This window comes from Talpa europaea, assembly GCF_964194135.1.
Source record: "Talpa europaea genome assembly, chromosome: 10".
Lineage (NCBI taxonomy): Eukaryota > Metazoa > Chordata > Mammalia > Eulipotyphla > Talpidae > Talpa > Talpa europaea.
This window is the reverse complement of record NC_140077.1, coordinates 35,960,226-36,104,404: the sequence shown is the minus strand read 5'-3', so window position 1 is coordinate 36,104,404 and position 144,179 is coordinate 35,960,226. Positions and strand designations below refer to the sequence as shown.

At 48.6% G+C, this 144,179-nt stretch overlaps 2 protein-coding genes across 3 annotated transcripts; one reads left to right on the top strand and one right to left on the bottom strand.

Moving 5' to 3' along the window:
* Positions 1 to 19,610: 19,610 nt before the first annotated feature.
* On the top strand, positions 19,611 to 25,865 carry PPIF (peptidylprolyl isomerase F; the record flags this gene model as incomplete). Of its 2 annotated transcripts, none has more annotated exons than XM_084244902.1 (6): positions 19,611 to 19,802; positions 21,021 to 21,051; positions 21,625 to 21,713; positions 23,691 to 23,787; positions 24,207 to 24,282; positions 25,730 to 25,865. In XM_084244902.1, 6 exons carry the CDS (start codon positions 19,611 to 19,613, stop codon positions 25,863 to 25,865), a joined length of 621 nt encoding a protein of 206 aa, XP_084101028.1. The 2 variants fall into 2 exon arrangements, with proteins under 2 accessions (XP_084101028.1, XP_084101027.1); XM_084244901.1 differs by having other exon boundaries at positions 21,625 to 21,739; positions 23,660 to 23,787.
* Positions 25,866 to 45,632: 19,767 nt separating this feature from the next.
* Positions 45,633 to 98,576, bottom strand: ZCCHC24 (zinc finger CCHC-type containing 24; the record flags this gene model as incomplete). The annotated part of the gene is made up of 4 exons (XM_084246277.1): positions 45,633 to 45,746; positions 51,062 to 51,226; positions 86,538 to 86,738; positions 98,331 to 98,576. 4 exons carry the CDS (start codon positions 98,574 to 98,576, stop codon positions 45,633 to 45,635), a joined length of 726 nt encoding a protein of 241 aa, XP_084102403.1.
* Between the last annotated feature and the right edge of the window lie 45,603 nt (positions 98,577 to 144,179).

The following is a 144,179-nucleotide window of genomic DNA, read 5'->3' as shown; positions in this document are numbered from 1 at the left end:
CAGGGTCTGTGGGAAGCTTTGTAGAGGTAAAAGCTCCTCCTGCCCAAGCAGAAAGGCACATGTCTCCAGTCTGAGGAGAGCAGGCTGGTGCTAGGAGGGACCCAGTCCTGATTCCTTTTCCTAACCCCAAAGTCTCTGAGGCTTCAAAATGGCCACACAGCTCCATCAGCACCACCACAGGGGCCCTGACTGACAGGTGAAGGTCTGAAAATTTAGGCCAATGCAAGGTATCTCCTGGGTCCAGAGAGGCATCTCCTTTGCTCTCACTGTGGCCTCCGAACTGAGCTGGGCACCTTGGCCCCAGTGGTGTGCAGATGGAGAAGGGGGAGCATATCCTGACAGTCCGGTTTTTCCAGGTGCAGGAGGACCCAGCACTTGGTGCCCACAGAGGGAGGGAAGAATCCTGGGAACCACTGATCTTATGGGAGCTCCCTGCCCTCCTGCTGCAGCAGGGGAATTGAGGACATTGTCAGGAAACCAAGCAAGTGATTCCACCAATCTTCGGGTGCCTGACCCCACGCATCCAGTGAGAAATGGACTGGAAATGCACACGGACACAAGTTACAGGGGGGCTTCAGATACCCCACACTGCATGCTGAAGAGCCAGCCCTACCCCTGTTACTGCCAGAAAAGATCAGAGGGAAGAAGTGTCTGTGGGGCTCTGGAGGCAAGTGTCACTGTGAAGGGTACACCTGTGCATTAATCACACCATTAAGCAGATGTGCTTTCACGTGTCCCTCCTGTGGCTTCCCTTGTAAACTGCACACCTCCTGGGACAGGAATCTCAGAGGGTGACTTGGTGCTCAGGTGTTTGTGATTCACCTGAGCCAGGCTGAGAGCAGGGAAGGAGGCTCAGAAGACATTGCTACTCCATGACAATCCTGCCAACAGCTTTTCCAGCCTGAGTAATGGAAATGCCCACAGGTGGTGACACACAGCACCAGTCCCTGGCCATGGTCCCTGCTGCACCTGGAATCACTTCCTGCTGTGGGAAATGGTCAGTCCTCAACATTCACAGCTGGCCAGGTCCCAAGGAGCCTGCTGGAGGAAGAAGGGAGAAGTCAGTTTCCTGTCAAAGTCCCCCATACAGTGTGACCTCATCAATCCAGCCATTGTCCTCCAGGGCCTCAGATACCCCATCCAGGCTGTGGATGCCCTGCCTTCATATCACCTCTTCACAACTTCTCACATGCCAAACACCGAGGTGAGCAAGCCTATGAGACCAGGGCTATGCAAGGTTCTGTAACTGTGGGGGAGGATACATGCTGATGGGGTATCATCCTCAATCTGCTGCTGCTGAGAGTCAGCCCTGGTCCTGATCCCCGGAGCCCCCAGCCTCATTGGGAAGGCAGACTGCCATTGACTGCAAAAGTCCAGAGGGTAAGTATCAAAACAGAAGAGCATATAAGGGAACAAAGCTCGAGCAGTTTTATGCCTGGGGCATAAAACTCCATATTTACTAAGTGCTCCATTTTTTCATGCAGTCACAAAATCTCCATGGGTAGGGTGGGGGAGCTACTCTATTTTGTTTGCTGCTATATTCCCACTGCCTAGAATAAAGCTTGCATACAGCAGAAGTCTAATGATTATTAAATATATGCCGAATGAATGAATGTTGAATGAATGAATGAATGAATGGCCTTAAGAGGGGTGAGAGAAGACTGTCAGATGAGCTGAATCATAAAGAATGAATCAGAATGAGGTGGAACAATTAGCAAGAAGAAACAGTATGTGCACACACTCAGATGTGTGACGAAGTATGTAGTGCTTGTCAAAATGGCATCATTTCCACTGTGCCTGAGGAAGAGGGAAACGTTGATCAATCCTGTTGGAGAATCTGGGTCTTTACCTTGAGAATATTGGGAAACTATGAGGGTAGGAGATAGCTGGCTAATTAAGTGTGGTAGAGTGGTTTAAACTGCTTTATGTGTTTTATGGAGATACAATTGACAGACCATGTAGTTCACCCATTTAAAGTATGCAGTTCAATGCCTTTCAGTATATTCAGAGTGGTGAATCATGGCCACCCATTTTGGGGTATTTCATAATTGAAATCCATGCTTCTTGGCTGTTATTCCTCAGCCCTCCCCTCCCCTCATCCCTAGGGAAGCAGTAATCTACTGGCAGTCTCCTTAGATTTGCCCATTTTGGTCATCTCATATGCATGGAATCATGCAATATTTGGTCATTTGTGTCTTCTTTCACTTAGCAGGTTTTTCAGCATGTTACCAGTTATCAGTGCTTGATTACTTTTTATTGCCAAATAATATCCCTCCGTATGGACTTAACCATATTTTATTTATCTATTCATATGTTGCTTGACATCTGGGTTGTTTAGATGTGGTTTAAGGTCCTCTGATCACTAAAATACAAGATAATGCCAGATGTTGGTGTGGATGTAGAGCAACCAGAACTTTCTGGGTCACTAGTAGGAGTTTGTAACGGTACAACCATTTTGGAAAAAGTTTGCAATGTCTGATAAATTCCTATCTGCAGTACACCTCAGCAATTCAACTTATAGGTATTTCCTCAAGAAAATTGAAAAACTCATAACATTTTTAGCATTTTTTACACAGTAAAAACCTGGAAACATCCTAGCTGTTCATCCACTGGAGAATGGATAAACAAATTGAGTTATGTTCATAAAATGAAATCTTGTCTGAAAAGATGGATGGATGAGGATGGAAAACAGTCTTTTGGATGAAAGAAACCAGACATACAGGAAAATGTGCTATGTAATTACTGTGAAATTCTATTTTATATAAAATTCAAGAACCCACAAAATACATGTGTGGGGGTAGAAGTCATATCAGAGGTGGTTTTGGATGCCGTGTGGGTGATTGGAAGGGAGTATAAGATGGAAATGTTCTATACCTTGATTGGGGTGTTGATTGCACAAGGAGATACATTTGCAAAACTCTTCAACTCTATTCTTAAGATCTGTGCATTTTATCGAATGTAAATTATACTTGAAAATAGTCCCCAGTGACCTCCTCCTGGAAGCACTGAGGAAGCTGGGTTGAGGGGCTGGTGCTGCAGCACATTGTCTAAGCTCTGTGGCCTGGACCTAGAGCAAGGCTGCAGAATGGGGAGAAGGATGCATGAGAGGGATATAAAGAGGTGCAGAGAGTCGTAAGGGGAGAGCACTCCTGACTGGCAGGGTGGGGGCAGTGGGAACGGGAGGAGGCGAGGGTGACTAACAGCTTCCTCTCTCAGTGCCTGTGATAGGTGGATCCTCAGCCTATTCCTGTGGGCCTGGTGGGCTGCTCTGTTTCCAGGTGTGCCGAGTGTCCTGCCCTGACTAGAAGCCTCACACATTGTCACCCATGGCAGCATCTTGTGACATTCCCTGACTCATGGCAAAAGAAGTACAGGTGATTTCACCCCTGTGAGGTCAGCAGAAGCCTTGGGTTTTCCAGCTGTGCTTGCTACCCTGCAAGGAGAAGGGTGCAGGCCTGTTAAGCCACTTCAGCTCATGGTTAGGGGTGCCCAGAGAATCCTCTGAAATCCAGTAAGAACTACCTGGGAGGTACACTCCCACTTTCTTTTGTAACTGAGAGGACCCTCAGCTCTTACCTCCTCCCACACACCTCGGGTGTGTGATTTCAGCTGGTGGGCTGCAGCTGGCCAACACAGACCTTCTTTCCCGGAGGTGGGGAGTTCCTGAGGAGCTACCCTGCCCCTCAGAATGCACCTAGCTGGGCACAGAGACATAGAAGCTGACCCCCTCTGTGTGCCTCAGCCTGTGAGGAGTGCAGTGGCTGGGCAGGAGGTGGTGAGAATGTCCAGTTGTGTGTTACTGCATCGTCATCTACCTCACCCTCACTCTTCCCTCGTCATTTGATCCTGCCCCTTGCCTCAAGCAAGCACACAGCTCCTTCTTGAATATTTCCCTGCAATATTTTACACTGAATATGGAAAATGTGCCTCTTTGAAGGGCTGTGACAGTGCTCCATTTAGGCTCCTCCATTTATCCCACTTCCATTGTCGGTACACTGACTTCTTCTAGAACAAAGGAAACTTGCATGTACTTTTAAAAATGTTTTATTGAGGTAGACCATAAATGCAATGACATGCACATTGTCAGTATAGAGTCTAATGGGTTTTACATATCCACCACCCAAATCAAGATACAGAATATACCAAAGACTCCAGAAAACTTCATGTACCCCCTTTCCACCATCCCACACCCCCGAAGTAAACACTACTCAGACATTTTTCACTATGAACTAGTTTTACGTACTCTTGCACTTCATGTGGATGGAATTATAAAAATCTTTCTGCTTCTGCTCAAAATAATGTTGTTGTATATATTAATAATTGTTCTTTTTTATTGCTAAGTAGTAATCCATTGTATAGACAGACCATGTATCTATTTTACTGTCAATAGGCATTGGGGTTGTTTCCAATTTGGAGCTCTTATCAACATTCATATAAAGAATTTGTGTGTAGATATGAATACTCATTTCTCTTAGACATATACCTGGAAGTAGAAATTCTGGATCAAAGGCAGGCATATTTTTAGCTTTAGTATATAACTGCCAAGCAGTTTTCTGAAGTGATTATACCAATTTTCAGTCCCACAAACAATGTATGAAAGTTCCAGTTAGGCCACCTCCTCACCAACCCTTTTTATTTATTTATTTATTAAAAAAAAAAAAAGATTTATTCATTTATTTATTTATTTATACAAGCACTGGGTACAGTCGGAAATGCAGGAGGGTGAGAGAATTCACCAGAGCCAGAGCAGGGAGCAGAACAGGCAGATTGACGAAGTACACTGCTGAGGGGAGCAGCGGGCGGCAGGAGAGGTCTGCGCGCCATGTGGGACCATCTCCAGCGGCCGGGCATCGAATCCGTGCTGCAGAGGCTGTGGGCAGCTTCGCAACCCAGAGCTCAACCGCTGCGCCACCGGGGAGGCCCCAACCCTTTCTAATTCTAACTTTTCCAGTGTCTGTATAATGGTATCTCACTGAGGCTTTAATTTGCTTTCCCCTGGTGACTAATGATGCTGGGTGTCCTTGCATATGCTTATGGTCCTTTGATACAATGCTTGTTTTTTTTGGTACAATGCTTGCTTGAATCTTTTGGCCACTGTCTACTGGGTTGTTTGCTTTTTGCTTGGATTTATGGTTTCTTCATAGGTACTGCAAATGAATGTCAGTCAGACAAAATGTCTAGTGAATGCCTTCTTTCTGCTTCTGACTTTCCTTTTTTTAAAAAAATGAAGTTTCTCATTTTTTAAAGATTTTATTTATTTTTGTGTAGAAGAACTGGGGTATAGGCTAGAGATGAGGGGGTTAAAGGAGTCACCAGAGACAGAGTGGGGAGCAGAACAGGCAGATCTACTGCTAAGGGGAGCAACAGGGAAAACAGTAGAGGTCTGCTCTGCCATGTGGGTTAGGTCCTTGGCAGGGGATAGAACTCAAGCCCTTGCTGTGAAAATGCTACGATATAAACCCTAGGCCACCAGGGAGGCCTCTGACTTCACCTCTTAATTACATTTTCTTTTTTTTTTTTAAGATTTATTTATTTATGCATATAAGAAGGGGGGTACAGGCCAGAGATGCAGGGGGTGAGAGGATTCACCAAAGACAGAGGGGAACAGAACAGGCAGACTGACTGAAATGCACTGCTGAGTGGAGCAGTGGGCAAGTCAGGAGAGGTCTGCTGCGTCATGTGGGTAGCTCCCTGGCCGGGGATCGAACTAGTGCTGCAGTGGCTGCGGTTAGCTTCATAGGGTGTGTCTTAACCCCTTGAGCCACCAGGAGGCCCTTAATTACATTTTCTTCAAGATATATTTTGATAAACAAAAATTACTAATTTAATAAAGCTAAGTTGGCCTCCCTGCTGGCGCAGGGGGTTGGGCACTGCGCTGTGAAGCAGTCCCCAGCCTCTGTGCTACGGGTTCTATCCCTGGCTGGCCAGGGAGCTACCCACATGGCAAGGCAGACCTCTCCTGTCTCACCTGCTACTCCCCTTAGCAGTGTGTTTCGAGCAGGCAGCGGTCTGCCTGTTCTGTTCCCAGCTCTCTCTCTGGTGGGTCCTCTTGCCCCCGGCATCTCTGGCCTGTGCCCTGGCTCTTGTGTGCATGAATGGATAGATCTTAAGTAAGTAAGTAAGTAAGTAAGTAAATAAATAAATAAATAAAGGCTAAGTTATCTGTCTTTTATACTTAGTGCCCTTTGCAACCTCTGTAAGAAATCTTTGAGAAGCCCGGCTTGGGCTGGTCACGCTGCTTTTATTCTGACCTTCTTCCAGTGCAGGAGTCAGTTATTTACTTACCTGGCTCCATCTGACACCTGTGAAGTCAGTTGTTTATTAGTTTGCCCATCCACCCATCCATTCACCTCACACTCATTCCCCATCCCCGCCCATCCATCCTCTCCTTCTACCCACACATCTATCCATCCAGCTTTCCATCAATCATTCCAGTATTTATTGCCATCACCATGAACTGAGTGACGACAGGTAGTAAGAGCTTCAAATGGTGGCAGAGTTATGGAGATGAACAAGACTTCCAAGGAGCTTATGATGTGAGGTAGGAAAAATACAACTTACACAAAGCCCTTGACAGATTTCTATCCTTTTGCTGTTCTAAAATCTGTGGCTTTTGTTCATTACTTTCTGAAATTTTCATTTATTTGTCCTTGTTCTGTGACATGGCTTCCAATATTTTTAGATAATGCCGTTTCAACAAGTTTGAGCTGCAAATATCAAAGGGGATTCTTACCTCCCTCATTTTAGATACTTAGCCTTTATTGACGTAGCATGAGATGGTCAGTAGCCCTGGCCCACCACTGGTTTAAATTCTGCTTGTGTCAGCCTATTCTGAGAGGTGGTGGTGGTGGGGGAACACCTTCTCTAGGGCTGAGTGGCTAGTGGATGTCTGAAAGCTGGCCCTGTAGGACCAGCAAATAGGCAACCCAATGGCAGCAGAGAGGTGAGCAATGGGCCTGACCAGGCATTTCAGTAGTCTGCTGGATCTGGCCAAGAGAAATGAAACACAAGCTGCCTGCAGAAGGGTAGTCTCATTCCTGACTAAAGGTGATGGATTCCAGATTTTTTTTTTTTTTTTATTTATACAAGTACTGGGTACAGTCAGAAATGCGGGAGGGTGAGAGAATTCACCAGAGCCAGAGCAGGGAGCAGAACAGGCAGAATGACGAAGTACACTGCTGAGGGAGCAGCGGGCACGGCAGGAGAGGTCTGCACGCCAGGTGGGACCCTCACCGGTGGCCAGGGATTGAACCGGCGCTGCAGAGGCTGCGGGCAGCTTCGCAGCCCAGCATTCAACCACTGCGCCACCAGGGAGACCCGGATTCCAGCTTTCTGATGCTGGGCATTGAAGACTGGGGTTGAAGGGGGACCCCAAGCAGTGGATAAAGTAGAAAACCTGCATCCCTTCTAGGGGACACTTATCTAGCTTCCAGCTATCAACTTGGCAAATATACCTGAGCTCTCAGCCTGAGACTCTCCTGCTCTAACCTTATCCCACACTGGCTCAAAACCAACAAAATAATGAAAAACCCATAGACCCTCACCCCAACCACCCCAGCTCCAGTCATTCCTTTTTGATTTGACGGCCCAGAATCCCTGTAGGCCTGGCTGCCATCCTGCCTGCACATCACCTGCCCTCCTGAGGACAATGGTGCTTTTGTTAAGGAGATGGATCCAGCAGATGGCCCTGAGGAGAGGCTCCACTGAGTGGGCCGGGTCAGTGCCAGGCAGGACCAGAGGCCTCAGAGTGAACAAGGCCTCCTACACAGGGGCCTGTGAGATGGGAGCAGAACCAGGCATTGAACACTGCAACTGCAGAGCCTAATGGAGCTGGAGCAGGGACAGATGATAAGGGGAGCAGGTGGAGGTGGGGTGAGCATATCCCCAGGCCCCATCCACAAGATCCCCACCACACCCATATTAGCAGTCACACTAATACCCCCCTCTTTCTCTCCCACCTCCCTGCCTGAGCTCAGCCGCTCATGGTCAGCCTGTGGTCAGGGGACCGCATCCATTCCTGCCATGCCTGGCCCTATCTCTCTAGTCCCTCAATAGGCAGAGAGAGCCTGAGAGCTACCTCTCTCTGCTCATTTCTCCCAGAGCTTAAGGGAGACAGAGACATCCTGACCAGAAGTTAGATACTTATGTGCTTGGGGGCCATATTTACCGAGAGGCAGATCTGGGCTAAAAAAAAGATCATTTCTGCCCTTTTTTCTGCCAAGCACTAAGTGCTTTACCTGTAGCATCTCACTGGACCCCGAAACAACCTTCATGGGATGTACAAAGAGCAGCATAAAGTGACTTACCCAAGGCCATCCAGGTAATTGACAGGGAAGGCAGGAGAGAGCCCAGGCTGAGTCCAGAACCCCTGTCCTTAAATGGTCAGTGGAGCCATGGAGGGTGTCAGCTGGGTGGATGGAGGCTTTGACCATCAACTCAGGAATCTGCTCTTTATCCATAGGAGGTGGGTGTTAGCAGTGGATTTCATAGGGGAGAGACGTGTGTTTTAGGAAGATTGTCCCAGACATGGTTTGAACAGAGGATGCACCAGAAGGTAAAGAGACACTCAAGGCCATCTGTGCTCAGAGCTCCTGCTGGACCCAGCCGTGGGCAGATCCACATCAAAGGCTGAGGCTGGCCTCGCCCAGTCTTGCTGGCCCCTTCACTCTCTTCTCTTGCCTGACTCTCACAGGTATGACTACTCCTAGGAACCCCTGGGCTTCTGTTTCCCATGCACGGCAGTGGTAGAAAGGGGAATAGGAGGGGTGGATTGGGAAGAAACTCCCTCTAGGCTGTAATTGCTTAAAAGAGGGTAACCTCAAAGACTCCGCTCAATCTCTCAGTGCCCTGCCTCCCTCATCTATAAAATGGAGCTCATGGTCGATCTCTAGAGCTAATAATCTCCTTGTGGGGTTATTATAGGGATTCAATGACTAAATGAAGGTGAAGCACTCAACATGGTGCTTTGATTAATTAATGAAACAGGCTTTTGCTGCACTTGTAATGAAAACAGTAAATGCTCAGTTAATGTTGTTGATAGGTTCTTAGAAACTGTGCCTTTAAGCAAAATGACATTAATGAAAGCAGGCTCTCAAATAACATTGTTTTGTTTGGCAGCCAAGACTGCTTTATTTTTTTTACCCCTTGTCAATGTAATAACAAAATGACATTGAATGGAATGGCATTATTTGAAGACCTGCTACAATTTGCTTTTCTGGAAACTTGCTGAGGGCCAGACTCAGGTCAGTTTCCCTCTCAAAGTTTGACACACAGTGGGTGTTCTATAAATGTTTGTTAAACAAATGGATGGACAGGAGAAAATTGGATGGGCCAGGTCAGAGGGATGTAAGATTCAAAGGTAACATTCAGTTTGCAACTAGGATGCCTGGGTGGAAGGTGGTGCCATCAACTGACATCTAGAAGGAGGGGCAAGGTGGGAGTGGGAGGGGTAATGAGCTCCCACTGGTGTCTGAGAATCCATAGACAAACCACGTGGACAGGGCTTGGCCTCAGGGAGGAATCCAGCTCTCACACTAGCCCTATTGGGTGTCCACCGCTCCCCACTCCACCAGGTGTTCTGTTATCTGTTGTTGCAGAACAAAGCACTCCCCAGTGAGTGGTGTGGGATAATAGCAACCATTGGTTATTACCACTTCTCAGGGTCCATAGAGCTGGCTGGGCTTAGCTGGGTGGTTCTCACGTAGGGGTCTCACAGAGTCCAGGCTGGAGTCCTCACAGGCTTCCTGATGCCTTCCTGTGGCCAGGGATTCCTTACAGTAGGACAGCAGATTGAAAGAGCAAGAGTCAGGTGAAAGTGTGCCACTTTAATGGCCTAACATGGAAAGACAGGCACATTTTGTTGGTTAGAAGCCAGCTAGATGCCCCACCACCTTCAAGTGAAGAGGAGTAATAGTCCACCTCTTGATGTCAGGAGAGGCAATAGAATTGCAAATTAATAGATAAAGACAAGCTGAAGGCTAACCCTTGATAACTGACTATAGAACTGAGATACTAAGATGGGAGGGAGGGAGGGAAGCATTATGGTATGTGGTAATAAATTGATGGTGAGTGCACTGTGGTGGTAATACCTGATGGGGATATCCTATGCTACCTCAGTTAAAAGTTAATTTATTAATTTTTAAAAATATTAAACTACAGTGGCAGAAAATTACTGGCAATTCAGTGCCGTGCCCCCGCCCCAGGAGGAGGCCCAGTTTCTAATGGGTGCGCTTTAAAGCTCAAGTGAGTACCACCCTGGCCAAAGAGTTGAGCATCTGTGCACTCACATTTCACTCACTTATGTGCCAACATGTGATTTTTGAGTTTGAGCCCTGCTCTTTCTGCTCACCCAATTTGCCTCAACCTAGGGGTCATAAAGCACAAAATCTCAGAACTGAAAGGAACCTCTGGATGGCCTGTTCTTAGCCCCAGGGATAGGAATCCTCTCTGTGGCATCAATCTGGCCCTGGGGTTCTCACTACAGTTGACTTTGAACAATGCAGGGATTAGGGACACAGACCCCCATGCAGCCAAAAATGTGCTTACAATAGAACTGCCCATACCAATAGAAAACAATCTATGTATCAGAGGGTCTGTGAAGTTCAAATGCATGTCGTTCAAGGGTCAACTGTGCTTTCAGGCACTGGTAAGTAATTTCACTGATTGACAGAAAGCTTTCTCCTCTACAAACCTGCCAAACTGCCTCCTGCTGGTCCTAACCAAGGTCAACAGAGCCCCACTCTGTGCTCTGCTCATGACAGTCCTGCCCATTCTGGAGGTGGCATTGTGTCGGCCCTCCTTTCTCTGCTCTAGCACTGGGGCTTGTTAGAGTGACATCATATCCTGATTCTCAGGGTCCTTTGCACACCTTCCTGGCTGCCTTTCTGCTGAATTTGCTGGGCCCATTCACTCACAGCTGAGGCCCCTGCTGTGATCTCTGGACATGTTTAGACTAGCCAAGCAGGGCTGTCATACCACTTGCTATTTTAGAGATTTAGCCTGTGAGTCTATCAATTTTCTGAGCCTCCGCTCATCTAAAAAATGAGCTCTTTGTTACACAAATTGAGACTTCTCCCAGCCTGACCTGCACCTGCTGACCTTTTGTACTAAAATTCAGCCCCAGAAGAGACAGAAGAGCCAAGTTGTGGGAGTTGGCAGAGCCAGGTCAAACTGAAGCTGCTGGGCCGCTTAGTTAACTCAAGGGGAGGTCCTTGTAACCTTGGGTGGCTTATGTAACCTAATCAGCTTTGGAGACCTCATTTATAAAGAGTCGTTAAGACAAATACTTGTTCTTAAGGGCCATGTGAAGATTAAGAAATGATGTTAAGTTCTTATCGTATGTAGTTTATTAAGAGTGCGATAAATGGTGGTTATTCTTTATGATTATCAAGTATCTAAGACTGCAGCACATAAATGAATGAAAAGACAAACACTTGCCATCAATAGTGGGCAAAATCAATTAGAAGGCAGGCAATATTGATTAGAAGGGGATTTATTCTAATGGAGGAAGAGGTGGTATCATTGTTAGTAAGTAGAGATTAAGAGGGTCAAGTCAATAGATTCAAGACAATTGCACAGGTCAACAGGAGAAACAGACCAAAAAAGGGAAAGCAGACTCTAGAACTGTAAGCTTTTTGCCTCCTTGCAATGAGTGGGCAGAGAACCCAGAGCTCAGATGAGATCTGAACCAGCAGCATTTTAGACTTGGCAGACTCAAACACCACTTGGGAACCTGGCATTGGGTCCTCTTCTTAGGATTGAGTATTGAGAAAAGCCAGCGCAATCAGTAAATGATCAGCCAAGGTTGGGAGCAGGGCATGCACAAAAGCTAAGCTGGTATGCCTGGGGTTTTCCTTTTCCAGTTGATCCTGGGCAAGAACTGTGTAAAGTGCTACATGTTTCTATGTTGCTCACCAACACTCGTGGGTGCATTATGCAAGGCTGAAAGCCTATGATAGTTCTTTAAAGCAAGCAGACTCAGCCAATGGGATACAGCACAGGCTCTGGCATCAGCAAGGCCTGGATTCAAATCCGGTTCAGTCACCTGGAATAGGGGTTGGTCTGGGGCAAGTCATAGGCTCCCTCTCAGCCTCAGAGCTGAGACTGCAGGCGGACTGCACACCCCCTGGTAGAGACCTAGATGGGGTTGAGGATCTAACTCACCAAGCTAACTAGGAAACAAAGTTGCATGGAGGGAGTGATACCTGGCAAAGCCATGTAAGAGACACCACTTGGAGTTCACCAGTTCCTAAAGAAACACACAATCAGAGGGGACTGAAAAGAATTCGCCTCAATTTTGTACAAGGGTTTCACTAAGCAAATCATTTACCCTCTCTGGACTGCTTTTCCTTCACTTGTAAGGCAGAGATAACAATATCCACTTTGCGGGGGCGTGGTCACTCTGAAGATCAGAGCAATGTCAACACAGAGCTTAATGAGCATGGAGCCATAAAGCGAGATACATTCCCTTCTCAGGACACTGAATAGCCATGACCAAGCCTAGCTCAGGCCCTCTCGCTGGGCACTTCCTGCTGGCTCCTTCTTTCTCACAGACTTCATGTATTCACTTTCAGAGGAATGAGACAAAATTAGCCATGCCATTCCACAACTTCAGCAAGACAGGTAGCCCTGTCTCTCGGGGCGAGTTCAGGCCAAGAGTGACTGATGACACAAGCCTGCTGAGGTGGCCCGTGAGTGACTGGCTGTACATGGAGTGAGTGGTGGGCTAGGAGCTGACCCTGACAGGCCCAGGCTGAGGGCAGGATGCTGCATGTGGTAATAGTCTATTCCAAGAGAGCAAACGACCCCAGCACAGACTGACTTAAAACAACAAGCACTTGCTATCAGTTTCTGTGGTCAGACGTCTGGGTGTGGTTACTGGGTGCCTATAGGGTAAATGAAGATTGCTCAGGCTTTTGCGCCATTGGCCTCTGTGGCTATCACCTGCGGCCTTGAATGCAGAAAGACACTTGGGAGTGTGGACTCGGGGTACGCAGGCCTGATGGTGGACACCTGGAGCATGGTGTGGGCATGCATCAATGCGCACACCTGAGATGACAGAATGTGCCTATAATGGTGGTGTCAGAGAGGAAGCAGTGCAGCAGAGGACCGTGCAGTGGAGTACAGTGAATGGCAGAGTGTTGAGGGCCCAAAGAACCCCTGGCACCCCTGCCTGCACTACAAACGATGTAGAAAGATTATTAAAAGCCTGAAAAAGTTCTGAGAGCTCCAGGACTCTCCTTTAAACCCATCTACTGGATCCATAGAGAACCTGCTCCGTGCCTTGCTCACCTCTGGCTCAGGTCTCTTGGGATGTCTTTTGGACCTCGGCACCCACTTCTAAGCTCACTCACATGCCTATTGGCAGGCTACAAAAGTTCTAGGTCCAAATGTCTCACACAGTTATGGGCAGGCCTTCGTTCCTCCATTGACTATCTGAGTGACACAACCAGCCAGTAGGTGAGAGGTAAGAAAAAAAGTAAGATGAGAAGAAACAAAGGCACAAACAGTAGTCTCTTTGTAACCTAATCTTGGAGGTAGCATCCAGCTCTTCAGCTGCATTTTGTTCATTAGGAGAAAAGAGTGGAATCTATGCCAGCTCTGACTACTACTAGGGAACTATGGGGGGTGGGGGGACAGGCAAGTCTGGGACAAACGGAGCAAAATAAAAATATAAGTCAAGGTAAAGGCTGCCCTTGTTAACCTTCCCGTGGGTCTGTAACCCACATCTCTGTCTCTTTCAAGTGTCTGCTTCCATGTCCCCCAAGTCCCTGGTGCAAGTCCAAGGCCAAGAAGCCTTGGCCAAGAAACCTCTCTGTCTCCTCCAGGTCTTCTTGATTTCCTTCCTTCTTTCCTTCTCCCGTCTCCTCTAGATTCTCCTCCCTGCTCTGTTCTACCTTCCTTAGGGTGGGACAGGGAACCTGAAACGTCCCTGGGGATTACCCTGTTACAGAAAGAGCCCAAACCCAATGACTTCTCTCAAACACTGGCTGTGCTATGTAGCCAAGGGCTGCTTGTTCCTCATTGCTTCCTGCCCCAGATACCCCCTCTATCAAAGGAGAAAACAGCCTGGTTCAGCCAACCTCCCAGAGCATTACCTGGATCAGTAGTCACAAGGGCTGTTAATACAATTGAAAAAGTCTCCAAATGGTACCAGCCAGTTGGTGTAAGGACTGCATGAACTTCCTACCAATTGACCTTGGGCAATAGCACACTCTCTCTGACTCCCATTCCTTCATGTGTAAGACACAGATAACAATTTATTATTAAATATATTATTAAAGGGAGTCTTGGGTAGACGGTAGGAAAAAAATCCACCCATAAGATGCCCACAGAACCATCAATAGGGCACAATGTAATTTACTCAAAATCACCCTTCTCACCCTGCTCTTGCCTGGACTGGGTGATGTGCATTCAGTCTTTAATTTATCCACACATTAATTCATTCACTGAGTCCTGAGCATGTTCAAAGTCCTTCACCAAGTCATTCTTACTATGAATGCTGTCGTGACATAGGTATAATTAACCTCTCTATACTGATGAGGAGGAAGAGGCCCTGAGAAGCCACAATTACCCTCCCTGAGTTCACATGGCCACATGTGATTTGGTGTGAATGCTTAGTCAGGCCACACTGACCCCTCAACCCCATTGCACATCACCTTGCTTCACGCATGAGTGACACACATTACTCTCTGAAATCGGTTTCCTACTTCTCCTCATTCTTTTTTTTTAAAAATTGTTACTATCTCTTTTTTTTGCTATGAATATAAGCTTATCAAACATTGTACAAAAAAACGAATAGCAATGTAAAACTACATAAATAAAAAATGAAAATTAAAAAAGAATATAAGCTTATAGTTTTTACTATTGCTCACCGTATTTCCAGGCCCTAAGTTGCAGGCACACGCAGGGGTGCAGATAAAAGCTGTGGGAGGGAATGAATGGATGAATGAATAAATGAAACAGGAAGCCAGGTGTCCAGAGTTCTGCTGCCTCCAAAACCTATACTTCCAGGACCTGGTGCTGGGTGACAGCCATCCCATCCAACAGGGCCTGCCTCCGCAGTCCTTCCAAGCTCTTCCCTTTGGTGGCAGCTCCTCAGGTAGTGCTTCTCAGCCCCCAGGGTCAACCAGATCACAATGGTCAGCAATACACCAAAAGGTGAGCTTCTCCTGCTCCGTTCTGTTGCCAGGTGGGTTTTGCAAGAGCCAGGGGCTTGAGGGGAGTCCTCCCCTGCCCTGCCGAGCTGGCTGCCTCCCCCAGGTGCCCACATGATGACTTTCAAAACCTAGCTGATGGTGCATGGGTGCATTGATGAAAGAAATTATACGAGGACTACAACTGAGGTGGGGGAAGCAAATATTGTTTAAAAATGAATAATGTTGTAAAAAAATAAATAAATAAAACCAGCATTTCCCGAGTGCTTCCCTCTTGGCCTCTCTTTGGTCACTGTGTTCATCATCACCCCTTCCCTTAATGAAAACCTCCCCTTCCCATTTCTCCGTACCCCCCAGCATGCTCTGTTTCAGAGCCTCTGCTAGACCAGATCCATCCATGTCGTTGGAAACCAACAGAGAGACTAATGCATTCATCCTAACTTCGTGAAGGTTGGGGATGCCACAGGGCAATACTAAGCTCCATTTCTGAGCTCTCGCCCAAGAACCTCTGTTCCAGGTTCCCTGGCGGTTGCTCTCCTGGCCCCCAACCCTCTCAAAAGGAACAAAGAGAGATGAAACCCAAGGCCTCCTACTAAGGTACATCATCCCAGTGACTGACACTGGCAACAACTGATCATGAAAACGCCAGTCCATGTCCACAGCAGGGCCACCTCCACCCCAGCCCCTCCTGGACCATAACTTCATACCCCATAACAAATGCACCATTCATCCCTGCCATGCACACGGGAGAAGCATGCTCAGCAGCACTTAAAATCATGCTGCAAATAACCGCCTGTCCTCACCTTTGTCTTTCTGTATCCCCAGGGCAAAGCTCAGGCCCATCACATAGTAGATGCTCTGAAAACACATACAATGAGTGAATTTTGCAGGAAGGGATGTGGTGAGAGTGAAGAGAGGTTTGACCACAGTCCCGGTGCTCTCAGCTGATTGACCACAGGCGAGTCTCCGTCCTCTGGGCTTCAGCTCTCTCATCTGTACAGATCAGAGTTTGCAACTGCTGGCCTAGATGCTTCATCCAGGTTGTAGATATGTTTTTATCACTCAGTCAGTGTTTAACTTTATTTTAAAATTGGTTATCAACTTTTAAAAATTGGGGGATTTCCAGAAAACCTAAAGTTTTCAGCTTTTGTTAAAAAATGAGAAAACCTGACCACACTGAGCTCACAGTCCCGCATACAACAACTGGCTGGTCTGGCAGCAGCTGCCCCTTTAGTTGGGGCACCTGGATGTAGTGCTGTCTCCCTCTCTCCCTATGGCCTTACCCACGCACATGTGTCACCTGCCCACCCCCCACAGACATGAGGTTTGCAACCCCTGAGTGTCACCCCTGAGTCCAGCACGACCTGACTGTTTATTGGATCTGTGAGGCCTGAAAATGGTGTTACAGCATTCCCAGGTGACAAAACCCATTAACACCTGGATAAGGAAACTGTAGGACTGAGTGGAGAGAAATTGCTGCACTGAGGATGACACAGAATCTATAAACAGCCTCAGTGATGACACCTGTCCAATCTCACCTCAGTCAGGAGGGCTGGGCATGTTTCAGTTCATGGCTCAACCCAGGGACTGTCCCTCCTCCTGATACCACCGAAGACAGTACATGTAGGGATGATGTCACAGCTGAGACTGTGGGGAAGGTGAAACTTTTCTTCGACTCAGGAAGGATGTAGTGATGATTGATTTCCCAATGAGGGTGGGAGGAGCAGCATGTGTGAAGGAGGCTGGCTCCCAGTCCAGGATCCTAGGGATGCAGGTTCCCCATGGCCATACAATAATGATAGCGCTCAGCCTGTGCTCAGGAGGGCTGGGCATGAGATTGTCACATACACAGTCACTCCCACTCCTGGCCCCAGGTTTTCAACTCACAGTCTTTCCTTGAAGGCGCCTCCAGCTCTCCCAACTCTGGGCTCACTTTGGCTCATCCTCCCATTGAAATCTCTTCACATTTTTGTGTCTCTGTCCCTCAAAGGCAGTTGTCTCCAGGCTGATCTTCCAGGCAGATCTGTTCCCTGAGTTTCAAGCCCCTGTGGAACACCTCAATCCCCACCTCATTGTGTTGTCTGTCTGTGGCTTGTCTCTCTTCCCCTCTCCACCATGCCCCAATCATCAGGTCTTGATCACTGTGAGAAGGGTCTGACATATGCAATAAAGCCTCCTTGTGGACTCAGATTCCTACCAGCCCTTCGGCAAGTCACTCACTCAACTCTTGGGCTTTCTTCTCCATTTATAAAATGAAACTGCCCCTCAGGATGTGGAGAGTAGATGAGCTAAGAGCGTTGAGAATTAAAGTAGTTAAGTAAATAAAAGCTGCTCTTCCTGGAAGAGGGTTATCCTCCTTCATGGGTGCAGGAGATAAACTGATGCTCTCCAGGACTAGTCCTGAGGAGCATTAAGGTACTACTAATGCACTTGGCATGCTATGGGCAGTGTGAGCAGAGGGCCTGGAACTGACGTGTTATGTGATTCCTCGCTTCCTCTTTCAAATATACAGGAAGTCATATGGGAGGGGAGGGTGGAGCCTGGGAGATGTGCTGAGGGCCCAGATCCGGCAGGGCCAAGCAGGCTCCCCACTGTTCTTCAGGGCACAATCACAAGAAAGAAAGAAACATTCCCTAGAACAGAGTGAGACCCCAAGGACTGGGGACCACCTGGGGCCCAGGGGGTGGCTGGAACATCCTTGAGTGGTCAACCCCCACCCCACCCCATCCTGGGCCAGGAATTGAAAAGAAGATTGTGAACTTCCAACAACAACAACAACAACAACAAAAGAGCCCAAGCCAGCATTTTCATCAGCCTCGCACTCTCTGTTCTGACCTTGTGGATTTGCATGGGCCAGTCCTTTGCTACCTGACCCATTCCCACAAGTTGATTCAGAGTCAGGGGCAGGGCAGTCCAGAGCTGGCCCCAACTCACACCCACCTGACTCCAAGGCCAGCCCACCCTCTTCTCTGGCCCCTAAGACCTCTGAGCCCCAGCAGCTGAGCCCCACTGCTGTCTGAGACCAGGCCCTGACCACAAAGAATCTCTCCATTACTGATGCTCATGGGCACAATACTTAACAACTGGCAAAATCCTCTCTCCTGTTAATTTTATTGGTAGACAGACCTGAGGAATAAGTAGTGTAAGGATCATCTTCACACCCTTATTCTTTGTTTTTGGGTTTTTTTCTTTAAACATTTATTTATTTATATAAGAGCTGGGGAGTATAGGTCAGAGGCGCAGGAGGGTGAGAGGATTCACTAGAGACAGAGCAGGGAGCAGAACAGGCAGATGGACCGAAAGCACTGCTGAGGGGAGCAGCGGGTGAGACAGGAGAGGTCTGCTGTGCCATGTGGTTTTCTCTCTGGCCGGCCGGGGATCAAACTTGTGCTGCAGAGGCTGCGGGTTGCTTCATAGTGCGGTGCCAGGAAGGCCCTCTCCATCTTTCTTTAACTCTCAGTGCCCCCTTTTGTCTCCCTGTCTGTCTTCAGGGCCTGTGGTAGGAGGGGGGCCTCTACCAAGGGCTTAATTATACTTTTGTTATATTCAAGTAAAAGCACATAGATGTTCATATGTTGGCCTTAATCACAATTTAACACTTTCCCCAATTTTTCCATCTATTAAGACGTCACAGACTGGACCCCCCTCCTTAAGCGAGGTGGCGAGTTGCCCTCATTTCTTTTTATTTTTTTCCTGTCCTAGTCTGGCTGCCATGGGGAGAGAGTCATGATGAAGAAAGATCACGACAGTTATTATCTTTACATTCATGTTTCCACTTGGGGACTTCACTACTGATAGAATTACAGTACGGTCTTTATTTTTATTTATTTATTTATTTATTTATTTATTTATTTATTTATTTATTTATTTATTTATTTATTTTAATTTTATTTTTATATTCCCCATACAATTACAACCCCCTTATTTTGATTCCAAGCCCTCACTTCCCCGTCCCCCACCCCCCACAGAGTGTCTCTGGTTCATAGTTGTTTGTTGATTTTGATTTTTACTTTCTTATAGTTATTCTTTTTCCTGGTCCCTTATTTAAGTTTTCTAGATTCCTGCTATGAGTGAGACCATCCGGCATTTTTCTTTTTCTTTCTGGCTTATTTCGCTGAGCATGATCCCTTCCAGCGCCATCCATGTTGCTGCAAATTGCATGAGTTTATCTTTTTTCAATGCTGATTTCTCTCCGCCTTGTGGGGGCTTTAGAGTCCTCACTCTCCACGACCCCCCTAATCTGGCTGCGCTGCCCTCTGGGGAAGGCAGGGGGCGCCCGCGGGCCGGCCCTGGGGGGCGTGGCGGGGGCGGGGAAGGGGCGGGGCTCCGAGGCCCAATGGGCCAATAAAGGCGGCGGCGCGCGGCCCGGGCTGACTCGGCCCTCCGGGCGCGCGTGACCTTCCCGGCTGCCGCGTTTGTTCCACCCGCGGCTCCACCGCCCCGACCGCGCTCGCGATGCTGGCGCTGCGCTGCGGCTCCCGCCTGCTGGGCCTGCTCCCGGCCCCGCGCTCCGCGCCGCTGCGGTTCCCGGCGGCCCGGGCCTGCAGCAGCGGCGGCGGGGGTGCCCGCGACGCCTCCTCGGGAAACCCGCTCGTGTACCTGGACGTGGGCGCCGACGGGCAGCCCCTCGGCCGCGTGGTGCTGGAGGTGAGACCGCCGGACCCGGCCGCGCCGCGCCGGGGGTCGGGCACGGTTCCGGGAGGGCCCTAGACCCCGGCCTGGCGCTGTGCCTGGCCTGCAGGGGGGCACTGCGCCCCCATCCCCGGCTCTGGAGCTCAGTTTCCCCAGCTCAAAGAAGGGGCATCAGACTGGCCTCACGGTCACCCTTTGGAACTTTTTGGCGTGGTGGCGGGAGAGGGTTGCTTGCAAAGGAGAAAGCTCAAGGTCAGGCGGTAGGCTGTGAGGCCCCGGCCCTGCTGGCAGGCCCCGGAGTGGGGGCGGGTTTCTGAGATCCTTTGGGTCAGAACCTAGACCCGGATCGGATCTCGGAGGTGGCTGTTGGGGGCTCTGCCGTGCGCGGGGTGGGCCAGGCTGGCGCTCACGTGGTGGCCCTTGCATAACGTGCATCTAGCCCCGGGCCCCGCCCCCGCCAGCGGTTTACACCTGGGCGCGGGGCATTGAGCAAAGATGATTTCATTTCAACCGTCAGTGTGGGCTGGGCCAAATGCTGGCTCCAACCATCGTATGTACCCCAGAATGGCCTTCCTCCTAGCTGGGGAAGTGTGACAGGCGCCCTCTCCCCAGTCCCAACTCCAGCCATCCTGCTTGGACACTCAATGCCTGCCCTGACCCTTTGGGCCTTTAAAAAAAAAAAAAAAAAAAAAAAAAGCCAGAAGTAAGTAGTCTCAAAGGTAACAGGGAATTTAATGTTGTCCTAAACGTGGCCCCATTTTGAACAAAGGAACCTCAGTTTTCCCATCTGGAAAATGGAGAACACCCTCTGTGGTCCCACTTATTTAAAATGTTTGGTGCCATGTGACTCTTGAAGCTGGGAAACCTCAGTTTCCCTTCTGCATATTGAGGATCTTGGACTATTCAGACCTGAGTCTCACTCTGATGCTTGGGTCCAGCTGCTGCTGTAGCTCTGCCAGCTCTGCCCTCAGAAGTCGGCGGGATGGCACTGTCATCTCTTCTGACAGATTAGGACACCAAGGCTGCCTCCAGGCTTTGGGTTCAGGAAGCATTTGGCAGAAATGATAGCTGCTTAGCTGCTTAGGTGGCCTCCTACACAGACTGGGAGTAACAGGAATGGAATGGCCACCGTGCCTCTCCGTCTTCTTGGCCTCTGTGGGGCCTGGGTGGTTCTGAGGTCCTTTCCTTCACCTGTCTCTGGACTAACCTCTCTTCCCTCTTCTTTCCTCACAGTTGAAGGCAGATGTTGTCCCAAAGACAGCAGGTAAGACAGTGCTGGGGCCTCCTGAGTTTATCTAGACAGAAGAGAGAAAGGAAAGAGGTGGGCAGGTGGGCTGGGTAGAATACTTGGGGCTCGGAGACCCCTACCAGATGGGAGAAACACATGTGGCTCAGCTGCTCAGTGCCCTGAGCAACCTTCAGTCCTTCTCTGGGCTTCATGGTTGGCCCTCACCCACCTATCCATTAGGAGTACCTAATGAGCGGAAGGCAGAGAGTAGCAGAGTGAGCAGAAGGCACATATCCACTTCCTTTGAGGTGCTTCCTCCCTCCTGCTGCCTGATAGGGTAGGGTGATGGGTACACCGCCCGTGGACTCTCTCCCTGCAGACCTGGTGCTGGAATAGCCAGGAGCGTGTCCCCTTCCACAGCGCTTAGACCTGAGGTCAGAAAAGGAGATGACTTGTCCCAGGTCACATCATCAGGGCAGAGCCAGGGACAGACCTAGGGTCTTTTCACACCAGGCTCACCTAATGGGGGCTTCAAGGGGATGCTGGATGGAACAAGATGTGACCCCGGAGTTGAGGCCTGGTCCAGTTGACATGTCTTTCAATCCTTAGAGAACTTCAGAGCCCTGTGTACTGGGGAGAAGGGCTTTGGCTACAAAGGTTCCACCTTTCACCGAGTGATTCCGTCCTTCATGTGTCAGGTAACTCTTCTGCACAGGCCCTCTCTGTGCCTCGGTTTCCTCTTCTGTCTATGGGGATAGTAGTGAGGGCCACTTCGTAGGGACATTATGAGGATTAATGAGTGAACCCTGGTGCTTAGAAAGTACTGAGCGGAGGGTGACTGTAATTACTCCCTTGGCCTCTCCTCTCACCCTGAAAGGCTGGAGCTGGTCTTGGCTGCCATGGCCCATCCCTTCCCCAGGGAGCAGGTACAGGGCAGGTGGAAGGATGTCCCTACCCAACTGTGTGAGGAAAGTTGAGTCTGTGGAGGAAGAACTGGCACTGGGTGTGCATGTGCTTTGGGTTGATGATAAGGATTTGGAAGACCAGTGTATTCAGAGGCCAGGTCCCACTGGGCACTTGGTATAGGAGATAGAGAGTGGAGAAGGTGGGGCAGAGCATAGGGGAGGGGAGAGAAGGCATAGACCAGAGCACACATGCCTGGAATTGGCATTTTTGTTTCCAGGAAAGGGCCTCTTTCTCGGTTAAATGACCGTGTTCTTTAGTATTGCTGGGTCAGGTTTTGGGGTAGGTGTGTTGTGGGTTATCCTCTTGTTGCTTATACCCTGCTGGGTTAGGGATTAGTATCCAGAGGTCAGCAGGCCTAGAGGCAGGGGCATGGATGTCATGGCCTCTCTGAAGTCCTTTCAGGCTAGAATTTTCTTCTGAACCAGTGGCTGTCATTATAAATCATGTGAGTGGCAGTAGGTTGGGCTGGGCCTGCTGACGTGGTGAGTGAGTGTGGTGAATGCAGGGACAGGGAGGGAGACTGTGGCTGGAGGATAGGCCTGGCCAAGGCCTCTAGATTTATTTATTTTTTTTTTGCTAGAGGCTCCTAACTCCACCCTAGGCTGTGGATGAAGCAAGAACTGAGGCAGATGTCCTGAGCTGGGCCAGGATCTTCCTCTGAACAGCAGTAGGCAGAGCAGGCACTTCTGAGGCTGGAGGGCTCTCTGAGGCTGGAGGTGATGGTACTGGGAGGACCAGGCCATTTCTCTCTTTCTTTTTTTAAAGATTTATTTATTTATGCATACAAGAACTGGGGTACAGGCCAGAGATGTGGGGGTGGGGGGGGTGGAAGGATTCACCAGAGACAGAATGGGGAGCAGAACAGGCAGATCAACTGAAACACACTGCTGAGGGGAGCAGTAGTGAGCCAGGAGAGGTCTGCTGCGCCATGTGGGTAGCTTCCTGGCTGGCTGGGGGATCGAACTCGTGCTGCAGAGGCTGCAGATAGCTTCACAGTGCAGTGCTTAACCCCTTGCGCCACCAGGGAGGTCTGCCAGGCCATTTCTTGACTCATTCCTCTTTTGGGCCACCTTACTGGCATTTGTGGATGCTTCACCCGGCTACTCACAACTCTCACCTGAAGATCCCATCTTTGCAAATAGCAACATGACTAGCAGGACTGGAGGTGGGCAGCACTAAGTGTCGGGGCTGCCCCTGGGCTCTTCTGACCATGAGCAGCTCCCCACAGAAGCCATAGGCAAGTGCTGAGGAAGGATGTCACCCCTGGGTGGACTCTGTCCTGGGTCTGCAAGGTCTGGGGGTGATACTGGGACACAGAGGGGAATCACCATGTGGAACTGGCTCTGGACAGTTACCTCTGCTTTCCACACACCACACTGGAATGGGGACCCCAGTTACCCTCTAAGAATTGTGAGTTGAAAATTCTGGGTCACTCGGCATCATCTCAGAATGATTAACTCCTTGGAGGATCATTTGAAAACTTGCTCAGACTAAAAGTGAATTATTCAGAAACTAGGGTAGTGACTGTGGCAGGAAAATATTTAAGCTTTATTTTAGCTTATGTTCCTTATTTTGTTAGTCCTTATTTCAGGGCTGTTTTGACCCCCGATGTCTGAGGTGGGGGGATGGGGGCCTTGGATGGGTTGGGGGCTGCCTCAACACTGCAGCATCTGGGTAGCAGCTACTCAGAAAATGCTCTGTGCTCACAGGCAGGTGACTTCACCAACCACAATGGCACAGGGGGCAAGTCCATCTATGGCAGCCGCTTTCCGGATGAGAACTTCACGCTGAAGCACGTGGGACCAGGTATGTGGGGCCCCACCCCCTTGTCTGAGTGTCCAGGAGCTTAGGCCCAGCCTCTGCCCCGCCTTGCAGGCCCTGGGCAGCTGCAGTCAGATCTTTGATTGCTCAATATCCAGAGGCACGCCTTCCTTCCTTCAGCACTCCCTGTTGGCCTGTTGGGTTTCTAAGAGCTTTTTCATCCCAAGCTCTCAGTTTAAAAAACAAATGTTCCTTTGGGAGCCTTGGAGAGAGAACCTTTAAGCAAAACCCTGGTGATATATTGACCTTAAGATCCAAGATGGAGTGTGGAAAAGTCTAGAGTCAGGCTGGGAGTCCCATTTTGGCTCTGCCACTGAGAGCACCCTCAAGACCCTTTCTTCCCAGTGACTTCCCAGGTAAGGTGCCTCCTGGGTCAGTGTGACTCACCCCTGCTTGGTTTGCAGGTGTGCTGTCCATGGCAAATGCAGGCCCCAACACCAATGGCTCCCAGTTCTTCATCTGCACCATAAAGACGGACTGGTAAGTGCCCTGCTCCTGACTCTAGGCCTCTGGGAAGAGGGGTGGCCTTGCAACAGGAGGAGGGTACCTGTGCTTCAGGGCAAAGTGGAGGTTGAATTCTGCTGTCCCTGGGGCTATATATGAGAAAAAGCAAGCTAGCAAAATGGTGAAGGGAGAAGTGGGTGGCTCTTGTAGCCCTCTCTTAACTAGATGTGTGTGCACACACACGGATCCTTTGATAAGATACATTTGGGAAATGCTGCCAAACATTAGTCCTCAGGGTGGTTTAACGTATTATTTCCTGGACTGACTTCGACCTTGAAATGCACCTTAAAAATGGCAGCAGCAGGCATTGGAATATCACATCAGATCTTTCACCAGGCATTAGCATAAGTTGGCAGAAAGCCACCCATGCCTTAGAACTCTCTTTCCCACGGGCTCCTGGATTTTAGGAATGTGATCCTGGTAAATTTCTGCTGTGTCCTAGTCCTGGGTTATCTGGGATTAAGGAGACAACAATTCACTAGGGGGTAAGACTTAATAAAGCACATGTGGGCCTCCCCGGTGGCTCAGCGGTTGAGCGCTGGGTTGTGAAGCTGCTCGCAGTCTCTGTAGCGCCAGTTCGATCCCCAACTGCTGGAGAGGATCCCACATGGTGTGCAGATCTCTCCTGCCACCCGCTGCTCCCCTCAGCAGTGCATTTTGTCAGTCTGCCTGTTCTGTTCTCTGCTCTGGCTCTGGTAAATTCTCTCACCCTTCTGACTGTACCCAGTGTTTGTATAAATAAATAAATAAAATTAAAAAAAATTTTAAATAAAATAAAATAAAGCACATGTCTGTGGCCTGGTGGTATGATGGGTTCTGGGCCTCTAGCCTCTAGTCCAGAAGGGATAGGATATCTGGGGCTGGGCAGGTTGTGACTGGCTCTGCCCACTGTGCTCCTTCCATGAGACTTTAGTGATCCTGCAGCTTTACCGTGGCCATGACCAGGCTGGGCTTTGCTGGCCCTGGACTAAGTTACTTTTAGATTCTTGGAACTCTCTCAGGTTGAGAGCTGCTGAGGAAGTACATGATTTTACCACGTTTATTCTCTTGGCGCTCATCTCTTATTTCATGACTGCTAAGATAGTTCTATTTGCATAGACCTCTTATTTCTTTGGGGTGGTTCAATATCCTGTTTGCTGCCTGTACAGAACAAGGTTCACTCTTCACAGGTGAGGTGATCAGGATTCAGGTGAATGGGCCTCAGCAAGGTCAAACCACATGTGAGGCAAACATGCCTGGAAGGCAGGCATCCTCTGGGGGTTTGGGGGAGCTCAGCATGACTTAAAACTAGGAGCTTTGAGGGGTGGAGCCAGCTTTTCAGTGTATGTTCCTTTTAGAATTGCTGTTTTTGTAAGTAGGCTATGATGTAGGGTGACTTTGCTCTACAACTGTTTCTGCTCACCTGGTTTACCTCTCCCCACAGGCTGGATGGCAAACATGTCGTGTTTGGCCATGTTAAAGAGGGCATGGATGTTGTGAAGAAAATAGAGTCTTTTGGCTCCAAGAGTGGGAAACCATCCAAAAAGATTGTCATCACAGACTGTGGCCAGTTGAGCTAACCCGCTGGGGCTCCTGGCCAGCAGCAGCACACATGTGTGACTCCCTGGGTGGCTGCCACGGCTTCTGGTGAAGGTACCCTTAGAGTGGCCTGTGCTCGCTCCGCCATCAGTGCACTGAAGGAAGATCTCTCAGGAATCCGGGACCCCATGGGGTCCCACCAGACTGCTTCCCAGTGTCCACCCTCCCTCGCAATCCTGTTTCTGGACATTGTGCATCATGGCCAAGTATCACCACCACTCTGCTCCTCAGGCCTCATTGTGAGGGCCCAGCCCATGTTCACCTGTGCCTTGGACATCAGCATGGTGAGAAATATCTTCCAGGGAAGGTCTCTACTTTTTTTCTTGACCACAGGGGAAAACCCGTTGCTGCAAAGGGACTGTTGTATCTGTCTACTTCCATCTTCCTAATTGTAATAATTTGATGAGCAAGGTTGCCTGGAGATGACGCTGTACCATGCTGTGGTGTGACCTGAGTTGGTGACCCAGGCCCAGAGCTTGGCCTTTGAGGCATAATCAGGGCTTCTGTGAAAGGTCCCGTGGCTGAGGCCGTTAGCCCAGCTACTGTGAATCCCGCTGGTTTGCTGCTGTTGAGTTTGTGGAGACTGGGGAGGTAGAGGCAGATGAACCTGGGAACAACCGCTCTGCGAGCCATGCCTGTCAATGTGAATTGCTGTGTTGAATTGGAAATGACCCCTAAATACTGTATTCCCTGAAAGTCAGCGTGTGTTGCCTGGCGGGCTTTGATTTTTTTCTGTGTTTAGTAAATCAAATTTAATTATAGACATGATACACTTCTGGAACGTATATTTGTGTTTACCTTAAATGTGACAATAAATCCTATTTTCTATAAAACACTGTCTGTTGTCAGTGGTTTTCGGCAGCATTGTATGTAATTCACGTATTTGGAGCCAACCTTCCTCAGTTATGCTGTCAGGTGCTGTGCCGAGGGCTGTCTCATTGATCACCCCAGCAACCTGGGTGGGCATTATTGTCATCCCGTTTCACAGATAAGAAGTTGGACTCAGAACACCTTAGCATCATGGCCGCTCTGTAAACACTGCCTCCAGGTGACTCTGAGTCTGTCTTCCTCAGCTGCATAATGGAATCGCAACATCCACTTCACAGGGCAGGGCTTCCATGCAATCCATGTGAGGTACAGAGCACAGTGTCTGGCGTGTGATCAGAATGAAAGGATGATGTTTCCCATGTGTCAGGGCCTCAGAGGAGCCATGGTCCTCTAAGGTTAAATGACTCCTGGATGTACCATCTACATTTGGAATTAATATCTAGGTGCTTCTAAATTCACAGAGAGGGCAGAATCGGGGCTTGAGAGGAAGATGGATGGCAAGCTTGTGCATCTAGTGGGATTATTTCACCTTTGGGCTCCCTAAGATTGCTGACTTGAGGTCACAGGGCCCCACTATCATACTGAAGTCACAGGGGCTGGAGTTGAGTCATTTGGAGTAGGTGTTCCCTGAGGCAGGTCATGTGAGGTCACAGGTCAGTGCGGTCATTCTGAGGTCATGGTGGCTGGAGTTGGGTCATGAAATCGTGGAGAGTTTCTATGAAGTAAGAGTTCAGTACATGGAGTTCAACTGGCCTAGTAGTGTTCAGACAAATCTCAAGAGTCTTAGGGTCCTTGGAATAGAACAAAAGAATTATTGGTGCCATAGGCCCTTGAATCCCATTTTCAATCATAAATATCCTTCATTTTTCTTACTGAGCCTCTTCATTTTTCTTACTGAGCCATCTTGAAGAACTGGCTCTTGAGCCAAATCATAAGAATTGATGACTGCGCCATCAGACTAACATTTTATAGATGGATAAAATGAGGCCCCAAGAGGAATCATAGCCCACAGTGACCCTGTGAGTCAGTTGGCAGAGCAGGGGCTTGAACCCAAGACCCTGCCTATCCAGAGGGGATTCTGCTGGAGATCTTGCAGAATGCAAGATCACACATGATTCAGAGCTTTTCAGATTTCTGAGGTCAAAACTACGACTGCAGTCCCTCTGGAGTTTTTTCTTGAAATCTGGATACTAGGAAAGCAGGAGTGCTGTGGACAAGTAGCCCTTTGAGTGATTACCTGGTCCCTCAATGATTTCTAGGGTGTCTCAGGGTATCTGTCAGGGTCAGAGGACCTATGGGCCCTGTGTTTGATTCATAGATTTTCCTTTCTTTTTTTAAAGATTTATTTATTTATGTATACAAGAGCTGGGGTACAGGTCAGAGATGCAGGGGGTGAGAGGACTCACCAGAGACAGAGTGGGGAACAGAACAGGCAGATTGACTGAACACACTGCTGAGGGGAGCAGCGGGTGAGACAGGAGAAGTCTGCTGTGCCATGTGGGTTGCTCCCTGGCAGGCCGGGGATTGAACTCATTACAGAGGTTGCAGTTTGCTTTATGGTGTGTTGCTTAATCCCTTGCACCACCAGGGAGGCCCCGCATAGATTTTCCTTTCTGATGAGGAGGAAGCATGTGCATGGGCCTCCATCCAGAGGGGCCTGGTATGAGGTAAGAGCATGAAGCCAGGACACAGGAATTTCCTAAAATCTGTTTCCTGAAGGTGGGGTCTGCCATTCTCCTCCCTACCCTCTGCACATGGGAGACTCGTGGTATTTCTTACATAGAGTGGCAACCCAATATGCAAATGAAACAGTGACTTGTTGCTGACATGATGCATAATGTCTGAACAAAGCAGTGACTCATGCCCCTGCCCGCACAGCTGTAATCATTTGTGTCATCTTGTAAACATGTTTTTAATATCTCAAATATCAACTTTCTGAGACATGTGATAGCTTTTCCAAATGACTTCACTGAGGTACAGCATACATACAATAAAATTTGCACATGTAAGTATACAGGTTGATGACTTTTGACAAATGCCTACATTCAATAACCACCACCAGATTAAGACAGAATATTTCCATCTCTCCAGAAACTTTATCTCCTTGCCCAACCACTACATTCTATTTCTTTTTTTTTTTTTTTAATTTTATCTTGCTCCTTGAAAGTAAATGTATGTAAATGTTTCCAGGCCCAGAAGGCCTAAAGCAATGCTTCTCCTGGGAATCCTGAAGGGTCAGTAAAGCATGCATATTCCTGGGCCAACATGATACCTGCACAAATCTAAGGGTGGGATCGAGGAATCTGAATTTAAAATCATTTGGGCGTAGGCCAGAGTGGACAAGATTGAAAAAAAGATGGGCATGGCTCACTACTAATCACGGTTTACTTCTGGGAAACTTTTTTGCCCAACATTCTGAGTATCTAGAGTGAGACCCTCCACTGATAATTCTCAGATGACAGGTGGGGGCCAGCATGTTCAGCCTGAGACTTGTGGGGGCTGGTGGGCATCTGTGCTTGTCCACAGCGCTGGTAAAGGCAGCTTCCCACAGCCTCGGCCTATGGAAGTGTTTCAGAGGGAAGCAGCTCCTGCCTGGAAGCCACAGCTCTTCCTTTGCTGTCCAGGAGAAAGGTCTGACTTGGATGGACCAGGTGGGAGAGCATCTCTTCTGGGGGCCAGAGGTCAGATCTGAGTAAATGTCCACCAGGGCAGGGTGGGTAGAGAAAGCCCTGGATCCACCCTGCTCCCCCTATCCCATCAGCTTCAGCCTTTTGAGATGGTTTAGAATAATGTTTTTATTATTGTATTTTATTATATTGCAGTGGTTAACTTTGTATGACAACTTGATTGGGCCATGGGATGCCCGGACATTTAGTCAAGCATTGTTTCTGGTGTGTCTGTATTTGTGAAGGACGTTTGGATGGAGCTGATGTTTGAATTGGTAGATGCACTAAAGCATATTGCCCTCTCTGACATAGGTGGGCTTCATCAAATCAGCAGAAGAACTGAATAGAACACAAAGGCTGAGTTAGAGGGATCTCCTGTCTGACTGGAGACCAGGACCTTTCACTGCCTTAGGACTCAAACTAATACCTCAGCTCTTCTCGGCTGCCAAGCCTACTGGCCTTTGGATTGGAACTCACACCACTGCTCTTCCAATCCCGGGTCTTCGGACCTGGTCTGGAGTTACATCACCAGCTCTCCTGGGTCTCCAGCTTGCCAGCTGCAGATCTTGGAACTTGTCAGCCTCCATGACTGCATGAGCCAATATTTTTTTTTTTAAAGATTTATTTTCATTTATACCAGAACCGGGGTACAGTCCAGATGCGAGGGAGGGTGAGAGGATTCACTAGAGACAGAGCGGGGAACAGAACAGGCAGACCCACTGAAATATACTGCTGAGGGGAGCAGCGGGCCAGACAGGAGAGGTCTGCTCCCCATGTGGGTTGCTCCGACGCCGGCGGGCATCGAACCCGCACCGCAGAGGCTGCGGACAGCCTCAGAGCGCTGTGCTCAACTGCCTGCACTACCAGGGATGCCCGAGCCAATATTTTAAAATAAACTTCTTTATATTCATAAACTTATCTCTCAGCATATGATAGGGGTATATATCAATAAACACATCATAAACTGAAAATATCCTATGTCAAAAATATTGCCTGGGAGTTGCGGCTCAGGGCCGCAGCCAGCATCACAAGACAGTATTGTCTCATGGTTTCTGAATGCATACCACTTTTACCTTTTTCTTGAATTTTATTGATTGTCAATTATTTACATAACTGTGTCATTTGGGGGGTATCACTTCACCCCTCCATATGTTCACGTGCTTCACGCACCCTGCACCAAAACTCCAGCGCCAATATCCTCCCCCTTGGCTCCCCACCCTCTTCTCCCACCTCCTCTCTGGTCCCACTCTATTTTTCACAGAATAGGGATTATTTTTTTGCTGTGCTTTGCCAGTTCATTTTCTTTGGTTATTTGTATTTCACAAATGAGTTAAACCATTCCGTAACTGTCTTTCACTTTCCGGCTTATTTCACTTAGTATAATCACCTCAAGATCCAGCCATTTTGTCCCAACGGGACAACGATTTCATCTTTTTTAATAGCTGAGGGGTATTGCATTGTGCACACTGTCAACAGTTTCTTCATCTGTGGAGGGTGTACCTTGACCTGTTGTGGATAATGCTGTTATGAACATATGCGTGCACCAGTCTTTTTGTATTAGTGTTTTCCTATTCTTTGGGTAAATACCTACTTCTGCTGCAACACTACTTCTACTTCTACTACTTCTGCTTCTACTGCAACACTACTCAGCTATTAAAAAAGATGAAATCGTTTCCTTTGGGACAAAATGGATGGAACTTGAGGTGATTATATTAAGTGAAATAAGCCAGAAAGTGAAAGACAGTTACAGAATGGCTTAACTTATTTATGGACTATAAATAATGAAAGAAAACCAAAGAAGTGGTATTGCTGGATCATATGGTATTTTCATTTTTGGAGAAATCTCCATACCATTTTCCATAGAGGTGGCACTAATTTTCATTCCCACCAACAGTAAGAGTTCATTTTTCTCCACAGCCTTGCCAAAATTTGTTGTTTCTTACCTTTTTGATATTGGGCCATTATCTCAGGGATGAGGTGATAGTACTTTGTGGCTTTGATTATCTTTTCCCACGTAATAAGTGACATTGAACATTTTTCTATGTTCCTGTAGGCCTTCTATATAGGTTCTTTAGAGAAGTGTCGACTAGGTCTTTTGCCAGTGATTTTTGTTACTGAGTCGTTTGCTTTTGTTGTTGATGTGTACATGGGTTCTTTATATATTTTGGAAATTAATGAAGTCCTTGTCAGACATGTGCTAATATCCTCCTAATCTACAGGCTGTCTTTTTTGTTTTTGTGGTGGTGTCTTTCATAGAACAAATGCTTTTTAGTTTGATGTCTTCTCATTTGTTTATTTTCATTTCAGTTTCCCTTCTGTTGGAGTTGAGTTCCCAAATGCTTCTCTGGAGTTGATGTCCAGGAGTGTATCTTCTATGTTTTCTCTTAAGTATTTTATGGCTTGGGGTCTTACATTCAAGTCTTTAGTACATTTTTTTTTCTTTTGGTGTGTGTGTATGGAGTTAGTAATGATGTAGTTTATTTTTCTTTTCTTTTTCTTTCATTTTTAATTGTTCTTGCATATGACTGTCCAAATTTCCCAACACCACTAGTTAAGGAGGCTTTCCTTTCTGCATTGTAAGGTCATTGCTCCTGTCAAAAATTAACTTTGACAAATATCAAAAAAACTTGCATATTTGTGTGGGTTGTCCTTCAAATATGATGGAAAAGTAAGGCTTTCTCAGACAGACAAAAGCTAGTGGAGTTTACTATTATCAGACCCACCCTACAAGAAATATTCTACTTGAAAAGAAAAGATAGGGTTTGGGAACAGGTGATTTGGTGGAGAGAGTAAAAATATAATAATAATAAATGATACTTAAAGCAAAAAATAAATAAATAAATAAATAAATAAATAGCCTGAGAAGTCAGAGTGAATGCTCCTACTCCATCATTGCCCCCAAGAAGCTTTGAGAAAGGCTGGACAGGCTGTTTTGTGCTTTTTCTCGTACAGCGCTGATAATTTCAATAGTAAGAGTATTTTGCACATCAATGACTTCATGGAAAAATCCCAGGAGGCTTGGGAATACACACACACACACACACACACACACAAATATTCTTGAACAATTGAATTTTCTTTTAGAATGAAATTTTTGTGGATTTCTGTGATGAGAAAAGTCTCAATTAATTAGCAAGGAGACAAGACCAATGGGGCTGATTCATGAGGTATTTATTAAGATATGGAGAAGATAGCAATCATTATCCAAAAATCCCTCCCAGTATTCCCTTGCAGTCCTCTTAGTAGATGGTATCTGAAGTCTTTACTCCAAAAACATTCCTTTGGATAGATGTCTGACATTTGTTCTTGTTTCATTACTGTCTTTTATTACAAGAATGTTTTTGTTATGGGATGGTAACTGGTAAATGATAAATTTAGTTGTGAAAAAAATGAAAAAGAAAAACTCCACAAGAATGCAAAACCCTGAGCAAGGTAGTAAAAAGTAACACAGAATAAAAATTATAAATAATAATAATATGAGACAACAACAGAACACTATAGGGCAAAGGGCAGAATCTGTATAATTAAATGATGATTCATTGATACCAGCACAAAAAGGACAATTTTAGCTATAGAAAGTCTAACACAAAGCTTTGATAGCTACAAAAGAAAAATCTAGACTAGAGGCACTTAGAAGAAGAAATGAAGAAACTGTGAGCGCCACCAGGATAAACCATCCACATTAGAAAGCAGATACACATGGAAAAAAGAAACAACAGAAAGATAAACAACAACAAAAGAAGGAATGATAGTAAAAAGTCTCATCTATCAATAATCACTCTATTGGTCTGAACTCACCAATCAAAAAACATAGAGTGACAGGTTTGATAAAAAAAAGCATCACTCATCTGTATTATTCACACAAGAGTCTCACATTAGCTATAAAGACAAACAGACTTAATGTGAAAGAAATTAAAAGAATCTAATAGAGATCCTAGAAGAAAAAAAAAAATGATACCAAAAAGAAAGAATTCCTTTGATGAGCGCAACCATAAAATCACAGCTGAGAAATATATCTGTGATTGCTAATGGATTGTAGATAGGTTACCAATACAATCAGAAAAGAAAGAAAATAGATAAATTGACTTCCACTAAAATTAAAATTTTAAATGTTGGTGCTTCAGAGGACACCATCAAGAATGTGAAAAACAACCCACATAGCAGAAGAGAATTGCTATTGGTGGGTGTAAAATGTCCCCACTGCTTTGGAAAACAGCTTGGCATCGCCTCAGATGATTCAGCAAGGGGAATTTCAATCCTTGGTATCTACCCAAGAGAAATGAAAACATATCCACACAAAAACTGGTATATAAATGTTTATGGTTACATTATTGATAATAATCAAAAGTTGGAAACAACCCAAGTATTTGTCAAAGGGCAAACACATGAACAAAATGTGGTATATCCAGGGACTCCCCGGTGGCGCAGTGGTTGAGCGCTGGGTTGCCAAGCTGCACGCGGCGTCCGCGGCGCCGGTTCGATCCCTGGCTGCTCCCGGGCCACCACCGGAGGAGGGTCCCACATGGCGCACAGACCTCTCCTGCCGCCCGCTGCTCCCCTCAGCAGTGTACTTCGGTCCTTCTGCCAGTGGAATATTATTTGACTACAAAAAAGAATGTACTAATTCATGCTACTACGTGATGAACCTTAAAAATATTACACTAAGAGAAAGAAGCCAGACATGAAAGGTTACATAGTATTGTATTTAATTTGTATGAAGGGATCCAACCTCATATCCCCATTATAAATTTCAGGATCCCATTCTTTCTCATCAATGCCTTTTCACATGAAAAACTTAATGAGAAGGTAAATTCAAATGATTTTGCAATTGAGCAACCTATCAGTGACTATAAGAAATAAGAGAATCTGGGCCTCCCCGGTGGCGCAGCGGTTGAACGCTGGCTTGCGAAGCGGCCCGCAGCCTCCGCGGCGCCTGTTCGATCCCCGGCTGCTCCCCGGCCCCTGGAGGAGGGTCCCGCATGGCGCGCAGACCTCTCCTGCCGCCCGCTGCTCCCCTCACCAGTGTACTTCGGTCCTTCTGCCTGCTCTGTTCCCCGCTCTGGCTCTGGTGAATTCTCTCACCCTCCCGCGCTTCTGACTGTACCCAGTGTTTGTATGAATAAATACATAAATCTTTAAAAAAAAAAAAAAAAAGAAATTAGAGAATCTTTTAGAGTTGTCATGGAAACATCCTGATCCTCATAAGTGTAACTGAGAATTAAAGGACATAAGTTTGTCATTTGCTTTGATAAACAACCAAGCACTCTCAAAATAATTCATCCTATTCCACAGTCCTTGTGTTCATCATTCCCGCCATAATGGGCAAGCACTGCAGCCATCTGGCCTCCCCGGGCACAGGCTTCTTTCATCACGTAACTACAGGTAAGAGCATGATAAACTGTGATGTCACTGCATGCCAGGGATTACCAACATCCCATTGCCATTGGTAGGTACTTCAGCCTTGCCTTCAAGCTCTGGGCACAGCCAAGCAAATCTCTAAATTTCACTTTGTGGGCTTACACCAGAGGGCCACTCCCGGTGTCAATTCTATATGGGTCAGTGTCAAAACAAGGTACAGATAAAATATAGTAATTCTAACAGGGAATGTTTAATATAAAATATGATTAACCATCACGTGAGTTTACCTATTAAGAGAAATTGCTCTGAAGAACAAAGTGTCTTTCCAGTGCCCCCTACTGATAAAAATTTAATATAACTCCAGATGTCAAGGGAGATAAATTTTGTTCCACTAGTGAGGCCCTATTGTACTAACTGTGCCCTGTTTATTAGGAAATTTTCTAGACCGGCTGGTGGGAACTCAGATTATTTCTGGTCCCCTGTGAACCCTAGGAATTTAGCCCTGCCTGTTCCTTCTGGGCGTGAGGGGAGGTCCTTTCTCTGGGCGTTAGGTGATCTCCTCACACACATGTGCTGGGGCTGACTCCACACTGGCCGCACTACTCCACACTGTCTCTGGCCTCTGCAGCTCTCCTCCTTCCAATGCTCTGATCAAAAAATTCTACCCAGCCTATGCCTCCCTAAATGCCCAACTCCGCACCTAAGGGAGCTCGCTGGGTTCTGTGTGGCTTTCCCTTTGCTGACAGAAACTCCAGCTGTGCAGCTGCAGGGCTCACCTCATTTGCATTCCTTTTCTTTGGAACTCGTGCCCTGTGCGCCTTCTGTCTGATGTCTGAAAGCCATTGTATCTTATTTTGCCTGTTGATTTAATTGTTTAAAGCAGGAGGGTAGGGCCTCCCTGCCGGTGCAGGCGGTTGAGCGCCGCACTGTGAAGCTGTCCGCAGCCTCAGCAGCCCGGGTTTAATCCCAGCCGGCCAGAGAGAATCCCACATGGCGTGGCAGACCTCATCTGTCTCGCCTGCTGCGAAATACTAACTGTATTTCAGTTAGTCTGCCTGTTCTGTTCCCCACTCTCTCTCTGGTGAATCCTCTTACACCCCGCGCATCTGGCCTGTACCCTGGTTCTTGTATAAAAATAAATAAATCCGCAATAAATAAATAAATAAATAAATAAATAAATAAATAAAGCAGTAGGGTAAATTCAGTCTATTTTACTCTATCTTGACCAGAAGCAGAAATCTTCTTCATTGTTTGACTTGGTTACAAGCGGGATGCATTCTCTCATTGCTTGGGTACGATACAATGTGAGCTGGGGTATAGATGCTCACGTTCCCTCCCAGAGAATCCAGTCGGTGCAGATGCCCTTGGAGAGCACTGGCACAGGAGGCTGGGTCAGACTTCAGCTTTGCTTCAGAGCAACCTCACCCACTGCAGGACAGTGGGTAGCATTGCAGACTGGTTCCCCCATGAGTGTCGCTAGGTCCTAGCTCCCTTCCCTGCACTGGCCCAAAAGCTATATAGGTGACACAAGGGCAGCCTGAAGGCTCTGCCAACCCCACATGGAATCACACATCAGAGGAATTGTCAGAGTTAAGGATTGTATGGAGCCTAACACCCTAATGTGTAGATGGGGAGACTGAGGGATGGAGGGGTGCTGGGAGGTATGATGAGAGACAGTGGCCTGTCAAGTCCGACCCTGGCTTTCCTGACCCCAGATCTTCCTCATGTACCAAACATAAGGATTATTAAAAAACAAAAAGTTTCAGACTCTTCAACAGAGAATTGATAAATACATTTCCCGACAAAGGAATAAAATCAGATGTTAAGCAAATGAAACAAATCTTTGCTAACAGGGAAAGATGATGATGAAAGCAAAGCAGGTTCCAGAACAGCAGGTCAAATACAAGCTGTCAATGCATGTGTGCATGGGCATGAGCGTGTGCATGACACACACATATAGGTCTACAAACAAAAAGACTGTGGGAGGATATAACCAAACTCTGGACATTAGAATTTCTGGGAGAAATTTAGTTACTGGGAATTTTCACATTCTATGTGTTTTTCTGTGTTGTTTCCACTTCACATTGTACATGCATTATTTTTACAACCAAGGGGCAGAGGAAACAGATATTACAGTTCTACTGAAGCACAGGTGCATGAGCCAGAGTAGCCCTGTGCTGGGGAGATCAGAACTCACCTGGATTTGGAAAGCAAAAAAATCCCTTGTAGTCTCCTCTACAGGCCTGCTACCAACAGGAATTGCAGTGCTCAATTTTAGACACCAGGAGGCAGCAGGAGACCAGCTGATTCCAGTAAGAGGCCTGCTAGGGGCTTGTAAACTGGCAAGGATGGGGGGCTGGGGGTGGCAGGGACTAGCAATTTGAAGTGGCGTCTCCACATAGTGCTGCTGGACTGGGATCAGGTCTACAGGAACAGGAGGGCTATTTTGGTTTTGAGAAATGTTGCTTGTTTCAGCACAAGAGGGAAACTGAAGCAAAACCCCCATTAGAACAGACTAATCGGGGTGAGGGTACTTGGGGAGGGGAGGAGAGGAGAATGACCTACAGCTTCAGGGCCAGACAGATCTCAGCTTCTTCTCTAGGGGCAAAATGTGGGATCTTCATCCTGACCAAGGGGCAGGATGAAGATTTCAGCACTCGTAGTGGTCAGGATGAAGATTTCAGTACTCATAGTTCAAGGTGATGACAAGTAGGAAGCTGAGATGGGGGGGTGGGAGATGGGGGGAGGGACATGGGGGGCATTTCAGAGGCAGCACATGCCCACGGGATGGTCACCACCTCTGGTAGTGACAGTGCAGAAGCTGACAATCCTTGAGCACTTACCAGGTACCACTTTGCCTCCTTCCCTAACATAGCATCGAGTTATGGCAGACTCTCAGGTAGATGGGCAGGTGTGATTCCCACTTTACAAGGAGGGAACTGAGGCTCAGCGAGGGGAGGCTGTTGCATAGGCAGACAGCTAGCGAGGCTGTGGCTCGGTGTCCAATCCACATATCCACCCCACCATGCCCGTGCCAACATCAGGCGCTCCTCTCTGACCGCCTCTCCTGCCCAAGAGGGGAGCATGCACCAAAGTAGGGTGTCATAGCACACCCCCAGGTGCCTGCTCCCCACTTCAGTCATCTTATTTTGCCAGCACCTCCCAACCCACATTCTAGATTATTTGGGGGAAAAAAAGTCTCATTTTGCCCATAAATACTCCACAGTCTAGTAGATGAGGACATTTTTTACACACCCCAGTGCTATCATCACACCTGAAGAAATCTGAATTCTCTGAACTGTTTGAGACACAAGGACAGGCTTTCCCTTGCAGTTTGGGCTGAGAGTTGGGGCCTGGCTGCTCTCACCCACCTGGGGGTTCCAGAGTCCCAGCTCCTGGTGAGGCACTCAAGGCCTGAGTGGAAGGGGGTGGATAGATTTACATGAACTCCACCACCCTTCTGGGTCAGAGTTCCCCAGTCCCTAAAAGTGAACCTTCGCTAAGAGGTGCAGGGAAAGGGGCTGCAAGGGGGCAGGGACTCAGGACACTGCCGGCAGTAGCACTGTGCTAGCTGGAGAGGGCGCCCCAGAGCTCCCCATGCCTGCCGGACTCCCAGGGGGCTGCAGCTGCCCTGTTTGTGTGTGTCTGTGTGTGCGCGCACAAATGTGCTTGTGCATACATGAGTGTGTGGATAAGTATGTGAGTCTATGTGAGTGTGTGTGAGTGTGTGAATGTGCGTGTGTGTCTTGGGAGGGGTGAAGGCAGGTCTCTAACATCTCTGCATAAACGAGGGGCTGTTTGGAGGGGCCTTTGTGCCTGAGGACAGGCTGTTCCTGGATCTGGCTAGAGCTCCTGGAACAAGCAGATGCCTGACTTGGGAGGCAGAATCTCTCCCAAGCCTGCCACCCCTTCCTCTCAGCACCTCCTGTGCTCCCAAACACCATGGGGGGTGGGGGCAGGCCAGGCCAGGCAGCACTGGCCTGAGAGCAGCTGGGGCGCTGTTTGGATGCCAGAGCCTGGGTTTCCTAAGCTGAGGAGTCAGGGTGTCTGAGAGTGACCACAAACAGACTGCCTAGCCCATCGTGGGGCCCGACCCGGTTCAGGGCACCAGCCCCTCAGGAAACATCCTTAGTGGCCTGAGCAGTCTCGTGGGAACCCACCCTGGAGTCTCTTGTCAGGCTCAAAAACTGTGGTGGTCAGAGTGTGCCGTGGAGGCCCCCATTTGAATGTCTCAGACATCAGAGCCCTCCCCAGGTGCCAGCTTCCATGGCTGCTGCTTTGGCATATTGTTCCCTACCCTGGCTACTGCCAAGGTGGTGAGGATATGGGTGGCATCAGAGAGTCAGGAGAGCCTTGAACCTGTGCCCAGGACCCAACACCAAAGCCCCACAGCTGCCCCCAGGCCCAGCCTCCTAGTGTGAGGTTGGGCAGCAGCCCCACAGCAGGCCAGCAGAACTGGAAGGAGGTACCAACCCAGAGCTTTTGCTGCTCCCAGGGGAGACTGAGGGAGGGGGCACCTCAGCAGCGGGCCAGTGTGCCCCGATTCCCCCCTCCCCAAGACATGGAGGCTCCACATCACACATTTTGAGGAAAGGGTGGTGCTAGGGGCCTACTGGGCCAGACCAGGGGTCCCTGAGCTCCTGTGGCTCTGGCGCTGAGCTGGAAGAGATAAGGGTGGCTGAGCCTCTTCCCTCCACCTGGGCCACTGGCCTGGCTTTCCATCCCTATGCTTGGAGCAGGCACTAAGGGCCATCCTACACCAAGGCCCTGGTGGGTGGGAGCCACTGAGCCCCCTCACTCCTTGTCCCACCTTTATAATTCTGGGCACAGCTTGTTGCTCAGATCTTAACCTCAGGCTTGTCTCTAAAGATCCCCACATGGGGAGATAAGAACACAGTGTTCAACTTCTGGTCCTGCCACCTGCCTGCTGACTGACCTTCAATGATCCCTTCCTCTTTAGGGGCCTCAGTTTTTGCCCAGACAGAAAAGGAGGGTGGGAGTAGGAGTCAGCTTTGAAGGGAAACCGGGCCATCCTCTCCGGGCCCCATGACCCCCCCTCTCTGCGGTGGACTCTGCTCTCTCTGGGCCCTTGGCAGCCTCTGGACATGGACATTAAGTCCAACCGGAAATCCTTCCTGTCCAGGGGAATTACTGGTTTCCACGGCTCTGGGAGATGTCGAAATGCAGGCTGTTTGCCTTGGGTTTGTTTTCTTTTCACAGAAAAGAAAACAAACACATGGGCACAGCACCCTGACCATGAGGTCAGATGATTGCATGGTAACCTTGGACCAGCACACAGTAGGTGTGCAGTGAGTGCTCACTGGGCGAGCAGTTGAGCCCAGGGATCCTGGGGGCAGGAATGGCTCCCCCTCACCTCTATGATCTGACCAGGACATTTTTGCCTGAGCCACCGACAGTGGGAGAGAGGCTCATATTCCCTGGCTCCCTTAGGTGCCAAGCCCTGCTCTGGGCCTGTGTTCACTGGGCTGTCTTATCATACAACGTCCCCATGGAAGTCAGGGCCTAGAGAAGGAGTTACTGCTCCATTTTCTATAGCTTGGGGAGATAGAGATGGCCTGGGAGATGGGTGCAAGACAGACTTAGATTTCAGGGCTCTATGTCCTCAGATCAGTACCAAGAAGGTAGCACCCCTCCCTGGCTATCCATAGTCCCGGCCATCCACACCCCCAAGGACAGGCACTAGAAGAGGCAAAGTCTCCCTTTGTACCAATAATTAGGCTTGGCAGCTTCCAGGATTCACTGTACACACTTGAGAAGACAAGGGCGCCTGCATCTGGAGTTGGAGGTCTCTTTTGCCTGGCCCTCCCCCTTCCTCAGCCATGGTCCCCAAATCCAAGAACTCACGTTTTGTTTTCTCTGCTCTGATTCAGAGAGCACAGGCTGGGGGCCCAGGCTGGCCCCCAGACACATAGTTTGAGCTGAACTATTTTAAAATATAGTAAACTAGCCTCCAATATTTTGAAATTGGAACATTTCACATAACCTGGATTTTCAGTGTTCCTCCTCCAATGCCCCCAGGCTATATATTCTCAGAGATCAATTGGCTGGAGCTGAGAATGGGGTTCCCCTTCAGTGGGGCTAGAGACCCCCTCACCAGCCTCCCCACTGACATCACCATCACCTTAGAACTACAGCGACCATTCCAAAGTCCTGTTCTCCTCAACCTTGCACACAGGACTGACTTGAGCACCTTAAAAACCTTAGAACACACCAGGTCCATTTCTCAAATGTCTCTGGGATTGGCCCAAGGCTTCAGTGCTTTTAAAGCTCCCATAAGTGGTTCAGATTAGCTGCAACAAGAGCCCAGTCCTGAGCTGAGGGTTTCACATGCAGGTGGCTCCACCATAGCCCCCGGCCCTGTGGATGTGGCTGCCTGTCCGTGACCCCCAGCAAGAGCCCCACCCATGACAGCCCAGCCCATCTGGCCTTGCTCAGAAAAGGGCCCCTCTGTTCCCTCTCCCGGGGACTTTCCAGGAGACCCAGACACTCCCATTGGCTCATGTGTGATGCCCAGTGTCTGAGGCTAAGACCCTAGTTTGGCAAGAAGGCCAAACACGAGCAGCGGCGGCGAGGCTGGGGCTGCCGTCTCTGAGGAAGATTCACTCCTATATATGGTCACCCGGGAGCCCCATCTCTGAGTGTGACCTAATGTGCTGACAATCTCGCCCAGCCAGGGGCCCAGTGTGGGGAGGGCCCTGGCCATGGAGGGAGTGTCCACTTGGGGGCAGAGGGGCTGGGAGGAGGCCAGTCAGTGGTGTGGAGGCAGGGCGAGGACAAGATGACCAAACACAGGGGAACAGTCGGGCAGCCCAAGTCCCTCCCACCATGCTGGGCCTCACGCATCTGTGAAAACGTCCACCTCCCCACTGTTGCTCTGCATAAACAAGGAAACCCAGCAGCCTCTCTTGCTTTTAAAAGTCCTTTTAATACAGCATGAAAAGGCTATGTTTCTATAGGCAAGCCGTATACAGATTCTCCAGGAATAAGGCACACAACGGAATGCCATCCCGAGGGCGGCCCTTCGGAGGGGCGGGACCCTTCCCAGTGTACCCTCCACGCTGGGCCCTCGGGTTCTGTTTTGTCTTTTTAGCTGGACACACACGTATTAACAGACAGACACGGAGAGAGTCAACACACGAGAGGAGGTCAAACGGTGAGGTTGGCAGAGAGCGATGAGCCTGCAGCACCAGCCCAGGGAGAGGAGTGGCCTGGCCACCTGCCTGAAGGCCCCAAAGCCTCCCAAACTTCAGGGTTAGTTGCTGCACTGGGCTACAATGTAGTGATGTTGGGTTAGATATTGGTTTAGAGTAGATTCAAGTCTATTAGATGCTGGAGGGCAGGTGTAAGGGCTCCAGTTGACAAGTCCAAGTTCAAAGAGCCCGGGGTCCTGAGGCATGGGCATGGCTCAGATGGCAAAGCTCCAAAGAAGCTGTGGAGAAGTCCGCCTTCTGCTTCCTTTCCTCCTTGGGCTCTGCTGATCGGGGGCCCTTCACCAGACTGAGGCCATCTTTGGAGAGGGCAGGCCATGGAGAGGCTACTAATCACATGGCCCCTCTTCCCCCAGCCCACTCCCTACCCCCTTACAAAATTAATAACCATAATAAAAAGATAATAATAAGGTGCAAGAGAATGGATTACAATGCTGTGTTTGTTATCCTCAGCCAAAGAGGCCCAAGGGCCCCCCATTCCCTTTTTTGCTACTTATCTATTAATAGCTTCCCTTAAAAAAAAAGGCAATACTTTCCAAAATACACATATGTATAAATACAGGACAGGAACATATTAATAAGTCTAAGCACTTGAATAATAGGCTGGCTACTTAATACTGATATTTTCATCCAGGAAAACAACACAGAATAACAATATGGCTTAAAGAATTGCAAAGGTTTTTTTCCTCATCAGAATTATGTACCAACTTTATATAATATTCTATGTAGACAATATTTCCTTCTTAATGTAGTTCAGTTGCATACTTTTTACAGACCAAAGCATAGTAAAAAAAAAAAAAAATCAAAACAACAACAGGAAAAAGTTCTCACCATAAATATTTTCTCTCAGCTCAACCAGAAGGTTTGCAAAATACTTCCAGAAATCTTCATTTTTGATATTCTATTGCCCTCCTGAAAGGCCTGAAGTTTTGAAAATGCCTCTCTTTTTGTTTTTATAATCTCAAGAATCAAGCAATTATATTTTTCTTTTCTTTTTCTTTTTTTAAAAAAAGGCCCTCAAGTATATACAGACAAAAATCACCATGAAGATTTTGGGGGGGAGATAACAAATTCAGTGTTGTGAGAAAAATTGGTAACCCATGCAGAAATTTTAACATCTATGAATTTTTTGTTCAAAATACACACATAGTATTTCTCTTCAAAACAAACAAAAAAAAAAGGAATTCTGTGTCAAGTATAACTCAAAATAAATACAAATTCACAAGTAGAACTACTGAATACTTCATATGGGGTAAACACTGTTATCTCCCGACTAGATCGCTAGATCTACAAACTGCAAGCGATTGTCCCTTTTGACGTACTAGACCACACACTTTCTTGTCCCCTGGGCACCCAGGCCTTCTGAGCACTTAGTTCTCACAGCACCTGGCCTTGACAGCAGTGGCTTTTGCTGACCACAGAGAGCTCCCAAATCCAGCTGGAACAGTGCAGGAGGGGCTGCTCAGGAAGGCTGCCTTGGGCAAGAGAGCCCAGCTCCCATGGTGGCCTGCTCTGCCCAGATGGCAGGGGCATGGCTGCCAGCTGGACAGGCCCACTGACGAGGTCACTTTGGGGTGACATGCCATCTCTCGTTGGCCCGTGGAAGGCCTTGGCCTTCAGGAATCTGGAGCCTGGGGTCTTTTTAGGGAGTGGGCTTCCCCCAATGCCCATTCCCCAGCAGCTCAGCTGGCAGGGCCCAGGCATTCTGGATCCAAGGCTCCTGTGGAGCCAGGTACCTGGAAGGGTGGGGGCCTGGTTCTCACCACAGAGACAAGCTCAGTGCCCACCACTGTGAACATGATCTTTAGCAGTGCAGGAGGATGAGAGTCACTGACAGCTTCTTCTGCGGGACAGAGAGCCTTGGGCAGGTGGCTGGGGCTCACCTTGACACCGTGCAGAAGGCAAGGGGCAGCTGGGTGGGACTCTCAGTGGCAATGCTGGAGGTGGTGAGGGTGTTCATAGTCAGTTGCCCGCCATTCAGCCTCCATGGGCGGGAGGGAGTGGCTCTAGGGCTCAGGCCAGAGCAAATACACTCTAAGTGCGCAGAGGGCATGGTCCCCCAAAATCTCTGCTGCAGCCTCTTGACTGCAAATACACTCACTCCATCTCTTCTACGCTCCCTGGACCCCTGGTTAACACTTCACTGTAACTCCTCGGCCATACAAAACATTATCATTTGAAAACAGAAGGCTACTGGGCACCGATCGGGTGCCCTTGAGCCACGGTAAACACTGAATTTCAGGCCCATTTTGTGGTCTGACTTTTTTTTTCCACAGAGGCATAAAGTTAGGGTAAAATCAAGCGACCCAGTCCTGACAGGTGACTCTTTCCCTCTCCTTGGGAGAAAGGAAGGATGATATGACAATAAAAATAGGGCTTCTCACTGGGGGAGGGGGCAGAGGGGACCAAGATCCCTCCAGCTATCCAGGCCAGGCTTGCCCTGGCTGGTGTGTCCTGTCAACATGCCTCCTGCAGCCTGGGCAGGTCAGAAACCACTGCCCTATGGCACACACCAGAGGCTCTGCAGCTTGTTCAGGGTGCCCCCTGCGAGGGTGGGTCTGTCTCCTTCATTTTTGCACAGGTTGGGGGTGGCAGGGAGTGGCAGGGGAGGAATGGTATCCCTCAGCTGGACTTCCTAAGTGACAGGTGACAGGTGTCAAGTCAGAGACCTGATGCCATTCTCCAAGCAAAGCTGTCTGTTCTGAGGCATGGTATTGAGCCAGGCCAAGTCGCAGAACATCAGAACTCAACGGGCCTCTTTGCTGTCTACTGCCACTCACTCACTTCACTAGTGGGAAACTGAGGCCCAGAGATGAGCAGTCCTCCCCAGGGGTGTGTAGTGTGTCAGTGGCAGGGCCCACATTTGAACCTAGGTCTCCATACCACCAGGCCCATGTCCTCATGCCAACCTCAATCAAGGGCTGGACCCCAATGTGGGTGGGAGGTGAAAGAGGAGGGGTGAGGGGCTGACAAAAATTCAAGCAACTGGGAAATGTGTGTGGTGGGTGGGAGGATGTGTCCCTCATGTGTCCCAAGTCATACCTGGGACACTGTCCCTGACCTTTGGGCCTATGGGGGGCAGTATCCAGGTATAATGCCAATGACATCAGAGGCAGCAGTTTTGGGGCTCACAGTGGGCAGGGGGCATAGATAACCACTCCCCCACAGCTGCTAGAGAAGGCGCCAGATTGCCACAATTGCTGACTTAAACAGGACAGAAAAACAGGGTTTTCCCAGAGTGGCTTTGCACGCAGGGCAGACTGGAAGGTTCTGGGTGGGAGAGGGTACCCTGGCTGGTCTTGGGAAGAAGGTCCCCTGCAGGCTTTGGGATTCACAGTAAATTTAGTGCACTTGTGGCCAATACAAGGCTGCCTGGGGGACACCAAGGGCTCTGTGGGGGTCCTGTGCACTGACCTTTGCTCGCCCCTGTCCCCTCCACACAGACCCCAGGCCCACCTCTGAGTCCTGGAGACCTGGCCTTCTGTGGGGCAGCTATATCAGTAACACTGTTTGTCAACACACTTGAGACCAGAACCCAAGATGTCCCCTGCCCAAACCCGCAGGCCCGCAAGGACGCCCCATGCACACAGCGATACGAAGACACACAGGGGGATGCCATCTTCTCTGGCAGGTGGGAGGGTGGCCCGGCACGGCAGGCGTGCCCTGGTTATTGCACTCGGCGGCAGTAGTAGCCCAGGACTTTGCACTTCTCACACAGGTGCTGGGGGTGCTCCTTGCTCTGGTCGGACACATCTAGGCCATCAGGCTTTTCCAGGGGTCTCTGCAAAGAGGAAGGAGGAAGAGGGTGGGGAGGGGGGAGCAGGGTACAAGAAGGGTGGGGAGGAAGCCAGAAACAGAGAGAGAAGCAGGGAAAGTGAGGGAGATGCAGAAAGACAGAGAAGGAGTAACAAGGTCATCCATGGTCACAGAGGCTAATTCCCAATGTGTCCAGGGCCCTTCCTTCATCTGGCCTGCATGCAGCTCCTGTCCCAAAAGGCACAGGCTCAGACCCTGGCTGGGACAGTGGGGGAGGGGGATCTTTAACCAGAGCCCCATGTCTAAACACCATTTGCCCTCCCTTAGTGCTCCCTGAGGATGCCTTTTCCGGGAGCACTGCAGTTCCTACCCCTTCTCCTCAGCAGGTGGCTCCAGCTGGAACTGGACAGCTTCCTTTGAGTCCCAGAGAATGGAGATCCCAACCCATATGTCCTGCCAGTGCCCAGCATTTCTTCCCTGACCACTTGTCATCCCCACACCTACCCAGGACTCAGGGTTCGGGGAACCTGGTTTGAACACAGTCACGGCACTGCAGGCTCGGGCAAGCCAGCCCTTAGATGCATGAGGTCAGCAGCCTGAGTTCTGGTTCAGCCTTCACCCCTGGGGCCTGACACAGTGCCTGCCCTGTTCAGGAAACTGAGGCCCAGAGAAGAGAGGTGTCTGGCCAGATCTATGATGCACTCACTCATGAGTGGCCTCAGAGAGACTAGGTTTCCACATCTGTAATGTGAACCTTTGTCACGCCTTATGATGGGAAGACTTGGGAGATGACCAGATGCCTGTCTACTGAGCGCCGCTGGGCACATCTGAGTACATTCCTACTGTATGGGGCTTCCCTGCTCACTCTCTCCCTCCTGTCCTGGCTCTCAAGAGTCAGCAAAGGTTTGTTTCCCTGGAAAATGTGGGGAGACTATTAGGCACACCTCCTAAGATGGGCAGTTCCAGGCTGGTGCCTGCAGCCCCAGCCCAGAACCCGTGCCTGTACAAGGGTCCCCCAAACACACTTGGTAGTGGGGGACTCAAAGGAAGTTGGTCAGGGTCAGCTAGGAGGCACAGGCTAGGGTGGGGACAGGAACATGGGGTGCAGGTTGGTGTGGGGCAAAGGAACCTCACTGCCATGACCCAGGATGTCATGAAGGGAGCATGAGGGGGAGCACGCCGCCCCCTCCCCACCCACACACACCAAACTGAACTGCTCAGAACCACACAGTAGCTTTTCTGACCAATTGCATGGTGCCTGGCCCCACGGGGCACTCAGAGCAGTTTGGGGAATGGAGACATCAGAGATTGCTAGAGGGTGACTGGAGGGACCATGGTGGGCAGGGCTCCATCCAGGGCTCCTGGAGCCTATCCCTTTGCTTCCAGGCTGAAAGCCACACTAGGGAGAGCAGGGAAAAGGACTGGGGTTTTCTATGACCCGTTTTCCTGGCCAGGGGAGAGAGGCCAAGAGTTTGACCAAATGCCAGACCTGGTTTTGAACACCAGCTCTGCTACCTATGGGCTGTGTCACCTTGGGCAAGTCACCCAACCTCACAGCCTTCATTCCCCTTTCTACAAAAGGGGATCTTGATTATATTCTCTCAAGAGATTATTATAACCACCCAACAAAAAGGAAGAGCATGATATATAGTAGTTATTAATGGGTCACTAATTATTATTATTATTATTATTATTATTATTATTAGGAGGGGGATGCCAGCTGAGAGAGAGTCACCCAAAGGTGAAGCTAGGATCCCAAGCTGAAAGGGCCTAGGAAGGTAACATCACCTGCTCTCCCAAACATCCCCAGGAGCACCTGCAGCATCCCGAGGTCTTGGGATGCTTGCAGGCTCCTAGGGGTGGAAGTGCCCTGCTGGCTGAACTCCAGGCTTAGTTCCTAGGCTATGTAAGAAGGACTTCCTCATCTAGAATTGAAATCTGGGTCCCTGTGCCCTCCTCCTAGTGCTCGCAGGCACATGGGCCACACAGATTGTCTGCTCAGTTTCCACAGGACTGCCTGATGTAGGTGCTCCTAAGGTCTCCCCTATCCCAGACCAAGCATAGCCCCCCACTCTTCATGCTGGCCAGGACCCCCTCCCTGAACTGGTCTTCAGGTGGCCACAGTGAGCAGCCTGATCCCACCCTGTCCCCCACAGTTTACATTTTGTAAAGTGTAGCCCCATAAGTCATACCACCTAACCTCACAAACTTCCTGTGAAGGGTGTATTACTATCTGCCTGACAAACAAGAAAAACTGCCTGAGGCGCCAAGACATTAAGGGTCCTGCCTAGAGGCCTATAACTTGATTTATCTGCAAGGGCTATTGGGCAAGACCTTTCTCCTCTAGGAGAAGCTCAGCTTGCCCTTCTGTAACCCAGGCAGGAGGTTAACAACATTGGCTGAGAAGTAAATGAGATGACTCTTTCTACATAAAGTATTTTATAACCATAAGAGCTCTATAAGAGTTATAACTGCTGTGTGACTTTTAGCAAGTCACTTAACCTCTCTGTGCCTTGACTGTCTCCTCTACAACATGAGACTAATAACAGAAACTACTTGATAAGGTTGTTGTGAAGAGTAGATAAGTTAATATATGCAAAGTTATTAAGACAGTGCCTGGAACACACAAAAAAGCAATGTTGGCTGGTGTTAATATCATGTATTATTACTGTTATTATTTTGTAGGGCTGGGAACAGGCTGGGAGTGAGGAAACCATCTGCAAACACTCCTGCAGCATCCTTGCCATCCTTCCCTGCCGGCAGCTCATCTGTGCTCTGCGCCTTCCTTGGCTGTGACCTTATCAGTGCCCCCTTCCCTCTATGGGTCCTGGCTCAGCTCTGCCCAGACACTGGGGCCAGGGGGGTGAAGGGAGCTGGGAGAAATGTCAAGCAGCTCCCCTCTGTAAAGGGAAAATATTCAGCAGCTGGGATTGATCACCCCAGGGCCCTTCCCACCCCACCCCCTCAACAGTGAGGCAAAGCCCATCAGTGTTTTCTTCTCCTGGGGGGCAGGGCCAGCAGGGGGGAGCCGCAGCTGGAGCCTGACAGGAAACAGATGTGGTAGAGGAGGGAGGGAGGAGGGGAAAATGGGAGGCTCTCAGGAGATGGATGGCGCACGGGTCAGAGCTCACGGGGCAAGAGAAATGAACCAGCCCCTCTCCACTGTATGTGTGCATGGGGGGTGCCACAGGGGGATGAGGGCTCCTAGCCCCTCCTCTCAGCTCTTCAAAGGGCCCTGACTGCTGTGCAGAGGAGTAGAGGCACCTCACCTCCTGTCCCACCCAGCTTGCAACTTCTCTGGGGAAGAGCCACAGAGAAAAGCACGTGCACCCCTAACAGGAGGCTGGGGGCTGGGTGGTGGGAAGCCCCTGTGACACTGGTTTGTTGAGTGATCTTGCTCAAGCCCTATCTCCTCCCTGGGCTTCTCTCCCTGCTGCACACAGTAGGTGCTCAAAAAGTTAGGGTTGAATGGCTGGGGAGAGGAAGAACAGAGACAGGTACCCATGGAAGATCCTTCTGGATTGGACCTCAGAGAATCTGCTTCTGACTGTGGAAATGGGTAAGCAGGAGAGAGGGAGGCTGTGCTTGGGTTGAGCTTTGCAGGATGGAGATGAGGCAGGTAGGGCTGGAGCTGGTCTGGGGGTAGCGATACAGGCAGGAATGGGCCTGGCATTGTGGAAGGATCACAGGGAGGGGCCCTGTCCTGCCAGATGCCAGAGCAATAGAGGGGCAGGGGTTAAGGAGGCTGGAGCCACTGTGGAGTCGGGTCTGGATCTTAGTGCATGGGGAGGGCTCTGCTTCTCTGATCACAGAGGTATGAGAGTTCTGAACACTGAATCCCCCAGGCCCTCGCCCCTCCTCCCCTCCAGACCACTTATCTGCACGCCTCCAGGCTGCACCTGGCCCTCTGCCCCACTCCTGATCCTGCTCATGAATATGTTTCTCTACTGACCTAGGGTCAGTTATACCCTTGCCTAAGTTTCCTCCTCTGCAAAATGGACAGACAATTATGCTGACCTCATGGGTGGCTAAGAGAACGACAGACATGAGGTACTTAAGGGTGCCCAGCCATCGACACTGCTGTTCTAATTTCTCCAATTCCTGTCCACTGAGACCCACCAGCTCAGCGGCAGCAGAGGCAGGACACAACCTGAGGGCTGCCTGGTCTCAGAGGAGCCCTCCCAACAGTCTGACAGCCTGTCTCCAAGCAGCAGCAATTCAATTCCAAGGAACCACTTCCACCTGGGACCCTTGCAAAGGCCCCATGGCTTCTCAGGCCTGTGCTTTCCCTCTGTGGGATGGGGAGAACAGACCCCCGTATGAGGGCACAGCACACAAGAAGGGTGTGCCGGGGCTCAATAAACAGCACCCAGAGGGTGGTCACCCCTGCGATTGTGGCCAAGCTGCCCTCCTCCCTAATGACCACCTCCATCCACTAAAGCGCTCAAGCCCAAAGTGTGGTTCTGGATTCCTGCCCCTTCTTCACCTTCCACATCCAATCCAGCTGCACTTTGTGTCACATCTAGTCCAGGGCCACCGGCTCAGTTCACATGGGTCTATGGCCACGGCCTTCCAGTGCGCGCTCCACATTCAATCTCTACATTCAAACGGAGTAACTTTCTCAAAATGAAACGGGAAGTCCTTTGGTCCAGGGTTTCCTTATGAATCACCTAGGGCTCTGGTGAACACCCCATTTAGCTCCTTGCTCCTTCACGAGCTTTGGAGCCTTGGGCAAAACAAATTCTTATGACCCCAGGGCATTTGCACCTGTGGTACCCTCTTCCTAGAATGGCCATCTGCCCACCTGTTATAGGGGAGGCTTCCTCCCTGCTTCAGAGCCCAGGGAAAATACTGCCCCCTCTTTGCAGCCTCCAGTAAGTATATCCTCTCTACGAAGAGCTACCTCAACCTCTTCCCCTTGGCCACTAGTCACAAACACAAGAATTGGGGTCCGACACATGGCAGTGACCCTGTGTCATGAGTCAGCGGCACAAATACAGCATCCTGCTGCCCTCACGTCCCTCAGTCTCACAACAGCACCCTCAGTTCATGAGTTTGAAAATTCGCCTGGCAATTGTGGTCTCAGGGTCTCGGGACAGTGGTCTCTTTATCTTCCTCCCCTTCCTGAGAAAACAGGCTTTCTCACCCCCATTTCAGAAGATGCAAGGAAAGAAAGAGCCAACCTGTAGAGAGCTGACCTCCCTGGGACCCAATAAGGAGGAAAGTCACCCTCTTGGGACCCTTCAAAGACGCTCCCTCCTCTCTAGCTGCACTCCCCATCCTAGCCCCATGCTCCTCCCCTGAGCCCCACCCTGGTGGCGCCAGCCCTGCCAGGCTCACCTGCTTGTGCGGGTACACGTTGATGTGGCACTTAATGCACTCCTGCCCCATGTTGGCCCAGGAGTTCCCGCTCATCCATTTTCTCTTGCACTTGGGACATTTGTACTCTCCGAAGCAGCGCTTTTTGCCCTGGTATGGAGTCAGACCCTCACCTTTGGGACGTGCCTAGAAGGACAGAAGCAAACACAAGAATTGGGGTCCATCAGGTGAAAATCATGCTCCCGTGGCGTCCCCTGGTCTTCCCCTTCAGTCTTCAAACCCTGTGTCCCAATTGCAGGCCCCTTTTGTTCCCAATCCAGAGAAGACCCAGGAATTCCGAGGCTGGGAGACCCGCAAGGGGGACAGAGAACACAGGAGACAGTGGATGGTGCGCATTGTTTTTAGATTCAAGGGAGCAAAGTATAGAGTCTAGGAATTGCTTCTTTAACTCAGACAGCATAAAGAGGGGGTGGCCAGAGAGGGTGTTGGAAATGGTTACTGAAGAGGCGACACAGGCACAGAATACATCCAGGTATGTAGGGAAAGCCCGTCTCCCCTCACTCCCAGCCACCTGCTCCCCTACTTGGCGGCAATCTTCATTTCCTTTAGACCACCGCAAAGACAGGCTCTGCATTTACCGACTCTAACACACACATATGGACATACGCTTTTCTTTTCCACTCATATGGAAACAGGTTATGCATTTGGTTCTCATTCTTACTTATAATATAATTTAGACATATTACAATTACATAATATATATAAAACATACTATATATGTATATGTATAAAACCACCCCCCCATCATAAGTCAGCTGGAAAAATAAAACAGTACTGTATTCGGTAGAACAGTTGCAAAGTAGTAAATCTATGCAAGTTTCATAACATGTTTACCAGTTACCATTACAGAAAATCCAGTTTATTTCCACTCTTCTACTATTATAAGCAATGCTGCAATGAATAACACACACACACATACACATAAAATTCTGCATATGTCAGCGTACATTGTGGAATAAATTCCTAGAAAATCCTTGGGTTAATGGGTAGGTCCACTTTTAACTTTTAAAGACAATGACAAATTGCCACTGCCTCTTGCAAGTGTACCGGCTTAATGGCTCATGTCCTCAACAACAAAGTTTTCATCACTGCCAATCTGAGAGGTAGAAAAATCTTAGAGAGTAGCCTTGTACTATAAGCAAGAGAGAATTTCCCCAGGCATTTAAGAACCATTTGTAATTCCTTTGTGAACTGTTATAGTTCACATCTTTTATGATTTTTTTTCTTCTGCTGGGGTTTGTTATTTTCCTGATGATTTGCAACAGCACTCTAGATATTAAATAAATTAGCTCTCTCCTGCATGGTATTTTCTCAATAGCTTTATTGAGCTATGACTCATATACTTTGCATTCCCCCCAAACTGTACCATTTAAAGTGTGCAGCTCAAAGGTTTTTAGTATATTCAGTTATACAACCATCACTACCATCTAATTTTAGATCATTTTTGTCACCCTCGTTTTTGACCCAAAAAGTTACTTCCCATCCTACCCATACCTCCCCACCCCACCTACTTCCTGTCTCTATAGATTGCTCTATCTGGAACTTTCATATAAGTGGATCCTATAGTAGGTGTCCTTGTGTCTGGCTTCTTTCACTTAGTGTAATATTTTTAAGGTTCGCCCATATTCTAGCATGTGATCCTAGCTCTGTAATCTTGGGCAAGTTACTTCACAAAGATAATGATAGTAACTACCAAACAGGACTGTTGTGAGAATTCAATGAAATAGTATGTGTAGGAAGAGCCTGGCCATAAAAGTGAAGCAGACATACGAGTTACTATCATCATCTGTTAATATAATAATAGTGGCATACAAACTATTCATTTCTACCCTTAACAATCATATCTTTTTCCCCCAGGAGCCATTATCATGCTTCAGTGACAGCCTACTTGAATTTCACTGTGTAAATATAGTTAGAAAGAGGGGCCCCCATCAACACCAACACCCTGATCTCTTGGGCCTGCTAACAATGTTTTTGGGGTCTTTACTGGCTTTCCTGACTGTGATACCCTGGGGAGAGCTCAGTACTGGCTCTTAGCACTGGTCAGGCTATGGGAGAGACTAGTTATGTCAAGAGGAGCACTCAGCCTGTAGTCAGGGCCAAGGCCCGATTTATTTGCAGTAGAGGGTCAACTTATGCCTCTGAAGCCACTCTGAGCTCTGTTGGTCTCAAGTTAGAGTATACATCCAGCCCCTTCTGGTGAGCACACTTGGCTCACTTATTCTGTCTGTCTTTTCTGGTGCCTGGTACTCACAGCTTCTAAGCAAGTCCAGCTTCCATGGCCTCGTTTCATCAGCAATCCTGAAAGAACTAGATGGACTTGTTCCCTGTGTCCCCTTCTTCACAGCATCCACATTATAAAAAGGGAATAAACACAGGGCACCTAACTGGTAGGAGGATTTGAGACTCTTGGGTGGAAGGGGGAAGTCTGGAGGCTCCCGCCAGCCAGGCTCAGCATGGGATGTGGTTCTGCGGGCCTCTAGGGTCAGCACCTGGCACCTAGTGTCACGCAGCTGGGGCAAAGGGCAGGGGTCAGGCTGGCACCCAGGAGCACTCAGCAGAGAGAAGGGTGAGGACTTGGGCAGGACTGACAACTTGCTTCCCAAAGAATCTCTGGTTCAGAAGCGAACAGGGTGGACAAATAAAAGAGACAGAGTGTAGAGCAAAGAGAGAAGGTGGAAGATGTGAGAGAGGAGCAAGGTGTTGCGCCTGGAAGATGATTTAACTAGAAAACCACCTATTCTGGAGCCCTCCTTCAGGAAGTGTGAACCACTGAGCTCTGGGCAGGGGCTCTGGCCTCTTGCAGGTCCTCATGTCACAGTCCTACCTGGAGGGCCCAGTTTTGACACCTAGTGTGTGTCAAAAGCTATATCAGTGGACTTCAGGGTCAGAGAGCTGTGATCATATTCTGCCTGACTCTGGGGGACCCACAGCAAGTTTCTCAATCTCCCTGAGCCTTGATTCCTCTCCAGACACCCGGGGTGATGATAAGAAGCCTGCCTCCCAGGACTGCTAGAAGGATTTTGATGCCTTCATGAAGATGAAGGTCTTTGCTGGGTGGCTGGACATCACAAATGCTCAATAATCGTTACCGATTTGGGGAAGAATCTCTCCCTGGGGTAATAGAGGGAGAGAGAGCAGGTGTGCTTTAGTGATGACAGAGGGCTGGCAAGTCATCTTGAAGGAGCCAAAGGCTTTCAGCATGAGGAACAGGCCCAGCAGACTTCCACAGGCCCAGCAGACTTCCACAAGGGCACACTTGGCTCACTTGTTCTGTCACTCCAAGTGTGGCCCCACTGTGAGTGCTAAATGCTCAGGAGGAGAAATCCTCCAACCCCCAGGGCCTCCAGCTCAACCCAGCCAAACCCAGGGTCAGGCCTTGGTGTTGCCCTTTTTCAGGTCAGAGGGGAGAAATGGCCTACAGAGCTGTGGTGAAGAGGTCATGGATGGATGGGAGGACAAGCCCGGGGGGAGCTCTCAGCAAGGAGTCACTTCCTGGAAGGGCTAAGGCCCCATATTGTTTATGCTCACAGAAAAGGGCAGGGCCAAAGAGTAGGAATTTTTGATGGAACAAAGGCTTCTCTACCCTCCGCACGTTCCCCAGCCGCCTTCCAGAAAGGCACGGCCTCTTCTCATAAACTTCAGCATGAGACAGACGGGGACTGCTCAAGGCTCCCTGCCGGCTGGGAAGGACGCCAGGCCTGACCGGGCTCTCCTGACCCTGGCCCCTGCCACGTACCCCTCTGGGGAATCACATCTGCCAGGAGCTGGGGCAAAGCTGCATGGGACTCAGAAACCACCTCTGGTAGCACAGACAGGCCCTCTGGGAACCAAAGCAGCAAAGGGATTTGCTCAAAGGCACACAGCAAACCAGGGACTGAGCTGGGAGGAGGCGATGGGTCCTCTGACCTCCAGACCAGGGCAGCCTCAAGTGGCAGGTCATGGCTGGTGTGGGAGTGGGAAGGAGGCCTTGTGTCAAGGAGCAGAGAGGGCAAAGTTGGGAGGAGCCAGCCAGAGAAGCCAGCAGCTTGGGAAGAGAGGCAGATGATGCTGACATGATTTGGGCACTTCTTCAGAATGGTTTAGAGAGACTTCCGAACAGTTCGTGAGATTTCTTGTGACTGACTGGGAGGTGGTGAGCTCCCTGTCACTGGAGGTATGTCAGCAGAGGTGAGCTGAGCAGCTATCAGAGATGCTGTTGAGGGGAACTTCTGCCCTGTCAGGCAGTTGGACCAGGTAGCTCTGAGGGCACCTACGACTCCATAGTCCTTCCAACTCGGATTCCAGGTGAAGGCCAAGCAGGCAGGCAGGTGTGGAGACCCAGACTCTCAGATGCTACTGGGGGTGGGGGGGGGGTCTGAATTGGTAGATTCCCTACTGTCTTTTTTTTAAGATTTATTTATTTATATAAGAGCACGGGTATAGTCCAGATGCACAGGAGGGTGAGAGAATTCACCATAGACAGAGCGGGGAACAGAACAGGCAGACTGACGAAATGCACTGCTGAGGGGAGCAGCGGGCGAGACAGGAGAGGTCTGCCGCGCCATGTGGGACCCTTGCTGGCTGGTCGGGATTGAACCAGCGCTGCAGAGACTGTGGACAGCTTCACAGTGCTCAACCGCCTGCACCACCAGGGGAGGCCCCCTACTGTCTTTCTATAATGCAACCTGACAAGTAAGCCTTCATACATTTAAAAAGACCCATTCCCTCCCCTCTAGAAAATCTATTCCTGGGTGCCTGTCCCAAGGAAATTATCAGAGATGTAGATGAAGGAGGTGCTTGTGGCACAGATTATCTATTACAGTGAAAAAGTGGAACAAGCCAAACACTCGAACACCGATGCCCTAAATGATGTTGCACCCATTGGATGAATTACAACAAAACAATTAAAAAAGTTTTGAGGATTTTTTTTAAGGCTTGGGGAAATGAAATAAAGATGAGCGATTGAATATAAACTGTTCCTAGAGTAAAACCATAAAAAAGAAAAATGTGCAAGAAAAGGGCCAGCAGGAAATTAGCTAGGAGGGTTCAGAGATACCTCCAGGAGACAGACCTATTGATGATTTTATTTCTGCTTATTATGCTTATTATGTTCTAATTAATGAATTGTCTTTAATGAGTAGGTGTGACTGGTGGGGATGGCTCACCAGTGGACTCCCTGGTCTGCAGTCCCCTCCTGACCACAAGGGGGCACCCTACGTTCTCCCAAGGTGGTGGGAACCCATCAGAGATGGCGCCTCTGCCCACGCATGCATGTACCTCTTTAGGAGACTGGGTGCTGGGCACTGACTGACCTCTGGTGCTGTCAGATGGTATCCATGTGCATAGAGTGTCCTACCCCAGCCACGGAAAGGACTCCCCACCTCCTGGATCCAACGCTTCCCTCAATTTTGAGGAATGACAAAAGCGCCCACACCTGTCACGTGACACAGGGCTTGGTGGGTCGCTCTCCCCATCCATTCCCTGCCCCTGCATCATGAAGTCCACACGAGCCAGTCATTCTCCATGGAAAAGCCTGATGTCCTCTTGACCCCTTTCAGACATAGGCTGCCATTGCCTTTGGCAGCCTACGGCAGAGCATTACCGGTCCCAGAGGTGGCAGTAGGGTGGGGAGTCTGGGGGCCTGTGCTGTGCCCTGCATGTCGTGACCCCATGTGGGGTTCTGCCCCAGATGCACGGCATCTGCTTTCTGGATCCACAGCTCTGGTTGTACACCAAAGCTGCAGGGCTCACCCCAGCCCTGGCCGCGCCACCCCTGCCTGCCCAGGAGAACAGCCTGTGCCCAGCCAACCACTGGCTGGGACAGAATAGTGGTCATACTCATTAGGGCTCTATTTAGGGCCTGGCCCTTTTCGTACTACAGCCACCCCCTTATGAGCTAAGTCCCAGTTTTCAGATGAGAACATTGAGGTATAAAGAGGTTAAATAACTCACCCAGGGCTATACCAATAGCAAGTAAGTGGTAGAGTCTGGTTTGAACCCAGGCTACTCTCTCACCTGCTCCCTGGATCACACAAAGAAGAGGAACCCACCAAGTCAGGATGGTGAGAAACAGGAAAGAGGTGTTACTATCATAGGCTCTGGCATGGGTGGCTAGGGATGTCCTTTCCTCCCTCTGGCCTCAGTTTCCCCATTTCCAGAATGAGAGTGGAATGGCCCATCAGTGTGTGACCAGCAGCATGCCCCTAGCCCCCATGGAGGGCTAGGCCAGTTTAGCATAGTGTCCAGCTGAGAGGAAGGAGGACCAGGGGTGGGGTAGATGTGCAGAGGCAGCTCACACTCCCTCCTGGCCTGTATGCTGTCCTGCAGCTGGGCTACTGAGGTGCTCCTGGTTTCAAGTGGAGAGAGAAAGAGCCCCAAATATCAGGGGTTTGAGCTGTCCTTTCCACACATGAAGGTATGGAGGCTGAGGGGCAGGGGTGATGGAGCCCTGCTGCCTGGGGTGTGGGAGGAAGCAAGGGGAATGACCCACAGACTCACAGCCCTGGGCCCAGACTCTGCCACCTTTCTAGCCCTTCCTGCACAGCTCAAGAGGTTTCTAGGGGTCCTTTCTGGAGGCTGAGGGTTCACCCTGGAGGAGGCAGTGCCCTGCGTCCAGAAGCACCTTCTTCAGGTCCAGAGGGGCCCTTGCCTTCCCTGCTGTCTCTCCTTTAGCCTGGGTCAGTGGGGAGTAAACAGGGACTTGGGTCAGAGGTGGGGGTTGAGTCCTGGCTCCTTCATACCTATCTTGGAGCCTCAGTTTCTTCATCTGTCAAGTGAGGGGGCTGCTCTGCAGTGGCTGGGATACCAACATTTAATGAGCACCTACTATGTGCCAGCCACTTCCCAACCTGTCACTCCACGGTCCTTTCATTTGACAGGAGAGCAAATGTAGACCCAGAAGGCCAAGCAATCTGTGCAGGGCTCCATAGCCATGCAGCCAAGGTCTAGACACCATCTTCTGCTCCAAAGCGATAGGTTCCAACTCAAGCACAGTCTCACCATGAAATGATTGTGAGAAAATTAGAGAGCAAGCTTGCTTCTAGGAACACTACCCCGCCTCTGACCTCTGTCCCCTGGCCAGCCACTTCAATTTTTCATTTATTGAGCACCAACTTTGTACCAGGCTCTATAGAAAGTTCCACAAATAGCAAAATAAACTAGACAAATGAGGAATGCTCTCACCATTGGAAGTTCCCAAAGGGGTCGGCCCTGTGATCTTCTCTCTAAGCCCGTCACAGACACCCTCAGTCACACACTTCCAGACTCAAGCCCAAGTTAGCCTCACACCTGTAGACACATCCCTGGCCCTACATCTGCAGGCAGAGGCCACTCCCTGCCCAGCCTCCTAGGTGATAGGCAGGGGACCAAGGCCTGACACATGGAATTAGCTCTGTTTAATGCAACAGCTCCACAAAACCAGCATTTTATTTAAAATATTTATAAGCTAGAATTACATAGAAGTGATATTCAAAACATCGCACATGGCACACATCTTAACATTTACAAATAAAACTTCTAGAATTGCCAGATGCCAGTCCAGAACATTTTTTTGAGAGGGCAAGTTGGATTTTAACACCACTTAGAGAATATTAAGAACATTCATCAAAATCCTTATTGCTTCCTATTATTAACCCTTATTTAAAAATCTGCCATGGGGCTTCCCTGGTGGTTAGGGGTTAAGCACCGCACTATGAAGCAATCTGCAATCTCTACAGCACGAGTTTGATTCCTGGCCGGCCAGGGAGAGACCCACATGGCGCAGCAGACCTCTCCTGTCTCGCTCGCTGCTCCCCTCAGCAGTGTATTTCAGTCAGTCTGTCTGTTCTGTTCTCCACTCTGTCTCTGGTGAATCTTCTCACCCCCCGCATCTCTGGCCTGTACCCCAGCTCTTGTATGCATAAATAAATAAATCTTTTTTTAAAAAAAATCTACCACGTATGAACTTTCTAGAGCCTTTCTTGAGTCCACTTGTAGTTCAAGCTTATCTTTGTTTGGGGATGAAACCAGCACTCTTAATCCTAATGACAGACGAAGAAACTGAAGCTTGGGCTGTGACTTGTCCAAAGTGACATAATCACTAAGCAATGGGATCAGGATCTGAGCTCAAGTCTGTCCCGAGCAGAAACCCACACTTCTCCTTCCGCTGTGCTCAGTGACACTGCATTCGGGACCCTCCAAAGACCACACGCTCACGAGTCTACACACAGGGCCTCCGGGGTCACCAGAAGGGCTGCCTCCGTCTCTGCAGCCTGGGGCCAGCAGCTGCAGGCTCCACAGAGGCCCCAGAGGAAGCAGGCCATCAGAGGGACAGGTGGGCTGGGCCCTGCGGCCAGCAGACTGCTTGGAGGGAGGAAGGACGCGGCAAGAGGCCACCCTGGGCTTCCTCTGGAGCCTCAAGGGCCTCCTTGTCTGAGTACAGGCGTCCTGCCTGCTCCCCAGCCCCCCTCCCCTCTCTGGGTTCCTGCGGCAGCTCAGCAGGGGCCCAGAAAGCCCAGCCTCCCACCCCCTCCCCACCCGGTTCCCAGCCCAAAGCCACCGCAAAAATGCCATCCTGATTCCACAACACTAGGGTTTGTCAAAGTGCGAGGGAACAATGGAAGCTTTCACAGGGCCAGGAAAAGGTCGCAGGAAAACCCTGGGGAGGGGGCACTGAGTGGGGGTGTGGAGACAGAGAGAAAACAAGGGGGAGACACAGAGCAGTGAGGGGAAGAGAGGCGAGAGACCTCAGGAATAAGGGACCGGTGGGTGGGGGCAGGGTGGGAGCCAGGAGAGTGAGAAGACAGGAGTGTGGGAGGGGGGTGACAGGCAGAGGTGGCAGAGAAGATGGGGAAATAAACCAAATGGGAAAGAGAAAACAGACACGGAGGGCAGAGGGCCCACAGACGCCAAGAAGCCCTGTCCAGGACCCAGAGGGAAGCAGAGGCCCCAGCACCCCCACATTCCTCCAGGCACTGTGCCCATGGGCCTGAGGAGCTCTGGCCCCCAAGGCAACAGAAACCCCTCTCTCCAAATCCCACTCCAAGGCCGGGCAATTTGCAGTAATCTCAGGCAAAACTTTTTGGAAAGCAAGGGCTTTTTAATCACATGAACAGCCACTCCCTAAGTTATCTGTTTCCTGCTTCTGGCTTTCCTCCATTAGCAAACCGCACGGATCAGAACTAAGGGGCGGGAGGGGAAGAGGGGGCCCGTCCAAAGGGTGGAAAACATCCGAATCACCGAGATTGCAAAAGACCTAGGTTTTCCTCCCCTCCTGTCACTGCAGACACAGCGATTGCGGGTTGCCCTGCCAGAGGGGTGTGGCGTAAGATTCGCAGCCACCCTGCCATTTGCTGGGCTACTCTGAGTCTCAAAGGCGTTTGTCCTCTGGAGGGGGGTTCCAGGTCCCTGTGCATCCCTGTCTGGGGCCTGATTACTGAGTATCCCCTTTTTCTGACTGTGTCCTCTCTCTGGCTCAGTTTCCCCAGGTAATTCGATCCCCACTTTAGGCTTGGGGGCCCTACTACCTGCAGGACTGTGACAAAACACCAAGGCTTTGGGGTCCCTTCTCCACCTGGCTCAGCTGACTTTTTAATCTTGGTTGTTCTCTCCCTCCTACACAACTTACACTTAAACCAAAAAAAAATTCCTGCAACTGATATGTCCTCCCCTGCCCCGTGCTCCTGCTCTCACCGAGGCCCCAAACATTTTCCCACCTGATGACTGACCTTGTATCTTTCAAGGCCAAGCTCTAAGACCACCCCCTTGGACCTCCCCCATCCTGTGCAGGGTTAATTGTCCTCCTCAGCAAGCTCGCTCCACCAGTTGAGTCCCAGACTGCTGGGCTAGCTGAAAATCCCCTTGCTGCCTCCCCCAGAGAAGGTCCCAGCTCCCTGAACTCCCAGGGGACTTTGTGGTCTGCTCCACTCACTTGGCTCCGGGTCATGTCCTGCGCTGACCCAGACTCCAGCAGGCCACAAGTTTGGCAAACTAGCCCATTCTGCGCCCAGCTTCCCACTGGTCTAAGAGTACTGTGGCTATCCCAGGGGCCTCCATTATGTCCTGTTTCCCTCCAAGCATCCTGGGTGGGGTTCAGAATACATGCTAGAAGAGATCTCCGTGTGGGCGGTGCTCCTGATGGGTAGGTGTGTGGGCCAGAGCCAATCACACAAGCAGGAGTTGGCAGTGCAGGGGTCGGTCCTGGCATGGGCTGTCATTCCCAGGCTGTCCCTCTTGGGCAGCGCTAACCCCTCTGGAGGGCCATTTCAGACCGGCAACCCCATTCCCACCAGTGTGCTGGTCCCTGGTTCTGCACCTGAGGTGTCCCGGGGCCTGGTTGGATGTGGCCCAGCTCCCTGGAAGCAGGCTCTTGTGGGGTCAGGGACAGGAAGGTGCTGGGTTACAGGTGTCGGCTTCAGCCTGGAGTAAAGCTTTGGGTGTGAGGGCCACAGGCCTGGGAGGAGGGGACAGAACTCTGCTCAAAATAGCGATGGGGGAAGGGTGTGGAGGGTGGCTGAGTGCCAGAAAAGAAATCTGATCTGCCCTGGCCAGTGAAACGCTGAAGTCAGCAGTTTGGGGCCACTCTGGCAGGAGCCAGGGGCTGGGGCTCCCACGGCTGCCTAGGGAGAGAGGCTGCAGGCCCTACGTCCAGCTTCACTCTGTCCTGAGACCAATTCCTCCTCTCTCTGGGCCTTGAGCTCCTCATCTGCACACTGAAGGGTAGAAAGAGAAGCAGGCTTTCCACATCTGAGAACTGTCATCAGGTGAGTGTCAGAGCTAAGGTGCTTAAGAGATTGTGACAACCAGATAGGAGCTGACTGCGCTGAGAAACACTGCCTGTCGGCACTGGCCGGACGCCTGACTTGCAGGTAGCTTAATGGTGACCTCGTTTCCAGAAGAGGAGAGAGAGGTCCAGAGTGTTTAAGTCATCTATTAAGTCACAAAGCAAGCAAGTGGCAGGCCTGGAACCCTGGTCTTTCTGCCTGTTGTCCGTTCCCTCATTACTGAGGGAGGTCCAGAAGGCTGAGGACTAGTCTCAAGGTCATCTGTGGCAAATGTAATCAGGCAGAGCAGGGGTTAAGAGGCCCCTAGAGGTCAGTCCAAGCATCTGCCAGCTTTTCCCGTAGTTTCACACTATTGACTGGTGTTGGAAATCAGAGAATGCCCACAGGGAGGAGGGTGCGTGCTTGTGAATGGTGATTGTGCCTCTTCTGGTTACCACAGGGCACCAAACCACAAGGGAGACTTCCCGGGGTGCCCCCGCTTCAGGGTGTGGCCAAGCAGAAGAGCCACTCTTCTGTGACTATGCCTCCAACACAGGCTGCAATTGACCTTGCTTCTTCAACCCAAAGCTGGAGAAGTCGGTCACACCTCCCTTCCTCACGGTTCCCGAGGGCGAGGGTGGTGGGTGCAGGGTGGGCCTGCAGGAGACAGGCCAATGGAACTGTGCTGTGTGGCCCCAGGTGGTCCAGTCCCTTCCCTGAACCCCAAGTTCCCATTCTCCTTACCGAGAAACTAAGGTTCAGTTCCAAGGCCACATAGCTGCCAAGCCTGAGTTCCACCTTTCCGACTCCAGATGCCCAAACTCTCAATTCTAGAGTAGAGGTTGTTTCTCATACTTGAGCATGCAGCAGAACCATCTGGGGGGTCTCTTTATAATGCAAGCTGCTGGGCCCATCTCTGGTTTCTGAATCATTAGGTCTGGGATGGGCCTGAGGATCTGCTTCTCCTACTATTCCTGGGTCACGCTGATGGAGCTGGTCCAGGAACCCACTTTAGGAACCACTGCTCCAGGTGATACTGATAACAGTCCGTTAAGTAGGACTGTGAGTCAGATACTGTCTTCTCCACACCGCCCCCAGCCTCCAGTCCACAAGCCCATTCTACAGCCCAAGAAACAGAGGCACAAGGAAGGCAAGTGACCAGACCAAGCCAGACAGGAAGTTTGGGCAGAGCCAGGAAGTGAGCCCAGGCCTCCTCACCTCAGGAAATGGGCTGGATGTAGGACAGCGAGGCTGCTGGGCTTGAGGGGAGGGACAGCCTGTGGTGGGAGGAAGGACCATCTCTTTAAAAGCAGGACTGGCTGAGGTGGAGGTGGCGGCAGGGTGCTGGGGGAGGGCTGCTCTGGCTCTCCTGGCCCAGCCCCAAACCTGTGACTCCTCAGCATCTGGAAACCATCATCGGGAACAATGAAGGAGCAGGGGGCCTGGCTGCTTGGGGGCTCTGGCCCGTCTGTTCAGGAGAGCAAAGGCACTCAGGGCCTGCAGGCATCTCCAGGCCCCACCTCCACCACCACTGTTTGCCTTGGCACTGGCACACACAGCTCCCCAGAGGCCCAGCTGTCAGGAAAAGCCAGCCCGTGGGTTATAGATGTGAGGCTGGTGGCCAGGTTAGGTGCCCAGAAGTTAGGAGTCGCAGGAGGTTCAGCTTCCTGCTCAATCTCCAAGTCTCCTGGCTCATTACTGTGGCTTCCTGGGCCTCAGTTTCCCTTCAGGAAGCTCAGGCACCATCCTGCCTGGGCTGACTACTTAGCGTTTGTCCGCCCAGCTTGAGGCCTCAGCCCAAGTTGCCCCTACGTGTTCTCTACAGGCCACTAGGGGCCAAACAACCAGCCATGGAGCAGGGAAAAGAACTGAGGGAACAGTTGCCACGTGCATTTACCCCGGCCACTGGGTCCTCCACTCCTGCACTCAACACTCACACCCCAGGTCCATTAGGCAGTGGGGCACGGTGGTCAGCAAGAACTCATTGTCAGGTGGGAAACAATGAAAACAAATGTCCTAAATAATTAAAGTTGGGCTGACAGCCTTGTTGGAATGGGGTGCTAAGTCAGAGGTTACTGGGGATCCCTTCTTCAGAGTGGGAAGCCACACTACAGGATTGTCCCTGTTTCTTAAGTTTTACAACTGGAACTGTTTTAAGGTAGGTATTTCTACCCTCCCCACCAAGCCTCTGACCCCCACCTCCGGACCCCGACCTGGACCCCGAGGCAGCACGCTACCTCCAACATACTCTATGCCTGGCATGAAACCCTTCCCCATGTGAATGTTTCCCCACCAGTCAGTGAGGGGATGCAACAAACATTTCTCCTTGTCCATCCACTCTGACCACTTGCTGCTGGAGCACCGTGCTGAGGATTCTGTAGCTGTATCTCGCTCAACAGTCAAGAATGGTGTGATTGGGCCTCCCCGGTGGCGCAGCGGTTGAGCGCTGGGTTGCGAAGCTGCCCGCAGCCTCTGCAGCGCTGGTTCGATCCCCGGCTGCTCCCCGGCCACCAGAGGAGGGTCCCACATGGCGCGCCGACCTCTCCTGCCGCCTGCTGCTCCCCTCAGCAGTGTACTTCGGTCCTTCTGCCTGCTCTGCTCCCCGCTCTGGCTCTGGTGAATTCTCTCACCCTCCCGTGCTTCTGACTATACCCAGTGCTTGTATAAATAAATGGATAAATCTTTAAAAAAAAAAAAAACTCTTTAAAAAAAAAAAAGGAATGGTGTGATTTTCTATTTACAATAGCTAAGCTTTGGAAACAACCCAAATGCCCAAAAATAGATGACTGGATCAAGAAGATGTGGCATATATACACAATGGAATATTATTCAGCAATCAAAAAAGATAAACTCATGCTATTTGCAGCAACATGGATGGAACTAGAAGGGATTATGCTCAGCGAAATAAGCCAGAAAGAAAAAGAAAGATATCGGATGGTCCCACTCATAGCAGGAATCTAGAAAACTTAAATAAGAAACCAGGAAAAAGAATAACTATAAGAAAGTAAAAATCAAAATCAACAAACAACTATGAACCAGAGACACTCTATGGGGGGTGGGGAAAGAAGGGATTGGGGTCAAAATAAGGGGGTTGCAATTGTATGGGGAATATAAAAATAAAATTAAAATTAAAAAATTTTTAAAAAATTTAAAAAGTAAAAATATCTATTCAAAAAAAAAAAAAAAGAATGGTGTGATTTTTGATGATGTCTGCCTTGGCGCGACTGTGAATGGTACACAGAACTGGAGGTTTTGCCATTTCCAGTCTAGGTGATCCTTAAAGCTCCTTTGGGTGCAAACGTCCCACACTTAGACAGCAGGCAGGCTGGAGAAGCAGGCAAACTCACCACCCAGCACCCGGCACTGGGATGTGCTCACCCCTGGCTTGTCGTGAGGCAGAGGCCGCTGCTTCCCTCACACCAGGGCCTGTACAGATGCTTGTCTTGCCCACCCCCTGCCCCCCATCAGTGCCACAGGTGCCTTGGCTGCTGCAGCTCTTCAGAACTACGATTCTTTCTCCAGGAAACCTCCCCTGCCCGCCCTCGTGGGAGAGAACCACACCTGGAGGGTCCCTTGCACTTTGTACATCCCCTAGGAGGCACTTGGAAGGACCCACTTGGTTTGTGTCTACTTCCTCCCCAGACCCTCCCCAAAGACAGGGGCCCTGGAGGATTCTGCCTCAGTCCCTGCAATCTGCAAGGATCTGGCACAGAGCAGGGAGCCTATGGGAGGAGGTGAAGGACAAAGTGACCATTTTGGACGTCACTATCACACTGAAATAAGAAGCTAGAGCAAGTCAGGAGGGGCTGAGGAGGCATGGGGAGGGCAGCAGCCTGGAGACTTCCTGGACAAGCACGCCAGCGATGTTCCTGGTCCTCAGTGTGGCTATTGTGCCGGCTGGTCCAGAGAATGATCTCAATGGGGCCTCTGTCCCTCCTTGGGCAGGCCAGCTCGGCGCGATGGCATCCCACCCGGGCAGCTGGGAGGCGAGGGCCAACACTTCCTGTCCCCGCTGTGAGTGTTTGGGGCGCAGGGGGAGAGGAGGGGCTCTCAAGACAAGTGCCCATCTATGTCCCCCAGAGGAGGGCTGCCCAGCTGGGGGAGGAGGCGGAAGAAGCCTCAGCAGCCTTGGGGATGTGCTCACCCCTGTGCCTCAGTCCCTCTCTTCCCAACCAGTTCTTCCTCTGAGCTAGAGTTGTCACGGAGTGAGGGGGCTTCTCTGGCCCTCTTGCTCTTCCTGGAATAGGCCATACACATCATTGCCTCACCTCAGGGCCTTTGCACTTACTGTTCCCTTAGCCGGGAGCACCCTTGCCCCATATCTCCACATTATTTGTTCTTTGCTTCATTTATCTCTATTCAAGTGATCACTTCCTCAGAGGAGCTGTCCCCAAAGACCCTACCTGAGTACGACCCAATACCATAGAGTATCCGTTTATACCCATTTCTTTATTATCTGTGGTCCACAAGCCTATGAGCTGCATTCTTCCCTCGCCATTACTGTTCACCAGAGAAAGCCCCCAGTGCCTGGCCCACAGTGGGTACTTAATAAACACGTGCCGAATAAACAAAGCAACACATGTAAACACTGGTCTACACACTGAGAGGCGTGCTCTGAAAGAGTGGAGTCCTCTGTTTTGGGAGCATATGACTAGGGTAGTTGGTGGGAGGCCGAGAGGGTTCCATGTTCCATGTGGATGGAGCAGCTTCTGCAAAGGCCCGGGATGGTGGGAAGCAAGGGGCCAGCAGAGGCCAGACCACACCAGGCTAGCCTTCCTTCTCCTGGCCCCCTCGCATCTCAGGAATGGAAGGGACTGCCTGGAGATCTCGGTGTGTAGAAGCCCTCCAGCAAAGCCTACTTGTTCTGCCCACAAAGGGGCGGTGATTCTGTGCACAGAATGGAATGCCACCATGGGTATTTCCCACTGACACACATCTTAGGGTGATTTATCAGCTCCATTTTAAGTCAATAGATAAGCAATGCCCAACATGGCAGCATTGTCCCCCTTGGGATTCCAGGGAATCCCAACGTGGGCAGGCTCACTGAACTTCCCATCAAGCACACCCTCCCCTGGGGGCTTGGCAGCGATGTGCAGCGTCCTGAGCCCTGTGTGTCACCCGCATAGCAGTGAAGGACATAGGTACCAGGGCACAAACTGGAAGCCCCATGGACGTGTGTGTGTTCATGGTTGTGCGAGCCCCCTGCCCTACACCCATCTCCACAAGCCTCGGTGGAGTGAGGGTAAGTCCAGGACTTACCCACTGATAGCTCTGGATTTCTCAAAATGATAAAAGTAACTGCATGGAAAACTGGGAGAAATTTCTCTCCTGGAAAATGTCTCTGTTCCTTGGGTGTGTGAAGAGGTGGCTGCATCCATCTGGTGAGCCATCTCTGGCTGTGCAGCTTTCAGTCCTGGGTTCGAATCCTGACACTACCATCACCAGCCGTAAGAGTTTAGAGACATTTCCAAACTTCTCTGAATTTCAGTGTCCCATCATTCAAATGGGGTTCTAGCAATATCTACTGGGTGGGACCTTGAGAAGATTGAATGAATTCATGAATGCAAAGTGCTTGGCACATAGTTAGATCTCGGTAAATAGCAGACATCGTCAGATTCTGGACATGTGCCTAAATCTCAGATGTCTGAGGCCTTTATACTCTTTCTCTTCCATCTTGCCAGCTTTCTGAAACCCCCAGAAAAATCTCTGAAACCCCAGATTTTACCCACTGAGTGAATATAAATAAACCCACTCAATTTCCTTCAACAAACAAGAGGAGCAGGTCAGAGTTGAATCTGGTACTGAGGGAGAGGAGGCGGCAGCAGGGGAGGCCTCGCTTCCCCTCCCAGCACGGCAGGTCTCCCCACACAGGATCTCATTCAGTCTTCACAGTCACTCTGAGTTACCATCTCCCTGGCCCCTGGCATGCAAAAGCCAGAGAGGAAATGGGACTTTCTCAAGGTCACAGGTGGCCCCCTACGCCTGACTGCCCAGCCCACCCTCTGTCTCCTGGTCTTCAGCCTGACATGCTGGGGGAGTGAAATGGTGTGTGGTTTGGCAGGTGTGAAATGCCAGGGAGGTCATACGGGGCCAGGGAGAGGTGCTCCTGGCCTGGGGAAATCCACCAGGCTATAGGCTATAGACAGCTGGGCCCTGTCACAAAAATCCTGTAGAAGGTTGATGGTTCTATGCAAAGACCAAGTCCTGAGAAGGGTGGGCTAGAAGCAGGGTCTATGCAGCAGATGGATACCCAGGATTCCTGGGTTTAGGCCTGGGCCCTTTGGACAAGTCACCTCCTTCTGGGCCTATTTCCTCAGTGGAAGAGTGTGTGTGTTTAGGGGAGGGGTGCTTTGGATGCCATAGATTCTGATGTCTGACCAAAGCTGACTCTCTGGGGAGTGACACTTCTGTGAGCTGAGTCCAGGGCACAGAGCAAATGAGAAATGCTGCTGCATGTGTAACCGGCTGCCCTTCTTCCTTCAAAACCAAATACCTCCTCCTCAGTGTTCCACCTTGCACTTCTCCACAGCTAGCGATGGAGCAAGAGCCTCAGCAGTGAGGTCTCTGCTCTCCCCACCCTCTCTTTCATCCGAGAGGCCACCCAGGCCAAGCAGCAAAAGGGGCACGGTCCAAGCTTACACAATCACCAGCTTGTCAGGGGAGACAAAGGCCAGGCAGGCTCCCGGTCTTGGTGGCCAACTGCCTGGACGCAATGACAGATGACAGGGAGGCAGAATTTAGACGCTTTTTAAATGTTAGTACTGTAATAGCCTAGATTCTTAGAACCTGTAAAATACAGAATAACGATGTATTTGAATCACAGATGTGGAGAATCTTCATTTCAAAGAATAGCAATAGCAGCACAATGAAACATAGAAAAATGTAGAAAAGCTCAGAATGGCATAGTTTAGACACGCAATGGCTAAGAACCTCTCAGAACCTCAGACACTTCAAATCACAGTTCAGAATAACCAGCATTGGAAACAGCCAGTGTGGGAAGCCTAGTTTCCCAGAATAATAACACTTGGTAACCACACCATTCAAGAAACCTGGGGGAACATCACAGTGCTGGAAGCTGAACATTCATTTCCAAGTCTCCTGGAATATTGTTCTTGCCTTCCCAGGACCTCAGAGGACAATGACAGTTTTGCTCAGCTGCAGAGGTTTCCCCCACCTCTGCCTGAGTACCGCGTCACTTCACACCCGGGCTAAGGCGCCGGAGATCTGTAGAAAGGCCACAGCAGGCCTATCCTGAATTCACTGAATCGAAATTTCTAGCACCAAACTTTGTTTTGAATGTCCATAATTTTATTTAACAGAATAGATGTAAAATATTATTTAATATATAACCAAGATATTTTATCCACTTTGTTTTTGAACTAAGTCTTACAAAATCAACGTATATTTTAATTAGGACTAGCCACATTTCAGTTATTGGTAGTGTCACATTGCCGGTAGCTATATTCAATGGCACAGTCCCAGCTAATACCTGGAAATAATTTCAATTGTGGTTTAAATGTGGACTATAGGATTTCAGAAGTCTAATAATCTGTAGGAAATGTTACATATTTTGAGGGAGAAGTTTTGCCCATGCATTGTCTTTCCTATTTTTATAATGGTACCATTCCCCATGAAAAACATTTTGAGGAATTTCCTTAGAATCAGGACCTTTTCATTAGGTCATTTAGCCGCACAGCACAACCTTTATAAGGAGGCACTTGTTTCTTTTCCTTTTCTCCCCGTGGGTGTTTTGGAGTGGCAGGAGCACAGACACCGGCAAACATATCAGGGACCATGATATTTACACTTCAGCTGGGGGGTTCCGTGTGGAGCATGAGGGTTCCCCAGTGCTGCGCAGCTGCCGTGTGTATAAGATGTCACCACTGCCACCCTCCCGCGCATCTGGCCTGTACCCCAGTTCTTGTATAAATAAAATAAATCTTTAAAAAAAATAGACAACACCACTGTTTGGGACAGGGCTCCACAGAAGCTAGCAAGTGATTCACCATGACATTAGGAACAACATTAGGAGCAGAGCACTCGCCCACAGATAGTTTTACATAGGCCAGTGGCTGCTCCGCATGCTTTACATTATTAACTCATTTCATTCTCAACCCAAAAGGTAGGTGCTGATTAATACTATTCACATTTTATATATGAGCAAGTTGAGGTACAAAAAGGTGACTAACTGTGCCACATAACTAGTGGCACATCAGGTTAAACTCAAGCAGTCTGGCCGGGATTTTGCCTTGAACCATTACTCTGGAACCTTTACTTTGAACATTTTTGCCTCTCGTTACAAGCATCGAGCGGAGAATGGAGTGAGGGGGACAGAGTGAGATAAAAGACTTCATTTCTTCAGATAAATACTCTGAGAATAATGTGGTTAGGGTATGTCTTTCCTTCTGTCGTCCATCCTGCTTTTGCGTTAGGGACCATTTCCGAAGTGGATACAGGTCTCTGGCTTCTGACAGCTTCTTCTCTGATGCAAGGAAATGTGACCTAGTGAATTGCAGAGGCAGCTGGCTGGCTTTCCTGAGGAACAGAGGAGCTTGGACGTCAGGCCCCACCTCTCAGAAGAGCTAAGCTCTGCGGGCTCTGCCCAGCATCATGTTGCAGAGGATTCAAATTTAGGGGAGCATTTGATTTGCCTTTACATTCTTTTTTGCAAACCTTACTCTTGAAAGAAGCTATAGACTGTGGAATAACATTCTAAGAAGTAGATGATTTACCAAATTGTTTTACTATTTCCTTAGGACAACAGCGCTGTACAAAGAGATATGTCTCCTTTTTCTCCCCTTTTTAGAACACCCACCAGGCTTGACCATGTCTGGAATGCCAAGAGTGGGAACCAGAACCGTGAGATCAAAATCCTGGAGGAAACGCACACCACAGAACATTGGCTGGAGAGGACACACAAGGTGAACAGATGAGCAGCACCACATTAAAAAGAAACTCCCCAGGTAGTTTTAATACAGGGTCCAGTTCAGAAACACTGACCTGGCCATCTTTTCCATGTTATGGAGGGACAAAGAGAATGCAAGTAACGCCCAAGACACACAGCACTGTCCTTAGCCTCCACACCACCGTCAGGCCCTCAGGCCTCTACTTGCTTCCTCTGCCTGGGCCCCTTTGGCTCCAAGGGCCCTGTCCCCAAGTTGCTGCATCTGCCTCAGAGCTCCCCTGCTTGGGGGTGTTCTGGGAGTCTTGGGGACTAAGCGGGCTAGGACAGAGACACCTGGAGGCCTCTAGACTCACAAAGTCAGCCTCCCTTCCCCCACATGCACAAAGCCCTCCAGGTTGTTTCAAAGGGAGGTCGCATGGGACTATGAAGGCCACTGAGGTCAATCCCCAGCTTCCAGGTTGGTCTGTAAACGAAGAAAGACCCCAGGCCTGGGAACTCAGAAGCCAGGGGACCTCGCTATCACTAGCACGCTATGAGGCCTTAGACAGGTCACTTGGCCTCTCATGGTGAAAATGACCTCAAAGAAGAGGCTGGACAGAGAACCTCTGGGAATCCTTCCAGCTCTGCCTCTTCACCTCACACAGCATGGCCACACATTGAAGTGACAAGAGCCCTCAGTAGCCTTTGCTGGCTTGTTTCTGGACAATTAGGAGGTTCCTTCTTAAATCCAACCCGAAACATCCCAGCTGCAGTTTCAACCTTTGCCTCCTACAGGAAGATGGTGACTCTCTGGGCACAAATGCCCTTCACTGGTTTAAGTGTCCCCAGCCCTCCTGTACCCTGGCTAAGGGTACTCTCCCTCCCTCCTGCTGTAAGTCTGGTGATTTGCTGACTCCAGTGGGAGCTGTACTCCCAAACAAATTGTGGGGAGGTGCTCATCAGAGGCTATCAGAGCCTCTAGCAGGTCGGGGTCCTGCTGGGCCAGCGTTTCCGCCAGTGAGAGGGATTTCTAGGCAAGAATTCGTATTGGCTATGGAAAGAAGGCCCAAGTGGCAACCTCCATAATGGGGAGGTGGGGACCCAGATATTCCTTAGACCACTGTTTCCCAAATTTTAATATGCCCATGAGTCACCTGAGAGCTTACAAAAATACCAATTCTGATTCAACAGGTCTGGGGCCCACGGTTCAACCGTGGGGCCCACAGTTCTGCATTTTCAATATGCTCCTGAGATGCTGCAGCTGCTGTTGGTCCACAGACCACACTCCGAGAAGCAAGCCTTTAGGTGCTCATAAACAAAAATCCTTTTATTCCGAAGAACCCCTTATTTCTGTTCAGCTTGGCCTGCAATTCATTCCCAGTTCATGAGAGCCACATAGCACTGAGGGGCAGGCGAGCCACATCGCCAGGCGCACAGAACCAGGGACACTGAAGTGCAGCCAGGACCAGGGCCCTGCCACGGACACCCATCCGGCTGCTCTCCCTCCTCTAAACTCCTCCTCTGTGGCTGGCTGGAACCACATACCTAGACAATGAGTGGCCTCACCTGGTGACTCCCTCGCCTGCCTCCCACTCAACTGGAGGTAAAGCCAGCTCCTCTGCTGGAGGCCTCCTGGGAGACCCCAGGGGGGCCCTGCTGAACCTTCTGGTTACTGATCTGGCTCCCAGTGGGCTGAGTTGATGGAGCAGAGGGTTAGGAATCAGGCTGTAGAGCCAGGCTCACTAGGTACAAATCTCAGTTGTGTCCTTGGCTCCTGTGTGACCTTGGGGGAGTTCCTTAACTTCTCTGAGAACATCAATGATGTGCAAGGATTCTGCACCATCCCTGTACAATGAGGGAGCTCAATCAACATTAGCTCTCTGCCTTCTTTTTTCCATGTCATAATTGAGTCTTGTTCATTTCTTACTTCCTTCCTCATATATATATATATATATATATACACACATATATATATATAAATATATATATATAATAGCACAGCCTCTGAAGGAAGTTTGCCTGAGATTGGATCTGAGCTGTGTGACCCTGGGTAAGTCACTTAACCTCTCAGTGCTAACCAGTTTTCTCCTCTGTGCTGAGGGGATAGTAAGAGTTCAGAGAGGACTGATTCGAGGATTAGATGAGTCAGTACACACAAAGGGCTTAGAGTAGTGCCTGACACCACGAATGTCAACTATTGTGCTAACACCATCTCCCTGTGATGGCCCAGCTCTGCAGCAGGTGTCATGGCAGACAATGGGAGTCAGCACTAAAGTAGCAACAGCTTCTCGTATTTGCTAAGCACTGACAGTGTGCCAGGCAATGTGCTAGTGATTTCGTGGGCTTCCTGCCCTGCTCCACCCCAAACCCTAGATCACAGCTAAAAGAGAACATAAAAGCACTAAGCTGGTCCTTTGGAAACACAGAGGACGGAATGACTGAGGACAGAGACAGCTCAAACGGCCTGTGGGCGGGCACACGCCCTGTTTGAGCTTTACACTTCTCAACAGGGAGTAGAGGAACTTTCTACCCCTTGTCATCAAGCTCACTGCCTTGGGTTAGCCTTCTCCTCACCATCACCCAACTCCTGCACAAAAGCCTCCCTCCCTAGCCAAAGGTGGGATTGGGGGTGGTAACAAGTGCAAAGCAGGCTGAAAGCAGGCAGTGCACTCTGGTCTGCAGCCTCATTTCTGTCTAGTCAGTGCACAGCAGGTAATGTGGTGTGTCCCAGGGGATGGGCCCCTTCTTGTGGGCAGAGAAGGGCAGTGCAGAAGCTTGGCCCTGGGTCAGACAGTTCCTAACCAGCCACAGGTCCAAGGGCAAGTTTGCTGTGAGGATGTAATACCTCTGACTTGGCCTGCCTTTAAGAGCTGGGCTCACCTCCCCACCAATCTTCAGCATCCACTTCCTCCCCGCAAAGGGCTGCAGAGAAGTCAGGCAAAGGATTCGGGAAAGGAAGGTCCATGGAGCAGGGTAGGAGGCAGGAAAGGAGACAGAGGCTTACGAAACACCCCTGTCTCATTATCTCGTTGGCTTTGCCTTTTACTCGGGGCCAGGTCTGCAGTCCATTTGCCCACCTTCTCTCTTTTCTTGTCTCCCTCCCTTTCTTGCTTCTTTCTTTCATTTTTAACATGGCCACACAAAGAGGCTGAGCAAGCCCTGGGGTGTGTGTGTGTGTGTGTGTGTGTGTGTGCGCACGCGCGCTCGCGTGCAGGTATGTGTGAGCACCTGAGTATGTGGTGAAGCCTGGGGGCAGGAAGAGTCAGGGACTGTGGTAACTGAGGCAGCTTCTCATCTCCCCCCCATCAACCTTGCAAATCCAAGCTCCTGAGCCTCAAGTTCACAAATGAGGGCAGATAAGACTTGGGGAGGCCCAGCAACCTAATAAGTAATACCAACAAAAGCTGCCATTTACTGAATGCTTGTGGGGTGCCAAGTTCTCTATCAGCTGCTTTGCTCACACATTTCCCACAAACACTCTACAAAATGGGTGAGTTCATTTTACAGCTGCTAGGGTGAAGTCGTACAGCATGCTCCAACGTGCAGCTGGGCGATGGAAGAAGTGAAGTCTAAGCCCAGGACAGCCAGACTCAGTTATTCTGCATCCCCTGTCCTTAGTAGGTTGAGGAGAGCAAGGGATGGCATAGTCAGAATCTTCAGTGTCTGCAGTGTCTGCAGAACCACCCTGAGCTACTCTAAGCGGAAAACAGTGTGAGAGGTACAGGCCAAGAGCCAGCCACACGGAAGGCCACTGGCAGGTGAGAAATGAGTGAGTGAGTGAGTGAGTGAGTAAGTGAGTGAACGGAGTCCTTGTAATTATCAGAGAACAGTCCTTTTGAGCTTGGAGGACATGGGAGAACAGAGATGGCTGCCTGGAAGAGGGCGTACCAAGGAGTTACTCAGCCCAAGGATGCAGTGGCTCTGCTCTAGCTCTCCTACCACTAAGCCTTCCAGGTGGTTCAGGGACCACCTGTCCTGTCCTTTGGGACTGGGGCAAAGGACTGAGAAGGTGAGGCTAACAAACATGACTAAATTCCTGGGGACTCCAAGTCACTGTCTGTGGTCCTCTCAAAAGGAGAACTGGCAGCTGAGGATGTGAAACTGGCCCTCTCAGATTCTTTCTTGCCTGGGTTGGGGCGGCAGGAAGGATGTAAAAGTGGCTACCCCATGAGCCCCTATACTCTGCACTCCGCCCTCCACTCCCCACCCCCACAACCCAGCAGCTGTTTCTACTTGTCTATGCCAGGACAAGCAATTGGCGGTGCCATCCCACTGCCTGGGTCAGAAGGAAGCTGACAGCCCACAAGCTAGCAGCGGGCACCTTCCAGTTGCTCCTTCTCATGGAGCTCCCTACTCCACCCGGGGCAGAGTCAAGCCTCCAGGACCTGGTCCCTGCCCCCATCCCAGGACTCCTGAGGAAGCACAGGCCTCCCTGCAGCCTATTCCAGAGCCCCAGTGAGGACTCCCACTGAGCACCCCAACTGAAAGTTCTGAAGCACTTTCTTAGGCCTCTGGCACTACTCCAAGCAGTTTGGAAAGCTGAGCTGAACCACTATAGTGATCCTGACAGTCACAACAGCTCACACAGTGCCACAAGATGCCCAGCTCCCTGTTAAGCACTTCAAATAAAATAACTCACTTATATCCACAACATCCCATGAGGTAGATTTTTATTATCTTCATCTTACAGAGGAGAAAACTGAGACTTAGAGACATTTTGTTAATTTTCCCAAAGGCACACAGCTAGTATGAGCAGTGCTGGGGTTTCAACCATGGTGGGCTGGCTGCAGGGCAGGGTTCAGAACCCCACCTGCAAGGAGAGGGCCTGGGAAAGGAGGGAGAAGAGACCCAAAGCCTCAGCACTGGGTTTGGGGGGCCACCCCAACATCAGCACCCAACAGCAGGCCCTACACCATGGCCATCAACAACAGCCTGGCCATCTTTCTCAGAGGGTTCTCAACTCTCCAGGCTCTGTGACAAGCACTGGAACGTCACAGGCATGCCCTGTCAACTTAGGTCAGCCGGCCATTCCAGTTATGTAGGGAGGCAGGCCGCAAGCCTGAGGCCCGGTCCTTCCTCACGGGAATCACATAACGACATCGGTTATCCGCCCTCGTCCCTCTTTCTTCCTTCCCTGCCTTATTCCCCTTCCCCACCCACTCCCGTCCTTTCATCCTTCTTGCCACCCCCTTTCTTCTCTCCTTCCCTTCCTCCCTTTATTGATCTTTCATAACCTGTAGTCCTGACCTCGTGCAGTGAGAAAACCTGTTTCCCCATCAGTATGTCAGGCCAGTGGCTCTGCAGTAATCAATAGTCCTGGGCTGAGCTCTGCGGGGGAAGCCCTGCCCATCCTCAGTCCCTTTCTGCCAGTGCCTTCCCCGGCTCCAGCCACTCTGGCTCCCGAGGAAACCCAGGCCCAGTGAGGTCAGGGCCAGAATCAAGGGTTAGTAACCCCAGGTAGGGATCAGACATGGGCTGGTGGCCATGGCCCTCCCTGCCTCCTTCGAACACCCAAGGGGGACAGCCTACTCTGGTCTGGGGAGAGGTGCAAAGGCCAGGGGTCAGGGGCTGCAGAGACCAGAGTCATGGAGAAGAAAGGCAGCCTCTGCTTTCCCTGGTCTCCTGCCCCTCCCCCCTGCAAGACCCTGAAAGGATTTACATCCTGCCTCTAAGGTTTCAGCTGTTCTAGGATTGATTCTCTCCCTGCTCTATTTTTCTTCTTCTTTTGCAATCTCCAAGAAACCCGAGCTGCCAGATGGGTGGGGGCGATGATTGTTTTCTGTCTGACATCTGGATTTCATTAGCAGCCCCGGGCATGCTGACTCAGGAATGGCAGCTCCCCTGGGGCTCAGGCCCTCCCTAGGCCAGCCTGGTCCCTAGCTGGACACCGAAGGCACAGGTGACGACACCCCTCAGGCCTCCCTCAAAGGAGGAACCAGCTCCCCTAGAACATTTTGGGAGTGGTAACGAATGACAGCTTAGAAAATTTCTGCTCCTAGCCCAGTGCCTGATGGGTAGCTGCCAGGTTGGGTGTGGCTGGGCCTGAACGCCATGAAGGGTGGGCAGAGGGCTAAGGGCAAGGTTACCAGATCCTGGCAGTCCTGCCCCATCCGTACCCCAGTTTTGTTCCTAGAAGTACTGAGTGGGCTATCAAAGCAGGGCGCCCTGCAACTACCCCAAATTGTAGTGTATTTTGGACATGAGAAAAGGTGGCTCAGAGAAGTTCAATGACTGTCCAAGGCTGCACAGCCAGTAAATAATAGAGTTGGAACTTGAAGTCTGGTCTCTGGGTGATAAATTTGAAGCTGTTTTTCTTGACCTCAACAGAATGTCCAGAATCCTTACTGTTGGTCTCTGGACCCTACCTTAGCTTTTAAGAAAGGTACTCTCTGGAGTTTTCAAATATTATCATCAGAGAGGCCTGCCATGGCCACCCAATCTAAAGCAGCCACCAGATACTCTTCAGGGCCACATTATGACTCCTGTGGGCCCCTTCTTCCATAAAAAAGTTATTAAAATTATATGTGATGACTAAATTGCTATAAAGGCAAATATTATCCAGGCTGGATTCATTATTACATACTCATTATTATTACATTCATTTTTTTTCTTCTAGTTTTGAAAAAATTAAAAATTAGAACATTTTTGAGAGGCCCTAAAGAAATCACAAGCCCCAGGGGGTGTGCCTGGTGCTGCTCCTGGAGAAGCTGGCTGGCGTTCTCTAGCAGAGCCCTGGCCTGCTCTGCAGCACTTCTTGCGATCTAAACTCCTCACTTTCTTGCAGATTGTGCTGTCTGACTTCGGAACCAGAACATAAGCAGGGACCTTTCCTGGTCTGTTCACTGCAGCATCCTCAAATACCTACCTTCTCCATGTTGTGCACACAGCAGGTGTTTAACAAATATTTGCTGAATGAGTAAATGAAGAAAACCCTGCCTTTTTAGGAAGGTTTTTTTTGCACAGCCTGGGGGTAGTGGCACTCCGTTTGCCAAGATGGCTACCTCAGAGATCTGGGAGCCCTCCCTGACACCTCATCCTTCTCCTCGTTCTCCTGCCTGGTCACTGTGGCCCTCAGATGCTACTTTCTCATAGTGTCCAGAACTTGACCCTTCCCTTCAACCTTTGCTTGCCCTTGCCCTGTATCTGGTCTTCTCATCTATTCCAGTTCCCTGCCTTCTTTCTTTTCTGCAGTCTGGCCTCCAACCTGCCACCAACGATCTTTCAAAATGCCAATCTGAGCATGTCACCTAAAACCCTTGGATGGCTTCTCCCTGCTCTCCAGATAAGGTCCAAGTTTGTGCAGCCTGCCACACAACCCCCTCACCACCTGCTCTGGCCATACCTCTAGCTCCTCCCCTCAGGACCAGAGTGCCAGCCGTCACCAAGGGCTCATGGTTCCCGGAAAGCATACTTCTGTTATTACAGGTTTTCTTGGAAGCCTTCCCCACCCCCAGGGCCAGACTCCTCCTCTCTGAGGCCTCCCATGAAGCCCCAGCCAGAGCTGGTCCCTCACCACAGACCTTAACTTGGCCACCCTGAGCAGCATACAGAGTTTCTGTCTGTCCCACAAGGACAGGTAAAGAGCTTTATCTAGCACAGACCTGGCACATAGTAGGAGCTCAGAAAGGGCTGGATGATTACAACAGGTCCTGGGTCTGCTCTGTCTAGACAGATCGTATATCCTGGGCACAGATGTGGTCCAAGCCAAGTCCCTACCACAAACACATATACCTATGTAGGCCAGTATAGATGACTGAGTGAGACATTGCCACCCAGGTTCACAGTCCTGCCGCATTAGTGTGTAGAAGCCAACATGAGATGCCCAGCAGATGCCTCTGCTATAGCCAGCTGGGATTTCTGCAACCACAAGAGCTGGCAGCCCCAGCCTACCCTTGGCCTCCTTGATTGCACTGAGGCAATAGAAACCCTTGGTAGACTAGGGGTGGACTCTGCCAGATACACTGACTTAGCCAGACCAAGCCCAGTAGGGCCTCTGCTGACATTGTCCTCGCCCCTCTTTATTTCCAGCAGCCCATCCTTTTAAAGAAAACTGGCTTTCTGAGAATGAAAGTGGAGAGCAAAGTCTAGATGCTAAGACTTAGTGGAAAAAGCATAGGTTCTGGAATCAGGAAATCCTGAATTCCAATTCTAGCTTTGATGCTCAGTATCTCTGTGACCTTAGGCAGATCACTTAATTTCTCTGGGCCTCAGTTTTATCATCTGGCAATTGACCTGAGAGAGTTTTTGTAAGACTTAAACAGTATATATCACACATTAAACTCAACGATAAACTCAATGCTTAGAGTCTATTATTACTGGTGTTACTATTACTATCACCTCACCATTGAACTGGAGACCTACCACTCTATGTGGTGACAACAGCAGAAGCAGGTTTTTCAAGAACTGAATGATAAACATTCTTGGCTCAGAAGTCTTGGGCCAGTGTTGACACTGGTTTTAACTGGACCATGACCCAGGTACAGACTCACCCCTCAAAGAGGAACTGCCCTTGGGAGACATTGGAAATCAGCTTCCCAAAACTTTCACCTGTATTTTGGGGTATCCCAGTCTGTACCAAATCCTCCTCTGGAACCTATGAGAAATCCCATGAAAAGCAAAGCTCTAGACATCTCTATCTTACCCTTAATATTGAAAAAGAATTAACAGATTACCCTCCTGTGGTTCCTGTGTTCTACCACCTAGGCCACAGGCAATGACTGACTTAATTATACTTTCACTGCTGCCTTCCTCAGAGCTTGGGGTTCCATCGGCAGCTTCAGGATGTAGGCGGAGCTGGCCTAGGATTCTGCACTTTTGATAAGTAATTTAAGATTTTAAAAACATTTAGACTATTTAAAAATCATTCCACAGAAGAAGAGGAGAAAAAGGAGGAAAAAAAAAATCAAAGAAATAATGCTTGACTTTGGAAAGAGCTCAAATTCCCAAAAATAGATGACTGGATCAAGAAGATGTGGTACAGGGCCTCCCCGGTGGCGCAGTGGTTGAGGGCTGGGTTGCGAAGCTGCCTGCAGCCTCTGCAGCGCCGGTTCGATCTCTGGCTGCTCCTTGGCCACCGGAGGAGGGTCCCACATGGTGCGCAGACCTCTCCTGCTGCGCGCTGTTCCCCTCAGCAGTGTGCATCGGTCCTTCTGCCTGCTCTGCTTCCCGCTCTGGCTCTGGTGAATTCTCTCACCCTCCCGCGCTTCTGACTGTACCCAGTGCTTGTATAAATAAATGAATAATACATAAATAAATAAATAAATCTTTAAAAAAAAAAAAAGAAGAAGATGTGGTACATATACACAATGGAAAATTACTCAGCAGTCAAAAAAGATAACTCATGCAATTTGCAGCAACAAGGATGGAGCTGGAAGGGATCAAGCTCAGAGAAATAAGCCAGAAAGAAAAAGAAAAATACCGGATGGTCTCACTCATAGCAGGAATCTAGAAAACCTAAATAAGGGACCAGGAAAAAGAATAACTATAAGAAAGAAAAAATCAAAATCAACAAGCAACTATAAACCAGAGATACACTATGTGGGGGTGGGGGTGGGGAAAGGAGGGATTGGGGTCAAAATAAGGGGGGGGGTGCAATTGTATGGGGAATATAAAAATGAAAAAAACTATGCTAAAAAAAGTATTTGCTAAATAAATAAAAAGTAAATGAAAAGAAAAAGAAATAATGCTTGAAAACTTCCTAAATATGAAGAACATCTTTAATCAATACATCCAAGCAACTCAACAGATGCCAAGTAGGATAAACATGAAGACATTCACAAATGAACATATCATAGTTTAACTGCTGAAAGCCAAAAGAAGAGAAAATCTTAAAAGCAGCAGGAGAAAAATGACACATCATTTACAATGAATTTCTAATAATATTAACAACTGGTTTCTCATCAGAAATGGTAAGAGGCCAAAAGGCTGTGCGATAACATATTTAATGTGTTTAAAGTGTGTATGTGTAGGGAGGGAGAGGTAGGGGGGACTATTAGTCAAGAATTCTATACCCAGCAAAGCTATCTTTAAAAAAATGCAAGTGCAATAATGACATTCCTAGAGAAACAAAAACTGAGAGAATTCATTGGTAGCAGACCAACATTTAATGAAATACTAAAGGAAGCTCTTCAGATAGAAAGCAAATGATCCCAGATAGCAATTCAAATACATATGAAAAAAATAAGGAACACTGGTAAGGTGATTATATAATTGTAAAAGATAGTATAAATGTATATTTCTTTTCTTTTCTTCTATTAGCTAATTTAATAAGCAATTATGTAAAATTATATCTATGTAATTATAGTATTTGTCCTATAAGATAAAGAAATGTAACATATGTGCCAAGAATAGATGAAAGAATGCAGATGGGACAAATCTGACTTGGGCTAAGGAAATGACCTTTGGTGTTAATTTGAACCCACAGGGATAAATGAAGAGAACCAGAAATATGGAGGCTTATATAACAAAAACTGTGGGTATATAACTGTTCTCTGTAATTTTTTCAGCTTAGGACATAAGAAATTAAATAAAATAAAAATTATAACAAGTATTGCTGAATTTGTAATATATGTGTGTAGTATGTTTAACAAAAATGTCACAAAAATGGGAAAAGAGAATAAAAATATATGAGCTTTTTCTATCTCTCATTGGAGTTAAATTAGTATAAACCAGAAACAGATTGTAGTAAGTTAAGAATCTGTACAAAATAAGCATAAGTGACTGCTAAGGAAATAGCTACAGGAAACAGATAAACAGCTAAAAACAAATACAGTGAAAAAGTCATTAAATTAAATGTTACATTAGAAAATATCACTTAATACAAAATGAAGCAGTATAGGTAGATCAGGGAAACAAAAAAAGTGAGTATTTTACAAAACAAAGAGTAAAATAGCAGACCTAAATCTGACTATAACAAGAATAGAATGTATGAAAACAGCATTAATAACAGCATTATCAGGGAGGTGAATAGAGTAAAGAACCAACAAAAGGGCAGGGGTTATCACACTGGATAAAAAATAAACCAAGATCCAAATGTATGTTATCTAGAGGAGACACAGTTTAGATTCAAAGGTATAAATTGATTGAAAATAAAAGAATAAAATAAGATCTGTCAGGTAAACAGCAGCCATAAAAAAGAGGGTTGTACAAACATCAAATAAAATAAAGGTTAAAACATAAAACATTAGAGATAAAGGGGCATTTTATAGTAATAAAAGTATCAACATATCAGAAAAATACAATTGTACACATAGGAACATCTAATAACAGAGCACCAAAATACATGTATCAGAAACTGAAAGAATTAAAGAAAAACAGACAATTCAACAATAACAGTTGGAAATTCAACACCTGAAGAATTAGGCAGAATATTAACGAGAAGACAGAAGACACAAACATTATAAATCAACTGGACATCTATACAGAGAGTTATGGAATACTCTACCCAATTGCAGCAGACACATTCTTCTCAAGTACACATGAAACATTCTCCTGATAGCCCAAAAGTTGGGCATGAAATAAATCACAAGAAATTCAGAAGCACTGAAATAATATTAACTAGGTTCTCCAACTACAATGGATGATACTAAAAAATCATTTTAAATAAGATGTTTGAAAACCCCCAAGTATGTGAATAGAACCAATGGATTAAAAAAAAAAAAAGATCAGAAAGGAAATCAGAAAATACCCAGTAATAAATAAAAATGAAAATCCAACATATCAAAACATATGGAATGCAACTCAAAGGAAAATTTACAGCTGTAAACATCTACATTAAAAAAGGGAGGTATAGGGGCCTCCCTGGTGGCGCAGGGGTTAAAGACAGCGCTATCAACCTATTGACATCACTGCAGCAAGAGTTTGATCCCCATCCCCGGCCAGGGAGCTAACCCACGTGGCACAGCAGACCTCTCCTGTCTCAATGGCTGCTCCCCTCTGCAGTGTATTTCAGTACATCTGCCTGTTTTGCTCCCTACTCTCTCTGGTGAATGAATCCTCTCACCCTCCTGCACCTCTGGCTTACATCCCAGTTCTTGTATGCATAAATAATAAATCTTTAAAAAAATAAAAAAGGAAACTGTAAAATCAATAACCTAATCTTCTACCTGAAGAAGCTGGAAAAGATGAGCAAATCAAACTTAAAGCTAGCTAAAGGAAATAATAAAGGTTAGAATGAAGAATTTAAAGCAAGAACTCAGATAGAGAGTTGTACACCCATGTTCATAGCAGCATTATTCATAATAGCCAAAAGATGAAACGATTTAGTTGTCATTGATGGATAAAAGAATAAAGAAAGTGTGGTATATATAATGAATTTTAGCATTAAAAAGAGGAAGACAATTTCTGACACATACAGCAATATGGATGAAGTGTAAGGACATTACGCTATGTGAAATAAACCAGTTACAAAAAGGACAAATGCTATATGATTCCATTTATATGAGGTACCTAGCATAGTGAAATTCATAGAGATGGCAAGTAGAATGGTGGTTTGCCAGGACATGGGGGAGGCAGAGAGAGGGAGCTATTGCTTAATGGGAGAGTTGCAGTTTTGCAAGATAAAAGTTCCGTGGATGGATGATGGTATGGTTACACAACAAAGTGGACATATTTAATAAACACAGAACTGTGTACTTAAAGAGGGTTAAAATGGTAACTTTTAGGTTATGTGTATTTTACCACAATTTTAAAAAAGATTAGAGGACATTAATGAAATAGAGACTAGAAAAACATCATAGGAAATAAACCAAACCAGAAGAAAGCTCAACAAAATTGGCTAACTTTTAGATAGACTCACCAAGAAAAAAAGACTGAAATTAGGAGAATCAGAAATGAAAGAGAAAACATTATTACCAATTTTATAGAAATAAAAGGGATTACTAGAGAATATTCTGAATAACCATATACCAATAAATTAGATAACTTAGATGAAACAGAAAATTTAGAAACACACAAAATACAGAAACTGACTCAAGAAAAAATAAAAGAGCTAAATAGACCTGTAATGAGTAAAGAGACTGAATAAGTAATAAAAAAACTACCTGCAAAAGAAAGTACGGATGGCTTTCCATCTGAATTCTATCAAATATTTAAAGAAAAATTAATATTTATTTTTTACAAACTCACCCAGAAAATAGAGCAGAATGAACACTTCCCAAATTATGTGAACTGATAAATGCTACTACATGCATGAACCTTGAAAACACACTAAGCAAAAGAGTTTAGTCACAAAAGACCATGTATTACATTGATATGAGTCCATTTATATAAAATGTCCAGAACAGACAGATCTATAGGGACAGAAAGTAGATTAGGGGTTGCGAGGGGATGGAGGATCAGGAAGGAAGAGCTAGAGTATGAGGTTTCTTTCTGGGATGATGAATATGTTTTACGATTGATGATAGTGAGGATTGCATAGCTTTGTGAATATACTAAAAATCATTTCTTTGTACATTTTAAATGTGTGAATTACATGAGATGTTAATTATATCTCCTTAAAGCTATTACCAAAACAAGCATTCCACTTTTGCATATTATATATAAATATGGTGAGCTCTCACATAATATTTCATTTGAAACAAAAGTTTCCATGACTTGTAAAAGTCTTGTCAACCTATTCCTTCATTCCGGCAGACTTGTACTGAGCACCTGCTGTGGGCAGAATCTTGGGCTGGTGTGGGAGTCAGACAGGGAGGGGTACAGAATTGATAGTCCAGCACCTGCCCCTGGAGCTTACAGTCAATTGTAAAATGGAGTTATAACTCCTATTTTTGCTAAAGTTAAAAGCCTGCACAAGATAAATGAACTTTTGTGTAATCCACATAAAGGAAGAACCAGGGTTAGCACTGCGTTGGAAAGTGAGAGACACTGAGGTCAGGGACCTTCTGCCCCCACATTTAAAAGAGCTCTGGTCCATTTGGAGAGAGGGCAGTATGCGCACATGCGACACACACACACCCCTTCACCACCCTCACCTCTGGCTCACCATCCACTGGCCTTTGGATACTGTCATGCTATATGCTGGGGGGGGGGCGCGGGGGGCACTGTCACACTTCTCCCATCAATCTGTCAGCTCCACACAAGTCCTGCTGGTCTCAAAAGTTTTCCTAGGCTGCCAGCCTAGCATAAGCACACTTCCTGGGAACCCCAAGAGCTCCTCTTGGTGTCTGAGTATCTCCTGCCTGGCCAGGGTAAAAATTCCAACTCTTTCACCGACCAACTCCATGATCCTCTGTGAATTCTTGACTCACATGCAGCATCTTATAAAATAAAACTAACAAGGGCACTTAACACAACAGGTAGCTGTGAGCATTGACAGAAATAATGCTTGCCGTACACTTAACACACCCTTGTCTCCTTAAGTAGGGAAGTCCTGCTCTGTCCACTTCATAAGCTTAGGCAGGAGATGGTAGAGGCAAGTTTTGTCATGTTGAGCATGACATTGCTCAGTGCCCCTACATTGGGGGCTTAGCTGGGGAGGGCACAGGATTGCTGACTGGGGTGGAGGGCTACGGACACAGCCTTGAGGACCAAGTGGATCCTTGGTGGCCTATTAGTCCCTCATCCTGTCCGGAGAACCCCTCAAGTAGAAGCCTCACCCTCTGCTGAGATCCCCTCATACCAAGGACCCCTTGAGGGGTACATAGAGCCCCTTGAAGTGTGGATCTGGAGGACAGCCACCAGGGGGTCAGCTCCCACTATTTAGGTTCCAGCTGGCCTCTCCTGACCAGGGGTGGGGGAGGCAGAGAGCACTGGTGTCCATGAATCCCTGAGGAATATGAGGAAAGTGTAGGTTCTGGGTGGGCCCAAGATTCTGTACTTCCGATGAGCCCCCAGGCAATGTTGATGCAGCTGTGCCATGAGAAGTACCTAACGCATGGCATGGCCATTTCTGAGAAGAGCAATGAGGCAACAGTGCATCTCAGCCTCCCATTGGCTCTACAGGGACCTGGCCCCACCCAACCACGCCCTCAATTCCAACATCTGGAGAGTAAGACAGCATGGATTTTCTGAGTTTCCAAGATTCCATTTCCATTACATATGTAAAGTAAAAGAAGTGCCACATTATAAAAACATTGGAAAATAGGAATAATAGGGAAAAAATCACTGATAATCTCATACTGTGTTTAAAGCAACAGTTAACCTCACTCCCCAGGATTCCCAAGCCAAGTCTGTCTGAGAGTCAGGGGTCACCCGTGAGTGGGGTCTGTGCCAGCAGCCCAACTTTGTCACAGTGAAGCACGGGATGAGAGACAGGGTTGCTCTCCAGGCCCCTGTCCCACCCCAAAAGATGCCGAGTCCCAAAGTGCCCAAGATCTCTTCACCCAGACCTCTCTTGGGGGCAGGACCCCCCTCCCTTGCTCTCTCACCACAGCCGGCTCAGAAGGATGTACTGTTGCAGAGCGGACAGAGGTGAGACTGGGGGAGGGGGGCACACATCTGGATTCCTGGCCCAGAGCCCACATTCCTTCCATGTAAGTGTGAGAAGATGGGGTCTCCAGAGAGCTGTGAGGAGGCTGCTGGCTCCCGTCCTGCTCCACTGTAATAGCACTCACCCTGGCTGTGAGACTGCGGGGGACTTGAAGGCACAGAACCTCATTTTGGGGTCCTCCACCCAAACTGACTAACCAGTCCTAGCCCAAGCTGGGCCTCTGTCCCATCTACACCAGCCAGTCTTGGCTCAGAAACACCAGAGGGAAGGAAAAGGTGGAAAGCAGAGGGCAATGGGCCACATGCTTGTCCCTAGGGGACCCTGCCATCTGCTTTATTCTCAGAGGTCAGCCCACAGGTCAGCAGGGAGCCCATGAGCCCCACCTGGGCCAGGCTGTCTTACCTGGGGGCAGTCCTTGATGTAGTGTCCTTTGTTGAAGCACAGGTGGCACAGGTAGTTGGGCGGGGGCCGCTTGCTGGGCTTGCGGGTCTCGGAGGTGAGGGTCAGGTCAGAGAAGTGCTCAGTGAGGGAGCTGAGGCCATCCGCGATATTGTTGAGGGAGCCATAGGGCGAGGCACTCTTGTACACGCTGCTGCTCAGTGCCTGTGGGGGACAGAGGCTGTGAGGGACCCCAAGCCCGGGTATACGCACTTTTGCAGCCATGACCTTGGTGGAGTTTCCACACACCAGAGATGAATTCAAAAGGACCCTTCAGCTGCCACAGGCCCTGGCCTTCTGGAGCAGAGTACAAACCCTAATTCTACTTCTGCATCTTCGGACAAGTCAGCTAGCCACCCTGGCCCTGTCTGGAAAACAGGAAGAACAACAGGATTTCTAGAACGTTAGAGTCAAGAATGTGAAGCACTTTCTCTCCTCCAGCACTTAGGAAACAATCAGTGACAGTGATCTTTGCTTTCTTACATGCTGCCTAGACGTAAGGTACAGTAAGCAGGAGGCAAGGTATCGGGTTAGGGTGCTGCTACTTACTGGAGGAATGACTTTAGGCAAGTCACTTCTCTCTGAGCTGACTCAGTTTCCCCATCTGGTAAGGAAGAGGAATATTAGCATGCAGCATTGTACAGAAATGAAGACTGAAGTTCAGCACTTTGCCTAATCTCCTGTGGCATGAGGCCTGTGTAGTCTGTCCAGGGAGCCCTCAACCAGGCCTTGACCAGCTCTCTGGGAGCCCAGGGAGGAAGTGGCCCACCTCTCCTACCTCTCCCACCTCCATTTGACAGGAACCAGATGTCTCGCCTGGCTTCAAAGCAGACATGGCCCAGGACCGCTCCTGGTGGATACAGCCTCTATTTATAGGAGTCACAGGCTCCGAGCAGCCAGGCACATAGGAATTTAGTGAGGTGGGGCCTGCAGTGAAGCTGGCAAGAAATAGCCATGGGCCCCTCTCCTGAGGTAAGCCAAGACTGGAAAGCAGCAGCATCCCGAGAGGATCAATGACAAGTCTAGACATGGAGCAGTGGAATCCCCTGGGCTCCAGCTCAGGTGCCCACCAACAGCAGATGTGGACTACAGATTTGTCTCTAACAGAGAGACATGGCTTCATTCTTGGGAGTCCTTAGGTTAGTGGGGGAAGAGCCCCTGGGAAGAAGTTGCCTCCAGCTCCCTGATAAAGATGGGACAGACAGCAGTCTAGGGTGAGAACAACCCTTTCTGCTGAGTCCCCTCAGTGTGGGAAGGGGAGGGAGGTGAGCTGAGAACTGGCGTCAAGAGATCAGGTGCACATCTTCCCAGGACAGAGCCCACCCATGCACACATCCTACTAGTTCCACCTCTAGGGGTCTGCCTGTCCCCTCCCAGAGAACACAGCCCTCATCATCTGAGTGCCACCAGCTCCCCGACACCCTGCTGTGTGAGTCTGGGTCAGCCCTTTCCCTCTGGGATCAGGAAGGAGAGACGCAGATAACCATATCCAGGGCAGCCCAGGCCTGACATACAGGCAGCCTAGAGTAACTGGGCACAGAACTCAGAGGCCCCTCCCAGCCGCCTCTACTGTCCCGCTGCCCAGTGCTAGTGCTACCATCCAGCCCAGGATGGAGGAAGAGATCACCCAAGTCTGCAGTCAAACTGAGGGTGACTCCAGCTTTAAGATGGCCCAAGACAGAGGCAGAGGGACCCCCCCCCCCATCTCTGGAGGTGTGGGAATCGATGATGGACACATTTTAGGTGTATGGGGAGGATGGAAATGAGATTAGAAAACAGTAACGTACACTGAGCACTTACTATGTCCAGGTACTGAAACTTGACCCGTATCAAGCAGCTGATGCTCAGAGCCTTGAAGACATCAGCCCCATCTTACAGATGAGACGAGTATGTCCAAACTTGTATTGAATGACCTGGGGTACTTTTAACAAATACACTTTTCTGGCCCCCACCTCAGGCCTCCCAAATTAGCCACCTGGGCCTGAGGGGCAGACCCTGTATTGTTTTATTGTGGTAAAATATACATAATATAAAACCTGTTATAATTTTTAAGTGTACAAATCAGTGGCATTAAGTACATCCACAGTCTGTGCAATCATCATCGCTGCCTCCAGAAGCTTTTCATCTTCGCAAACTGAAACTGTCCCCATGAAACACTAAATGCCTCTTTCCCACCTCCCCCCCCAGACAAATCTACATGCTTAAAGCTCTCCCAGGCAGCCGAAGCACAACCCAGCCTAGCCCCACCTGGCCCTGGGAGCACCTGAGCCTTCCAACCACTCAGGTAGCTCTTCTGCTTGACTCCCTACCCAAATTGGCCTGAGGGAGGGCAGCAGCATCCCAGCCTCCCAGAGCAAAGTTCATCCAAACAAGAAATCTGAAGCTCCAAATGGTGTGACTCACCCCATGGCTGGGAAATGCAATTTCACAAATAACAGCCCTCTTTCCCCCCTTTCTTTCTTTTCTTTTTTTCTCTCTTTCCTTTTTTTCCTGGATAAGATTTAAGCAAGTCCACAGGAATCAGGACTATTTTGGCAGCAAACTGTCAAGAGGAAGGGGAAGTTTGGTGGGTGCCAGAAAGTGCACTAATTACACCGTGAAAAACCTCTCCCCCGTCTTGTGGCCACGCTCCCCTGCCCATGGGCAGCCCCATGGTATCCCTGGGTAGCCAGAGGCCTCTGAGCAGCTGCTCTCTCCCTGGCAGCTCAACACCCCATCCACAACCAAACCAGGGTCATAGTTTTACCCCTGGCACACGCAGATCCAGGTCAGAGGAGGGAGGCCAGTGCTCCCTTCTTTCCTGTCTCTCCCACCTCCAGCGTAGTCCAGCCTGTCCTCCACGGTTGTGGACTCAAGAGGATACCTCCTCAGAGCCGAAAGGACAGAGAGCGGTCAGCTGACCCAACCTCATGCTCGCTTTACAGGGGAGCAAACTGAGGACCAGAGAGGCCCAGCATCACAGACCGGGCACACAGCAGGCTGAAGAGCCAGGAGTCCTGCTTGCGGGTGGGTGGGGCAGGAGCTGCTTGTTCTGTGAAGTTCGAAGGAGCTTAGGCCATGGAGGTGAAAGGTGAGCCCAGTTTCACAGCCTATGGAGACTGGATAGGGTGGAGGCCAGGACGCGCAGTTTCTCCCTCTGCCTGTGGAGCGGGCCTGACTTCTTGGGTTTCCCACGTGTTAAATGTCAAGTGGAGAGGAAAAGGAGGGCAAGCTTTCCTGCAATCTTGCTTTCTTCAGGTCAAAGCACCCAAGCCTTGAAAACACAACCCCCAAAGCCCAGCACGCAGAGGGCACTTCATCAACAGGAGCTCCATCTGTCCAAGTCCCACCATCTGCAGCTGGAGATGGCTGGACAGTCAGCCCCTAACTCTGCAACACCCAAGCCTCTCCCCCCAGGATCCCTCCAGCAACTGCTTTTCCCCTTCTAGTTCTGCACTGGGCATCCACTCCATTATGCTCTCTCTGTGTCCATCTAACCCTCCTCAGGGTCTTGCTCCTGATCTGGTTCTGACTCCAGGGGTGTGGCCTTGAACGCACCCCTTCTTCTTACTTAGGCCAGGGTCTCCAAAGGCAGTATGAAAAGCACAGATTCAGGTGCCCTCAACGTCCCACAGACCACAGAGGCCCTGGCCTCCTCCAGAGGGATCTAGTCCTGTCTCTCAATGCTGCAGGCTTGGGTGGGGACCCCTGTGACTCCCTTTCTCTTGTCTGAGGGGGGCTCTGGAGTCTCTGTCCATCTCTTTGCAGGCGACAACTGTGCATCTCTCCACAGGCTGTAGGTCCCGAAGGCAAAGATTCTGCACCCTGGGTCATCTGCTCCTGCTCCTTTATGCCATGGCTGTCTTGGTGCAGGGAAGGATCTGGGAGTCGCCCGTCCACCATGGACAAATGAGCTAAGGGATGTCTTAACGCCTTGAAGGACTTAGGTTGGGATGTCTGAGTTCCTGTGGAATAAGTTGGAAGGTGTCCTTACCCCGAATTAAGTTGCTCTGGGCCCTGGTTATATGTTAGGTAGAAGCTCTGGGCCATCGGGGTCCATATCACCAGCATGGAAGAAGCATTGACGGAGGAAGGTCCAGCATGGACCATCCCCCCTGGGTCAGTGATCCCAGCAGCTAGCAGGAAGCATTAGGGAGCAGAGTGTGAGACATGTGCCTAAGGGACTTCAACATTCTAGCTTGGCTATTGGGGACAGTTAAGAGGGAAGACACTAAAATGCATTCTCATCCCAGTTGTGCCATGAATTTGACTGGATCCTTTCCTTTCTTAGTTCTCTTAGTACCTGGCAAGAACACTATTAGGATGGGCATTATTGGCCACATTTTATAGAGATAGAAACTGAGGCTCAGAGAGCCTGAGAAACTTGCCCAAGGTGGGCAGCAGCTGAGGGGAGATTAACACTCAGACCTGCTGGCCTGTAACATTCCTCTGAGGGACGCAGAGGAAAAGGGCAGATGTGGACCACTCTCCTTGGCAGAGAGGCCCTGAGACTCCATATTGCCAAGTCCTTGACCCTGGCAAGATCAAGCACCTGCTTCTCTGGGCTGCGGTGGTGGTGGTGGTGGGGTGGGCCTGGGGTTGGTGGTTCTGCAGAGGAACTTGGGGTGCAGAAAGAGAGATTCCCAGGCCTGATTCAACCTGTCAAGTTGTTATCCACCTCCCACACCTCCTAAGAGAGTAAGAGGGCAGCCAGGAGTTAGTGTAGATGGACAGAAGCTTCTGAGAGCAGCCTAGAGAAAGAAGAGACAGATACAGAGAAGAGAGGTGGGAAAGCAGGCAGAGATGGGAGCAGCACCCCTGGGAAGGATGCGGCAGTCAGGCAGGCAATGAGAAGGGAAGTGTCCAAGGAAGGCTGGTGGAAGCAAATGCTGAGTCCTGCCCCCCAAGCTCCCTAGGAGGATTCAGATTCTTGTCCCCAGCTCTGTGGGGATTCTTTCATCAGATGAACAACTGCTTTCTTATCCCCAAAAGACATCCTTTGACACCCCTCCCCGCACACACACACAAATGCACGTGTACGCAGGCACACACACATATACACCCAAATCCTCTCTTTGGGACAAGAAACTATTCATCCATGACTCTACCCTTTCTCCAAGGGGCTCTGCACTTCACCACCCCTTGAGGATTTCTGGGAATCCAGTTGCCCCCTCCCAACCAAATATATACACACACATACCCCTATATACACAAAGTGGTGGTGTGCACTGAGTCAGGAAAAGAAGGAGACAACTGGCTATCAGGGAAAGGAGCTGGTCAGTGGGAAAATGGAGTATTGTCTTGATTGAAGGCTTCCCCAACTGTGGTCAAGCCACAGCTCAACTCCTGTTTCCAAGCTGACCTGTGGGCCAGAAGGGTGGCAGAGCTGGCCACAAGAGAGGTGGCAGCCCATCACCCAGGACCCCCAAGGGCACCACTGTCTCCTGGAGGTCCACCCCCCTGGGCATGCCTACACAACTCCCTGCACACAGCCAGTGCTCAGGGAAAGGGTCTAATTAAAATAAGAAGTCCTGGTGGTTTTGGTAGGTGGAGTAAGGAGAGAACCAGAGGATGCAGGTGCACAGTGGCAGCAGGACAAAGCAGAGAAGACCCAGGGGAGACTTCCTCTCCCCACTCTGTCCCTATTGCTCCTTCCCAGGTCACCACTCGCCTGACAGGTGTTCACATGGCATAGCTGTATGTCCTCTGCCCAGCTAGAGCATAGGGTCTCGGGATCAGGCTGCCTCTCACTTCCAGAACATAGTTGTTGAACAAAGAAGAAAGCACAAAACTGAGAATCAGAATTAGAAGCACCCAAATATTGAGCCAGTCTGGGGTACCACTGACCTGCAGCCTCTATAACAAAGATATTGATTTGGGCTTCTCTGTGAGCATGAGGATGCCATCCACATCCTCCTTGAAATCATGTGCAAACATGTGCATCTGTGTGTGCACATATGCTTGTGTTCTGTGCGTTGTGCTGAGGAGAGGAATGCTAGCTGTCCTCCATTTCTCAAAGAGGCCTTTAAGCAAAGATGGTCAGGAGCCCTGAGCACACCTAAGCTTCTGGAATACCTCTAGGAATGAGGTTTCATCAATCCCCAGTCAGCTATTTCCAATTCATCAAGCAACCCATAATCATTTCTTCAGTGCTATAAAAGCAGTGTTATCAAGCAGTGGTACAGGTCTAGGGAAGGCAGATTGAAAGAGAGGATTCAAGTCCTCCATCCACTCATCCATTTAGCAAACATTAACTGAGCACCTAGTATGCCCCAGGCACTGACTAAGCCTCAGAGGCTAGGACTGTGAAGTGGAAAGGGACAGGATGCTCCCCTCAAGAGTGCACAACATGGCCATAGAGACAGACACACGAAGTACATACCTCCCAACAATGGCAAACGTTACGATGCACTTTACCAGACGCAGTACAAGTCATCTGCACAGAACACAGATGCTGGAGGGAGCTGTGCTCCTCAGGTCGGCCAGGTAATCTCAGAGAGGGTGCATCACATAGGCCATAAAGAAGTAAGCTGAGGGCCTCCCCTGGTGGCGCAGCGGTTGAGCGCTGGGCTGCGAAGCTGCCCACAGCCTCTGCAGCACCAGTTCGATCCCCGGCCGCCGGCAAGGGTCCACATGGCGGGCAGACCTCTCCTGCCGCCCGCTGCTCCCCTCAGCAGTGTACTTTGGTCCTTCTGCCTGTTCTGCTCCCTGCTCTGGCTCTGGCTCTGGTGAATTCTCTCACCCTCCTGTGCTTCTAACTGTATCCAGTACTTGTATAAATCAATCAATCAATCAATCTTTAAAAAAAAAAAGAGGAAGAAGAAGTAAGCTGTCGCTTGTATAAGGCAGGGAAGAGCATTTTAGGTAGAAGCCAGAGCAAGGACAAAAGTTTAGAGCAGTGGGACTACTTGGTGCTTTCAGAAACCTCAAGTAGACCAGCATGACGCTGATTCCCTGGTAGCGTCATTCTCTTGAAGAGCTTTAGTCTCCCCATCTGGACAATGGAATACTGCACATTGGCCAGGGGATGAGACAAAAGTACTAGGAAGTGCTCAGTGTCCATCTCCTTTGCCTCTCCCACCAGGCCACCCTTGGATTCACATCCCATGGAGCCCCATGGTGGATTTCTGGGGAGTGGTTAGAGCAGGACACCCCATGGTCAGGATCAATCCCTACCATTCCTCAGAAGGTGTGGGGTCAGGAACAAAATGTCAGGAACAAGATGTCAGAGGCACTGAGCCCTGACAACTCCCCAGGTTACTGCCTGTACTGGGGTCCAGACAATGATCTAGGTGAGAGGCAACCTGGAGGCTAGCAGGATGGACCAGAGAGACAACTATCACTAGAATATGGGAGAGATCTTGATCTGGCTCCGCCAATGACTTGCCAGGTGACCGACCAGGCGTCTGTTTTCTGTAAAATGGGAGCTCTGAGGAAAGAGATGCCAAGAACAGGGCACCCCCACCCCAAAATAAGGAACTGCTAGTTAAGGGCCATCTTCTCTGCAGGCCTCTCCTCTTGGTGCTGACAGCACCTGGCTCTTTGCCGCTGATAATTACTAACTACTAATGCTGCCGCTTTTCTCCCTCCCACCTGACTCAGAAGGTCCCCGAGGTGTGGTCTCCCTCCTGAGTATAGGCTTGCCCAATCAATGTAATTTGATGGAGGGAGGGTCAGGCCACCTCAGCCAACAGGCCCCGAACGACAGTCCTCCTTGCCTGAGTCAGAGCTCGACTTCCTCCCAGGACCCAGGGTTGCTGTCCGCTGGGTCTGTGTGGGGCTGACCACAGAGGCTGCGGGGGATAGGCGTCATTTCCAGAAGTCCTCTCTCAGCCCCAGCGAGGCAAACAGCCCTCCTTGTTCAGATATGTGGCTTCGTCCTGCATATTCACACCTCCAGGGGCCATTTGGCTCATCTCCACCTATAGGTGGCTCATTAAAACCTTCAGAAGATGGTCAAGACCTGGGGACTTTTTAAGGCAGCACATCCAGTCGCTCCTCTAACAGTTCTAATACCCTGTGTGTGCAGAAGGCCCCGGGTGGGGTCTGTCTGTTCAGCCTCATGCACTCTTACTGCTATTTGCAAGTCTCTGATGGATGGTGAAGTGCAGGGCATCTTCAGTGCTGCAGAAGCCAGCGCTAGGATCCTGGGTTAACTGCTCCAGGATGAGCATCCCAAGGGTTGGGATGATCCAGCAAGGGAAAGGTCTGCCTTGATGAAGCCTTCCCTGGGCTTGGAGATGTTTAGAACACTGGCAGATATTGTGTTCGAAACATACTCTGGATTTGGGAAATTGGGGGCTGAAGAAAGGTCGGTGGACTTTTACTGCAGAATTTCTCAGAGCCTTTACTATGCTAAGGGGCATGGTAGGTTGCCAGGGGGAGGACTATATGCTCCACTTTCTAAATATATTCAACCCCAAAGCTTCTTCTAACTTCCACAAAGTATCGCTGCACTATGGGATTGCACCTTTAGCCCACAACTGTCCCTAAGTATCTGACCTGCATTAGAGCAGTCATACCTTCCCTTGAGCAGGTACAAGGACTCCCCAGGAGGGGCTCAGAGCATGCCTCTGAGCAGCCTAAGAGCTAATGCTCAACAAGGGGAGAGCTCCACTTTTCTGGCGGTAGATTCACAACCCCCACAAAGCTATGAATTTTAATTCCAAACAAAGCTGGTAGGGGAGGACCCTTATGCCACTCACTCCTCACACCCTCTAAGAACTGCCTTCTTTGGATACCTGAGCAATGAGGGGCTCAGCCAAGGGCCTCAGGAGTCTCTCTCCAAAGATATAGTGTTGCCACAGATCAGGGCTTCAAACAAGTTCACAGGGCCCCGTTTCTAGACTGAAAGACTTTTTTATAAACTGGTGTCTGTGCCTGCATTGGCCTGGCACCCTTAGCATAAACTGAGAAGCTGAGGAGCTCCACTACCCCCAGCATCCAAGTCACCTCCTGATGCTTGCTCTTGCACTTGTATATGAACTCCGCCATATCCCTCTTCACTCCCAGACCCAGTGCTCCACTCAGAACCCTTGGCTTATCTTCAGCTTCCAGAGCTGAGATTCCAGGGGCACAATGGGCTTCTGTGCCCCCCGTGTCCTCAGCCCCCCCGCCCAAGTCCCAGCTGCATTCATGGTGTTTTGCTATTGTGGTGGTAGCAGCTTGGGGGTGGTGCAGGAGGGGGTGGGCTCTTGGCACAGGGACTGGCGCAGACAGGCCGTGGTCAACGGTCAGCATGCAAGTCACATCCGCAGGCACTGCCACTAGGTCTGCCAGGCCTTGAACAGAATGGCGATGCTCCTGGGCCCCTGGGTCCCTTCACAGAGTCCCCTCCAGCCTACACACGACTTGCTTCCTCTCTAACCAGCCCCTTGGTGGCATTCAGGTGGGGGGTATATTTTCTTGCCTTCACAGCCAGTTGCTATTTTGGAGCCATATTAGGTCACCGGCTAAGCCCTAGATGTAGGAAAAGCCTGTCCTCAGGAGCACAGCTGGGGCTCCAAGAGGGTTTAGGAGACTAAGCGGGTGGGGGGTGGGAGGGTGAGAGCAATTGAGCCTGAAGCCAAAAGAGTCTTCTAGAAGTCAGCAGGCACAGCCCTCCAGCCCCTCCAGGGAAGCACTGACCTACGAGTGTGGGAAAAGTGCCTCCTCTCCCCCCACCAACCCAGACTGTCTCTAGGCACATCCCCTCCTGTTTTGTACAACTTTCAAATCCCACACTCACCACCCTGGGGGACAGCGAGACTAAATTTAACAGCTGGGTAAACTGAGGTCCAGACAGAGACAGGGACTTCCCCCAAAGCAGGTCCACTGTTGCTCTAGATCACCTTTACCAACTTTAACACTGACTCCAGCAAAGCAATGTGCCACTTCCTGGGGAAACTAAGGCAAGCAGCAGCAAAGTGACAGGAGGGATTCTGGTTGCTAGAAATTTCCAAGATGATGCACAACATCCTGCTCCCAAAGGGACTCTAGATGGCCAAAATTTCCCAGGCCTTCTCAGTAAACACCCACATTTGGAGAACATAACCACCACAGGGTGGGAGCGAAGAGAGGCTGGTAGAAGCTGATCAGGAACCTCGACCTGACTTGTAGGTCACGGTCACCCTTCTCCCTTCAGGGCTCGCACAATACCCCCATGAAATCACCCATCAATTCACACTGAATCAGTTTGTCTGTCTTCTAGTCTATGGCTCTCACTGGCCGGTAACTGAATCCTCAGGGGCCCCCATGGAGCATAACATGTGTTTGGAAAGAGAACACACGACTGAGAAGACCCAGGCACTGAAGAAACACCTCATAAACTGTTCTTCAAAGTCACTGATCCACGAAGTCAGTTCCTTCAAGAGACAGCAAACTCTCTGAAGAGAACTAAAGAGTTCCAGCCAGAAACAATTCCGCAAGTGGAGGGTGTGTGTTATGGTTGCAAAGAGCTTTGGCATACACATACGTTTGCCTGGCACCAAGGGGTGCCTTTCCAGATTCATCCTCTTCAACTACACCTGACAGGTCCAACACCGTTTCTATCCCCACGGGTTTTGTACTTCACAGGGCTGGGTCATGTCTAGGCCTCAGGCCAGCATTCTGTATGCACATGTCTCCCCTAATCAATAACTAGAGTTGGACTCCTATAAGGCCTCTCCTCTCAGCCCCAGCATACTCTTCCACACAAAGGCCTCCTCCGTCAACCCATTCAGGTCTCTGCCTTTCCTAAAACTAACCAGTATGTCCAGAAGCAAAGTGACCCTCAGGTGTGTCTTCTCCTCCACCCCTGGCCCTGCACTTTTGCAAAGAGCTGCCAGAAGGGGAGCTACTGAAGGCCACAGAAAGGTTATCTGCAATTCCCAAATGAGGAGGGAGTAAGTGGGAAAGAGGAAAAAGGGATGGTATCTAGGAAGATTCTGGATAAAATACCTCAAAAGGGATAAGAAGTCCTGGTAATCTGTGTATTAACCTACTGGGGAAGATGCACTGCTCTTAGGTAGACTTTGTGCTAGAATTCACCCAACAGGCAGACTCCGCAACACAGCTGCCCAGGTTTCTGGAGCAGGCACTGGGCAGCTGGAACCTCTCCCCACTATCTAACCCCCCTCCCAAGAGCTCAAGAGGATTTCCCTTTCATTTCCGTCCAGGCTGGGAGGGTTGGGGACAGCGTAGTCTGTGGGGTCAAGCCCTCAAAACCACTTCCTATGTGGCTGGGGGAGGGCGAGTAGCTGGAGGACGTATCTGGGGGTCCCTGTGTGAGAACAGCAGGAAAAGCCCTCTGAAGGAGTCACAGCTCTCCAGGGTGCCCCTCGAGTCAGGAACCACCGAGGTGGGAGGAGAAAAGACCTTAGGCCGCTCCAGAAGAGCCTGGAGCAGAATCTGGGTCCCAGACAGCTTTGGCCAAGAGGGGGATGGGGTTGGGCGTGGGAAGGACACTTGGAAGGGGCTCCCCGCCCTAGCCGCGCCCAGGCGGTCTGGGGAGAATCCGGAACCCGCCGCCCACCCGCCCTCCCCTGACTGTCGAGAAGGGCTCCCCGGGCAGCAGGAACGGGGTGGGGGGGGGGCTGGGCCCCTCCCGCGCCCAAGCTGCTCCCGATCGGCCTCAGCCGGGAGGTGACGCGCTCCGGCGCCCCGGGGACACCGGGCGTAGAGTTTGGCAGAGCAGGGCGAAACGGAGCCAAGCAGGGCCGGGCAATACCGAGTCCAGCAGGGCCTGGCCGGGAAGAGCCGGGCAGAGAGAAAAGGCCCCGCGCGGTGGGGCGGAGGGCGGGGGCGCGCAGGGGCACCCACCTCTCCGCGCTGCAGCTGGAAGAAGCTGTTGAGATAGCTGGAGTGCAGGGGCGAGCCCAGCTGCTCCGGGCGGCCCTTGCCAAAGGCCAGCTCCGGGGGCGCGGCGCCGGCAGGCGGCTCGGGCCGGAAGGCATCGAAGGCACTCGCTTGGTGGGTGTCTTGCAGCGACAGGTAGACCCAGTTGAGCAGCTGGGCCGGCTGGTACACCGAGGCGGCGCTCGTGTCGATGGCCGACAGGAGGCTCATTTTGCGGCGGTGATGCCGGCCCCTCCCCGGCCGCCCGCTCGCGCCCCCCCCTCCAGTGGAGGGGCGGGCACCGGGGAGTCTGCGCCCACTGTCCGCCGCCCGAGCCCCGACGGCGATCGTCCCGTCCCTGCGCCCGCGCGCCGCCCGCAGCCACAGCCACCGCCGCCTCCCCCCGACTGCAGCCGCAGCGCGCGCAGGCGGAGGAAGGAGGCAGCGAAAGTTGGGCAGGAAACTTTTGGCCCCGCCCCCAGCACCGCCCGCCCCGCCCCGCCCCGCCCCGCCCCGCCCGCCTGGCAAACCGCTATCTGCCTGGGCGCTGACCCCTTCAGCGGCCGCTCGCGGAGGCGGGCGCCCGTAGGCCCCGCCCCCTCCGGCGCTGTGCTCGCCCTCTATTGGCTGCCTCGTTGAATATGGAGTAGGGGGCGGGGTCACAGGGGAAATGGAGCTCATCTACATATGTAGTAGGGTGCTGGCCCGCCCTTGGGCGGCCCTCCCCTCGCGCACCCCACCCCGCACCCCGCCCGGCCTACCCAGCTCCCGCAGCCCGCCGCGCTTCAGCTCTGCTGCAGCCTCCAGTCTCTTCTCGCTCTGCGGTCGGCTCTGTCTCCCCTTCTTTGCAATCATCCCAGTTATTTCATTTTTACTCGTTTTTCCTTTTCTGTTTCCTTCCTCTCCCATACTCTCGCTCTCTCTTCAAGTTGTAACTCCCATGCCCCTCTCCCTCTGGCAGGCTGTTCTCTCTCTCTCTCTCTCTCTCTCTCTCTCTCTTTCTTTCCCCCCCCCCTCCTGTCTGTCTGTGTGTCTGTCTCTCTCCCAGTTACGTCTAGTCTGATGTGTCTGTTTTCCCCTCTCCAAGCCTCTCTGACACAAGTTCTTCTCGCTCTCGCCCTGGCTATCACTGTAAGACCCTCCCCCTTCCACCTAATTCCTTCCATCTGCAGAATCGCTTTGCGGGCTGGCTCCGCCAAGGGGGGCCCCCGGGTTCCTGCCCCAGGAAGGACTCCCCACTGCTCACCCTCCTCCCTCTCTCCCTTCTCCTATTTCTGTTCTGAAGGCTCCTCCTTTCTCACCCCTTTCCTCCGCGAGGTCCCCGGTCCCAGCCCATCCCATTCCCTCTGCGGGTCCCAGGACCCCAGATGACGCCTGGGGAGCTCGGGGAGACGACTGTCCCCCGAGCTTGGATGACCCAGCTTGTCCAAGTTTGCCTGTGGGGCGCCCCACCTTTGCCTTCTGACACACCCGCAAACTCCACGCCTTCACTGTCTGGTAGACTGGGAGTTTGCCCTGCACCAGTGCCAGGGACCTTCTGGAGCATTCCTCCATCCTCCAGGCATTCAGGTGCCAGCTCGGCACCTTTCAGCCCAGTGACCTCGTATGGGACCTAACCTCTGCAAGGTAGCCTGTTCTCTGTAAAATGGGGACTTAATAGTCCTGCGTCTTGGAATGTGTGTGAATTTACCAGTTTCAACTTGGTATCGGAAGATACTGTGTTCACCTCATCCCCTCCACAAGAATTTCTCCCACTGTCTACACCGACAGATATTTGTGGGTGCTGGGTCCCAAAGGACTTCAGTGATGACCAGTTGCCACCCTTCCCTACCTATCACCAACTACGAACCCTTAGATCTTGTTCTGTTTCAGATCCCTTTTTCAAGTTTTTTGTCTATCAAATAATTTACGATTTTTTAACACAAATGATAGCACATAAACCTATCGACTTAATATTTTTATTCACTAGAGACACATCTAGGCAGAACCCTTTGTAATTTAAGACAGTGTAAAATGCACTTGTTTTAAGAGAAGGTACACATTTGTCAGGAATAAACATGGTAAGCATTTTACTCTTGGAAATATTTGGAGTCATCTCTGGGACTCTGCTACTGAGCTTCCAAGAGGGAGGGGAATAGGACTTGAAGTCACTACTCCAGATCCCAAGATTTTATAGAGAAAAATGCTATTCAGAGAGGGGACATCTTCCAGCTGTACAGCAGGCAGTTGGGGAGCCCAGGGTTGACCCAAAAGCCCAGCCCAGGGCTCTCTGTCATGTCTCCCCTTACTCTCTTCTGGGTGAGAGTAGCCCCATTTTGTGGCAGTGCTGGCACTTTCCCCTAGTGTGAGCTATAGATTCAGATTGCTTTAGGGGACAGGCAGGTAACCAGATAGAAGGTGATAAATAGGTAGCGATGAGGTGCATGGAGAACTAAAGTGTTGGCCACACAAACTCTGCTGTTGTGGTTCATAGACTGAGAATGTGAGACCCAGTCTGGGGTTCCCCTTCTTTACAGATTTGGTGCTGTGAGGGTGGGTGCTTGTCACACCCCAGGACTATGCTGATCACCTCTGCCCCTTTCACCCACTCCCACCCACTGCCCCAGAGTCCAACATAGAGCCTGGTGCACAGATATAGACAACTCAAAAGTGCTTGCTAGGTCGATGGTTGGATGAAGAAATGGAGTGAGGAATGGCCCAGTTACGTTCCTTTTTGAAGCTTGAATGGCTTCTTTGGTTTGATACTTCTCTCCCTCCCCTTGCCCACAGCACACCTGCTCAATATGTGGGCTCGCTACTCAGTAGGTGATCAATGAATTTGAGTAACTGACAGTTTGCATAGATAGCAGCTGACTGACCTGAAGTTAGTCCCTTAGCTGACATCCTCTGCACTGGGGGTGATGGGTAAGGGTGAACAGATGGGTGTCAGGGGCCTGGCTGCCAGGCTCAAGACTGGGCCAAGTCCAAACTTGGTGTCTCCTCGCTTCCCTCAGGTACACATTAAAAAGCCATGTCTTGAAATATCTGACATCCTGGCCCAAGCCTTCATAGTATAGACAAGACAGCATGGCCCAGAAAAGGACCCCAGCATTGTTCAGGTTCCCCAGAAGCCTGAAGGCTAAGCTGACTGCCCCTACTCTGCTGTCACATCCTAGCTCTCTCTTCACTGATCTTCGTCTGCAATCTTCTGGGTGACAACCCTGGCCCCACATACTATGCTCAAAACCACAGGCAGGAGGGAATGCCTACATGAGACTCAGGCCCCTGCCCCCTTCTCTGTCGGCTGAGTCTGTCCACTCTGTGATCTCCAGAATAGGCCAATGGAGAGAAGGCAGGATTTGAAGAAAAGGAACCCAGTCGAGTGACCAAGAAGAGGTCTCTGCCCTCTCAGCAAATCTCAGTTTTCTTAATTAGTGAGTGATGGGGTCAAATGCAAATGCAAACAGGAAGATACTTTGCTAGCTATGAATAAACAGTCGTGTGTGTGTGTGTGCGCGCGCACACACGCATGTGTATGTGTGGTGAGGGGAGTGTGGTATTAATCATTCCAATAAGAGTAAAATTTGTTTTATGTGAAGTGGTGATTAAGAGCAGGAAGGAGCATGTAGAGAAGTGTGTGCCCCTAATGTTGCCCAGGCAACAGGTCTCATGGGTTTTCGGTGGTTTTAAACCAAGAATTTTGTGCTCAAAGAAGCAGGACAAACTTTGGAAAGAAGAGCAAACATGGATCTATGGGGTGAAGGGGTGAGACTTCAATTTGGGCTTGAAATTCAGGCAGAGATGAGCAGAAGAAGAAGTGGATGCTTTACAATCCTGGGTGAATTAATTCTGCTTATATCTCTTTAAGAAAATGTCTCACGGTGATTTATAATGCAAAGGAATCCCTAACCCTCTTGAAACTGCCCATACCCCATACCTCAGGGATAAACAGGATAGAACACTGAGACACTGAGGTTTGCCTCACCTCTGGGCCAGGGCTAGGCAGGCCTTGAGTTCCTTTGGGCTGTGTGTTGACACAGAAGGTGTCAGTTTACCGCAGTGATAGCAAAATGGCAAATACTCTCCTGCCCCACCCCCCAGCCAGGACAGAAATCACTGAGTGCAGAACTCCTTCCCAGACTTGACTGTGAATTGCGATTCCTTCTCAACACAGCAGTTCCATATTGTCAAAGGATTGGAATTGACCCAGAAGGTGACAGTGATTTACCCTTCCAGCCTGGTATCTACCCTCCCAGTATACTCTCTAACCCAGATGGTGACTCTGTGCAGAAAAGAAGCTACCCCACATCTTGTTTAGAAGGCAACTTTGAGTGCACAGCACACGCCACTTGACCGAAGGATGCAACCTCCTTATTTCCAGACTTGTAACTTGGTAAGAACTAGCTGGATTCAGCCCCACTAACCTCAGATATCTTTGAGCAGTGCTCAGTTGGTAAAACCACAGGGACAGCCTGACCACTTCAGAAACCCCCCACCCTGACTCTTGACCATAAGAGAACCACAAAAAGTGGGTAGATCCATGAACCTGAAACCCAGCCAGCCACTCCATGCAGGCTCTGAATTGTGCAAAGTGCCTGGTTCTTTGGAGACTGTCCACTTTTAGCCGTGTGACATTGGCACGCTCTTTCCTCCCCTGCACTGTTTCATGTGTAAAATCTTCCCAATGTTGTTTGAATCCCAGGACGCAGGAAGGTGTTAGATGCGCTGATGGCCCTGGCCTCTACGAGGCCCTCAGAGAGTCCTTGCTTGGTTTCAAGGCTGGGCACAGTGCGTTGTGTGTGAGGGCTGCTGGCGTGGATGTCAGGGGCCTAAGGTTCTCAGCCCATCCCTTGTGTGTTACCTGGAGCTGGCTGCCAGAACCTCAGGACCTCTGATTGTTAGAAGTCATAGAAGCAGGCTTAGCAGGCCCCCTGCTTCCTCAGAAAAGTGTCGGGGCAGAGATGGGCTCTTCCTCATCCTGAAGATGAACAGTAATGACTTTTCTCCCCTCCTTCCAATTTCATATCCACTTACCTTAAAAAAAAAAAACCAAACAAACAAAACCCAACCCTCTTATCAAATTTCAACCAGTGGAGAGACCCCAGCCCCCAGGCCTCCAGTACTAGAAAGAAGATGCCTTGTCACTCAGGGCCGGTGATCAAAATGTCAGAGTGTCTTCTTGTGGGGGAAAAGAGGGAGTGGCTCTGGAATTTCCATGTATTTAACCTTGTGGGGCACCTGTTTAGAAGATGAGGATTAAGACACCCTAAAGTTGAGTGTGCAGAACTCTCTACATTGTTTGGGGGGAAAGTCTTGTTCATATAATGGAAGGGAAGCTGGCTAATGGAGACTTTGGGAGGAACTGCTACCCCTCCAGTCATCCCTTGATCTTCCATGCTTACTTAGGAGCTTTCCATGGCTGCCCAAGGGACTAAATCCAAAGATCTACTGGGCATGGCATTCAAGGCCCTTTGACCACCCTTCTATTCTATTTTTTTATTTTTTTAAATTTATTTATTTATTTATATAAGCACTGGGTACAGTCAGAAGCGCAGGAGAGTGAGAGAATTCACCAGAGCTAGAGCAGAAAGCAGAACAGGCAGACCAATGAAGTACACTGCTGAGGGGAGGAGTGGGCGGCAGGAGAGGTCTGCGGGCCATGTGGGACCCTCGCCCAGCAGCCAGGAATCGAACCGGTGCTGCAGAGGCTGCGGGCAGCTTCGCAACCCAGCGCTCAACTGCTGTGCTAACGGGGAGGCCTACCCTTCTATTCTAATTGCAGGTACAACCTATACTCCAACTCCTACAAGTCACAGGTATCCCAACCTCCAGCAAAATGATACAACTAACTGTTGCCACTCATACAGGCTTCTTTGCCTCCATGCTTTTGCAATGCCGTTCCCCTGCCAGGAAGAAACTCTTCTTTTAGTCCTGCTGGCAGTCTTCAATCACTCTTCAAGACACAAGTGAAAGAGGACTCTTCCAAAGCAGCCATTTGTAATCACAGCCCCTACCCCCACATACACGTTAGCCATTCTCTTTTTATTCTTGACTATAGAGTCTTCACATGGTATCGATATTTATAAAATGGTCAGTTCTCTTTTGCCACCCCTTTCCCACCCAGTACTCCCACCCCCTCCCCTGCACTCTGAGCTCCTTTGCCTGACCCAGTGCTGGATCAGACCAGGCCCTCTGTTTACTTAAGGAATGAAGGAATAAACTAAGAAAGTCTTTGTGGTTTGTAGACTCAGAGACAAGAGGCTGTCAGATCTGGTCTGGAACAACTCAGAGTAGAGGACCGCAGAAATTCAAGGGCCCTGGCAGGGATAGTCCCTGCTTGTTGAGCTTCCCTGTCTTCCCTCCATTGCCCAGCTTCCCTTATAGCTGGGCTGGGGCCATGGGGTTCATTCTGGGCAACAGGAGGTGGGTACAGTGTCTCCAGTGAGGCAGTGAGAGCAGATGTGGGCTCTCCATGCTTACTCTCTCTCATTTTTGAGGTGGGAAGTGAAAGTTTCCAGGACCAAAGAAGCCAGATCCTTAAATCAGCATGCAGAACAGCTGTCAAGGAAGACTTCCCGGATGTAAACCTTCCGGTGTTCAGCCAACTGAGATTGGGGGCCTATTTGTTATAGCCCCAGAGTCTGCTCAAGATCAGCTAATAGAGGTTCTTAAAAGTGATCTGGTCTGAAAACCTCCTTTTGCCCATATGAAAACTGATGCCTAGCAGAGGAAATTCACATGGTGTCTGGTTCCGTGATTTTGAGTTGGATTCCCTGAAAAGTTAGTTGGCGACAGCAGCCAAGTCTTCTGATTTCAACAGCTAATCTTCCTTTCTTGTTTAGCCGAAGCTCTTAAAGGGCACTAACTATAATCCTCACTTCATAACATTTTTCACTTCTTATTAATATAAGTCCTGTGAACAAACCAGCCAGCAAAAAAACTAGGAACTTGACAATAACTTATATCTACTGATGTAGTCACCCTTAGTCAATTCCCCACCCACTTGCGATAATCACCACCTGTAACCATTCCCTTGCTTACCTATTCATAGAGTTATGTCTTATATATATATAGAATATATATACTCTATAAGTACATATAGATGTATTCTAAAGATAAATGTTTGATTTGTTGTTTGTTAAAAGGGTATCATGCTGCTTGAAATCTTTATGACCTACTTCATTAATATTATACTGCTAAATTTTAATTGAACTGATAGATCCCACTATAATTTGCTCATTAGATTGTTCTGTTCTATCCCATTGGGTGACTATAGCATCATTTCTCCAACCATGCTTGTCCCGGTGCTGTGGACACACTCCCTGACATGCACTTGCAGGAGTATCTCTTGAGTTCATGCATGTGCTATATTGGAGAATACCTAGCTAATCCTCACCTTCATAAAATCCTGCTAAATGTTTTCCAATACAGGAGGCCCTATGGGTCCACACCCTCTGCAACACTTGATTTCAGATTTTATTTTGCCAAATATGTGTACAGTTAGTTCTCTCGACACTAGTCAATCTCCCTGTCCTCCCTGGGCCCCAGCTTCCAAATCTGCTGAAGGAAGGTGATATTTTCTGTCCTACAGTTCCCAAAGCAAAGACGACATGAAGGGACTGTCCTGCTGGGCACAGGAAGGCAGGGCACAGGAAGGAGGGTGCAGGAAGTCTGGCCCTGATTCTGCGGTGTCTTCACAGTGAGCAACAGGCAGCCTCTCCCTCTGAAGTCTCTAGGACCTGGCAGATTAGGTCATTTCAGAGGAGAAACTGAGACTTGGAGCTACATCATCAAGTATTAGAACATGGGAGGCAGAAGCAGGCAGAACGGGAGCGCTCAAGGCTGAGAAACATTCCAGGCCCACCCATATTGGTCAGCTCATCACAGACCCACACTTGGGGGCTTTTCCTGTTGGCTCATGAAGTGATATTAAGTCAGGGCTATTGTTTTCCCTGCTCTCCGCCATTGATAAGAGAAAAACAGCTCCCACGATAACATTGATGCCGCCAGCCCTTCCTGCTCTTGCCTTCCTGGTTGGAGTCCTCGCCTGTGCTCCTTCCGGAGACTGTGATTCAAGCTGAGATGACTTTGGGGCCAAGGAGGTGGGGGTGGGCTCAGTCCCACCTTCAGTGGCCCCAGCAGGCTCAGCTCTCCCTCTAACCTTGGACCTCCAACCTCCAGCCCAAAAGGCTCCTAGGCTGCCGTGTGCTGGAGGCAGCTCGTACCGACTCACTAGCGCTAGTGGCTGAATTCGTGGAGATTTTATAATTCCCCAAAATACAGTCATTAAAGCCAAGTCATGTAAGATTACAATTAAATTAATTACATTAAAATAAAAGGTTGTACATACTAGAAACTCATCATGTCCTAATTACTTTATTCCATTTTGCTGTGACTAATGTTTTTGTATGGTTTATGTATTTGATTTTCATGGTGGAAATGCTATATAATGGTGGGCCGCTGTATGTCTCCTCCCCACCCGCATCTGTCATGGAAGCACTGCCTCGACACTGCTGGGAGTAGTTGTGCTCCCATGGAAATCAGGAAATGCTATAAATCAAGAGGTTTTCATTCTGTTTTGGTTTTTGGACAGCTGATTGTTAAACACGAACTAGGACATCACTGCTCCTAGGCCCTTTCCAGAAGATCCCCTCTGAGGTCCTTGCGATGTTCAGAGGGCTTGAGAGTCATCCAGGGCCACACAATGAGACATCAGTAGCCCCGGATGACAGTCCAAGTCCCCCGCTGCTACACACCCCTCTCATGTCTGCTGCAGCATCTTCCTATCCACGTCTGTATCACCTGAGGTCTAAATGTGCAGAGCACTGAGTCCATTTTTTTCCTAGTTTTAAAAGAAATTCTTTCATAAAGGTTGTGTGTTATCACTGTCAAAATTTAAGCCACCTGTAACCCCCAGCCAGTGATAACTAGTGTCAACTTTGTGATCGACATTATTCTAGTCTTATTTATGCATCACATGCAAAAAAGCAGATCAAAAACTATATGACTTGAATCCTGCTTTTGTTATTCAACTCTATACCATGTGATTATCTTTCCAAATCAAGATTCTGCCTTCTCCAGAGGTTGAGTACATCTTTCTTGACAGAGCTCAATTTTTGCTAGCGGGCAGATCTGGTTAAATCTCAGTTCTGGTGGAAATTTGGTATGTGAGTGACAAGTAAAGAGACCTCTTTGTACCTCTTCTGTGAAGTGTAGATAATAATAGCACCCATTTCATAGGATTGTCCTCAGAATTAAATGGATATATGTAATTTCTTAACACTGCCTGGCACAGAATGAAGCTATGACTTGGTATTAACTAAGATTTCTGCTTTGTCTTCCCATTTCACCATGGAGCTGCTTTCTCCCTATTGTGTGCTTTCAGGGAACTGACTCTAAGCCTAGAGCAGAATTAAGAGGAGTGGAATTGCACTGAAATTGACATGACCCAAGCAGAACTCTCCATTAACTGCAAATCTGCTCCTTCCCCAGGGTAGCTCAAGTCAGCAATCAACACTGCTGCTCCCCCAGAAACTCAAGCCAAAACCAAGTCATTACTAATTCCTCATCCTCTTTCCCCTTACATCGAATTCATTAATAAGTCCTGTCCATGCTGCTTCTAAAATAATCAGCCTGGTCGCCTTCACCAACACTCCTGCCCAATCCTCTACCCTCTTGTGTCTGGATTTGCGCAACATTCTCCTGGCTGATTCTTCCTGCTGCTTCCCATCTTCCCACACAATATGTTTCACACCCTACATACAGCCTGAGAAATGCTCTTAAACCAGTGCAACCTAAAGGTTACAACCAATTGGCTGGTTGTGAAATTAATTTAATGGGTCATGATCTGATTTTTATTTTAATGGAATAGAAGAATTGATACTATGAGAATGCACTGCACAAAATATTTATTGTTTGTGATACTTTCATTTATTTAAAAAAAAAATCCTTGTATGTCTCCAAGAGTGCGCCTCTGCAGAACCCAGGCTATGAACCCCTATCTAGCTCACCCACTATGACCAGAAGACTGGGAGACCCAAAAGGATAAGAGATACTGTCAGGTCACTGAGGATGAGGGTGAGGTGAGCAGAGTAAGGAGTGCAGCCAAGGTGCCACTGCCCCTTGCTGCCCTCAGGCACCTAGTCTATAGCCAAAGGCTTTGTCCTTGAATCTCCCTCAGACTCTGACCCTGCAATTGTTCCTGGCTCTCCTGAACTTTTATTAAATGGTTTGGCATGTTTATACTTGTTTTATTTTGCCTTATTGAATTTTCTATTTGTTCTATTTCTTTTCATTTCATTATTTTATAATCACAGTCCGCAGCGTCTGTGTTCCGATGAAGGGTAATGATTTACTAGCCCATTCTGAGCTTTGGCCATTTCCGTTCTCCCTGCCTCTCCCTCTCTCCCCGGTGGCAACTGTCTCAGGTGCTTCCCCTCCCCCTGCACCCAACCTACCCTCTTACTGGCTGGAAAGCTTTAGCATCCCAGGATCTACAGCAGGTGTCCAGTTTCGAAATTTTCTGCCACTGCCTCACTCACCCTGCATGAGCGGTGTCCCTCCCTGAGATCCCTTCTGTGGACCTTCAACAAGTCTCTGAGCCTCAGCTTTCTCATCAATATCTGGGCTTAGGGGTCTGAGCTTTGCCTACTTACTTCCCAGGGCCGAGAAGTTCCAGTTAGAATATAGATGTGAGTACCCTTGTGGGCTCCCAGGCTCTGTCTAATCATGAGGGAGCATACAAAGTCACGTGCAGAAGGCTGCTTTAGTACCCCCACTGGCCCTCCTGTCTGCAGCTGACTGCCAGGCTTCGGGCCTTTTTCCTCCCAAGACTTCCAATCCCAGGGGCCATCCTCCCTCCCTCCCTCCCCCACCATTCTTTCAGCAGTGCCCAGACCTGGCCCAGCCTGGAGATCTCCTCTCTCTGATTCCTACTGTCACTCTGCCTCCTTCCGGACTGCCAGATTTAGCAAAACAAAACAAGCAAACAAAAGCCCAGATAAATGAATTTCTTTTTTTTTTTTTTAAGATTTATTTATTTACTTACACAAGAACCGGGGTACAGGCCAGATGCACAGGAGGGAGAGAGGATTCACCAGAGACAGAGCGGGGAACAGAACAGGCAGACTGACGGGGAACAGCAGGAGCGACAGGAGAGGTCTGCTGTGCCTTATGGGACTCTCGCCGGCCCGCCAGGATCAAACAGGCACTGCAGAGGCTGTGGACAGCTTCACAGCGCTGTGCTCAACCGCCTGCCCCACCAGGGGAGGCCCAAGAAGAATTTTTTTTTAGTGTATGTCACATGCAACATATTGGAAATATGTATACTAAGCAACTATTCATTATCTGAAATTCAAATGTAACTGAGAATCCTGTGTCTTATCTAGCAACACTATTTTAGGGTTTCCTCAATTTGCCTTGGGTAGTCACCTAAAATCACACTTGACTGTGGTTTTTACATTCTGAAAATGGGAACCACAACAGATAACTCTCAAAAAAAAAAAAAAGTATGATACTGAGGAAAAGATACTTGGGAAAGAGCAAAAAGATGTGACTTGTGCATGAGGTGGAGTAATCTCATTCCCCAGCTGAACAAGCCCAGGTCCAGAGGAGGGGTCCTCTCCAGAAGGGTCCTCTCCAGAAAGGCTTCCAATCTAGTCTTCTTATAAAATCTTGTAAAGCCCTCCTGGGGAGTTGCACGGCACTGCCCACCCAGGCAGTCCCCAACGACTTCACATCCCAGTGACTTCACACCAGGGCACTGTGTTTTTCTCCATCCTGAGGCCTGCCATTGGCCCGAGTGGCTAGCCATGAGGGTAACCATGTCTTGGTTTGCTTGTCATGTGATTTTAAATTAATAAAGCCTCTTTTCATTTTCAAAAGTAGACAGTAAATTATATGATGACCCATCACCAGCCTGCACTTGGCCGCTCCTCTCCACAGACCATCACTAGTGCATTCCATCCTTACACTTCCCCTGGCCATAGTCGCTCAGAACCACCCCACCTCTGACATTGAAAACACAACATCTCTCTTGACCTCCTTTCCTTCCATCTCTGCCACCCAGCTTCTCCGCTGTCATATTTTCTTCTTTCCCCATCCATCGACATGTCTTCTTACATCTTGTCAGTCACCTTTGTCAGCATCCCACTAGTCCCATTGACCAGCATCTCACCTGGTTGGAAAAATTCTAGTGTTGATTCATCCATGAACTTCAGGCCTTCTCTGAACTATTAAGGGATGCTGAAGAACCTCATACAATCACTCAGTCCGAGGCTACTAAATTCTTGGTGAAGGAAATGGCATGATGATCAAATGTCCCTTCTGAGAGGATGCCTTTGTCACTACGTGGGCTGGAGGGGAGAGCCCACCAAGCATACCAGAGAGCAGTTACCCACTCACCAAGACTCTAGTCTAGTTTCTGGAGAAAAAAACTGCCAACAACAAATATAAATATAAAAAAATCTCTGCTCTCAGCAAGCTTATATTTTAGAGGAGAGATTTAGATAACAGACAAGTGTGGGTTCTCTAGAGAAACAGAACCAACAGGAAATCTGTCTATCTGTCTGTCTGTCTATCTACCTACCTACCTAGGGGTTTATTATAAGGAATTGGGTCATAAGAGCCAATTAGTCTTGGGCCTCCCCGGTGGTGCAGCGGTTGAGCGCTGGGTTACGAAGCTGCCCACAGCCTCTGCAGCGCCGGTTCGATCCCCGGCTGCTCCCCGGCCACCAGAGGAGGGTCCCACATGGCGCGCAGACCTCTCCTGCCGCCCGCTGCTCCCCCCAGCAATGTACTTTGGTCCTTCTGCCTGCTCTGCTCCCCGCTCTGGCTCTGGTGAATTCTCTCACCCTCCCGTGCTTCTGACTGTACCCAGTACTTGTATAAATAAATAAAAATAAATAAATTAAAAAAAAAAGAGCCAATTAGTCTTCTTAGAGACTAAGAAGTCCTGAGATCTGCAGTTGGCAAGCTGAAGACCCAGGAGACTGGTTGGTCTAATTCTGGTCCAAATCCAAAGACCTGAGAATCAGTAGAGTTTATGGTATAAATTCCAGTCTCGGTTTGAGTCTGAAGGCCAGAGAAAATCAATGTTCCAGCTCAAAGCCAGGCAGAGAGAGAGAGAATTCTTTTTTACTCAGGCTTTTATTCTCTCCAGGCCTCAGTGTGTTGGATGCAGCCCACCCACACTGGGGAGGGCAATCTGCTTTGCTCAGGCTACTGATTCGAATGTCAATCTCATTCAGAAACTTCCTCACAAGTATACTCAGAATAATGTTTAACCAAATATCTGGATTGCCATTCAAGTGGACACGAAAATTAATCATCACAACAAGTAAATGAGTAAAATAAGTTGCATGTTAGAAAGTGATAATGTAACAGGTGGCTGAAGCCATAGACTGTTACAGGTGGTGCCCCCTGGAGGGGGTTGCTGGTGAGGATAGATAGACCGAGGGAAAACGCTAAAAAGTATCACATTTTGGAGTGGAGCAAAGGAAAAACATATACAAGGGACTGCAAAAGGAGCTACGGATTCATCCAGTCTTCAGAGTTCAGCATTTTCAGATCTTCAGCATTTGGGGTCAGCGGATTTCGACCTCCACTGCGTCAATCTTCCAGGAGACTGTTGTAGGCCTCTGAACAGGGAGAGGCCTCCAGCAGCCAACCTCAGAGAGGAAAATTTCGAAGGCTGTGCAAGTAGCTGAGTGACTGAAACTGTTTCCGGTTTTGCTGCTGTTTTAGCCTGGAAGAGAAGGCGAAGACCCGGAGCCAGGCACCTTGCTGAGTTGCATGATTGGGGCCATTTGTAGAGTCATTCAGCTGCTGCAGCTGCTGTGTTGAGTGTCACTTCTCTAGTGCTGTGCTGGGGCATCCCAGCAGCTCTGGGAGTGTCTCCTGTTGTGTATTCTGTTGTCTGCATGAGTTGGAACCTGGCCTAGGGTATGGCTGCCAAATGTTTCCGGTTGACAGTGGCAGGAAGACGCCAACTTGGACACGTGGCCTATTGTTTAGGAGAGGAGCTCTGCGTCCTCAGTGGTGGGAAGACGCCATCTTAGCTGCTTTTGTTTAAGACTGAAAAATACTGGACACTGCTTTGGGTGAGGTAAGCAGCCTTTTTTGGCCTCAGTAACGCTTTGTTTTTCCCTGGCTTGTTGTAGTTCCCTGAACCTGAGTAGTCTTGCAATTATGCCCACAGGTGAAGAACTCAGCCAGTGACCGGTAAACTACTTGGGCTGTGTCTTTGGCCAGTTTTAGTGCCCCTTGCTGCCCTGTGCCAATAAGTGCCAAGGAGAAAAAGCAGGAAAGGAGAGTAAGAAGGATCAACAACAGTTGCTGTTTAGATGGGGCAGTCAGGGAGGTCCGGTCTCTCCAAGGAGGTGACAAATGAGGATTTGAATGAAATGAGGAAGGAAAGCTTTGGCGATATCAGGAGGAAGAGCACTCCAGGGAAAAGAAGGAGTAAGCTCTAAGGCTCAGAGATGGGACTAGTCTGGTGTATTTGGGGGACACGCATTAGGACAGGTGAGCAAGAGAGAGAGAACAGAAGGCACTAAAGCTTAGGAAGAAAGTAGGGTTTGGGCCTCCCCTGGTGGCGCAGTGGTTGAGCGCTGGGCTGTGAAGCTGCCTGCAGCCTCTGAAGCACCAGTTTGATCCCCGGCCACCGGGTGAGGGTCCCACATGGCGCGAGAGACCTCTCCTGCTGCACCCGCTGCTCCCCTCAGCAGTGTATTTTGTCACTCTGCCTGTTCTGTTCCCCGCTCTGGCTCTGGTGAATTCTCTCATCTTCCCATGCTTCTGACTGTACCCAGTGCTTGTATACATAAATAAATAAATCTTTCAAAAAAAAAAAAAAGTAGGGTTCCATACAGAGCTTAGTGAGTCACTGTAAGGATTGTGACGTCTGTTGTGTATGAGTGGAGCAGTGCTGAGCAGTGTCACACCAGACACAAGCAGGCAGAAGCGTGGGTGTTGATTGGAGCCACATAGAAAGGCAGGCAAGAGGTGATGTGGCTGGGAGAGACTTGCTGGCTGGTGAGGGGTGAGATGTCTGGGTATATGCTGAAAGTAGAACTGACAGGACTTCCTGAAAGATTTCTTGGCGAGTGGGAGAGATAATACCAAAATTTTTCAACCTGAGCAACTGGAACAGCACAGTTGCCATGAGCTGAGATGATGGACTGCAGAAGAGCTGTTCTGCAGGAAAAAGTAGGTGCTCTGTTTCAGGATAGTTCACTTGAGATGTCTGCTAAACATCCTGAGATAGCAAGTAGGCTGTTGGATAAGCAAAGACAAGAAAGGTCTGGACTGGAATTAGGAATCATCAGTTTATTGATGGTATTTAAATTCACAGAACAGGATGAGAGCTTCGTGGAGTAGGTATAGATAGACATAAGCGCTAGGTAAATCCAGCATTTCAGTCAGAGAGGAAGGATAAAACAGCAACGGAATATGGAGAAGCTGCCTGGGAAAATCAGACACAGGAAGTGTCCTGGAGACTAAGTGAAGAGTATCTCTGGACAGGGAGTGGCGGGTCCACTGTGTCACATGCAGCTTGTGGGCAAGGGATGATGAGGACTAGGATGTAGCCCTGTGGAGGCACTGAGAACCTTGATGGGAGCATTTTGGGGGAAGTGTGAGAGGAAAAGCCCACTAGAGTTAATACAAGACAGAAAGTAGGGGGCCTCCCCGGTGGCGCAGCGGTAGAGCGCTGGGTTGCGAAGCTGCCCGCGGCCTCTGTGGCGCCGGTTCAATCCCCGGCTGCTCCCCGGCCACCAGAGGAGGGTCCCACATGGCGCGCAGACCTCTCCTGCTGCCCACTGCTCCCCTCAGCAGTGTACTTCGGTCCTTCTGCCTGCTCTGCTCCCCGCTCTGGCTCTGGTGAATTCTCTCACCCTCCCGGGCTTCTGACTGTACCCAGTGCATGTATAAACAAAACAAACAAACAAGCAAAACAAATAAATAAATTTAAAAAAAATGCCTCTAAAAAAAAAAAAAAAAGACAGAAAGTAGGAAGACACAGGAGAGGTAGTGTGTGATGTCACCACATCCAGAAAGTACTGAGCATGGTCCATGGGACAGGAGGAAGGGACACCACTGGGAGATGTCAGAGAGGATTTGGAGACAGTGGCCCACATGATCTGGAAGAGTACGTCTCTGGGATGACACCCAGCTTTCTGGCTTATGTCACTGGGGGGTCGGGTCTTTTTTTTTTTTTAAAAAAAAGATTTATTTATTTATGCATACAAGAGCTGGGGTATAGGCCAAAGATGCAAGGGGTGAGAGGATTCACCAGAGACAGAGCGGGGAACAGAACACGCAGACTGACTGAAATATACTGCTGAGGGGAGCAGCCAGTGAGACAGGAGAGGTCTGCTGTGCCTTGTGGGTTTCTCTCTGGCCAGCTAGGGATCGAACACGTGCTGCAGAGGCTGCGGATTGCTTCATAATGCAGTGCTTAACCCCTTGCACCACCAGGGAGGTCCTGGAAGGTCAGGTCTTTCTGAGACTACAGAGATGGGAAGAGAAACAAATTTCCAGAGAGAGATGGGGAGTTCGGCAGGGCAGTCCTGAGTTTGGAGCACCTAAGACTCCAATGCACAGGGCTGGGACTGAGTAAATATTTAAGCCTTCACAAGAGACATCCAGGCTGAGGTGCCAATCTGGAAGACTAGAAAAGAGAGCAAAACCAGGACTGAAAGCTGACTCTGCCTTCCACAGATCACAGTACCTTCCATTGATCAAATCCATTCCATCAGACATTAGAAACTTAGGCACCTCCCCTCATTTACTCTCACAGCCACCCTGTGCCATCAGTAACAACAGACCCCCAGATGTGTGAGAGCCATTCAGAGGTAGTGACTTACCCAAATCACACTTAAGTGGTATTTCAACATACAGCCTGTTCTGACATAAAACCTGGGCTCTTTCCATTACCTCTGAGCTTAGCAAGGACATTGGACTTCAACCCAAACACCATCCCAAACACCACAGTATGCCAGCCAGGTGCTGAGGTCTGGACTGAGGGCCCTGTGCAACCCAGGCACAGACATGCAATACGAGCTCTCTACTTGAGGGAAAATCAGAACTTGCTAGTAAATTCTGCTAAAACCCATGGTGTAGGCAGTCCAGAATCTGGGCTGCTCAGCTGTGGGCCCATCCATTGACAGAAGGTATGCCTATTTCTCGGCTGCCTCAGTCCCTGGCATGCCCAGGAAGACTCCCCTGAGACAACTTTCCCATCAAGGTCAGTTTCCAGTCTTCTGACCAAATAGAGCTAGAGCCCACAGAGTGTCTCAAGAGACCAGAAGCTGAACATTCACCCTCCTTAGCTCCCTGCATCTGCCTGCCCTGCTCTGCTACTCCTCTCAGCTAAATGGACAGTACTAAGGGCCTTATCTTGCCCAGGCAAGAGCCTCCTCTCTTGGAGTGGGAGAGGTGGTGCCAGCTCCCAGCCCTCACCATTGCCCCTGGCTGCCCCTGGCTTGGTGGAAAACCAGGTTTAGTGGAAATTCCTGCTGCCGGTGAGCATGCTTCAAGGGGGGCAGCTTCTACAGACCCCTCATGTGTCCAAAGATTTCTTTTCCTCTGGAGCCTTCATATCAAGGTCTTCTTCAGAACCTATGAAGGGAAGATGGATTTATTCTGCCACATGAGGTTGGACCCAAGGGAGGACTACTGACCTCTGAGTTATTCTGACAATTATCATTAAAGCTTAACAAAGCTTAATTAATTGCACCGTGTGGACTTGTTTTTCAAAAACCCTTGGGAGTTTGCAATCTGAGACAGATTTGCTCAAGAGGCAAGAAATACAAAAGACCTTTGCAAACATCAGGCAGAGTCTAGAGCTCCACAAATGGGAAAACCTGAATTTAATGCAAAAGATTCTGAGTATAGTTTAGTGATGCCATCAAAAGCATAAGCAGAACTAAAAAATAGGTAAATTGGACTTTATCAAAACAAAGTTTTGTGTTTAAAAAGGCACTTTCAAGATAAAGGGCAACTAATAGAATGGGAGAAAATATTTGCAAGTCATTTATCTGAAGAAATTTGTGATCAGAATATGTGAAGAACTATTACAACTTATTAATAAAAAGACAACCAGATAATCCATTTTTTAAAAGTGGGCAAAAAATTTCAATAGATATTTTTCCAAAGAAGATATGAAAAGGCCAATAAACATATGAGAGCATGCTCGACATCACTGTTCTCTAGGGAAATACAAGTCAAAACCACAGTAAGATACCATTTCACATCACTAGGATACTGGTGAGTTTTTTGTTTCTTGTTTTAAATGAAAATTAGCATTGGTAAGGATATGGAGAAATCGGAAGCTTCACACATTACTGGTAGAAATGTGAAGCGGTGCAGCTACTGTAGAAAAGTTTAGCGATTTCTCAGAAATAAACACAGAATTGCCATACGATCCAGGAATTCCATTCTTAGACACAGACCCCAAAGAACTGAAAACAGGTATTCAAAAAAATACTTGTGCACAAATATTCACAGCAATAATAGACATAAGAGGGAAACAGCCCAGATGTCCATTGACTGAAAAATGGATAAGCAAAATATGATTATTATTTGAGACACAAAAAGGAATGAAGAAGTGACAACTGCTACAACATAAACCTTGAACACATTCAGCTAAATGAAAAAAGCCATAACTAAAGATACCACCTTGCATAATTTCATCTACCTGAAATATCCAGAATGGGCAGATCTATATATCTAGAGAGAACAGTTAAGGGTTATGAGAGATGGGGAGGGATGGGGGGGTGAAATGAGGAGTGGTTGCTAATGAATCTGGGATTTCTTTCAGTGGTGATGACAATGCCCTTGAATTTGATAATGGTGATGACCACACACCTCTATAAATACATTGAAATAAACTATACTTTAAGAAGATAAATTTTACATATGTGAATTATATCTTAATTTTTTTTAAGTCTCGCATTAACACCCAGGTCAGGCAGGGACCCATTCTCCAGTGCTCCCTATGGGTGAGCACAGACTCTTGGCTGTTGCCTCCACATCTTAGGTGGTATGGAGGGGAGGTAGGGAGCCCCCAGCACAGGCGTCCTCTTAAAGTAGTTTGAGTAAAAAAAGGAAGATTTGCCAGCTAGATGTAGGCACATCTTTTAGGTCAGGTAGTGTGGGACTCCTGGGGACAGGACAGGAGAGGAAAGCTGTGGGAACCCAGGGCAGCACCTCTCCAGCCTCGCTCTTGAGAACCTATGCTTGCTACTTTCGAATTCCCAGAACACCTCCGCAAATGAGTTCTTTTCCATTTTCCAGAAGAGAAACTGAGGCTCTGAGAGACTGTCACTCATCCCAACGGAGCAGGGTTCGTTGGAGGTTCTAATTCCTTCCTTGTCATGTACTGTCTCACTCTTTGCAGACCTCTGAGATGGTGGGGATCTGGGACTGGGTGTGGGGCCTGGATGTGTGTGGCCAGATGGGAACAGCCTAAACCTCAGGAACTAAAGCCACAGGGCACAGGGCCACCCCCAGGCACTTCAGAGCTCCTGTGGGGGCTGCTAGGGTGAGAGGCAGGCAGAATGTTTGTATGTCTGGGAGGTCACATTCTCCAAATAAACACATCCTTTAAGGAACTGGGGCTCCTCCGGGTGACTGAGCAGTAAACTGTGTCTGACCTGGAAACTGGACTCTACTTCCAAGGAAGCAGCTCAGAGATGTTCTACCAGTTTCAAGACATTGGGCCCTTCTGTGACCACCATCTGAGATGACAATTCTGGGAAGTCAGTTTGTTCCAGAGAAACTGGGAGATGTGCAATCACTGTTTACATGCCACCGTAAGACTCAGAATTAGGGCAGAAGAAGCAGATGTGTTCTGGAAACTCCAGAGAGGACATAGAAGGGAAGATTCCAGCCCAATATGACAAAAGACTTCAGTGGTTGCAGATGCTGCTAGTACAAAAGTGGGTTACTCTGTGAGGTCACAGGGCTTCCTGATGGTGGAGGTGCAGAGCTGAGATTGAAAGTCACCTTGGAGGACAGATGAGGAGGGAACTGGGGCAGCACTGGTAGCTGAGCCAATGTGACATTCATAGTCTTCTCCCAGCTCTGAGCTCCAAGCCTCTGTACTCCTCTTCCAAGCTGCATGTCCATCCCACCACCTTTTGGTCTAGGGAATGCATACCGGATGGACTTTGCCATTGCTTCCCAGAATCCTTTTTGGCCTTGCAGCAGTCTGGATCAGCTGCCATGCAGTTCTTGTGGGGGATCCTAGTTTTCCTCCACCAATCAGCATGAGCCCCATCTCTTGCCGTGGTGACAGCTCCTTGGGTGGGCAGTAACTGAAAACTAAGGCAATTGAGGGAGAGTATTTGCCTGGATGCAGATTTGGTTTCAGGGGTGGGCACAGGACCCAGTGGGATGAGCCAGAGCACAGCCCAAGGCTATCGTGCCGTGGCTGTGGGAAGTGCTGCCCCAGTCCTGGTGGGCATTACCCCCCGGCCCACTTCCAACGGCCAGCTCTGGGTCTGTCTTCCTTCCCTCCTGCCTCCCTTCCTTCCCTCCATCACTCCCCTGCTCCTTCTTTCTTTCTTTTTTTTTTTTAAAGATTTATTTATTGATTGATACAAGAACCAGGGTACAGGCCAGATGCGCAGGAGGGTGAGAGGATTCACCAGAAACAGAGCAGGGAACAGAACAGGCAGACTGACTGAAATACACTGCTGAGGGGAGCAGCGGGCGAGACAGGAGAGGTCTGCCACGCCATGTGGGATCCTCGCCAGCAGGCCGGATCACTGTAGAGGCTTCGGACAGCTTCACAGCGGGGCGCTCAACCACCTGCGCCACCAGGGGAGGCCCTGCTCCTTCTTTCTTTACTTCTTTTTTTGCCTGAGGTTTTTTCTGGCTGCTGGCGTCTGCTGCCTCTCTTAAGGTCGACCAGAAGAACCAGGACCACTTGGTGGAATAACATGGTTCTCTGTTTCCCCAAATTCCTCGTGGGATCGCACTCTAGTTTCCCAAAGCTAATTTTCTAGATAATCTTCTAGGGGCTGTTTCCCTTCCCCTGTCTCAATTCCTTGTTCTACTTGTGTATCCTGGGCTTACTTGCCAAATAAACAAATGGGTCTCACACCCCTGTTTCATGTCTGAGGGGAATCTAACCTGAGGCCCTCGGTGGCTGCTGTGACCATCCTGAGACCAGTGGCAGGGTGAGACCAGGACCACAGCAGAAGGCATGGTAACGAAAGGACAACAATGAAAAGTGAGTTCTCAGGGACACTGGTGAATCATCAGATCCATCCTTGCTTCGGGTGGCCTTTCTTCTACACATTTCTATTTTTATGAAGCACAAACTCCCTTTCTAGTTTAAGCCCAGGCCTGACTTGAGTTAGGTTTTCTATTACTTGCAATTGAAAGCATTTTGCACGGTATATAATTCACAACATGGAGGACCCCGAGATGGCCTTGCAGGTAGGGGTGGTGGAGTGAACGCGTGATAGCCAGGTAGACAGAGCCGGCCAGGGAAGACAGAAGCAGATGGCCGCAGTGAGACCTTAGCGCTGCCACTTAGCAACTAAGTGACTTGAGGCACTTCTCCTCCCAAAGGCGTAGTCTCCTTATTGATAAAATCAAAGTGATGCTATCAGGCTTTCAGGCTATTGTGGATATTGAAAAAATAGCATCTGGAAAGCAGCTAGAGAGTAGTAAGTGTTCAACAAATGATAGTTACCATTGATAGAAGAAGAAGGGAAAGAAGAGGGTTCAGGAAGAGGAGCATTTAATCTGTGCCCTTGAAGACTCTCCTGAATGGAAGTTCAGAGTTGGGGGGAGCGGTCCGTCTGGTATGACTGCAGAGGTGGGTCTGACATGGCATGAGAGAGCTCGTGAGAGCATCTGACGTTCAGGGAGATTCCGGAGGGCCAGCTACTGTGCTGAGCCTGTCTCATGTATTCTCTGCATCTTCACAAGTGCTCTGTGAGGCACACGCTATCACTCACCCCTTCACAGAGAAGGAAACTGAGGTACAGAGAGGGTTAACTTGCCCAAGGCTTCAGAGCAGTTACGTGGCAGAGTCAGCTTGGTAACCTGCGGTGACTGCAGGGCCCTCACCCCTAGCCTCTGCACTCTGCTGGCTCTTTGCAGCCCGCAGATAAGGGCAGCCTGCAGATGTTGCGAGGCTTGAATTACAGGACCATGCTCTACCCTGGAGGCAGGAAAGTTTCCCTGGCACAGGCCTGGGGACAGGGAGAATATTGCATCAATCCCTGGCAATTGGTTAAATAGCTATGGAGTCATCCCATGAGGTAGATTCTCACCCCTTCCTTCCCATAGGAATAAGACTTCCTGTGTATTTTCCAAGTGGGAAGCCAGAGAGCTGGGAAGCTGTTCTTAACTCCACAGACAGATAAATTAATGGTTTACAAAGAAACAAGGTTAAAATCAACCTTAAGAAAAACTTCCAAGTGATTGTGAAGCCCTAAACCATGCTCTAAGTGGCAGAGAAATTTTCTCCAAAGAGGACAGACTTTTACATGTCCTAGGACAGTTTGGGGACTGGAGGAATGAAGCCCAGGAAAGGACATATGTGTTCTTCCAAGTTAAGTCCCATAGCTACCCTCTCACCCTGCCCTACCAAAGAGTTAAAAAATTATAACAAAGACACTTAAAAACTGCCAAATAAATATATGTTTCCATAAACAAGATGCTATTTAGTGAACTAGAAACTTGAAGAAATCCCCAAGAAACCCACAATAGATGATGGGTGAAGGTCTGAAGTGGGCAGAGGTGCCCTGGCATCTTTGGCACAGCCAAGCAGGTGGGTTCTAATGGGGAGAGGCCAGGAAGGACACTGGCTGGGGACACACCCTGGAGAGTCCCTGGGTTCCAGGCCCCAGGATCCAGGGCACAGGGTGGACAGCAAAGGATATTAAATTAGAGGGTGGGCAGAGGAGGTGATTCCATCCAATAATGGTCATTCAGTTTCCTGACTAGCCCTGAATGTTGTTACCTCTCATTCCTCACAATGCTGGCTGCAAGACACTCTTTGTTAGGAAAACAGGATAGATGTGCCAAACGGAGGAGGACATGTTTATAGTCTCAGGTTTATTCATGAGGCTCCTGCTCTCTTTGCCCTGCCCTCTGCCCCATCATGCCCCCAGGCAGAACCCTGCCCTGCCCTGCCCTTACTCTGAGGGCCCCAGCTCAAATGCTGAGCCCACCCCCCTCCTCTCTGAACAATTGTGGGCCTTCAAAGGAAGGGGTAACTAAGGGCAGGAGATTGGGAAGGAGGGCCTGACTGGGACAGGCAGTAGAACAATTCTTTTTTTTTTTTTTTTTTTTTTTTGTGAATTTCCATATCCACTCCTCTGTTTCATCGTCTCAATCACTACAGTTCCATCCCTTTACTTCCCGCATATCTCCTACAGACATCTGCCCACCCACCTTGCTCTGGCCATGTGGCCAAAGGTCCTCATAGGTCTAGTGTTGTAACAGGTTCTTAACTGTTACATCTGCCTCCAGATTGATGTCACAGATTCGTCCTTCACTACTTTCTCGCAGTTTTCAGAAACCTGTCAATATGAAGTGGGTTTAAAAAAAAACTTTTTTAACAAAATATCCACCACCATGCATTGGATGCCTTCCACCCTTGCTTCCGTCCCCACCCCTTCTCTTCAGTTATGCCCACTGGTTTATTTTTATTTTGTTTTGTCCTTTTATCTGTTTTGTTTCCTTATATTGTAATAAAGGTGAAATTATCCAACATTTGTCTTTTTCCTTCTGACTTATTTGGTTTAGCATAATCTTCTTGAATTCCTTTCATTTTACTGCCAATGGCAAAACTTCATTTTTTAAATAGCTGACTAGTGTTGCATTATTGTACTGACCTATTGTTTCTAGCAGGTTTTTTTTTTTTAAGATTTATTTATTTATGCATACAAGAGCTGGGGTACAGGCCAGAGGTACGGGGTGGGGGGGGCGGGGGACGGGAGGGGGGACGCGGGGGTTGAGAGGATTCACCAGAGACAGAGCGGGGAACAGAACAGGCAGATTGACTGAAGTACACTGCTGAGGGGAGCAGTGGGCGAGTCAGGAGAGGTCTGCTGCGCCATGTGGGTTGCTCCCTGGCCTGCCAGGGATGAACTCATGATGCAGAGGCTGCGGATTGCTTCATAGTGCGGTGTTTTAACCCCTTGCGCCATCAGGGAGGCCCTCTTTCTAGCAGTTTTTAATGGAGTCTTTTAAGTTTTCTGCATATATTATCATATCTGCAAATAATGATAGTTTCACTTATCAATCTGAATTCCTTTTATTTCTGCTATTGTATAATTGCTTTTGCTAAAACCTATAATGCTAAATTAAACAAAAATGGTGAGTGTGGACAACCTTGTTTTATTCCTGATCTTAAAGGAAAAACCTATAGTTTTCCACTGAATCTAATGTGGGTGTATATGATTTTTATTATGTTGAAGTATGCCTTCATTCCTTCTGTTTCATTTTACTAAGGGTTTTTTGTTGTTGTTTTTTTTTTCAGCATGAATTTGTGCTAAATCTTGCCAAATGCTTTCTCTGTGTCTATTGATATGATCATATGATTTTTGTTCTTCCCTTTGTTGATGTGGTATATTATATTAATTGATTTGCATATGCTGAACCAACTTTGCATCCCTGGAATAAATCCCACTTGGTCATGGTAAATGTTTTTTAAATGTATTGTTCAATTTGGTTTACTAGTATTTTGCTGAGAATTTTTGCATCAATGTTCATTAGAGACACAGATTTGTAGTGTGTGTGAATCTTTGCTTTTGGTATCAGGGCAATGTTGGCCTCATAAAATGTACTTGGAAGTATTCCCTCTTGTTCAAGTTTTTGGAAGAGTGTGAGAAGAACAGGCATTTAAATTTTTCTTTGAAGGTATGATAGCATTCACTACTAAAGTCATCTGGTCCTGGACTTTTGTGTTTTGGGAGATTTTTGATTACTGTTTCAATTTTTATAGTTAGTCTATTCCAAGTTTTCTATTTCTTCCTGGTTCAGTTTTGGTAGTTTGTAGTCTTCTAAAAATTTATCCATTTCTTCTAGATTATTGAATTTATTGGCATATAACTGGCTGTTCATAGTAGTTTCTTATGATCCTTTGTATTTCTGTGGTATCCATTGTAATTTCTCCCCTTTAATTCCTGATTCTATTTATTAGAGTTTTCTCTCTTTTTTGTGAGCTTAGCTAAAGGATTGTCAATTTTGTTTATTTTTTTCAAAGAACCAACTCTTGGTTTCATTGATCTTTTGTGTTCTCTTTTTGGTTTTCTATCTAATTTATTTCCACTCTTATTTTTATTTTTTCCTTCCTTCTATTAATTTTCAGCTTTGTTCTTCTTTCTAGGTTGCATAAGTATAAGGTAAATTGTTTATCTGGGATTTTTCTTGTTTCTTTATGTGGGCCTGTATTGTTAACTTTTTTGTTGTATTCCATAAATTCTAATAGTTAGGTCTTTGCTTTCATTTTTCTCCAAGTATTTTTAAATTTCTACTGTAATTTCCTCATTGACCCAATGGTTATTGGTAAGCATGATTAAGTTTCATGTTTGAGGTTTTTCTACTTGATATCTAGTATAGCACTGGCTAGGGAAAAAATATTTGGTTTGATTTGAATCTTCATAAGTTCATTGACAGTTGTTTTGTGTCTTAACATATGGTCTATCCTTGGGAATGCTCCATATGCATCTGCACATGAGGAAAATATAAATTTTGCTGTATTAGGTTAGAATGTCCTGTAAATGTCTATTAATCTGGTCTAGTTCATCATTGAAGGCTATTATTTCCTTATTTATTCTCTGCTTGGGTCATCTGTCCATGATTGTGGGATGTTAAAATTCCCTACTATTATTGTGTTGCTATCTATCATTGTAACTCTTTAGTTTTATTAATAGTTGTTTTATGTATTTTGATATGCCATCATTCGGTGCATATAGTAATAAGGATTATACTTCTTTTGTATTGAACACTTAATTGTTATATAATAGCCATCCTTATCTCTAGCTATCTTTTTTAACTGAAAATCTATTTAATCGAAGTAATCTGTACCTACCTTTTTTTTTTTGTTGTTACCATTTGCTTGTAGTGTTGTCTTCCAATCTTTTATTTTGAACCTGCATTTGTCTTTAGAGCTAACATGAGTTTCTTCTTTTCTTCATGCCTCTGTAGTTTGCTCTTCTGTAGGCTGATAGCCTCAAGCTGATAGTTACTACCTGGGACAAATACTGCACAGGTAGTAAGAAAGAATGTCTGATGACCTTAGGTCACCTTAATACCAGGGGTGCAGAGTATTTCATCCTCTAACCCTGGCTCCTTGGTTGATTTCTACCTGTGGGTATCCTCCCTCATCTGTCTGTCTTACTAGCACTCAACCAAGGATCTCTGCTCCTCATAATGCTATTGTTCTCTGGAGGAATACCCCTCCACTTTCCACACCTGTTGTATGCACTTCCCTCCAATACAGTACTCAGGTATTAGAGTCCCTAATATGGGAGTGAGCTCTTCCTTCATCACAAAAAGGCTCCATAGAGCAGTTTTCCGCACATTCTTGGTTCACGCTGCCCTGGTACTTTTCCAAATAAAATTACATCACAATTTTTTTCTTACCTTCTCTGACATTATCTTCTCCGCCCACTACCTGCCCCATGGAAAACAGTGATCCTCCAGTCATCAGGTCTTTTTCAGTGACTATTGTCTTTAGCTACATGTTTTTGTTGTTGTTGTTCATGTAGGGAGGAGGTGATCATCTTGCTGGAACTACAGATCTGAAAAGATACTTGGTGTAAAAAGTCTTTTCTATAAATCTACACTTATTCTAAGAAAAGTCTGCTAATTTTTAAAACCAGGAAGCACACTTTTTTAAAAGAAAAAAATACTCTGTAGAAAGCAAAAATGAAATTGAGGAACTCTCCCAGAAGTAGAAAGGGAAAACACTGATAACAGAAATTAGGAAAAAAGGTGAGGAACAGAGGCAAAGAAAAAAGCCAATGTTGGGGGAGGAAAGTGACCCAATAAAGAATACAAGAAATCTTTCTAGAACTGAAGGACCTCAATTCTCAGATCAAAATGTCTCAAGGAGCAGCCTGCACAGGGCTGAATAATAGATTGACACCAAGAAGATGACATGATAAAATGTCAAAAGCCTCGGAGCAGAGAGAAGATCCTCAAACCCTAACAGGAGGAGGATGAGGCCAGCTCAGGAAGTCCGTGTGGGGGCAGGAGGGGGTAGGCATAGGTGTGTATCCAGAAGACAGACAGACCCTCATCATCTATAACAGGATGACAGTGAGTTCCAAAATGGAAAATCCAAAAGGTATTAATCCAAGCAGGGTATTTTGGAATGGGGAAATAAACACCAAAAGAATTGTTAAAACAGTGTTGAAAGTGATTGCTGATATCGCGGACAGGATGGAAAACTAGTCTTTGTTGTAACAAAAGGACGATTTGCCTCTGTAACTACATCCATAGACAACTGATAAAAATAAAAACAGAAAAAGGAAAAAAAGAACTAGAGCGAAAGAAAGGCTCACACACAGACTGAGCACCCACCCTGAGCCAGCCCTCCTCCACACACCTCCTCATGCTTCGTCTCATTTAGTCTCCCCACTAAGAAGCACGGATCACTTCCCTTATTATCCAGGTGAGAAAACAGAGGCAGAGACTGAGAGCCTGCCTGGGGATACACGTGTGTCTTGCATCTCCCTGCTCCCACCCCTCTGGGCAGCATGTACCAGCACATTATTTTTCTTCAGAGCTAGTTCCTCTAAGGAGAAAAAGCCCAGCCCCTTCCCCAAAGCCTTCTCCAGCCCCTGCTGACTCTGGGACATAACTCTGCCAGTGATTTAATTCAATCCAGATGGAAGGCTCCACTTGGCTCTTAAAGCATGCCTTTGGGGAGTGCTGAGATTTGCAGATAAGCCTGGAGATGTGGGAGGAGAACAAGAAAACAGGAGGGTGACAGAATATGAAAGGTGGGGGTGGGAGAGTCATTAGGGATGAGTTTGAACTTGATGGAGCAGCCTCCCCCACAGCTGTCAGGCCTGTGACCAGGGTTTGGGGCCTCGGCCACCAGCCCAGAATTTTGGAGTCAGAGACACATGCGCTCCACCCATTCACAAATTCCCCAAACACTTGAATGCCCAGTGGCAGGCGTTGAGGTGGGGCCTGGGGTACAGCGTTGAATCAGACACAAACCACAATGTTGAAGGGTTCACAGTCTAGCAAGTGAGCCAGTAAGATGTACAGGCAAATGGATGATCAGATGTTTATGAGTCAATGGGATCATAAAGAAATGTTAGGTTAGAGGCAGAGACAGAGTACAGAGAGAGGACAAGAGAATCACATTTATGGAGGAATTGACATAGGGCTGGGTCATGAAAAATGACGGGGCACATGCCAGGGAAAGAAGTTGTGAGGGACATCCAGAGAGAGCAGGTGCAAAGGCAGAGAGCCTTGACTGGCTTGTGAGTCATGGCAGCAGGGCGAGAAGGAGCTCTTGGGGTTATTCTCTCTCTCTCTCTCTCTCTCTCTCTCTCTCTCTAACACACACAAACACACACACACACACCATACTACTAGTTATATTTGATCATTTGAACAATGTACTTATATTTCTATTTCTTTTTGTATCAACTCTATTCAAGATGTCAGCATCCTATAAGGATTAGATTATTAACTCCTTTACCTTTTATTTCATTTTTCCTCCTCTAACTTTAGTAGTCCATTGACTATACATTTATTTTTATGTTGCTGAGATTGACATTCTTTCAAATTATCTCTAAGTTTCTATGCTTTGCCTATAAGTTGTTTTCAAAAACTGAAAGCAGTGTTTTCTTGTTAAGACTACGTAAATGCTGTTTATAAAATCAATAGTAAACTGTAATTACATTATTGTTTCTCTTGCCTTTTTTTCCTTGAAGTTTATAATTATCTTTCCTTTTTCTTTTTATTGTCTTATTTTACTCTATCCCTAAGTCTTCTAGTGTTTCAAAAAGAATGTAAGAGCTATGGATTTCCTAAACTGTAAGCGCCACAAGGGAAGGGATTTTGGCTATTTTGTTCACTGCTGTGTGCCCTCGATCTGCCATCTTGAACCTGTTTTATGTCAGAATAAATTTTGTCTACTTCTCAAACGCAGTAGCACCCAAAACGTCAAGCTCTACAAGCATAAAATTCTTATTTCATTATCTCTTTATTTCATTTCTATTTAAATGCAGTAAAATCCTCTCCATCATCTCCCAGATTAATGACTGCTCAACCTCTGCATGCGGTCATGAGAAGTTCACTTCAAATATTGAGGCATGTCTGGTTTCTCTGGTGTCTTTCCTCTGTTAATCTTAAATTTGCCTCTCTGTAACATCTTACCAGCAGGCTTCGCTCTCCTCTTGGGGAGCCTCAACGTGTCAGCTTGCCGCTCCCTGCACCGACCCTTCAGTGACAGGATGGCTACATCATAAGTATCTTGGGGCTCCTCTGCCAGAGCTGGTCCAGCTCCTCCCTGTACCCGCTCCATGCATGTTTCTGCACATCCCCATCCTTGACATGCTGCCCAAATGGCCATACCTACAACTGCATAGACTTTAGGTCCATCCCAACCTTCACAGTGGACACTAGGTGTGCAAATACTATTTAAACTTTAAATCCTTGAAACAGCTCAGGGACCAAATAAAAGTAAGCACGGCAACAATATCTCCCTTTCATTCAAATGTCAGGTCTTGATATTCCACAAAATGTGTCCTGAAAGTTCTCTACTGACACTCTGCCTTGGTATTGCCATCATAGTAGCACTGCACTGAGCGCAGACCAGGTGCTCATTCCCTCTTACTCCCCAGCCTCTGCCCAGGGATACCGCTGGTGAGGGCTAAGTTAATTACCTGTTTATTAAAAATAGAAAAATTGAGGACAATCTAGTGAACAGGTCATAAAGTTAAGTTCATTAATTTTTTTTATTTTTTTATTTTTTTATAGAGGCATGTTTATTTGTTTATTTATTTGATTTGTTTGTTTGTTTTGTTTATACAAGCACTGGGTATAGTCAGAAGCGCGGGAGGGTGAGAGAATTCACCAGAGCCAGAGCGGGAAGCAGAGCAGGCAGAAGGACCGAAGTACACTGCTGAGGGGAGCAGCGGGCAGCAGGAGAGGTCTGCGCGCCATGTGGGACCCTCATCTGGTGGCCGGGGAGCAGCCAGGGATCGAACCGGCGGCACAGAGGCCGCGGGCAGCATTGCAACCCAGCGCTCAACCACTGCGCCACCGGGGAGGCCCTAACTTCATTAATTTTGAGAACTTTTCTTTATTCAGGCAGTCACTGCCTCTTCCTTGTTTAGGCAGTAAGATCAAAATATTGCTATTAAAACTTCAATTGAAATTATTTCATAAAATGATGGATGATTCTCATTCAAAGGCTCCAGGATAGTATTTTAATGGGTTACTTGGTCAAATGAAAAGTCTGGAGTCTTATATGATCCTCCAAATTAGGGCGAGGGAGGCCTGGCTTACAAGCCCTTGAAATTCAAGTCTGTGAACCACTGGGCTTAGCAGCTGGAGAATCGAAATCAAGAACTGAAATCGGTCTCTGCACTGATTTCAATCCTCTCTGAACACATGAGCCCAGGGCAGTGACAACTGACCGAGGGGCTGCCTTCGGTGGCACTGGTTGATGAGGTGAGCCAAGAAGGAACTAGGCCAATCTACTGAGGCTCAAGCTACGGGGTGGGCTGACTTGTGGGGGATTGGAATGTGTCTTGTTAGTGATGTTGTCCAGGAGGGTCTGGACCTGAATGTCTCAAGAATGAAGAAAAGGAAGAGGTTTTGTATACTGAGGTGGTTAGAGCCAAGCATCAATTCAGTGGCAAAACATGAGCTATAAGGGCACCTTATTTGACCTGGAGCCTGAAAAGGCCCTGGCTGGCTATGTTCCAGAGATCTGGAAACCTTCCAGAAGGCAGGGGGTGTTTAGCGTAGGCAAGAGTTAAGGGGGATACAGAAGCGGCAAAAGGCATGAGGTGTGAAGTGACCGTGGAAAAGGTGGTTGGTCTGATAGTGGTTAGGGTGGTCTTTCTCAAGATGTGCTATACACAAGAAGGTGTTAAACATGGGCAAATGGGATTTTCTGTCAATTAATTTAGGGAATGCTACGTTTAACAAAGTTTTACCTCCCTCTTTATTATAGGGCTTTTAACATGGTTGTGTGACTCTCAAATCTCCAGGAGTCAAATGTGCCTTTTTTTCCCCAATTATGAAACCTTTACCCAGAAACTGCTATAGGAAGAAGGTGCTTTAGGGAATGATAGCTATATAGTGCTATATAGGTACTACAGGAAAAGGTGAAAAGCTTGTACAGGCTAAGACCATGGAGAGTCTTGAACCTGAGGTTCTGTCTTTCCTGTGTATGAGAGGAATGTGGGCTGAGTATTAAACATGCAGATTCTTGGGTCCATCTCCTCACAAGAGGTCAGGCCCAAGCCCAGAATCTATGTGTCTAATCAACTGGTTCTCATGCAAAGTTTCTAGGGCTCACACTCTGATGATACAATGCCAATCAGCAGAAGACCTGGAAATTAAAATGTAGCAGCATTTATGGATTCAGGCCTCTGTGGGGCAGATAGCTGAGAGCTAAGAGCCAAGAGTCAGCTCCTCCTTTCCCTGCTCAAAGGGGTGGAGGCAGGGAGAGCTGACCTATGTGTTCTGTGCGAGCAGAGGCCATCCTGGCAAAGCCACTCGTCTTCCCCCTGGTGTCTAAAACAGGTACTGTGGGTCAAAGCTCACAGACCTGGAGATGGGGTTGGCCAGCAGCTGCCCTGGAGAAGTAAGTGGACAAGGTTCACCTCAAACCTTTTCCAGAAAGTTGCTCTGAACTTCCCCCTGCTCTCTATGCTACTGTAGTGCTCATTTATAGAACACACCACCTTACTTTGCCACATCTCCTCCTGCTGCTCTAACATAGTCATTTTAGAGCATAGGGGAAACACTGATAGCTTCATCTCTGAAAAGTAGGGAGCCTGAGACTATCATTCATAGCTGCAAGTATATGTATATTAATTATAGTTACACAGATAGCAAGCAAGGAATAAATACTATTGATACAACTGGACAGGGAGTACAGGGTGTGGGAAATAGAGGGCTCTCCCTTCCAACATGGTCAAACTTCAATAAGGTGAATAAGTGAAGAGACAGCAGGAAGACTACTTTCTGTAAGGTTCCACTTCTATGACATTGTGGAAAAGAAGAACTCATGGGCATATAAATGACTTCAATGGTTGCCAGAGAAGGTTGGAGGTGAGCCGAAGATGGTCATTATTTTGTGGTCAGTTTTGGAGGCAGGAGGAGAGGAAAGTACATTGGGAACAAGAGTGGGTCTGAGAATGTCCCAAAAGCACCCTACCTCCATAGACCATGCAATAGTAGTGAGAAAAGATCAGCCTGCTCGGCCAGTGCACAAAACTCTCGCAACTCTGCCCTGGTTGCTGACTAATGTCTTAGCGATGTGAGTGGCCCAGGAAGAGATGCTGCCAAAGATTCCGGGAGGGGTAGGTCATAGGATCTTGGATAGGAATGAGAATAACAAGAGCAACTGACTTGATTAGACCTTCCCATGTGCCAGTCACAATGGGCTATAAGATTTACATATATTATCTCATTGAACCCTCACAACAGCCCTATGGCATCATCATCATCGTCATCGTCATTATTATTATTTAAAGATTTATATATTTATTCATACAAGAACTGGGGTACAGGCCAGAGGTGCAGGGGGTGAGAGGATTCACCAGAGACAGAGTGGGGAACAGAACAGGTGGACTGACTGAAACACCCTACCGAGGGGAGCAGTGAGCGAGACAGGAGAGGTCTGCTGCGCCTTTATGGCATTATTATTACCACCATGTCACAGAAAAGAACCCTGCAGCCCAGAGCTGTTAGGTAATCTCCATAACATAACACAGCAAATAAGAGAGAACAGGATTTGGCACCTCTGGCTCTAGAGCCCTTCCCATTAATTGTCACAAAGACCACCTCCCATGGCCCAGTGACGACAGAGTCTCTTCCACCACTGTCCTGCAATGTACCCATCCCACCTTGGCTTGCACACCTTTATTGGCCATTCTTTCTTTATTTTCCTGAGAAAGTTATGCTTAAGTGGACTTAAAGTCAACTTATTAACAAGTTCACTCACAGCCTCTGTTATCCCTTTGGGGCCTAAAATAGTCATTAGTGTTGCCCATCTACCCATCAACCATTTCCTTCTGCTCCTGGGCAATGGTTGGGATTGCACTTCCTCCCCCAACCCCAGAAGTTAGGAGTTTCCATGTGACTGCCTTGACCAATGACATGTGAACAAGAGTTTTAAAATCCATTGTACAGTTCACCTGTTCAGTGTTTGAGGAGCCCATGTCTGGAGCAAACTCCACTTAACTTGGATCCTGAGTGAGAGGACAAGCAGAACCACCTCCTGCCCTGTGATGTGAGCTAGTGATATGAACATGAACATGCAATGTGAACAAGAACTAAATCTCAGTTGTGTAAGCCCCTGAGATGTGGGGATTATTCTTTCTCACGGCAAAACTAGCCTATCCTGGCTGAATATTCCCCACAGAGCAAGTCAGTCTGTTCATCAGCAAGTCAGCCTCCCCTTGTTTCCCTTAAGCTAAATAGCCCCAACTATCACTTGGCTAGTTGATGTCTCACTTCCAGACACATCGCAATGTGAGAACTGGACGCAACTGACGAGGAGCAATTGGCAAAGCCTGTGGCCTCTCCCTCCTCCTCAGTGCTCTAGCTCAGTGAAGCAGCCAATGCCCACTCTTTGGGCAGGTAAACAAGTTTCCAGTCTCACCTGCAGGGACCTAATTCTTTGGGCTCTGGCTAAAGAGTGGGCTTGGAATTTAGAGCTAGATTGGCCTGGGTTTTTCCCTTGGTCCTACTATTAATTTCCTGGATCACTGTGGGCAAGTTACTTAACCTCTCTGAGCCTGTTTTCACAAACGAATGACAGAAAGAAAGGCTAACCTTAAGCTAGGTAGACCTATTGAGTATAGTGCCCAGCTCCTCCCAGGTATCTAGTGGACCTGAACAGATGTAATTTCCTTTCTTTCCTCCCCAACCCATCTCCTTCAGGCTCACAAAATGGATGCAGGGGAAGGCATTTCTGGAATGAGGCCCTAGGCAGCTCCTGTACCATTGCTGTGTCTTAATCCAAGTCTTAGCCCAGTCGGGGCCCCTCCACCCTACTTTTCCAGGTTGCAGCTGTCTGCTCTCCCTTCCCCCACCACAGGGGGCTGCTCCACAGGGCAGGGAGAGAGGGAAGCAGACTCCAGGCTGCAGATGTTCAGAGCTCAGAGAAGGCTGCTGAACTAATCCAGGGACTGCTGTCGACGACGCTGGGCCAGGGCCTCAGAAGTAGGTTTCCAAGAGGCCCCCTCCTGCTTGCCAGCAGCCTGTGGCTCAGCTCAAATTTCCCAAGGCCCCTAGCTCAGAAACAGCTGTGTGGCTTCCCCTCCCCTGTGTCGGTTTTCTCTCCTCTGTTCCCCCACCCCTGACATGAGTCAAAGAGACAGTGGAGCGGGGCTAGCCAAGGGTCTGGATGGAAGCCAGAAGGTGCAGAGAGCTCAGACGCACACGTTCCTTGGGTCATGCAACTTGGAGACACATTTCTGGCTGTTCTTCATTTGCTAGAAAACATTGAGCCCAGCTTTGATGTTCGGATTTTTGTCCATCCCTTTTCTCCCTGGCTGGCTAGACCTCCCCAGGCAGCTTCCACCCTGTGGGGTCGGGAGGGACCAGCCTTGGGGTGGGGCCTCTTGGCTCAGCAGCACCCCACCTACAGCCCTTGTCAGCCATCCCCTCCCATGCTCCCGAAATGCCTCTTCCAACATCCTCACAGGGTACTAGACCTTTGACTTCCCTTCCCATGTACTCAGCAACACCCCTAAGCAGAGGGGCGTGTGTTTGTCGGTGCATGTACAAGCACATGTGTGCCCACTACTACTTCCTGAATGCTTTGTCCGTGAAATGTTTCATTTTGTTCTCAAAATGTTTGGGAACAAAATGCTTCATTTTGTTCTCAACTCTCTTGCTTTTCTCTTGGAAAGAAGAGAAAATACGGAAATGGAAAACCAGAGAGGTAAAGAAACTTGGCTTATTTACAAAAACATGAAACAGCAAAGTCTGGATTTGAACTCAGTTCTCACGTTCCATGACTTCTGAGTCCACGCTTTCTCCACCCCACCATGTGGTCTCTAGAGCGTGCAGAGTAGCTGCCTGATTCACCCACCTGCAAAACGAGCACCCCATGAGCCATGGACACACACATTTCAGCTGGACATGTTTGCTCAAAAATGAAAACAAGGAGAGGATGTTCTGGCCCATGTGGGAGACGCCCCCATCCCGATAGGCCGGGTTTGAAGCGTGAGATAGGAAGGATGAATCTATTTGACTGGTTCCCAGTCTCTGGCATAGCATATATTCCCTTTTTAGCTGGGAGTGATTTCAGGTGAGCAGAAAAGTACTGTTCATGTGTAACCTGAAATCCAAGCCAGCTACTTCATCTGACATCCACTGAAGAAAAACTTGAGCGAGAGAGAAACCTGCCCTGATGGGTGTGTTGAGAGGCAGCATGGAGGGGCCACTTGGTGTCACCCAAGATTTTCTCAAAGGTAATTTTGACTTTCCACAGCCTCTGCCAGTGATTACAAGCTCCAGATACGACTTACCTCTAAGGGAGAGAGACTTGGGACCTGGGGCCTGCTGGGGCCTTAGTCTGTCCCTCCCCATTTAGGCCTCCTATGTCGTGGCATAGTCCTACCCAGCCCTTCTGGTAGGCCTCAGACTCACATCCCTTTAGGCCTCCCATTAACCAACAGGTGCCCCACTCCCAAAGAACTACTCTCCCCGCCCTTTTCCTTGGCTACCAAAGTCTGTGCTTGGTTTGAAATATTCATGGGCCCATTTGCCCATTACGACCTGGGTAACCTTGAACAGTTTGCCTCAGCCATCTGAGAGTCTGACATTTGTGAAATAGGGACTGCAATAATAATAGTACTTCAAACAGCAACCTTTTTTGGGTGCTTAGCATAAGCCAGACTGAAAACCAAGTTCTCACAACATGCCAACGAAATGAGAGCATCTATCTGTCAGATGAGAAACTTGAGATTCAGAGAGGTTAAGGAACTTGTCTAAGGTCACAGAACAAATAAGGGTGGGAATGGAACTGAACCCAGGGATTCCAGATGCAGAACTTGCCCTTGAGTCACTGAGATGATGATGTAAAGGGACTCAGTGAAGGAGTAGCAGATCTTTCACCATCATCTTATTTATCAAGTTAGTCATATTGGTGAGTCTTCCTGGGGAGACTTGGAGGGCCTGGAGCTTATATCTTTGAGAGAAGGGTCAAGCCTTGATCTTAGGCCAGAAACCCAGGAGGGTCAGGCCTTATCCAAAGGTTGGAACATACTCCAACCATCGTCCGGGTCAAAGTCGGACAGTGCAAGGTGGAGGCTGCAGTTAGGAGGTCTCTGTTAGGCAGGGCTATGCCCAGAAGACCCTATGCATAGAGAAAGCTGTGAGCAAGGATGAGGGAACGGGAAGGTTTTACTGGGGTACCTGGGGTGGTTTGGAGGAGCAGTGCACAGGACTTGGCTGAGGTCTAGCCACTTACTAGAGACCTGCCATGTGTGGGCACCTCACATCTGCTTGCCTGTCATAGGAGGAGGAAGCTCCTGCCTTGCAGGGTTGTGAGTGCTCAGCAGGGGCTGGTACAGAAAGGTGCAAAATGGGGTTTGCTGCTTTAAACTTAGTGAAGCCACAAGGGTAGTGACTCAGCATGAGGTGGCTGAAGATCCCTCTGTCCTAAACAAACAACCCCCTGCCCAACATCAGGGCTGACCCAGAACTGAAGAAGGGTGAGCCCCTGGAGACAGTGGAGTGGAGCAGAGGTGTTAGTGGGTAGTAGTGGGATAAGGAGGAGACTTGCAGGCTCCCTGGGAATAGTGCGTTAACCCCATTTAAAAAAAACAAAAGCAAAGTGAACATCACATAAAATTACCCATTGTAGAGTTAATTTAGTGACATTTACTATATTTACAATGATGTGCAACAACCACCTCTAGCTCATTCAAAAACATTTCTATCACCCCAGAAGGGGACACTCATTAAATAATTACGTCCTATTCTTCCCTTTCCCCCAACCCAGGCCTCCACAAAATTTGTTTTCTAGATATATCTATTTTAGATGTTCTAAACACACAGCTTTCTTCAACATAGGGCTTTTTGTGCCTGATGTCTTTCACTTATGTAGTATTTTCAGGGTTCACTCACGGTGCGGGACTGCATCCCATGTTTGTACGGCTGACCGACATTACACTCGATGGATGTGTCTCTGCTTGCTTGTCCATTCATCGGCTGGCCGACCCTGAGTAGTTCCCATTACTGGCCCTGTTTTGAAGTGAAAGTCATTAAAAGCCTGAAGTCCTGCTATCATCACTCAAACCCTGAAGTGAGCAGAGCCCCACCCAGAGTCCCCCCATGAAGTATCAGTCCTCTTACACTCTGCATATGTGAGCCAGCACAACCTCTCCCCCTAGGCAGCTGCTTTGGTGTCCACGGCATAGCTGCTGGGCAGTGGGCCCTGAAGAGCAACTCTGAGTTGCCTTGGCCTTTATTCAGAGCCCACGGCCTAGAGTAGGGAGACAAGAGGGTGGGGTAGAGAAAGGGAATGCATGAAAATGAGCTCCTGTGGAAGCCTTTGGAAGATCCTGCCCAGTGAATGGAGTCCGTGTTGTACAAAACCTTATTGTGCCTGAGTCTTGCTAAAGCCTGCCTGAGTCTACCTGAGCACCATCAGCTGGCAACCCAGGTGGGGAAACTGAGTCTCAGGGAGTAGTGGTGGCTTGCCCAATCCGCAGCCCAACCACAGATCAAACCTGGATACTCTGATCCCAGCCTGAACATGCCCTGCCCGGCTAACAGCAGCACAGAGCCTGGGGGCAGGCTCTGAGGCGTTGTCCCGCCTCCCCACGGGCCCATTCCATAGCCTGGAATGGGATGAATGCTCAGTCTCTTTCCACCAAATGGGCAGGGGATGGAGGGCTAGCCCTGGAGCCAGAGTCTGGATGCCAGCCACTACCTGATGCTCATGCAAAGCCTCTTTTGCCCTCACAGTTTCTTTCTCCTCCCTTGTAAAATGGAAACTCTAATTCCCTGCCAGGTGACTGTGGGGCTCCAAAGAGAACATACCTACAGGAAGAGGTTGCAGGTTGTAAAGTCCTAAACCGAGGAAAGAAGAAAGAAGTCCTAAACACCAACTCTTTGGGTCGTAGTGGCCGAGGGAGACAAGGTTGGCCATCACGAGGGAAGGATAGTCCCAAGGGGGTGTTTTCCTCATCCACCTCTAGACCTAACTCAGGGCCCTTTGGTCAGTAACACACCTGATCCAAACCCTGCTGCCAGCTGCAAGGCCCAGCCCAGAGGAATTACAGCCCCTGATCTGCATCATCACCTGCCCACTCCACCCCCACACTCGGGCTAAATTAAGTCTAGCCCCAGAAACTGAGCACATTCTTCCCTGTTCCCTTCCCACCTGCAGCTGTGCCTTCCAGTCAGGCTGGGTGGCTCAAAGCTGACAGGCCCCAGAGGCTGCCCCCAGCCTCTGGCTACTCCCAGAAGCAAGCAGGAGGATGGCAGTGGAAAGGGGCGCTATCCTCCACCCCTCTCTCCTCTCACCATAGACTTAACTCAGATAAATGTTGGGGTTGGCCCCTCTTACCCTCTCTCCTTTCCTTCCACACATATTTTTGAGTGCCTTCTGAATGTCATGCACTGCTCTAGACACATAAAAAAGCAAAAGATCCCTACCTTCAGGAAGCTTCTGGTTTAGTGAGGGGAGAAAAGCAGCAGACCTAGTACTTGTTACATGGTGATAAATGCTGTTTATAAAAGAGAGAGAGATAAGGGACTACTGTGAGAGGTCAGGAGAGTAGGGGGGGGGTTGTCTTGTCAGGACTTCCTGAGACGGTGACAGCTGAGGAGGCCACTAGGCCTCCCATCAGACCTCCCCCACCAGAGAGTTTGTTTTTAGATTGCTACATCAGGCACTAGTTTTGACTTTTCTCAGGGGTGGGAAGAACAAAGAGTTGTTGACATGGCTATTCTAGGTCAGGCTAGGGGATGGCTCCTCCCTGTCCTGGGCCGGAGAAGACTCTTTTGTGGGTGCACGTCCTGCTGGAGCTTAGGACGGTTGGTGTGGCTCAGGGAGTCTGCAGTTGGGGACAGGGCCTGCCCCTGGGACTGGTCTCTGCCAAGCATTTGGGCCTTGTTTAAAATAAAAGTCACTCCGGTCAACATATTGAAATGGCCTCAGCTCTTGGTTGTCCTAACAAGGCAGTTACTCCTGGCTGGTTCTCAGGGTGGCATAAGCGATGACATGTGTGCTGCCAGGGGTATGGGTAGCTCCCTTACCCCCAGACCTGCTCCCCCACATCCAACCACATTCGTGAGAACAAACCCATCTCTCTCTCTCTCTGTCTCTGTCTCTGTCTCTCTCTCTCTCTCTCACACACACACACACACACACACACGTCATCACATAGCACAGAATCAACACATACACATGCACACACCATATAGCACACAGACTCATCACACACATATGCCCACCAATCATTATTGGTCACACACATTGCACACTCATCTCACACCTTCAAGGGAACACCCTCAACACACACCACAATATATACACACACAACACACATCACAGATACATGTCACATATCCACCCACCACCAAGTACACAAACACATGCCGCAAGCAGCTTCACACTTTGTCATGAAGCACAGTTCTGAGTTCTAGCGAGCTCCTTAAAACTGTGTCCCTTAGAGTTGGGTGGGTCCTGACTTCCTGACTTGGACCTTGTGAAGTTTCTACCTGACAACAACGTTATCTCAGTTCAGGGCAGGAAGGAGGAAGGAGGTCAGAATATAGGAGAGTGAGTGAGACATGGGACATGCTGGAAGGTCAAATATGTGAGAATTGAGAATCCCAAAGAGAAAGGAAAGTACAATTTGTCTCTCAACAAATTCCAAAATGCATGAAAGACATTAATTCACAGACTCAGGAAACTCTGCATTCCTCAGGCAGGATAAGTACACGGAAACCATCTAGACACATTGTTACTAAATAGCTAAAAAACAAGGCAAAAAGATTTTTAAAGCAGCCAGAGAAAAAGGACATGTTTTCTTCAAAGAAGCAGAAGTAAGTCCAATGACTATCTTTTCATTAGAAATGATAGCAGCTAGAACCCCAAGGAATGATATTTTTAAAGTGTTGAAAGTAAAAAATATCTGCCAACATACAATTATACCCAATGAAATATACTTTATAAATAAAAGTGTGGAAATCTGGGGAAATGGCAATAACAATGACATCATTTAAAAAAACTCTCCCCAACATTAACATTATCACAGCTAAATAGGGAAGCCAGAGAACAAAATAGACAACACAGAAGAAAAAAAAGATAAGACGGTAGCAAAAACAACACCCTAGCAAGACTCATCAAAAGAGATAAAAATCGCCAATGTTGGGAATAAAATCCTACCTTAATCCTACAGATAGTAAAAAGATAATAGATATTATAAATAACTTTACGCCAGTAAACTTGGCAATACAGATGAAATAGGCAAATTTTCTTGAAAGACAAATTGTCCTACATATATTTGAAGACATTACACCAAAGGGAGTCTACAGCTAAATTATTAGAATATATAAAAATATTTAGTAAGGTCACGGGGTACAAAATCAAAACTAAAAACTGGTTTATATTCCTATTCACCAGACACAAACAGAAGAAATATATATATATATATTTTTTTTAAATGCTGTCTGCAGTCTCAATAAAAGGCACAAAGTACCTAAGATAAATTAACAAAAGATGTATACATGGAAAAATTATAGATCTTTAACAAATATTAAAGAAGTCTTAAGTAAAGGAGACACAGGCCATATCAATGCCAACCCTCAGCCCCAATTTATAGACATGATGCAATGATTCAAATCAAAATCTTTTTTTATTATTATAAATTTTATTTTTATATTCCCCATACAATTGCGACCCCCTTATTTTGACCCCAATCCCTCCCCTCCCTGCCCCCCACCCCCCATAGAGTGTCTCTGGTTCATAGTTGTTTGTTGATTTTGATTTTTACTTCCTTATAGTTATTCTTTTTCCTGGTCCCTTATTTCAGTTTTCTAGATTCCTGCTATGAGTGAGACCATCCGGTATTTTTCTTTTTCTTTCTGGCTTATTTCGCTGAGCATGATCCCTTCCAGCACCATCCATGTTGCTGCAAATTGCATGTGTTTATCTTTTTTGAATGCTGAGTAATATTCCATGGTGTATATGTACCACATCTTCTTGATCCAGTCATCTATTTTTGGGCTTTTGGGATGTTTCCGAAGCTTAGCTATTATAAACAGTGCTGCTATAAACATAGGGGTGCAGGTGCTCTTTGGAATTGATGTTTCTGTGTCCTTTGGGTAAATACCTAGGAGTGGAATTGCTGGATCATATGGAAGCTCTATCTTTAGTAGGTTGAGGAATCTCCACACAGCTCTCCATAGTGGTTGGACCAGTTTGCACTCCCACCAGCAGTGCAGGAGAGTTCCTTTTTCTCCACACCCTCGCCAACATTTGTTGTTGCTAGTTTTTTTTAATATGTGCCACTCTCGCTGGTGTAAGATGGTATCTCATGGTAGTTTTGATTTGCATTTCCCTGATTACAAGTGATGTTGAATCAAATCAAAATCTTAACAGGTTTTTCTGTGAAATTTGAAAAACTATTTTAAATATATTTGGAAGGTCCAAAAGCCAGGATACTCTTGAAAGAGCAAGATGGGTAAGTTGCTTCACCAGACATCTAGAATCGCTAGAAAGTTGTGGTTATTAAGACAGTGTGGTTTTGATACAAAGATAGACAAATTAACAATGGCACAAAATAAATGGGTCAGAAACCCACTCTCCTTTCTCTGGAATTTTGATTCATGCATGACCACCCGGCAATTACAGATCCTTAAGGAAATTATCCATAAACTATTATCCATAAAAGGAGGGGGGCAGGGAATGAAGTCAGATCTCCACTTCAAACCAAAGGGGAGAAAAATCCATTTAATAAAAGATTAAATACCTAAGTATGAAAAACAAAACTGTAATTTTTTAAAGATTTATTTATGCAAGAACTGGGGTACAGGTCAGAGGCATGGGAGGGTGAGAGGATTCACCAGAGAGAGCGGGGAGCAGAACAGGCAGACAGACCAAAGACACCGCTAAGGGGAGCAGCGGATTTGGCAGGAGAGGTCTGCCAAACCATGTGGCTTTCTCCCTGGCCAGCCAGGGATTGAATTCATGCTGCAGAGGCTGCGGACAGCTTCACAGCGCAGCACTCAAGCCGCTGCGCCACCGGAGAGCCCCAAAAAACGGTGAATTTTTAATAAGAGAATATGCGCATGACCTTAGTGTAGAAAATGTGCTTTTTTTTTAAACCCAGAAAATGAAATAAACACAGGAAAATATTGGTAAATATACCATTTGCATTGCTTTCTATTGTTGCATAACAAACTACCACAAACTTAGCTGCCTAAAATGGCACCCAATCATTAGAGCACAGGTGAGCAAGTCAGCAGCCCAAGCACAGGCCAGCCCAAGTGGCTGGGTTCTCTCTTTGGACTCTTGCAGACTGAAACCAAGGTATTGGCAGAAATGTGATCTCATCTGGAGCTCTGCGTCCTCTTCCAAGCTTGCGGGGCTGTGGCAGATGCAGCTCCTTGCGGTTGTAGCACTGAGGTCCCCAGAGCCTTGTTGGCTGCCAGTCAGGATCTGTTCTAAGTTCCTAGATACCATCTGCACTGGCACAGAGCCCCTCCATCCTCAAAGACAGCAATGGCATGTTCAATCTCTCTCAAGTTGAAATCTCTCTGGTTTTTCTCTCTCTGATCTCTAGATCCAGAGATCACATGAGTAGGTCTGGCCCACCAGATAATCTTGCTTTTGGTTAACTCGTTTTCATACAAAACTGATGAGTAATCCTAGTTACTTCATAGTTGCGGGTTTTGTTCAGACTCCCTTGGGGGGAGGCATTACACCAGGGTGAGGGTCTTAGAATTCTGCTGGCCACAACTAAGTCATTATCATTAATAATATCCATTCTTCAATAGACATCTCTAAGACAGTGGAAAGGCAAGTTAGAGAGTAGGATAACATCTTAACAGCACAGGCATTCCTTGTTTACTTGTGTTTCATGTGACTTTGGAGACAGCACCTTTTATAAACAGGAGGTTCGTGGCTACCCTCTGCTGAGCGAGTCTATTGGCATCATTTTCCCAACACCCCAGAAGACAGCTCCTTTTAACAATAAAGTATTTTTAAAATATGTACATTTTTCTAACATAATGCTACTACACTCTTCATACTACAGTATAATGTACACATGCTGTAATATGACTGGGCAACCGAAAAAGTCACATGGCTTGCTTTATTGCAACATCACCTTATCATGGTGGCCTGGAACTGAACACATATCTTGAAGGTGTGCCCGTGTGAACAAAGGGTAAAGGAGCTGTCGTATTTTAAAATGGTACATATGAAACAAAGACAAAACAATAGAAAAGCAGACAAAAGAAGTATTTCACAGAAGGATCTCAAAAGAGCAACAAACATGAAAACATGCTCATTAGTAACTGTGCAAACATAATGGGAACTCAGAAGAACACTATTCCCCCCACCAAATTAGCAAGACTTAAAAAATATGACAGTATCAAGTGCTTACAGTGAATTTGGAATAACAGCATCTCTCTCTCTCTCTCTCTCTTCTCTCTCTCTCTCTCACACACACACACACACACACACTTCTCATGTGAGTTTAACTTGGTGCAACCTTGGGATATTAAATTGCAATTGTCTGTAAATCATTATCTACAACCCAACAATTCCACTTGCTGAGTGTATATAACCGCCATGGATGTCCAAGGTGGCAGACAACTGGAAACAGTGAGAAAGAATTAAAAAAATCCATCAACAGTGGAATGTGCAAATAAATTATAATATGTTCAAATGATTAAATAGATAAAGGTAATGGCATGGTTCTGTTTCTTAAAGTTGAAGGATATTAGATGCATTGATTTCATTTCTCCTTCAAGAAGTCTTTCCAATGCCTTTGCCCTTCCTCCGAGCAGGTGCAGAGGAGGGCAGGTGCTGAGCTATCTGGAGCCCACCCCTGGCTTCTCAAATAAGGGGATGAGGTAAGGGGATGCGTGTTGGATGTCCCAAGGGCTTCTCTTGAACCCCTCTTCTTAGCCTGCCTAGGGTCCCTTCCTTTCATCCCTTCTCAAGACCCATCTGTAACATCATCTTCATTTTTTATGACCCTCCCTGCAGATCCTGGAGATTATCTACTCCACCCCTGACGAGAAAAAGGAGGTTCAATGAGGTTGAAACTGTGCTTGAAGTGTGAGTCCTGGAGCAGCAGCTTGGGTTTCTGGAGTCTCTGTCCTCCAATTAGCACAGAAGAATTGGTGTCCAAGGCTAATCCATGTCTACTCACAGCACCCTTGAAGACGGTCTCCCCTAAACAAGGGGTGCTCAGCCATTTCTCCCTCCAGGTCCTGAGCTAAGGTTTAAGGAAGAGCTTTGTGTAAAACCGTATATACTGATGCTGCGTCACAGAAAAATGACCAGCAGATGGCAGCATTTAGCTTTCCCAGCTCCAAATTCTGCTTTGCAAGTATCTGAGGGTAGAAAAGTTGGGTTTTCTTTGCCAGGCTCCTAATTTGGCAGCAGTGCCTCCTGAAAGTCATTGCTTCCGTTTGAAGCACGCATCCTCCTACTCCTCTGCTGGAAAAACATACTGAGCATCAGCAGAAGCTGCACTTTTACACACGTTAACGGGAGGACAGTAAGGCTCTCGATAGAGCCTGGGAAATGCAACTTCCTATGGCACCCGTGAGATACTGTAGACAGGGAAGACATCTTACCTTTAGTTGCCATTTTCAATTGGGGAAACTGAGGCTCAGAAACGCAAGATGATGTGCTCAAGTTGACATAGCAAGGTCAGATTTCTGATTACTAACCTTGTGTACCATGTCAGTTTGTTCTCAAAGGCAAAATCTACCCTGAAAGCATTTTTCCGCCTACCTATGCAGACAGGAGATCTGAAAGTTAAAAAAAAAAAACCAAAATTTATAGTGTGAATAAAAAAGGAACAACACAGAAAAAATACTGGGGTTCAGAGGTAGCATTTCAGCTGAATCTGTTATAGGACAGGGAGCGGGGCAGCCCAAACCCCGCAAACCTGCTTATTCTAAATGGGTTCTGCCATCTGCCGCATCAACACAAAACATATGAGACTTTAATGGGAAGGAACTTTAATAAAACTAGGAAACAATACAGGTAAGGCAAAGAGCCTAGTTTCTAAATGAAGCACCCAAAGTTACCCGTCCCCTCGTGGGTAAAAGTCCATCCAAATGGGATTGGCCCAGAGCAAAGCCTCAAAGCCTGCCACAAGTCTAAAGCATCTTCCAGTGGGGACCCACAGAAAAGGGTCAGAAACAACCAGAAAAGCCCGGAAGGAAAAGAGCAAAATCAACATCAAGATAAAAGCTGCCATTGTCACCTCCCCATGGGTCTCACCCACATCTGTGTCACCCAGTCCACGACCAAAAGACAAGCAGTTTCTTCACGTGTCTCTAGGCTCCATGCGCCTCCTCCAGGTCTCCTTCTGGCTCCATCCTGCTTCCTTCCTTCCTCAGTCTCTTCTGCTGCTTCTCCTCTTCCTGCTCAGCTCCACCCTTCCTTGGGTGGGGCAGGGA